Source organism: Asterias amurensis, chromosome 1, assembly GCF_032118995.1.
Source record: "Asterias amurensis chromosome 1, ASM3211899v1".
Taxonomy (NCBI): domain Eukaryota; kingdom Metazoa; phylum Echinodermata; class Asteroidea; order Forcipulatida; family Asteriidae; genus Asterias; species Asterias amurensis.
In genome coordinates this window covers 11,534,700-11,650,089 of record NC_092648.1, presented here as the reverse complement: position 1 = coordinate 11,650,089, position 115,390 = coordinate 11,534,700, and the positions used below count along the sequence as shown (strand labels likewise).

Sequence of the window (115,390 nt, the reverse complement as noted above, 5' to 3'; positions counted from 1 at the left end):
AGAATTCTTCTTATTATACAATATATTATATTGTGTGTATTTCTGTAAACCTTTTTGAGCTTGGTTAAATCTGATTGTTTTTATTACTATGTATGTAATGAGGGGTGATTGTGTGATCTTATTTTGATCTTTTTGTCTCGTCTAATATTGGATTGATGTTCGTGATGGTTGTTCAACGAACAATATTGGACAGTAAAACTGAAGGTAAGACTGTATTAATACATCGGTTGGGAAAAGGTGGGTCGGCCATGAATGTTGTTGAGGTTTTTACGGTTGTTACACCATGATGCTGAGTTGGTATACTAGATGCTTACCCAACATTATATATTATTATTCTTTTTGGCCTTGTCTTGTTTTTTTTTAGTCATTGTGTATAGCTTGGTGTTGGTAATGCTAGTGATTAATATCCAAAACCATCAACAAATAACAATATACCAAAGTACACTTGCCCTCATTACTCCGAGGTTATTATATACACGAAAAGACATCACTGTCGCACTAAACAACACTCGATTCATAACGTTCTAGTCACCTCACAAAAGAATAACAACGGAAGTTTGGGGTTGTTTCCTTTTTTCTTGTTTTTTTTCGTTTTTTTTTTTTTTTTTTTTTTTTTTTTTGGGGGGGGGGGGGTTAACAGTTGTAATCAAGAAGGGTGGATATTATTCCATCATCAGTCTTCTTGTCATATTAAGCATGTAGATTAGGGGGACAAAGCGATTTACATACGGAAAGTGAACTAGGACGACGGGAAACATGTGTCGTTGGTTGATGGAGGCGACAGTTTGTGTGTTCTTTTCCATGTTAAGGTTTCATGCTTGAGTTACCAAAGGGGAGTCTGGTTTTTGAAGTATAAGAGCATTATGTCAGTGTTACACGCAGTTCCTTTTTCATACCCCGTGAGCAGACATGCGGTCGCGGATGTTTGGCGCGACATTAACGCACCCACTGTATCAATTCTGCACTGTGTGGTAATCCGATGTCTGTTGGTCCTGCGTCGAGCCTTGAAGGACCATACCTCCCAGAGGAAAGTTCTTCTGTTGTTAACCCTTTTCCCCCTTTCCCTCCTAAAAGGGGACGCCATGCAAATGAAAGAAATAGGAGAAACTGCCATGGTTGGTTGATCAAGCCAATATCTATGTTTGTTCAAAAAATGAATTTCGTATACATGCAGTCACTAAACCAACTGAGGCGCGACAATTTCGACCAAAACTTCATTTCGGTGATTGCCGGGGCAGGGCCAGAGATGAAAACAAGTTTGGATTTTGTTTTGTTGGTCGTAAGTCCAAGTCGGATGTGATGTGATCTAATCGGGCAATTAAGCGTTAATAGAATAATTCGTTACGTGTGAAGAAGTATTGCCTTGACTTGAAGTTTGCTGAATAAAGTAAGACCCACCCATGTCGTTAAAAACCCGCAGCCAACATCAGCCCAACACGTGCTGTGGCTCTGCACTGTCGAACAGACCTCGAAATATTAACATCCCACCAGCACAATACAAAGTGCATCATGGTAATTATTATGAAGTGGATGGTGATAGTTAAGCGCTAAATTATTAATTTCTACCTCCATGATCTAAGCAAATACCTTTATTTTATCAATTATAAATAAATGTTTTCGCTCAAATTAATGTTAACACCGAAAAGACATCGCAATTATCAAATGTTCTTATTAGACCGAAATGTAGAACCAATTAGTAAAAAGGTACATGACATACAGTTATCTCTTTATACAAATAGATCCAGTTACAACTATTATTCTTAAATATAATTCACAAAAAACAACACCCTGGTGTCAGCACCCTGTTGTCAATTTCGATATCTCTGTTTTGCATTGTAGATACTGCATTGTAGAGACTGCAGGTGTCTTGGGTTCGAAACCCGGCTGGACTCAGAGCATTACAGTGTTCATCGCACATCGTTTAGGGTAAACCAAACTCATATATAAGTGTATGTAGTTTCTCCAATCAATTATAATATCGTGATAAGAACCATCTGCCAACCGTTCTGAATATATGCATTTGATGACAATTGTAGAGGTTGTAAATCACCCATGTGTGTTTGATGGTCCGGGAAGAATGTGGCAATCTTAATTATCAACACAAGAATTGAAACATATGGTGTCGTACTCACATAACCTATTTTATTTCTACCTCCATGCTCTACCTTATAAGTTCACGGGGTTATTACAAAATACGCCCTAAATGTAACAGATGAATGTATATTAGTGTGTTGTGGCCAGGTAGTTCTATAGGACCCAGTGTAGCCGATTTCACGAAATGCTAAATTTAATTGAGTTAGGACGAGCTCGTCCTAACTTAGGACGGGTCCAATGCGTCTAACGTCTATGGTTACATAACTTATCCTTAATTCTAAGATTAATCCTACAGCAGGTTCGAGTCCCGGTTGGTGCTTGTGTCTTTCCCTCGGATGGGGCATTATGCCGTAGGTCCCGTGCACGTGGTAGGTAGTCATTTAAAAGAACAAGAACACTTATTTTGCGAGAATAGGGTTAACCCATGTGTTTCTGGTTCGCAAGCACCCTTATGTGCAGGGTTCATCAGGCTTGAATTTCAGACCGGACATTCTTCTCTGAAAGCCTTGTGAACTTTAGTAACCAGTGAGTTTTCAGATTGATCAGTTGGGCAGGCAGGCTGGTCTTTCCTCGCCTCTCTGGTTTTTCCTGGTCTTTCCTCGCCTTGCTGGTCTTTCCTGGTCTTTCCTCGGATTCGGTTCGAATCCTCGCTGGGGGTTATGTGGATTGGGTTTCCAGTCCCTACCTGTTTTTCCTGCTCTGTTTTCCCCAACATATATAAAGCTGAAACGTCCTTCCTTGTCTTCTCTCCATGGGGATACGTATTGATGGAGTTCGCATTTGTGGGACAGATTTACTTCAGAACCAGAAGTAAAGTTTAGAAGCTCAATATTTTCTAAACATACCGGTATTCCAATCTTGACTTGTCATTAAACCTCGATAGTATAAAGACACTGGACACTATTGGTAATTGTCAAAGACAAGTCTTCTCACTTGGCGTATCTCAACATACGCATAAAATAACAAACCTGTGAAAATATTTGCTCAATTGGTCATCGAAATTGCGAGAAAATAATGAAAGAAAAAACACCCTTGTCACACGAAGTTGTGTGCTTTCAGATGCTTGATTTCGAGACCTCAAATTCTAAACTTGAGGTCTCTAAATCAAATTCGTGGAAAATTACTTCTTTCTCGAAAACTACGTCACTCCAGAGGGAGCCGTTTCTCACAATGTTTTATACTATCAACCTCTCCCCATTACTCATTGAAGTAAGGTTTTATGCTAATAATTATTTTGAGTAATTACCAATAGTGTCCACTATCAGTACCAATCCTGCACTTGTCATGAAACCTTGACAGTGGTTAGGTTCGCTTTTCTGTAATAGATTAACTGAAACAGGAACCTTTCTTGCTATAAACAACCCCCCCCCCCCCCTTGTTTGTGCGTTATTTCAAACTGTAGGCCTACTTTGTGAAAAAAAAGTAGAGAGAGTTGTCAAGTGAAGAAATCAAAGCTCATGATTCCCATCCATTCGTTATACAGCCGACGCCATAACCATCGGGCAAAGAGCAATTAGATTCAAGGGAACTAAACACACTAGTTATGTTTGGTCTACTGGACTAAGACATTACTACGATGATGGAGCGTCTACTGCGACAGTTCTGTAATCCATTATTTTAACCGCGGGCCCTTTTTCCTCTCTCTCTTTTTTAAGTTTTTCCATGGCGTCAATATTTGGCATCCCCTAGTTGCTTAGTGACGGGATGTAGACGGAGTGTCACGGTGCAACTCTTTGCCTCATTTACCGGGGTGGACGGCTCCGTGCCCTTGCATGCCGAACGCCCATCCAGGCGAGAGGTATCATGGGACACTCAACTCCTATAGTGCCCGCCAATAATTCTCGACGGCGCCATCGTGGAATTCCTCCCCCAGGTTTGGTTTTAATTCCATTAAGACTTCAACACCAACACACCTTTGTCCGCTAGTTATCCAATTAGCCACTTACAGTAATTTTCTCTCCATGAGACCCCTTTTGTGAAACTCTTCCCCGCGTTCTCCCCTTCTCCTAATTTTCTGTAGATGTCCACTTAGGGCCTCATGGGGTACCGGTCTTGCTCCTCTTTTCAACCCGGACTAAAGGCTCTTCGGGAGCTAAGTAAACGGGCTTTCTTCGCGTAATTATGCGTGAACGCTCATGGAAAGAACTATTTTGTTAGTCTTTAAAGAGGGCTCAGTTATGACAGTGGAAGGTCATTAAGCTAACAGTGACGCGTAATAAATAATATACGTTCTTGTGTTGAGCGGATCGAATCCGCTTCGCATCCCTTGATGGACAAAGTCCTAGGAAGAAGACTTGTTTGTGTAGGGCAAGACGCGTAGCCGCATTAAGTTGGTCTTGATTTAGCCGCCCACTGATGACGTGCCTTGATGAGGTGGGACAGTCAGTGCAGCGATCAATCCACCGTACATCCACTCTACCAAGCCGGCAAGAAACTGACCATGGCATAGAGAGCTACTCCACGGCCCAATAAAGCACGTCGGATAATAGAGTAATAGAGTTATGATCTATAAAGCCAATTGATTTACCGTTAGTGCTCATAATTGTTACGAGGAGTACAAACATGGGATGTTTGTGTTGCTAATGTTGAGGCTTCCTGCCTGAATCGCGAGGGGGAAACCATACCATGCATGACATGAAGACTGTGGCCAAAAAAAACTTAGAGTGAACGTAGAATAACACTTCAGGCCAAAACCTTCTCTCGCATGTTCTGCAGCGATTTCGCAGTAATTCAACAAAACACCTACTGGGGATTTATACACAGGCTTATACACAGACCTATACACAGGCCTATATACACAGGCCTATGGTAATACACCATGGTCAGATGGTGAGGCTACATGAGTTGAAAGCACAGGGTTGTTGGTTCGAATCTGGCCAAGCTAAATTGCTGAGTCCACAATGACTAAAGCTGACTAGAATAAGTAGTGATTGATTTGTGCAGGTTTACAGTAAATGTTTTACGCTACATAAAGATGGCTTGATGAAGTCTTGGGACCGTAAGTTATTATCAGGACAGTGCAAGAACTCGGTACGGGCCAAGGTCTGTTGGTTGTGCTTCTCAGAAAAGAATCTTTGGTGTTGATAATTTGACCATCTAAGGAAAGTCTTCATCAACATTAGTGGATGTCTTCTTTTAGATGGGTTTATTTCTCATCAGGTGCTTCTTTATAAACATCCAGCATAAACTATAGACAAAATAAAAGAGCAGATAATGACAACTGACTTGGTCAGATATCCCTTTATATTCCCCCTTTCCCCCCGTTGGTTTGGATTTCACAAACGAACGGTTAAACTAAATATCGTAATTTGTTGAGAGAACAAGGCGCTGAGCTTCATCCTGCACCCCTGGATTGCATAATGCCGTCTTGTGTCGAATTATCTGCGTATTTAGCCAAACTGAAAAGGCCCCAGCCGCGCTGTCTGCGAGGGGTCCTGCCCGTCACAAAGCTCCATTATGCACCCCCTTGGGTTACCCCCTATCCCATCCTAGACGTGTTCGAAACCTCTCGGCGTTTTCTGTTTGAGTCATTAACTTGTAATTCTTCAATCCATCTAGGCCATTTGTACCTGATGTACCTATCTCTTCTTAATACTGTAGTTTGTGTTTAGGGGAAGGGGGTAATACACAAATCAAACGCATAATTGTTTCCATTGGTGATAACGGATACTTTTGTCCGGAGTGGCGAGACGTGGGCCGCCGAAATCTTGCACTGCTCCTCCTTCGCTATTAAGTCTCCCCCGTCACCCCAACCCAAACAAAAGCCCGGTAAAATTATCTTATTACACCCTCATTAGAAATGATAATGAGCAGTGGCTTGGCCCCCTCAAGACAGCATTGTCTGTAAATGGTTCCATGGACTCTTGAAGTGGTGTTTATGAGGTTTCGGCTCTTTTGGGGCTCCTCGATCGGCGCGGATGGGTTCTGACCGAAGTCTGGGGTAAGACTTGCGGGCCTTTTCAAGCTGGATGGATTTAAAGAAGTCGTCCTTGTACGCATGGCGTCTTATTATCTGTCTTTTCATTCCTGTGGTGTCAGTCTCCAGACACCGGGCATTATTTCGCCATGGAACCCAGGTTTATAGATAGAGCCAACAGAAATGAGTGGTGTATAGTTATTGTTTGTTCACTTGTTGAAGCCGGTCGTTTTGTGCGTACAGGGCGCATACAATGTTCGGTTATTAAAGCACTACATATCGTTCTGACGTCAGCATACACAATCTTGTTGGAACTTTACATTTTGGTCCGTGGTAGTATGTGCTTACTAAAACAAACGATTTTACTGTATGCGAGCATTTTAATTACCCTTTTTGGGATCTATATAAAGATTAATTGATTTGAATTGAATTGGTATCATTCCGATCTTGATTGCTGTTGAAACGTAACGGAGAGGTAAATATATCAATAAACAACAAACACCTAAATAAAAACTATCACACAGAAATACTACTCGTATAAAGGCATTGGACACTTTCGGTAAACAGTATCGTCCAAGGCCCACACTTTGTGTATCACAACTTATGTATATAAATTAATAACAAACCTGTGAAAATTTAGACTCAATCCGTCATCAGAGTCGGGAGAAAATAACGGGAAAACCCACCATTGTTTCCGCACGCTTCGCCGTGTCATAACATGTGTTTAAAATAAATCCGTAATTCTCGATATCGAGAATTGATATTGTTTTAATTTTTTCTCAAAAAGTAAAGTATTTCACGGAATAATATTTCAAGAGATGGCTTTCACCATTACCTTCTGTAAACCCTGTAAGTTATTTGTAAATCTGTGAACTTTTTTTTCTGTTCCGAAAGTGTGCAATGGCTTTAACATAATGTTGATGACAATAAGTAAATACGAGTAGTTGGTCTGTTTTTTGTTCGTTCGTCTGTAGCTTTAGTACACAACACCTTCACTCTCTGCATTTCTAATTTTTCCTCCATGCTGCACTTAACCAAAAAAAGGTTCGGCATATTATATACATTGATGTTTGGTTTGTACACAGTTCTCTTTGTGTATTGTTTGTGTTACTAATTAGCCCCCTATCAGGATTTCACTTTGAAATTGTATGCGTAATTTGTACACATTAATGCGAAGCTTGTTATTCTCCCCCACATTGAATAATCACTTTGGAGCCCGCCCACTAAAATCCCCCTTTCGTTTATTGATATGTTTTGTTCCCATGAAGTCATCATTGATATACATATATATATATGAGAAGACTGCCTTTTTGTTCAGTAACAATACCATTGTTTCTTGGAGCGTGTATGTGACAGACATACTGTCGCCTGTTGGTATACTAATACAGGCAAGAATGGAGTCGAGATAAAACAACTCTCAATCGCTAATTGCAATAATCACTTGATCTATTCACAGTTTGGGTTTGGAAGATGCCGCTCTGTGGTGAAACACGATGCAACGATGTGGGTTTGTATGGGTTTTGAAAGCGTATCGGGTTGTTCAGTGTGTTATGATACACCTTCTTTTGGCCTGTGGTGTAAAATGACCACACACTGTATACACTTGTTGGCTTATAACACTTTACTGTCTTAGTGTTAATGACTTAACGGTTTGATTAAACAGTTTACGACCGCCCATGAAAGGTAAACACTGGGTGGGTTAGTGGGAACGTCACTGGGGTCGTTCACACGCCGTACTAAAGTTGGTCTAAGTCCACTTAGACCGGTTCGGGTTTAACTTTTGTGCGTGTGAACGCAAATAAAGTTAGACCGGATCGGGTTTAAACCCCAAAACTTAAACCGTCCAGCGAGGCGGTCTAAGTCTAAACCGGTTCGGGTTTATCTTTTAACACTGCGTGTGGACAGAATGACATCCGGTTTTAACTCACAACGGACGACCCATTGTGTGGTTCAACGCACACGCCCGGGACCCGGAGTGCTTGTATACGGTTTCTGTTGCCTCTGATGCTGAAAAGCACCGAGTATTTATATTACTTTCTTGCCGCTTACCGAGTTGGCGAAACCCTCTCGATCACATCGGTGTATGCAGTTTAACACAGGCCCACGCCCATGATTTATTAAATTCTGAAACAAAATTATATTTTCCAAGCTTTTTTTGTTGAGTGTCCTACAATAAATTGAAACTGTTTTTCATGCGTATACTACGAGCGCAGCGAAGAAGCATATTTTGTATTGCTTCTCACATGTACAGCGCTGCCATCCCATAGTGATCACTCTCTGATATCCCATAGTTATCATCACCGATCCCGTGGATGTGCCTTTCTATTGCCGTCACCGTTACTAGCGTGCTGTACTTTCAATCTAGGAGAATGAACTGCAGTGGGCGCGAGGCTGTGTGTAGGGGAAATTCCCTACACCAGCAATATCACCACTTTGTTGGGAAGTTGGGAGAATACTGCAAAGTAGATGTATTTACGTAACTTGCACGTGTGTAGTTGTGTTTATGAACGAATCGACGAATCGGAATAAAAATCGCAGCACCAGCTTTTGAGAGATCGCAACTTCCAATCGATTGAAGTACAAACTAAAAGTATTTATTAAATCGGAAACAGTGGTATAAAACAAAACACAAAAATGAAACGTGTTCTGTTTCATGGAATATGGACAATATTTTGGTGAGTTTTCTCGGCGGTTTGTATCAATATTTTGTTTGTTTAAAAAAATAATTTCGAGTCGTGTTCATGCTTGTTTTAAGTGCCCATATCCTCCTAACGGTAAAACTGTTACCGCGTTCGATTGAGCCATTTGTATCCAATAATTGTGCCCTGTCTGATCATCCAGGGCATGGGGCACTCAGTATATCGGCATACTCGGTGCGTGAATCTGATGAATAAAACCGGATGTTAGAGCAACGGGGTCGCGTCTACTTTGACCTCTTAAAACCGAAGATAAACCGGATCGGGTTTAACTCTGTGCTGTCTGAACGCAATGGGTTTTTATTTTTACGACCACCCCCCGCTGCTCGTAAAAGTTAGACCGGTTCGGGTCTAAGTTAGTACGCTGTCTGAACATACCCAATGTGACACAAGCTTCATTTTGCCATCAGCAATAGCAAGTTGTTTACTGATCACTGAGTTCTCAGGAATTGAAACAATAAAACTGTTGTTTACTGATGAAAGCGAAGTAATTACTTATACCAAGAGATTGAGAAGGTTCATTCACTGTATATTTGAGGAGATTCTAGTTGTTTGTTACTTACACTTTTGTAAATTTGAACATTATTATGATTTATGTCTACATTGTTTTTTGATGAGTATAGCTTTGAATACAAACCCGGTCGTTGCAGCACCGATGCAGCTGTATTTGGTGCAGAACATGCCTATTAGAGTTACCGGGTAAGACCTACTATGCGATACAATGTAAAGTAAGCAAATCTCAGTGGTAACATTATTATTAGGTAACCGAATCAATATGCCTTCAGACTTTTGGCTTTTGAGTGTTTGGCTTTTGATAGTGTTCAATAGCTTGATTTTGTTTGTGTAAACACATATTGATATCTGTTCGCCCCAATAAGCCCATCCTGAAATTGGTCATATAAGTATCTCGCATTTTACAACAAAGTCTGACAATAATTGTTCATGTTTTGCCAAATAAACTTCTTAGAAGTAATAGAAGTAGGCCCCCATCCGAAATTTTACAACAATTTGCCCCCCTTATTTTGCCCTTGCAGTCAAAACGAATCAAATTGCAACTTCAATCATGAAAATCATAAAATCATACCTTACAATAATATAAAAATCTTTCAAAGGATAAGCCGAAATTTGATTGACAATTATTATAAATATTAAATAAATGTCAGAGTGTTTTTTTTACCGTCGAGTTTATCAGGCCTACAAGAGCAAAGAGATTTTACAACAAAATCATTTAGTTTCTCTAAACTACTACAAACATTAAATTCTACCCACTTCCGCAGACTCACAAAATATAAAAACAATCATTTCCTTTTCCCTCAACAAATCACCATCAACTATTTCATTTCCCCCAAACCTCATTTGCGACTCCAGCGAAATCCTCTCCTCAAAAAAATAAAGGTTGGCTGTTTTGCATCAAGCAGCATTTAAAGACACTGGACACTATTGGTAATTGTCGAAGACCAGTCTTCCCACTTGGTGTATCTCAACATATTATGCACAAAATGACAAACCTGTGGAAATTTGAGCTCAATTGGTCGTCGAAGACTCGAAGTTGCGAGATAATAATGAAAAAAAAAAACACCCTTGTCACATGAAGTTGTGTGCTTTCAGATGCTTGGATTTCGGGACCTCAAAATCTAATACTGAGGTCTCGAAATAAAATTCAAGAACATTACTTCTTTTTCGAAAACTACGCTACTTTAGAGGGAGCCGTTTCTCACAATGTTTGATGCTATCAACAGCTCTCCACTGCCCATTACCAAGTAAGGTTTTATGCTTACAGTTATTTTGAGTAATTACCAAGAGTGTCCATGCCTTTAAGACAACGAGAGAGAGATTATATCCCCTGATTGCCATCTAACCAGTGCGATTCAAATCAAACCCTTGCTACAGTAAACTGTAAGACGATGATAAGTTGGAATGATTGCACGTGCCAAAGAAATCAAACCCCGTAGAGCTGAGACTCCCAATCATAGCTTATAATTCAGGGATGAAGAATAATGAAAACACCAAATGAGTTTTGTTTATAAGACTTCTCTTTCAGCTCATCATAATTGTTATATGGATCTCGGCTCCTTGATTAAAACCCAAGATCATTTTTTTTCCTTCTCCTCTCCTCTCCTCGACTCTTCTTCACTGTTCCTCTTGTGTCTTTGGGGTTTTTTTTGGTATAGGCTATACACATCCATGTAATAATTAGGTCCACTCGCACCGTCGCCATACAGGAATTAACTCCGAGGTCGGATGTCCGTGTCACATCAAGCATCGCTCACGGGACAATTTTCTAAATTGAAAAGGGTAACCTTCACCGTGCGGAGTGTGCCACCGTCTTGACTGACGAGAGGTTCCAAATCCCCCAGTCGTTGATGCTCATCACAGGCACCGTGCGACGGGACCTATGTTTGCTTTCAAAACAAGAAAGAAATATTTCTTCATTTCTTATTAGGAGACCTGCTCTTTTATGTTTCTTTTTCTTCTTTTGAGTCCAAGGTATATCGTTTTATAATCCCCTCAAAGCATCTGCACTGACGTATAACCTCCAGAGAAGATCATGGCAAGATGTCAGTGGAGAAAGAAGTGAAATAAACAGCAATATTGAGTGTTTTCATCCATTGTCATACTGGGCTGTTTAACCATTAGGCTATTTTTAAGTATTATCAGTAAACTAGTGTAAACCATAGGCATATGCAATCTGTTTGAAACAGTGGCGGGTGGGGTTAGTTACCTTATACATGTAGTGGTGATTAACAGCAAATCTTGTCAACCAGTAATCTGGTTAACCAGTAACCAGGAATCTGGTTAACCAGTAATCTGGTTACCCAAAGTATGATAACTGATGAGTACAGTATCCATTGTTTCACCTGAAATCATAAACCATGGTAAACGTGTACCACTTTTAGGTTCCTGTAACCTAAACTTGCCCAAGTTGTGAATGATTTATTTTTTTCGTTTATCTTTCTCAGTTTTTAAAAGACAGACTCCAGTTTAAGAAGAACCAGTAAACAACTATTTATTTATTCAAAGAAAATCATTTCGTTGACTTTGGGACGGTGCTCTACCAGACTGAACTTAAGTAATAAGTGACTCAACAAATCGCCCTGTGCATGCCATTGTCGGTTACTATCGTATTACCAACTATTGCTGGAAGTTCGGCTCCACTGACGACCCCCATTCCCCCCAAAAAAATTCATAAAAAGACAACTCCATTTCTATGCCGTCGCCAAACCCTTGATTATTTCAGGAGTTAAATTTCATATCACTTTTGTTGTGTGTGTTGCGCTTGCATCCCATTCTCCATAAATGATTCTGTTTTTTCCCCGACAAAAGACACGACACGCCAGCGGAGACCTCGTGGGCGGCTAGGGGGGATTCCAGAGCCGAAAGACGGCACTGGTTTTGACAAAAGACCTGGTGAAATTTGAGAGTCGTATTGTGCACTGGTGGAGCCACAACACACATACCTGGTAAGCGACAGACATCTTTCTCCCCATAATACTTGTAGATATTTTGTGGAAATCGGACCAGGCTTGATCACCCGATCCATAAATGATTAGCTGGGAGGGCTTTATCATTTTGACATCCGAGGAAACTATTCATCAAGTCAAGAAACTAAATACCAAACTGGTTTTCTTGTTTTGTTAAAAAAAAAATTGTATTCTTATTTTGTCTGGTCTGGATCGATAGGTGAAATTGAATAGTATACCACTTACTATGGAGTCATATAAACCTATACACAAATAGAAATCGATACTCATAAATAATAACATGATATAATAAACAAATTTGGAACCAACATTTCGGTGGAAAATTAAAAAGGCAGGAACAAACAAACCAGACTAAGTCAATCAGCTCTTTCAACTCAATGTCATGGTCTTGCTGGAAAACCAAACTTCAGCATGAGGTCACTGTAACCACATACAGAACTTATTGGTTTGTGAATTTGGTTACGCGTTGCTGTTTACAATGAATTGATACATGTTGAAGTTTTAATAAGTTAACTTGCTTCGAGTGATTCATTCATTCATTCATCAATTCATTCACTCTTTCAATAAGGTTTATTAAAAAATATTACAAAAATACACGACAGAAGTTAAAAAGACTTAAATTGGCGTGTTTACATTCATTAATGTTAAAAATTACAAAACAAAGAACAACACACTGACTTAAAAAGGAGAAGAAAAGCTGTAGACATAAATGCACAAAATAATGAAAAAATTATACAAATTTACCCAACTGTTAGAGCTACAGTGTATCTTCATTCGCTGAGAGTTGTGATCATATTGTGCCAAAAAGAAATGATAAATTAAGAAGGTGGTTGCCGCCTTTGTCGAAATGCAATGGGGAAAAAACTCCGTTTTCTGTCATCACATTAGAACAGTCGAAACTAATATTATAAAGCAAACATTTTGCTCATATCAATATCATGGTTGTTATTAAATTCACTGCTTAGATTCAAATAACTTGAAAGTAAGCTGTTTGTCCTAGCGCTGTGTTTGAATTCCCTTAATGAAATCAAACCATTTACTTTGGAACGTCCAAATAATATTTGCCCAAAATGTTCAAATTTAAACGCAGGCTGCCTTTGATAAACAATCTTGTTTCGCGGAAATGAACCAGTATCTATGTCTCTCTTCATTCTGCAAAATCCTTTTTATTTTTACATGATCTGAAAGCTTTGTCTGCCTTAGAATAATCATTTCATAGAAGTAAAACATAAAATGCTACCTTTATGACCCAACCACAACTTTCATCAAACTTGGATAATTGATTATTCGAGCAAAACATACCAGTAAACATTGTAGTTCTAATGAGTACATGGTGCCTTAAGGTTAGCAGGCACTATTTAACCACACATCAACAGTATACTACCACTCTTTTGTTTAGTGTTTGGAGGCTCTTTCGAGCTTTGTGAAAACATTACCGTGCTTAATATCCCACATTTGTTTGTTACATGAAACAAGCGTTGTCCTTGTTTAAACTCGACGCTTTCATGGTGTTACGGGCATCGGATTTCCAGTCATGTATCGAGTTAATCACGCCAACGGGTATGCACTGTGTAAACCCCGCTGCACGGAGTGGAAGAAAATTAGAGTCCGCCAACTGCACCACTGCGCATGGGCGTAGAGGCCAGCCAATTCTAGCACACTGTACACCAATAATGTGAAGAGAGCGGTTGGTTGGTTGGTTGTTGAACCATGACTATGATATGGGATACATACAACCCGTAATCAGGCAGGCAGGCTCGCTGTCTCATTACACCTGAGGACTTTACTTAAATACCTTGGATCTCAAGACAACTTTCAACTTCATATCCGATCTTGGGAAATCACCAAGACTCAAGAGTTCCGGGCTTATATGTCAGATTCTATCGCACTGGATCGTCAAGTAGAAGCTTCGCCGTCAAGTGTTTTTCAATTTTCATATTACTAGAGCCCCGTCTTTATTCCGAGTCAGCGACATTCCACCGTACCGGTGTCACCTCAGTCTACCGTACAGACGCAGTTTTGTTCCCATGAGGAGGCAGAGCATGGCTCTGCTTAGTTCGGGCTACCCGGCGGCCGCTTTTCAGAGTGGACTCCCATGTAGCGGGTTGCTCTCGATCGGCGTGCCGTCCGCTACGGGGCAGATGCCTTACCCAAACCTCTCCATGATGAGGGTTCCACCCCACATTGCCGTCGGCTTCTCCATGGCTAACCTCTCGGCAGCTTACATCCAAAACTCTCAGAGACCGGACTCTGACTTCCCTACCCTGGTCAACCATCAGTCTCCCCTGCATCACAGCACGACCCATCCGGCGCTCAGGGCCGTCCCTTCAGTTAAACGCAAGGGCGTTACAAACTTCTCAATTGCCGGTATTTTGGGCAGGGACGAGGACACACATAGTACTGAGAGTTGCGCCCACGACAGCCCGTCCAAATCCACCTCCTTTGAGCCAGAAGCTTTGCCCGTACGCGTAGTAGATGGACATGACTCTAAAGTTCATGTGAAAACTGAAAGCCTAAGTTCGCCTAAAGTCGAAGATGATGAAAGTGACAATCCTCTTGCCAGGTTTTCTTGGTTGCAATGTACGAGATATAAACCTCCACGTCTACCGAGTAAGTTGAACATTTTCATGTTTTGGCATAAAATTAGTATTTTCTCTAGAGAACAGAACAAGCTTGTCTTGAATAATTCATCGCAAGTTTATCAACAAGTTATATTTGCTTTTACAAATGGACAGTCATCCATGATGTGAAACATAACTTATTGAATTAAATTGTACAATGAAACCATTTTTAACAAGAAACTTTCAGCTGTAAATTTTGAACTTCTTGAAATTAAAGATTGTTTTCGTTCCAAAATGTCTTCCCCCAATAACTTTGTAATGTTTGCAAGTCAAATGTTTTTGAACCTTTCTTTGAGGGTCAGTTTCTACTTTAGAAACCAATATGATCTGCAAAACGTCGGAAGAATTGTCCAGACGTCCTGTCACTGTGGTTTAGTGAGTCGAATTAGTCAATAACATAACGGTGTTCCTCTTCACAAACTCACGAATAATTATAGTATGAATTAAATCTTTAAAACAATGTATTCTTTACTTTTCATCTTACTTTATAAAAGTGGTAAGCATTCATTTGTTTTTACCATGAAACATACATTTGTTTACTTAAATAACGTTTATGATATAGGCCTATTTGTATTCGCATTTCAATCTCTCCTGTGATAGTTGTTGGTTCATCTGGTGTTTGATTTGTCAGTATAAAACATGATGAACAATCGGACATATGTACTTCAGATAAAGTTTTTTTCTTTCTCAATATTGACATGCCATACAATCACACTTACAAATACAATATCATGTGGTCATATCCTCCTGTAGAAAAATGGTTCACGTGAAACTGAAATTTGATCTACCAGATGAAACTCAGGTGTTTTTTTTTTTTTTTTTTTTTTTTTGGGGGGGGGGGGGGGTGTTTGACTTTACTAAAACAGTGGTATACGGATTTTTATGGAATGTTTGATATGCCATACTTTACTTTTTGGCCGGGTGTTCTTTTACTATAGACATGCGAGGTGTGCGGAAAGCTATATACTATGAAACGGAATGCTTTTTACTACACCACTTTTTCAAAAACATATCACGAAGTAGGCCCAGTATTAATACACAAATTTACCCATAAATTCGCTCCCAGGGATAGAGAACGAAACGCATATGTTAATAAGACGGGATCCACGACGGCGGCCGTTTTAAAAAGTCAAAGCATGGAGCATAGTCAAAGGATAAATATTTATATGCCTAGAGATGTTTAGACCGGAACGATAGCGAACTCCTAAACTATACTTCGAAGAATCGATGAAAAATACATGCGAAGTATTATTTGCATATACTCGCCATCGAATGTACAAAAACCCAAACCAAATTGTTTAAATGATATTGTATACAGTACTGCACCTAATATTTACTTTTAAACAGTTTTTTTTTTGTATAAGTTGGCGTGCAAATTAGAAAGAAGGAAATGTTCTAGTACCTAACCCCACATTTTAGAAATCCATCATAATTGCTTGTAGTATTTACGTAATTATTATGGGCCGTAATTTAACTTTGGAACAATGTGTGAAAACTTCGCAACAGCTCCCTTTTTGTCTGCACAAACATAGAGCCAATACCCATCCTTGATTGGGTTATAGTGTGCTACTTCAACATGGAGGTGAAATAGACATTTCCAGCCTCTTGACTTTGGTCTAATATACCGTAGTTCGTTTGTTTCATAGAAGAACTATGTAACGTTTATCTTCCCAAAAATACCTCTGCAAAAACATTTGGTCAGAGTCTTTTATGCTCACCAAAATGCGTAATTAAGTTCAAACTTAAAGGATAAGAGCTAACAAGTTCTTCATGCCGATGATGCACGCTCGGTTCTTTGCAAACTTATAAAGCATTAGCCAAAATTTTTGTGCTGCTTTAAAGACACTGGGCAATATTGGTAATTGTCAAAGACCAGTCTTCTCACTTGGTGTATCTCAACATATGCATAAAATAACAAACCTGTGAAAATTTGAGCTCGATTGGTCGCCGGAGTTGCAAGATAACTATGAAAGAAGAAACACCCTTGTCACACGAAGTTGTGTACTTTCAGATGCTTGATTTCGAGACCTCAAATTCTAAACTTGAGGTCTCGAAATCAGTTTCGTGGAAAATTACTTCTTTCTCGAAAACTACGTCACTTCAGATGGAGCCGTTTCTCACAATGTTTTATACTATCAACCTCTCCCCATGACTCGTTACCAAGTGAGGTTTTATGCTGATAATTATTTTGAGTAATTACCAATAGTGTCCACTGCCTTTATTAAAAACCCAGTTCATTTCATTCATACACTGCACAAATTCCGTAGCGCCTTTCGTTCTTCCTTATTATTTCAAAACAAAAGAGAGAATTTTTTTGGATGTCTGTCATGATAGTAAAGTTGTGTATTTTTGCTTGTAAGTTGTTATATTTTTTAAGATGCATTAAATACTTTTTACAAACAGTGTTAATGCAACTTTTTTTAGATGACAGTATGCTTAATAAAACCAAAATAACTTGGTAGACTTGTTGGACTTTTTCAAATAATGCCAGCAACGGACGAATATAAATAACGTACACTTTAAATTAAGAGGTCTAAAAAAGTATATATACAAAGTTTCTCTTGAAGACGACCAGAGCATCTGATCGAAACGTCGAATCGTACACACAACCGTTCATTTGAAATCGCCACGACTCATCGAAATATTCCTTAGTGCATAAAGCAATATTACCGCAAATTGTTCCTTTAGTCCATACTAGAAAAGTTTCAAATGCAAATGTTTTATTAACTTAAAAGAGCAAGACTTAGTCTAAGCAACAGGGAAAGTTTAGTGGACACTCAAAATAATTATTATCATAAAACCTTACTTGGTAACGAGTAATGGGGAGAGGTTGGTAGTTTAAAACATTGTGAGAAATGGCTCCCTCTGAAGTGACGTTGTTTTCGAAAAAGAAGTAAATTTCCATGAATTTGATTTCGAGAACTTAGATTTAGAATTTGAGGTCTCGAAATCAAGCATCTGAAAGCACACAACTTCGTGTGACAAGGGTGTTTTTCTTTAATTATTATCTCGCAACTTCAACGACCGAGTGAGCTCAAATTTTCACAGGTTTGTTATTTTATGCATATGTTGAGATACACCATGTGAGAAGGCTGGTCTTTGACAGTTACCAATAGTGTCCAGTGTTTAAGACTAAGAATAGAGAGATAAACACAATAGTCCAGAGGGAAGATGGTCGCTTCATCACGTTCAGTTTCTCCTAGACTCGAAAAAAAAGAGACAACAGGTTTTATTTTTAAATGATGATGGCTGTCTGACCTTTTGTATGATTAGGTCTTCTCTTCATACCCGCCCTGTCAACCCAATCAGCAGTCTACCCTGTCTTGTCCCTATTCAATACAATAGCTCCCTATCCAGCCGGGATTGGCAAAGCTTGGGTTATGTATCGATTGACTTCGGCAAGTCTGATAAAAAGTGACCAGAAGTTGTGGCACCAGAGAAAAGTCAATAAATCTAACAGCAACTTTTTACATTATCACATGACTAATGAAATAATCAGTCAATTTTGGAATGTGGAAAATGGATGGGTAAAAATAGGGCGCCTGCCTATATTGTAACTGGGATATTTTAAATGATAATAATGGAGCCGCGCGGACAATGAAGTTGTGAATAACAAATCAAACATAGAAAACTTTTCCAACTAAATTACGTCCCTTGATCGAGTAAACAATAAAAACAAACTATTGTGAGTTTTTCAAACGGTATTCCATACGGCATCTCACTCACCCAAGTTCCCCCTGTTTCTATAAAAGCGCATTTAAATGTTTGTTTTGAGGCGTAACACAAATTAAAAGCGTTTTTTTGCCCTGTTTTGGGGTTCTTGTGTCGTTTGTGCATTTGAATGCTGTCTGCTTTTTAATCGTATTGCATGTAACTATGTTTCTATTGTATTGAAGACAGTGGACACTGTTGGTAAATGTCAAAGACCAGTCTTCTCACTTGCTGTATATCAACATATGCATGAAATAACAAACCTGTGAAAATTTGAGCTCAATCGGTCATCGAAGTTGCAAGATAATAATGAAAGAAGAAACACCTTTGTCACACGAAGCTGTGTGCTTTCTGATGCTTGATTTCGAGACCTCAAATTCTAAATCTGAGGTCTCGAAATCAAATTCGTGGAAAATTACTTCTTTCTCGAAAACTACGCTACTTCAGAGGGAGCCGTTTCTCACAATGTTTTATACCATCAACCTCTCCCCAATACTCATTACCAAGTGAGGTTTTATGCTAATAATTATTTGGAGTAATTACCAATAGTGTCCGCTGCCTTTAACTGACAAATTGTACATTTGAGACCGCAATTCAGTTTGTTTTTGTACTGCCAGTGTCTTTTTTTAAATAGTGTTGAATAAATAATTTATAAACCTGGATTTGCTTTGAACCGTACCGTACCATGGAGTGTTACCCAGCAGCATACGTTAACACTTGCCTAGCTCTTACAACTTTAATAATATCAACAAACTTAATGGATCAGACATATTAACGATTTTTTTTATACAAATATTTTCTTGTAACGACTGTTATTTATTTACTTACCGAGTAAATTGAAAGGTTCAATATTTAATTGGATCATTGCATGAATGGGTTCTAGGCGAAACGACCCGTGTTCAATTACCAATTTCAGACTGATAATTAAGCTTTAAGAAGAGGAGAAAAATACTATCACAGAATAACATCATGTCATAAACTGGTTAACTTTTTAAAATAGTTTTTGAGTACACGACGAAAACGGAACAGCTCGAGGGGTTGTTCCGGTCAGCGACGCATGACGCCCCCGTCTGAAAGGGAAAAAGTACGGCCTAGTTCTTGTGCTTGTTGTAGTCCAAGCCCTATGGCGGTTTGTGACCATTAGAGAGCCATTTTCACAACTTATACTTTATCACTCTGGAAAAATATATGAAAGTTTTCTTTTCAAATGGTTTGTAAATGAGGAGAAAGGCTTTTCGGCAAGGGGAAAAATGTATCACAATAACAAGTTAAAAAACTCCTTTTTTGTTGACTGGGTTATCTCGATAGCTTACTTGTCACAACAGTGAGCTATGTACCCGGGAATACGAGGGGTGGGAGGGGGGGGGGGGGTTACAGAAACCAAAAAGGCTTAGTGGTTTTAGAGTAATATTATTTGTGCGAAAAGAAAGGCGCAGCTTAACGATCTGAAACAGTTATCGAGATCTGTCTACATTTGGTTTGAGTGATGAACTGGTTTTAGTTTCCATGGCCTGTTTCCATTTAAATAAATAAATAAAAACCATGTCCTTCAAGTGAGTTTCTATTATATGAATCAAATAAGAACGTTTCAACTTCCACGGGCAAGCCTGAATAGAATAAGCCCATTACGCTTTCGCTCCAATTACCCACTTTTTTTAAAAGCAGATTCGAAAAAAAGTATCATCAAAGATGAAGCGAATGTTTCATAGTGTGTTTTTAAGTTAATCGGTCTCCAAAAAGTAAAATGGTGTCTTAGTTTTATGAACATAATTCTTGATAGAGATTATTTTTGTATCCACTTTCTACAACCTCTGAACGTTTTTGTTTAACCCCGTATAGGAGCCAAGAGGAAGGACGGAGCTAAGAAGCGAAAGCTTGGCCGTAACCCACGGGTGCCATTCTCCCCGTCCCAGGTCGCTACACTGGAGCAGAAGTTTCGATGTACGCATTATCTGAGTAGCATTGATGTCGCTGAACTGTCTGCCGCTCTCAACCTCTCAGAGAACAGGGTGAGTTTCATGTCACGATGGTCAAGCTTGTGTAGTTTATAACTAGCCTCAGTTGCAGAGTGGTCAAACAACTTTTGAACACACTTAAAGATGTACCGTAATCAACTGCAAACTAGCTTGAAAACTAGATATGTACATAACTATAAAAAGAAATTTCTTCAAGGCTATGTTGAGTAAAACAAATGTAGGCATATTACAATTTTAATATTTAAGTCAAAATTTAAGGAACGAAAACTTAGGATAGCTCTAGGCTTTGTGTTGTCTTATTGTTGCACTTGATTGTTTGTTTTTTGTTTTTTTGTTTGTATGTTTGTTTGTTTGTTTGTTTGTTTGTTTGTTTGTTTGTTTGTTTGTTTGTTTGTTTGTTTGTTTGTTTGTTTGTTTGTTTGTTTGTTTGTTTGTTTGTTTGTTTGTTTGTTTGTTTGTTTGTTTGTTTGTTTGTTTGTTTGTTTGTTTGTTTGTTTGTTTTTTTGTTTTTTTGTTTGTTTGTTTGTTTGTTTGTTTGTTTGTTTGTTTGTTTGTTTGTTTGTTTGTTTGTTTGTTTGTTTGTTTGTTTGTTTGTGTGTCTGTCTGTCTGTCTGTCTGTCTGTCTGTCTGTCTGTCTGTCTGTCTGTCTGTCTGTCTGTCTGTCTGTCTGTCTGTCTGTCTGTCTGTCTGTCTGTCTGTCTGTCTGTCTGTCTGTCTGTCTGTCTGTCTGTCTGTCTGTCTGTCTGTCTGTCTGTCTGTCTGTCTGTCTGTCTGTCTGTCTGTCTGTCTGTCTGTCTGTCTGTCTGTCTGTCTGTCTGTCTGTCTGTCTGTCTGTCTGTCTGTCTGTCTGTCTGTCTGTCTGTCTGTCTGTCTGTCTGTCTGTCTGTCTGTCTGTCTGTCTGTCTGTCTGTCTGTCTGTCTGTCTGTCTGTCTGTCTGTCTGTCTGTCTGTCTGTCTGTCTGTCTGTCTGTCTGTCTGTCTGTCTGTCTGTCTGTCTGTCTGTCTGTCTGTCTGTCTGTCTGTCTGTTTGTTTGTTTGTTTGTTTGTTTGTTTGTTTGTTTGTTTGTTTGTTTGTTTGTTTGTTTGTTTGTTTGTTTGTTTGTTTGTTTGTTTGTTTGTTTGTTTGTTTGTTTGTTTGTTTGTTTGTTTGTTTGTTTGTTTGTTTGTTTGTTTGTTTGTTTGTTTGTTTGTTTGTTTGTTTGTTTGTTTGTTTGTTTGTTTGTTTGTTTGTTTGTTTGTTTGTTTGTTTGTTTGTTTGTTTGTTTGTTTGTTTGTTTGTTTGTTCGATTGTTTGTTTGTTTGTTTGTAATGTTTGTTTGTTTGTTGGGGGCTTGGGTTGTTTTTGTTTTTACTTTTGCCACGGCTCAACGTATAGTCACTGTTTCATTCATCTTACGGCGTCGTCTGTACTTCGGCACACTAATGATTTACCTAAAACCGAAAGGTCATTTTAGTTTATTGATACTTAGGGTTTTGATACCTTTTGTAGATTCGTCCATGACATGAATCCCTACTCACTGTGAATGAAGATGTATGTAATGTTAACCTGTAGAAGTGTTAACTTCATTGGTCGTCACGTTTCTGAAAAAAGGGTGAAAATCACAGAACAATGTTTTTTTCTGAAGAGTAAATCGAATGATCTTTGCCGATGTGTTTCATTCGAAAATGTATCTCGCAAAAGGTTTTGGATTTTTAATTTATTTTTGTTCAACCACTCCTTTAAGATAATTCCCCTCCTTGTGAACAGAGCAATTATGTCTGGCTAGTCCAGATAAACATGCCTCCTCATATTAAATCCGCATCTCGATCCCGATAAATACTCCGCCAACAAATTACAAAATAACTGTCATTAGTCGTTAGTTTTAATGGCTCGCAGAACACCGCAGTAGTGCCTTATATGGATCGTATTGGCAATTATTTTTGTTGCCATAATTGCTCGCCATACAGAATGAAGCTGGTTTATTACACTCTGGCTAGATTCCATTTAAGATGAACGCTGCTAAGCAGACGATCTTGCCTAATACATTTCGGTTCTCTACAGTTCTCTAAAGAACCAAATCTACCTACAAGTAGACACACAAATGGTGTTACCGCAAACCAAATATACATTGACACCTCACCATGCAATGCCTCAAATCCCATATACATTTATTTGGTTATATCCAAAACTAGCGGGTGAACCAGTTGGTCTCAAAGGGGCTAGAGGGTTGTGAACCTACTGCTCATTACTTTGTTTTGGTGCTAAGCAAATGTTTTTGAGTTCTTATAACAGTATCGGTCACCGGTTATGATTACGGTAAACAAACCCACTGTATGCTATGTACATTCAGTTGTAAAGGATTGCGACATGGGCGTATAGACATTTTGTTTTGTTTTTACAATTGATTTTCGAACGATGGTTTGATCAGGAGCTATAACAAGGGCCGAGACTTGATCGATATTCCCGATAGGAGCCTGCCAAGGTCGGGTTGGGACTAGAGGGGAAAGGAGGTTGACATCATAAAGCTGAGATTGTAAGGTGGGGGGGGGGGGGGGGGACAACCTACTTTTCTCCACGATGATGATCAAATGAAGGGTCTGTGCTTCATATAAGATGATGAGCTGTCATCTTATGATTCATTGAGGGGGGGGGGGGGTGATATCTCGGCCCAATCAACATTCCCTCCTGATCTTGGTCAGACAACCTTACATGACAAGGAGTTCTGTTTTTATCTTGGTCATCGTCTCATCATGGAGGCAAGGGTTTCATCATGAGCTCACCCGTCTCAATAAGACAAGAGACCTGTCTGTCTGGGACATAAACCGAGACACAATGTTTAAGAGGTTTTTAAAGGAAATGAATGGCACACGTTCAAATGAATCTGTAGTTTTCAATCCTTCCTAACTCAATCCCCTCCTTTAAAGGCAGTGGATACTTTTGGTAGTTACTCAAAATAATTGTGTGTTACAAAAATTACTTTGAAATAAGCAATTGAGAGCTGTTAATAGTTAAAAATAAAAAATAAAAACATTTTAAGAAACGGCTCCCTCTGAAGTAACCTAGTTTTTGAGAAATAGGTAATTTCTCACTGAAATATTAAAATAATTCAGGCCTGAAGCCTTTTATTGGGCATCTGAAAGCACGGAAATTGTGCAAAAGGGTGGGGTTTTTTCCCCATTATTCTCTTTCAATTATGATAACCAATTGAGTCCAAATTTTCACAGATTTGTTATTTTATGCATATTTTGTGATACAACAAGTGACACCGAAGGTGTCTTTTAAACCACTGCGTAAAAAAAATTAAAGGCTCAACAACAAAAATGAAATATGTTCCCCAAATGTGACACAGTTTTGACCAACGCCAACTGTTACTATTGTAGCGAAATAATGATATGCAAAGGTGTTAACAGCATTAGTCCTCCATCCATGGTTGAAATGACACTCCGCTTTGCACAGCGTGATAATTGGGTTACAGCCCCCGGCCGTTGTTTAGTTCATTTCCTCATTATTCAAAACAACATCGGTTATTTTCTTTTTCAATTATATCATAATGACTACATGTAAACCACGGGGGTTTTACGGAACCCAATGCTGCAGGGTCTGTATGCTGTAACCCAGCGAGAGGCAATGAGTGAAACCACCCAACTATTTAACCCGTTTTTTAAATGTAGGGTTGTTAATGTGACAAGTGTGCATTATGGACAGGTAATTGCAGGGGCGGTGTTTATGGGGGACGTTAATATGCAACAATGCCGCCACAATGTAAATTCAAATGCAGGAGTTGGCAATGGAATAGTGAAATGCAGCGCTGCACCTTGTTTTATTCACTCAATGTGCATAATATTCGAATCATTAGACCGTTTCACAAAAGGTGTTTGTGTTTATACTGTGTCAAAAGACTGTATAGTGGGGCGGGGCTGACATTTCGAGCAGTTATCTCCGATACTTTGCATGAAATTTGGCACACGGACAAAAATGTCACGAGAAAGATATGTGGCCATTTTGAGCTACATGTAGGCCCTATTTGAACAAAATATCGATAGAATATCAAGCAATTTTCTATATTTCTATATTTTTCAAAATGTCTGTCATTGCTTGCTATTCTACCCATATTTTTTTCAAATAATAAAATCTGCAAAGGTCCTATTGGCAAAATCTTTCTTGTTACATTTTCTGACTGTGTGTCAAATTAATGTTTGTACCATTATGGATCGTATTGGGAATTATTTGTGTTGCCATTATTGCTCGCCATACAGAAAGAAGCTGGTTTATTGCACTCCAGCCAGATTCCATTTAAGATGAACGCTGCTAAGCAGACGATCTTGCCTAATACATTTCGGTTCTCTAAACGGTTCTCTAAAGAACCAAATCTACCTACAAGTAGACACACACATGGTGTTACCGCAAACCAAATATACATTGATACCTCACCATGCAATGCCTCAAATCCCATATACATTTATTAGGTTATATCCAAAACTAGCGGGTAAACCAGTTGGTCTCAAACGGGCTAGAGTTTCTAGCAAATTCTTTCTTGTTACATTTTCTGACTGTGTGCCAGATTCATGTTTGTACCATTATGAACACTCTCATAGTAGGCTACCTTCCCTACTTATGTCACAGAAACTTCTCGTCTTATTTTAAAGTTATAGTAGCATATATATTCAAGGTATGCGGATAAGCTTATAAAGTTTCCAAAGATTATAATTAAAACCACAATTTTCCCGTATTTTCGATAAGATTACTGAAATAAATGGCTCTAATATGATTGCTATTGAAAATCCCTAAACATGTAAAATACTAAACAACCATTTCACCATGATCATAAATAACGCGTTGTATAAATTTGCTGAGCGATCACATGTCATGTATTTACAACAATTATTACAGTGCACGCTGTCGAATTATATTTATCAATCAAGAATAAGGACAAAATTGTTGTTACCATGTTTTCTATTGTAAACAAAACGTCAACAACAATACAGCTTACGCATTACTTGGTGCACAATACAAAGGGGAAAAAACTAGACTCGGAGCTAATCGGGCAAGAGCCACACACTTGCCCGGGGGGACCCCACCAAAAAGTTAACTCGTTATTTCACTTCATTGAACCGTCATTAGACGCAGACCCGCCGGCTGGAAGTTGGACCGGTGACACGGTGAAGCAACAGCAGACAAACAAAGACCGAACCCCGAGGGGGGACAGAGCGGTCCTCTCACCGCGACGTCGCCGGGACCAAATGCCGTTTTGCCCCGACGTCACGTCCCAACTCATCACCGGTGAACACCGAAAACTTGTAAAACAAAAAACAACATGGTCAAACACTCTCTAGTCTTTATTTTCGTTTTTCAGTTACCTCATGTATCTTCAAATAAACGACTATCAAAAAGCTGATGTTTATTTTGGGGAAAATTTCAAAATGCATTTTATAATCGATTGACGCGTACCTCATGGGTTGGCCCATGCATAATTAATACACTGTTCCGGTAAATATGAGTAGAGCTGAATGGGTAAGACTAATTAGTAATGACATGAAATTAATGAGTTGTTTTAATGAGTCTGTAGTGATTGAATATTGGCTACTTTGGACTTATGAGAACAAAGTCGTGTGTCTTGTTATTATTATTATCTCTTAACTCAACTGTGGAATAAGTTTACTTGGCATCGCAATAAGGCATTTCATTCATTTGTATGTTTATTTAACAAAAAAAACATGTTAGGTTTGACTACGTTGGCAATTGTAGGCACATTGCTGGCATGGATGAATTTGTTTCAAAATAAACCATTGTGACTTTCGATACGTTGTCGAAGCCAAACATCGCAAAACCGTCTGAAATTACTGAAAGTTGTCATGTTATATACCTTCCAAACAGAAAGTATATCGAATATTATACCCGCGTGCATTTATAATGTGTTGTTTCGATTATCAACGAAAAAAATGTAACAGTATAAAGGACTACTTAAACAAAATGTGTTTAGTCAGAAGAAAGGGGAACACTCTCCCAAAAACACAAGCCATAGGTCAATTGTTTGTACTTTCTGCGAATTGCGATGATTTACCCGAAAAAAGTGCACGAGCGATCAGCTTACGGGCACCCTCTCAGTTCAATGGACATGTCATAAACAAGTTAGCGGTGCGGTGGGAATCACGTCGCCGGTCAATGGGGGCAAAATCACCCACTCCAAACCCAGCCTCGGCTACGGTAAGATGTGGGATACATCCACATCATAAGACACGATGCGTATGGTACTAGGCTAGCTGAGACGCCTTGCACTGGACCTCTTAGATTAAATACCGCCGACATATTATAGCAGTTGTTTGTTTCATGTTTATTTGTAATTTGGCGCTGTCACCGCAGAGAGCTGTAATGGATAACCAACGAGTCTGTGTGCCCGTCTAATCATAAGATACGCTTTCAAACTTGAAGTTTGGTTTACTGGACTATACCCTATACCTCTCAATTATACAATATTCCCTATCGTAAATAACAAAGCTATTGCACTGTTGGACTGGGACATTGGTTAAGTGTTTATTTCTTAGGGTGGGGGTTTGGAGGTTATGGTTAAAGATAGGTTAGTTGCAGAGTTGTGGGGGGGGGGGTCCATGAGAACAATTGCAGTTGGATTTATTACTACACGCAAGCTACAAATGTTCATGTACTTTTTTACTTGTGTAAAGTGTTCACTAGTATTTTTTGATTTAATCTAAGCCATATGGTATGGTTAAGATTGCTGAAGAAAGACGGATACAAACTTGAAATTGTGTTCAATATTACTCATAGCTCTCCATTTAATACTCATTGCGTATACCAAAATCATTGTTCTGGTTTCGTGTTTGTTACAGGTTTGTAATTAGAAGTAAGGGTTTTGTATAGTGTTAGGGTAATTGGGGTAAGACTTTGGGAAAGGTGTAGGTTAGGGATAATGATATGACTGGGGTTTGGTTGAATGATGATGGCTCTGTGTTAGTCATGGTTCGTCTTTAACGGTGAACAAACAGTAACAAAATAGGTAGTTTACAAATCATTATAGCATGATGTCAGGAAAGGGAACTCGAAAGCAGTTTGCTCTCTCTTTTGTCTAAATCGAAAAAGATTTTGAGCGTTTTTTTTATGGGGTGTACTAAAAATAAATGACATCAATACACCTCCATTAGGTTTTTTTTGTGGCTTTAAACATTCTGCTATCTACGGTGCGTGAACAAACCCAAGGTCTCCAACAACTTAACTTGTTTGTTTCCGATAACAAAGGACATCGAATTAACGAGCAAATAAGCTGATATAGCTATAAAAGCATGCTTATAAGTTTCGCTTAGCCTTGACAGACCTAGGGCAAAATCAAAATTCACTCAAATATCACGTTTTTGTTTACTGTAACCAATTCATCACAATTTTTGTTGAACCTCAAACAAGGGCTCAGTTATGAAACTGAATTGTTTTTTTGTGATAATAGGACCTGCTGCTCTGGTGGGTCGGAAATGACTGGGGGGGGGGGGGGGGCAGTACGATGATTTATTGTTTTGTCTTTATTTATTTATGTAAGTTTGTTGTCTGGCTGCCCTCCCCTCTGTTTCATTTATATTAAAATTGTAACACAATCCTTTCTTCTTCCTCCTTTTCTTTCGCATCTCCAGGTCAAAATCTGGTTTCAGAATCGGCGAGCCCGTGAGCGTCGTGACAAGGAAGCGGCTACGAAAGACATCCCTACCTCACCAGGCGCGACTCTCTTGAAGCCCTGTGGCTCCCCGGCACCAGCCACCGGGCCGTCCACGCTGATCGGCGTGGGACATCCCGGGCTTTCTCCCTCGCCAGTGGATGGCGGTGTCTCGGCCTTCACCCCTCTTACGTACCCGTTCACCCGTTAGTTCATATGATTCGACTGCCAAGTCACGTTTGTTGCGATTCAGTGGTTACTGATGTTCGTTTCTAATTTTGGAATCAATTCATCAAACTATGAAGAGTCCTTAATAGTCATGTTTGGTTGGTGGACCGGTAATTAGGTAATCCAAATAGGCTCATTAAATCGAAGTCAACTCTAAAGATGTTTTAAATTCATTCATACAAATCATTACTTGACCTTTCAACAAAAAGTTGACTCAAATCTTGTGGTTACAAACCCTTAAAGTGTCAAATGGCCTTCATTTTAGTGGAACTAATTTGATACAATCTGTAGTGTAAAAAGGTTACTTAATTTCTATGAGTTTGAGAATGACGAAGGCCAAATTTCATCGAGCATGGTTAAGCAGAAAATAATGCTCATAAATTTTCCGCTCAGCAGAAATGAGCAGGATACCAGTCACAAGTTGTATATGTGACACGGTTGCTCGGCTGGAAACCTTATTTTATGGTAAAGCATAATTGTTTATGCTTAGCTAGTTTTTGTGCTTAAAGGCAGTGGACACTATTGGATATTACTCAAAATAATTATTCATAAAACCCTACTTGGTGACGAGTAATGGGGAGCTGTTGATAGTATACAACATTGTGAGAAACGGCTCCCTCTGAAGTAACGTAGTTTTCGACAAAGAAGTAATTTTCCACTAATTTGATTTCGAGACCTCAGATTTAAAATTTGAGGTCCCGAAATCAAGCATCTGAAAGCACACAACTTCGTGTGACAATATTGTGTTTTTTCTTTCATTCATATCTCGCAACTTCGACGACCAATTGAGCTCAAATTTTCACAGGTTTGTTTGTTTATGCATATGTTGAGATACACCAAGTGAGACGACTGGTCTTTGACTATTACCAATAGTGTCCACTGTCTTTAATCAGCTCAATGAAATTAGGCCCAGATTCAACTTAACGTTCATTCAGTAAATAGAGCCTACAATCAAAACTGATACTTAAAATACCTCCTCATTTGAACATTGGTAATTTATAGCGTATCATTTTTCTTAAATCAAACGAAGGTTTTAGTTTTGTTTTTAAAAGCATGATTATCAACAATGGTATATTTCCAGAAGAACCCACATAGTATTATCTGGATCCCGAATCCTGCAAGAGTTGTGTTCTATAGGCAGGCCTTTATCTGTATATGAAGTTTGCGTCTTTTTTACCATTACCCAATAGTCGTGGTCGTAAACGAACACGAACGTTTTGCCCTTATAGACACTGGACACTATTGGTAATTGTCAAAGACCAATCACTTGTCTTATCACTTGCTGTATCTCAACAAACAAAATAACAAACCTGTGAAAATTTGAGCTCAATCGGTCGTGGAAGTTGCAAAAAATTATGAAAGAAAAAAACACCCTTGTTGGAAGAATTTGTGTGCTTTCAGATAGGAATAAAAGACTTCTGGCTAGAAGTATTTTATTATTTTAGTGAGAAATTACCTCTTTCTCAAAAACTACGTTACTTCAAAAAATTGAGCTCAATCGGTCGTCGAAGTTGCGAGATAATAATGAAATAACAAACACCCTTGTCACACGAAGTTGTGTGCTTTCAGATGCTTGATTTCGAGGTTTCAAATTTGAAATCTGAGGTCTCGAAATCAAATTCATGGGAAATTACTTCTTTCTCGAAAACTATGGCACTTCAGTGGGAGCCGTTTCTCACAATGTTTTATACTATCAACCTCTCCCCATTACTTATTACGTAATTACGTAATCAAGAAAGGTTTCACGCTGATAGATATTTTGAGTAATTATAACAATTGTGTCCACTGCCTTTAATAGGTGTAGCATGGATTAAGGTTGTAGTATATACATGGGCATGAGAAGTATACAGTAACTTACGGGAAGATATCAATGGCAGTGAAAACTTATCTCATAACATTGATCTGACTTTGAACAACAAAAAAATGGATCAGTAAGATGTGACCCAACAAACAGTTGCTTCTAAACTTACCCAAACAAACGTTTGAAGTCGATCGAAAGTGACCACAAACCTCTCTTAGATTGTTCAAGATGCTACTCAGTTTACTTTGCTGTTCGTTAACGAAAAACTGTGTGTTAAAACTTCAATCACTCGATGTTTGAGTGGACTTTTTAATATTGTGTGGACGAGGCCTGTAATACCATTTGAAATGCCCCACTAGTCTCACAGAATGAAAATTGCATATCTATAAAAGTTAAACTTAAAAAAAAACATATAGGCTTGCCAGTACCATAAATCACATACAAAAAAAAACAGTGGGATGAATGAGTTCTCCATCAAGCTTCGACTCAAATCAGAGTGATTTATTAAGTACTTAGGTGTGAATAGGAAAAACCTGTATACAATACAGAAATGAAAGGCATTTGGAGATGATGTGGTCGTATATAGATGCCCTTCATGTTTCAGCATCACCGGTTGTCATTTGAAGCATAAATTTACAAAAATAAACTAAAAATAAGACCAAAAAAAAGCTGACATATTTTCAAGTATAAGGGCAGCTACTGGAAAGTGGTATAAATGCCTTTTCCACAGGCAACATGGAGGCAACCAACTGAACTGCATATGTTTTTATAGGTGTAATTCAGGTCATCATTTTGGGGTCATTGTGACCCGCAAACTGGGTCTACTGACTTGAAACTGTGTCAAACTGACACAGAATCCAAGTTAAAGTCCTAATTGTTGACCAATTCCGAAGTAAACCTAACCCGGATTTTAGTCTGAGCCCATGGGATCCGGCATCACCCAATGGTGACCCGGAAGTTTTAAGAGTGTATGCACAAACCGAAAAATATGTATTTCTCTTTTGAAATATGTAACATTGCCCGTATTTGAATGAATAAGTGTTTTCTCATTTGACAGTATCTTCCTCATAACAGTATGGCTATTCACAGCTAGCTGGGGTAGATTTCACAAAGAGTGAAGACTAGTCTTATCTCGAGTTAGGACGAAGTACTAACTCGTCCTAACTTAGGACCAACTCGTCCTAACTTAGGACTACAGCCTTACGTTTTTAATACCTCCTAGGTCTAGTCCTATAAGTTAGGACTAGTCCTAACTCTTTGTGAAATCGACCCCAGGCTGTTGTCTAATTTCAGTTTTATTTAGTTTAAAACTTGGAACTAGCCCACAGTATTACATGATGTTGTTTCTGACCCACGCACATTTACCTCTTGTATGAATTAAATAGTTGTAATTACTATGAACTCAAATTAATTTTGAAAACAATGATAGTGTATTTAATGTATAGAAAAAGGGTGCATTATTTGTGTGTATATAAAAAAGCTCCAGAGTTTTAACTGTCTGTAAAATAGAGTACTACGAAAACTGTACATAGGATAAAATTTAATGTTATTAAATGCATTGAGCATGATGTTAAAATGTGATGATAATATGGTGACATGCACTTGTCTGTTATTGCCTTCGATTGTGTGAACATCAACACCAGCTGAAATAGTCGACTCTGTAGAAACTGCCGTCATTGACAGTCAATCACCTACAGTGACTGACTGTTATTCGTATGCTTCCTACAAGTACTTTAATTACAGTCACCTTTGTGTCTCTTTGGTTACATTGTAATTGGTCTCTGACTTATTGAACCTTCAACATTTATACAGTTTTTGCCATTATCGGTCAATAATCGGTCTTTGAAGGGACACCAAATTGCCGATACCCTCGAAAATACAAAACGTTTCCTACATAAAACCTAACTACAGAACCATCTCATTTGACCTGGGCCAAATTGTATTTAGTCTGAAAGCACATAACCTGCTAAGCACAACAAATTTCTTCCTAAGCAAAAACAGATTACCAGTGCGTACAAAAATGACAACCAGGCTTTCACATTTGTGACTCTAACAACTTTTGCTTAGAAAAGACAAATATCCGGCACTATTTTCTGCTAAACAGCTTATTACTAATTTGGGCACTGTCTTCCATTCTCTAATTCATTGGTTTTGCTTCCCATGCAGTTTCCACATCCAATCGTCTCTAAGGTTTACTTTAATTCACCCCTCTTGATTAAAACAAAGATGAAAACAGAGCTGTCAATTTGTGTAATTACTCCCACCAACATTGATAGTTTTTACGAACCATATCCTCTCCCCCCCCCATCGTATAATGATCTCCGCGGAGAAATTAAACAGCTGACTAAGCCGTTTGATGCAAAATAAACTCTTCATTAACGTGAACGCTGAGCTCGCACGTTCACTTTCATAGTCTTAACCACACCAACCCATGAACTTAAACAAAGCCCAGCTAATAATACTCCCCCAGCTATAGCGACATGACATATCTTGAGCCAATTTGCGGGGTGGTAAACGCATCTATTACCGAACACTGGTGTATCAAAATCACTTACGTTGATGAATTACCCCCTCGCCGTGATTATCGAGCGAGCAATCGCCGGGTAATCAGCGGCGTTGGACGGCGCAGTGGCGTTCTGCTCCATCGGTCACTCGTCGACTTCGCACGGTGTCAGCTTTCAGCGAGTGCTGTTTTTACATGTTGGCACGGCTTTTGTAACACCATGCACCGCCGCAGACGTTTAGGGGAATCTTTTTACGAATGAAGTGCCAACTTGGTAAATGAAAACCTCTGAGACATCCATTGGGATTTGATGATGTACATGCCTCATTAGTTACTGCATGGTTTGGTTTAAAATGTTATGTCTTCATAAATCCATCCGGGATTTACTGTTCAATCTAAATTTCTGTTTAACTTTTGATTTGTCTTTTTAGATTCCATCTTTATGGTGCGATACACTCATAAGAATGTTCCAATCTGAATTAGAATGTCATTACTTTAAGTGGTCAGGTTTTTGTAAAATCGGATGTGCACACTGTTGACAAGGCATTTTTTAATAGATTTGCACTGAGCTTACTTAGATTTTCGACCGAATTCCCTTGAAACGTCATTGCTTTAAAAAGATAGTTTTGCAAAAATTGTTCAAACAGTTTCAACATTTCAAAGCCTAAATTGGATGTTTTAACAGTAAGAAGTAAAAGACCCCCCCCCCCACCACACGCCCACACGCACACACAAAACCGTGACCTAGATGACCAATGGAGCTTAATATGTACATAAATGTATATCATGTATGTTGGGTCACAAAAAGTGCCAAAACTGGTCCCTTTGACTTTGCCAATGTTGTCCGCATGATTTTACAACAAAATTTGTTCAAATTTGTTTGTTTGGTTTGTTCGTTTCTAAATTTACAGTCAGAAGAGTGGGAGCTTGTATTTTTATCGAATATTTTGGCATAATGTTATGTAAAGAAACAGTTCTTAGAACAGTTGGTACTTGTATCAAGTTTTTATAAAACAATACCCGTCTTCCTCGGTTATCAAAGCTATGCTATTAATTATCATATTTTGAATACACAATTAATATGCATAATATTACAAGAATCCCACCCCAAGACGTCGTAACACGCCTCCACACGTTACGTCATACCCCGTTTCTTTCGATGACGTAGTTGATCGACCGGTACCTAGACGTCAGCTCACACAATCCAAAGACAGTTACAAATCCCCATACTTTTTAACACTGTTGCTGAAGAATGAATGAAGGTCGGAAGGAAAAATGTGAACTTTTTGCAAGAAATGTACTAAACCAGAAGCTGTTTACAACAAGGTATGTGCACAACTTTACTGTAATACTACTTATAGATGGAATTTTCAGTTTGAGGTACCGACCGCTTTGTACCAAAATGTAAGAAAATGGCACATGAATGAAGCGCGCATTACAAACTAGTGAAGCACAATGATGCGAGATAATTGTGTACAGTTTTGTTCATCTGTCATGCACACTAACCGGAGGGGAATGCCCTGCACCCACTGCACCGGTAAGTCGGACATCAGGCTTCTTCTTTCTGGTGTATGTTTAAATCGGATATGGCTTATTTGAGCCCATCTTACCCCATTATCTTCAACAACTAAACTTAATGTTTACTGAATAGTTTAGCAGTAAAACGGTTTTGTGGTGGTTAGTACAGCAACAGTAATACTAATTCACACCATTTTGATGCCAGGGCCCATTTGTATAGAGCTTCTCATGCAGACAAGTTTGCTTAACAATGTTCTACAAGTACTAAGCAAAAGTGAGCAGGACACCAATCACAGATGGTACATGTGACAATGACATGGTATTTTGGCTGGTAACCTTATTCTTGTTAGCATGATTTGGTTGTGCTTATCTACTTTGTGCGAAAGGAAGTTAAGTAGCTCTTTGAAATTGAACCCTGTTGTGGACCATATAAATCATAATGACAAGTTTTCAGGGCTATACGCTTTGTTTATGTTTACCATGCTTACTAAAAAATAATATTGAATATTGATAATAAGAATAATAATATCGTAGTCTTATATAGCGCATGTATCTACCAAACAAGATACTCAAGGTGTTGACTATATACAAACTTTCAGAAAGATAGGTTATTGCAGTGATGAATTCTAAGATTATTTAGCACCTATAAGGGTGTACAAGGTACTACGGCACATACAGCAGCCACAGCCAGGAACACCGGGGCGAACCCCCTTTTTTTTTTCTCTTTTCGATAAGTGCACTGGGTTCTTTAACATGTGTTACACAACACATGGGACCAACGGCTTTACGTCCCAACCAAAGGATGAAGCAATGGTTATGTGTCTTGCTCAAGGACACAAGTGTCACGGCTGGGGATTCGAACCCACACTCTGCTGATTAGAAACGCCAGAGTTTAAATTCAGGTCTCTTAACCCCTCGGCCAGGACACTTCCACTACTTGTCTAGTTGGCAGCACCGAGCAGGTTTACCAGGTAAATTCATTGTACTTGGAAATGTGAGCAGCGCATGCCCAGAACGACTTAAACAATTATCATTTACCTAGTGAGTCTGCTGCCATCTATCATTCAAAAGCCTCCCATTACACTAGTAGCACCAAAGATATTCCACACCACAGATTAAAAAAATTGTGCGCAATCTGCAGATTGTTTAACTCCGTAAAAGTCACATGCAATCAAGTTTTAGCTGAACATTTCTCTCCCTTTTTCAGACTGACCGAATTGTACCTTTGAGTAGCCGGCCTCCCTGCATATCTCAGGTGAGCTTGACGCCTTTGACTTTTTGCGGAGCAGTTTTTAGTCTCTCCATCTTAAATGAGGTTATGAATATTATGGTCTGCAGCTGATTTTAAGAAAAATTTACGCAGCGCGTAAGTCCACTTGCGCAATTTTTACGGCGCAAGTTGCGCCATAAACATTGCGCAAGTGGATTGTGCCATAAACATTGCGCAAGTGGATTGCGCCATAAACATTGCGCAAGTGGACTTATGCAGTTGCGTAAAGTTTCGTGAAATCAGCTGCTTGTGTTTGTACACACAAGTACCAACCCACACCCATGATCATTTACTCAGCATACCTCACTGATAACAACTCAGTATTGTTGGGTCCAGTAATTCGGACTAAACCTACACAGGTGACTGCTCTATATTCCAATGACCCCTTATGTTCAAGAACAACCCCCTTGTGATTTACATGCTAGGGTTGGGTTAGGGTTATGAATAGGAAAACATAAGGGTGTCAGAACATAGGGGTGTTGGAACATAGGGGTGTCAGAACATAGGGGTGTCAGAACATAGGTGTGTCAGAACATGGGTGTGTCAGAACATATGGGTGTCAGAACATGGGTGTCAGAACATAGAGGTGTCAGAAATAGGGGTGTCAGAACATAGGGGTGTCAGAACAGAGGTGTCATATCACAGGGGTGTCAGAACATAGGGGTGTCAGAACATAGGGGTGTCAGAACATAGGGGTGTCAGAACATAGGGGTGTCAAAACATAGGGGTGTCAGAACATAGGGGTGTCAGAACATAGGGGTGTCAGAACATATGGGTGTCAGAACATGGGTGTGTCAGAACATAGGGGTGTCAGAACACGGGTGTCTGAACATAGGGTGTCTGAACATAGGGGTGTCTGAATATAGGGGTGTCAGAACACAGGGGTGTCAGAACACAGGGGTGTCAGAACATAGGGGTGTCGGAACATAGGGGTGTCAGAACATAGGGGTGTCAGAACTATAGGAGTGTCAGAACATAGGGGTGTCAGAACATAGGGGTGTCAGAACATAGGGGTGTCAGAACATATGGGTGTCAGAACATGGGTGTGTCAGAACATGGGTGTGTCAGAAAGTAGGTGTGTAATCCCTCCACAGGGTGGAGTCAAGCTTTGGGGATTGGAACCTAGGTCACTGATGTCCGTAGGCCAAGTGCTCTCCCAATACTGTAAAAGTGATGTGTTTAAAGTGGTCAAGTGTCTCTCTACCCCCCCCCCCACCCCTCCATCACTTATTCATTTTTATTGAGGCATTACCCAATAAGCATCACTGCATGATTGTAAAATGTTAACTGTAAGTCAGTCAGTCTAGCGCCCTCAAGAATGGTTGGCAGGCCAGTAGGTCTCTGTACACATGGTAACCTGGTTAGAACAGACAGTTATTATGTATCATCGATCCTCACCTGTAATTGGTGGATCAGCCGCTGTTGGTTTGGTCAATAAATATTAAAAGTAAAGCACCCCAAAACAAAGCAGGATAGTATTTTTAAAAGGTAGGGATGTGGTAGGACCTACTTTTATATTGCAAGGGCTGCCAGTTCTCTCAAATTCTGAAACATTAAAGAAAACAAATTGTTTTACTTAAAAACAACCTTTTTTGAAAGAAGACAAGGAAGAATGTGTCAGATTTGGATGTGGGAAGAAAACCCAAGAGAATTAATCCAGAAAAAAACCCAAGCAGCCAGGTGTAAACTGAAAACCGAATCCACAAAGTGACCCCAGGGTGATTTTAACCAGGGTCCTATAGGTGAAAGGGGAAGAAAGATACCACTACGGCAACCCAAAAATACACCAATCTTTCCATTAATTTTTTGGATGAACAATTAATTTGAAAATCTCCCCATTTGTGAAAACTGTTTCCCTTTTATATTGAATGTAATTCTAAATCTTAAAATGTTAGCAGGGCTGTTTTAAAGAGAGGCTTACTATACTCTGACAATTTGTTTATATTTGTCCCATTTCTAACTGATAATTTCGACATGTATCAAGGTTTGCTTAAACTTTAATGTTTGCAATCACCAGCTAAGTATCTTTTGGGAGAGGAAGAACATGTAGGGTGAGAAATGTCAGACTTTTATTTGAATTCAGGTTGTTTAAAGTCTGCCTGGTAAACAAAGAATTCTGTAAATTTCTCCGAGCCAGTTTTGCTCTTTAAAGGGTCTCTGTACTTTTTCCTAACACAAAACACAGTGTCCACAGATTTACAACAAAATTACACAGTCTGGAGAAAATGATAGTGGAAAGCTTCCCTTGAAATTTTACTTACTGAGGTGCTGTAGTTTTTGAGAAATGCGTAAAACAAATAATTTTCGTCTCAGTTTTAGCATGTTAAATCGTATTAACCAGTTATGCTATGTGTATGGTATAATATCATAACTGTTAAATGGGTTTTTACTTTGTGACTTGATTTCTCAAAAACTACAGAACCTTAGTAAGTCATATTTGAAGGGAAGCTTTCAACTATCATTATCTTCAAACCCTGTAAGTTTCATGTAAATCTGTGTACATTTTGAAAAAAGTACCCAAATCCTTTAAGCTACTTCTCTAGTGCTGAGGATACTGTTTCCAAAAGATCATAAAAAAACTCCAGGGATACATGAAGACATGCCATCATTTCAATGTTCCTTCAAAGATCTAGATCCAAGTTTCAGACCTTCTTTCAGCAGTAACTGTCACTCCTGAACATGGTCAGCCCCTCAACAACAACCATTAATTATTTTGTTTATGCATTTTGTGGCTAAATGTTATTTATTTTTACATCATCTTTCAGGGATGTAGTCGTTTCATCTCTAGCCTCGGTTCGGTTCCATTGATCTTAAAAATGAGGAGGATTTAAGAAAATGGCTGCACATTCAGGGATGGAGTATTTTCACTTCCAGCCTCGTTTTGGTTCCATTGCTTCTGAATGAAAGGGGGGAAAATGGCTCAACTGTGATGAAGGAAGACTACTTCCAAATGGATGATTAGGACAGCACTATGGAACCCAGCACACTGCAGCCTAAGTCCAGCAAGATAATGGAGCCCTCAACGGTTGAAATAGCAACAACCCTTCACCCTGTAAGTGCACCTTTCTCTCTCTCTCTCTACTCAAACATCACCATCTTGTCTCCTCTGTCTTTTATTACCTTGAATAACAGAGGTCCTCAACCTCTTCATCTCAAACAACCCTCGCTTGTTTGACCCTCTTGTTGCTCATTTCACCGATTATTAAAACATGCACTCTTAGTTTGACAGTGTGGGGATAATCCTATTGGCTGACATCCACCCTGGCCTGAGGGGGCTGTGGGTCACTCTTAACCATCTATCTGTCAGTCAGTATCAACAGACTCTCGGGACAAACTCAAGACAGCAATGTGGGTATAGTGACAACTGTCAAGTCTCTATTAAAAGCTAAGATGAGCTGAGTTTAAATTGGCTGAATTGGAAAGTAATTACCGGAAAGGTTATCGGAGATTGATCGCTAAAGGAGGGATTTTTTTTCTGGGTTGTGGTCCCATTCCGCTGATTGTTTTTCCGCTTTAGTCTGTTTCGCCTTTTGGATTCGAGGGTTTGGTGTTAGGTATGGTCAGCAGTGCTGAATGGGATAATAGCGCAGTGTCAACGCAAAGGTTTAGCCAAATGGGAAATATAGAAAGCGCAATTTAAACCAATTGTACTGCGTACCTTTTTGTTCCCAACTGCTGGATAAAGCAACCTTATTCCCCCTTTATACTGGTATTACTATTAATCTAACGATGGGAGTATGTAGAACCACATTCAACAAAAATAGGCCATTAGTGTTCACTGTGTTTTTTACTCTCCAATGTGATAACTCAGTTATCTTGATTTAGTTTTAATTTGTCCATAAAATTATACCTTTCAAGATTTGTTCAACCAGTGCGACTTTCTGTGTATGTATCCTCCATGGTCACTATGTTTGAGTGTTCAGAGCCACAGAGCATGCCTGTAAGATTAGGGCTCTTTATAAACATTTGTATTTTCTTATTTTTACCAGTTATAAAGAAATAACATTGCATCATTATTTGTCATAATAACGGGAGTATTTTTATATGAAAATAAACCAATTTGAGTTGAATTGAATTGGTGTCAGCTAGATGCAAATTTGTTTTCCCTTTTCCAAATTGAATTATAAAGTTTCCACTAGTACTCAATTTACTCATTAAAGTTATTGACTTCCAGGGATTGTCAAAATACAATAATCGATTCCCATGGAAGGAGTTATGTACACATAATAATTGAAACTCATTGTTCGAATTAATTGAATGGGTTATTCGTATACCTCGAGGACGTGGCTTAGGGGAATCGATTAGTATGTCAAACAATTACCAAGACACTGGGTGACTCTTTAACCCTCGAGGTGTTGAGGCTATCAGTGACAACTGATGAAGATAAATTGACGTTATTGGCGGATAAAGGGAGAAAGAAAACAGCACAAGAGGGTTGGGGGATCGGGGTGGTTTGTGAGGCGGTTTGTCTCTGACGTATGGAGTAGCATTGCTGCCCTCTTGTGGCGCAGTTTAGTAAGTTTATTGTTTCAATGAGGGCGTCCTATAGAGAACAGTTTCAGACACTCGCGGTTTGACTTGGTTTTCATGATAAAAATTGTCAAATGTACCTGTGTTTATTTTGGGGTGAAATTTGGCGGAAAGTTGGTCCAACTGAACTTGTTCCTATAGTTATAGTGTTTCCAGCCAAGTGTCAATTGTGGGGGTGGCTCATAACGCATTGCTCTTGACAATAATAATAACAACACAACCATTGCTCAATCAATGATACAACAGCACCACTGTAAGGCCCGATCTCATATACGATGATACGTTGAACGGTCTTCAAATCTTGTGTCCATCTTTGGTTTTTGGTCTTACAATTTCGTTTGTATACAATACAGAGATGGTTTATTAGGATACGAGAGAGACAGTGGAAAAATAAACTGATTAAAGACCCGCTTGTATTACTTAAGTATTTTGAGAATTAAATTGAAATCGCACATTAAGCGTAGGTGCACGCAACAAAGTCCTCGGCAAAACAAAGCAATGATATGCCAGTAGTTCCAATTTCCACAAAATTGTTTGTGTTCATAGTTCTTTTCAAATGATGGGCTTTATCTTCATGCCTTCACTTTAGAAATATCAAAGAGAGGGAATCGATTCTTTATGACGTAATTCTGACGTTGTCTACTGTGATAAGAGACCATTGAGGAAGAAATGTCTCTGACAATGTGCTCAAGAACGCCAATGGTTGTCCATTTGCGCCCTCTATTGGTTGTGGTGTTGGTGGATATGATGGCGACATGCAATGGTCGTTGGTCGCAATGTCAGACGGCCTTAAGTGTGGTGATGCATCACCTCTGATTTATTGTGTTAGAATGTAACCGAATGGAGACTAGACTGAACATTTAGTCTGGTCCGAAGCTGGTGTTGTAGTCGTGACAATCATTATTGCTGTGCGACTGGGTTTTGCTAAGACTGCTCCAGACCATGCAAAACTTGTTTCAAACATACAACGATTTTATCAGAACAGGAGGGATGGTTTGTTGGTTTAATTTGCACAATAATTCTGAATTTTAACATTATTTCAGATGGTCAAGGTTTATGTTTACTCACACACTTCTGCTTTCTTTGAAATTTAGCTTTGTTCAAAATTCTTCGTTGTCTTTTCGGTTTTGCTGTTACGGTGATTACATTACGTTATTTCTTTCCTATTGATGGGAGAGGACTTCGGCAGCCCCGTAGTCCGAGCATTCCTCCTATTCGCTACGCCGTTGGGGGCGCCCTCCAAGCTGCCCAGTGCTCACACAATAATAAATTGTACACTTTTTGTCAAGTTAAAAAAAAATAAAAAAAATAGTACATAGACATCTCTGCTCTAATCTTTTCTGGTTATGGTGCTTCGAATAATTATGAGGTTTTTATACTGAAGAAAGTAAATTAAAGATGTTGAGGAGGTGTAATTCAATTTTGATTGTATCATCTCGCAGTCACGTCATCATCATCAAATGAAACCATACACTATTTTTTCTGGGTTACATTATTTATATGGCACGCGTTCTTCACGTCCCCACCATCCCCATAATAGACTGTACACACTCAATGCTGTTATGCGTTGGACATTGGTCGCAATTTATCACCACTGGCAAATTAGGTTGCAGGTTGGAAAGACAGTATGGGTCTGTGTAAATCGTGCTCTACAAATTCCTGCATTGTCAAAAAAAAGTTTTCTGAGTTTTTTGTGTGTATAATATGCGTATCTGAAATTGGGGAATCGGGGCAAGGCCTTACGTGACCGCAGGAGGGCGCTGTTGCGGTGTCACACAGTCTCAAGAGTTTGGTTTGTTACTAAGTGGATAGGGCACTGTGGAGGTCCCCGTGAAGCGGTTGCTCATTTGGATCGCTACATTTGACATCTTCATTAATATCCTCAAATTTATGCCCTGTCTCTATGTAGACAGTTTTTCGATAATTTCTTTCAACATTTTATTCGCAACTAATTTTGAGATTTGTAAAGGTATTGTGCGGGTTTGTTCTGAAACTTACTGATTTTGAGGTTCATACTATTGAATAGAACCAATTTATCTGTGAAAATTATTCTTTAAAAAAACGAAATCATATCCGAGAAAACTGTATGAAAACTCTATCTGTAGACCTGTTTCAGAACGAATAATATTGGGATCCGGCTACAGACTTGTTTTCACAAACGGTCATTATGAGTATTTGAACCAGTCTAATAGCAAAGAAGATAAATCAAAATAAACCATCCCCATGAAAATGTAAATTGTACATTATGCGTGCTCACCGCAAATTGAGGGAACATCGGTCTTTGTGTGTGGCTGATAGTGATGTGACGCATTTTGTGCGTCCCCGTGTATGTACGCATGCGTGAATATAATTTGCATAATTAACGTAATTAGCAAATTATTTTAAAGAATTATAGGGCTCTTATGGAATATAACGACTTCCGGGTGAAATAAAGTTTGCACAACAAACCTAAAACTCCCTGAATAAATGTCGAAGCTTTTTGTGGCAAGGTTAAGTATCTTAGAGTAAAAGGACAGTGAAATAAATAGATGTCATAGACTTCACCATGAAGTACTTTGCAGTTGATTTGGTTCTTACCTGGCAATCTCAGGCTTATTAAGACTCAGTGATATGAACTTTTACCTGCCGCACTTAAATGTGATTGCCCTGACACTTTCATCACTTACTTCAAAATTTGTATTAGACTTTTCTTCAACATGTCTCTTTTCTTATTATTTTTAGAATAGGTGATTAAACTTGTCTCACATCAGCCTCCTGGGTACCCTACCTTGCCAAATAAAGAGAAGACGAAATCAAAAAGACATCTGCCATTTCCCGCACTTAGTGCACCAACATGAACAATATAATGGGCGAAGTAGAACTATGCAACCCGACACGTTACACGAATTTCTTTGGGAAGCAATAAGCGCAAAAATCACGGCCAAAAATCGTTTTAGAGCGCCCTAAATTAGAGTTTCCCGGGGAACAGCCGGGAAGGGTGTTTTCCGAGCCGGGCTGGACCACTTTCCCTCGTGACAGCATGCCTTCTCAAATCACGGCCGGAGCATAAGGGAAATAGGAATTCCATGGTTGCTACTGGCGTCCCATCATAGGAGGGGAGAGTCGTGGGGGACGAGTTGCTCAAAAGTACCCTGCTCGTGTTTCCATACGCCTGTCACCTGCGTGCATGGTCCCCGGGCTTGCTCTATGCATGCTGTGTGGCTATGGTCAATCATGGGCAGGTCACATAATTCCCAAGTTCGTACTTAGTGTCTTTCTAAATAGCACGATGAGACTTTGCAAAATATTTCTAATTGGTGTGGGACATTCTCTTGTTAAAGGCAGTGGACACCATTGCTAATTACTCAAAATAATTATTCGCATAAAACCTTACTTGGTAATGAGTATTTATGGGTAGAGGTTGATAGTATAAAACATTGTGAGAATTGGCTCCCTCTGAAGTAACGTAGTTTTCGAGGAAGAAGTAATTTTCCACGAATTCGATTTCGAGACCTCAGATTTAGAATTTGAGGTCTCGAAATCAAGCATCTGAAAGCACACAACTTCGTGTGACAAGGTTTTTTTCTACATTATTTTCTCGCAATTTTGACGACCGATTGAGCTCAATTTTTACCCTATCTATTCGGGTGTGCATTGCTTGTTTTGTGCTCTTTTGGTTTATGTTTGGTCATTGCCTTTTTGTAGCCATACTTTCGTGTTGTTTTCTTGATGTGCCTCTTCTCTTGTTCCACACGTCCATGAGAAACCTGAGGCCCAATTTCTTTCCATTTTGTAGCCAATGTTTCATTCTATGGCCAAGTTCAACCAAGATGCGCTCATGCACTGTATCGTGCTCTTTCGTCTGTCCTTCAATTTGATTGTGAAACCGAGGTTGGAAGGGGAAATGGAGGAATAATACCCGATTCTGCAGCCAGCTTTTGTTGGTCTTTTCTGCTCACTAGACCTGGGCCCAATTTCATAGAGCTGCTAAGCACAAAAATTTGTTAAGCATGACATTTCTTCCTTGACAAAGTCAGAATTATAAACCAAATTTTTACGTGATTTTCAGGATAAGCAAACAACAGCTGAATACCAGTAAATACGCAATATGCAACACATGGAAATTTGGTTGGTAATCCTGTTTTTATCAAGGAAGAAATTTCATGCTGAGCAAATGTTTGTGCTTAAAAGCTCTTTGAAATTGTGCCCTGATGCTGCCGTTATTATTCTCTGCTCCATTCTGCAATCGTGTTCTCTTGTTTGTCAGATCTGCCCTGAATTTCCAGCTTTTACTTGGTATCAAGCGATGGAGGTCCACTTCGGCTGCCGAACTCATTGCGTCCCTTGCCCGATATAGACCTTGCGCGATATAGGCCTTGCGCTCCTTCACAGATTATTCTCGTTTTGTTTTCGTAGAAAGTGACCTCGCCATACAATAATGAAATTCTAGATCTATTTACGTATGAAGTATCCTTGAATGGCGGAAACGTCTTACGTTTTCTCATATTTAATGTGCGACACGGGGGAGCCCCCTACAACCACCACCTACTGCTCTATTTCCCCTCCGACTTCTACCACATGGCAGGTTTACAGTGGCTCAACAAATTTGTGCAGTAACGTGCAAGTTTAAATATTTTGTTTTTGTATATTATTTGTTCTCATTCTGCAGCTGTTTTATATTCATTGTTTAGTTTTCTTTACACCTATGTTGTACCAGAATTGAAAGGAGGAGATGCTGGGGACGATAAAGCTTAATATAATGGTTAAAACAAAGAAGTTATAGAGGCCTATCATAAGAGGTTTGAGCTTACGATCTGCCTCTTAAGAAAACAAGCCCCTTTGACAACGACAACAGAGCAATGTTGCAGACGGTCATCTTTGTTCAAGCATTAGAGTGATGTGTGCTTATGATCAAACCAATAAGCCTATGATGTGTGCTCTGGGTTTTGGAACCAAGCATTGTTTCAATTTATGCATTACTTTATGTGATGGACACGTGTTCTGTATGATGATAAATAATCAAGTGAACGGCTGGCCGACGGTAAGATTAGAAATCCATACGTAATGAAGTAAAGTCAATAGGCACAGGTTGTGTCCGAGTTGATGGAATCGGCTTCTGGCAACGGCTGTGGCCAGATCGCTGAAAATCACAGTCTTTGTAAGTGTTGACGCTGTAAGCAACAGTCATAGCCAACAACCACACCCGAAGCCGAAAGAAGTTGCTTAATTTTGGACCCGGACGAATACGAGTGATATGACATTGAGAGTGTAATAGTCAGGCCCGTTTATGTAAATGTGTAGCTTTATCATTAGAGCACACATGGGAGCAGACCAAACTGGAAACATCATCGAGAAGGTGTAGTCTCAAATTCCATTCTTAAAGATGATGAACTGGTTTTCTTATGGTCAAAGTAAAGCAAGATATTGCCAGCAATTTGGAAGTCAATTTCTACACCATCAAACCAATCATGGAACTCGACCAGACAGAACTATTTAGCTAGAAATGCAAAGAAAGATATTGTCAGCAATTTGGAAGTCAATTTCTACACCCTCAAACCAATCATGGAACTCGACCAGACAGAACTACTTAGCTAGAAATGCAAAGAAAGACACTGTCAGCAATTTGAAAGAGCAAAACTTTGAGGACGAGTAGCTTGTCTAATGTTAATGACACTAATATGTAATTTTGCTGTATTTTTGCTTACTCTTTTTAGCTGAATGTTTGTAATAATATGTAAAACACTGTACAGCGTTTTGAGATTGTTTATGTTAGACGTTATATTAAAAATAAATTATTATTATTATTATTATTATAACTATTATTATTACTATTAATATAAGTTTGAGTTGCAACTGGTACAATTTGTGTAGCATTCGGCTGTACTATAATACCATATGGGGGAACTCGCTCACTGCAATGCTTTGCACAATTCGCACATGGATCGCCTGTCCGAGTTTGACCTTGAGAGTTTGTTGAGGTACGGAAGTGACGTTCTGCACCACCGCATGACAATCATTCAACTCGACCAGACAGAACTCACAACTTCCTGGTCCTATTATAATTCTTGTTGTCTCATATAGCTCTAGCACTTAGTGCATATCTTCAATTCACGGCTGAAACTTTAAAGGCACTGGACACTATTGGTAATTACTCAAAATAATTATTAGCATAAAACCTTACTTGGTAACGAACAATGAAGTGCTGTTGATAGTATCAAAAAACATTCCCTCTGAAGTAATGTAGTTTTAGAGAAAGAAGTAAATATTTTAACTGAATTCGAGACCTCAGCTGAGATCTCGATTCCAAGCATCTGAAAGCACACAACTTGTGCGACAAGGGTGTTTTTTCTTCCATTATTATCTCGCAACTTTGACGACCAACTGAGCTCAAATTTGCACAGACTTTTGTTTTATTTTATACATGTTGGGATACACCAAGTGAGACAAACTGGTCTTTGACAACTAACAAAGGTGTTCAGTGTATTTAAAGGAACACGTTGCCTTGGATCGGTCGAGTTGGTCTCTTAAAAGCGTTTGAAACCGTTTGTTATGAAATGCATATGGTTAGAAAGATGTTTTAAAAGTAGAATATAATGATCCACACAAGTATCACTCGAAACTGCACGGTTTTCCTTTTACGTCGCGAACTATCACGGTCGGCCATTTATGGGAGTCAAAATTTTGACTCCCATAAATGGTCGACAGGGTAAAAAGAAAACCACGCAATTTCGAGGCATATTTGTGTAGATCATTGTATTCTACTTTTACAATATCTTTCTAACCATATAAATTTTACAATAAACGGTTACAGAACGATTTTCAAAGACCAACTCGACCGATCCAAGGCAACGTGTTCCTATAAACACTGACAGCTGTTTGTTCCAATGACGAGAAAAGACCTCACAAAGTTCTGCCCACCCCTTCCCTTCTTTCCGTAAAACGCTCACCTAGAGTATCTAAAAGTGGATAAAAGTAGGAAAAACAATACGCAACACTTTCATCAGAGACGGTGGTAAACATGTTTTCGAGATAAATCCGCAAGGAGGTATAAAGGAGACAATTACACGGAGCAAACTGGCAAGCGTCAGCTTTTAGAAACGCACAAAGTAGCTCAGACAACCGTGAGGGCTTCAGTGGTCACGCCGTCTTACGCATCAAATGATCTGTGAAGATTCCATAGTGTTGGGCTCAAAAACACCCTTCTTGTGGAGGGTCTAGTTTTTTGTTCCCGTACTGGAAGCTCGTCAACACTTCTATTGCTTGTGCTGAGAGCGGCCACCCGTCCCACTTCAACTCTCATCACGTTTCGATTTATACTCACTTCAGAAGAAGACAAAAAAAGGTGAAAGAATTCGTGTGTTGAAAGAGAGTAGAGTTGATACAAGGTTTCCGGTGCCTTATTGGGTGTGTCATGCCTTGTTATTGTAGGAAGGAAATCATAGTATACCCAAATGGGTTAAATTACTGGGTTACTTCATCGACAGTCCTTTATTGGTGTAAGTACTCGGTACCTATACTTAGAAGACACTTATCTTTGTTTGGCAGTGGACTCTATTGGTTATTACTCAAAATAATTATTAGCATAAAACCTTACTTGGTAACGAGTATTGACGAGCTGCTGATTGTATAAAACATTGTGATAAACAGCTCCCTCTGCAGTAACGTAGTTTTCGAGAAAGAAGTAATTTTCCACTAAAACATTATAATTTGATTTCGAGACTTCGGGATTAGATTTTGAGGTCCCGAAATCAAGCACCTGAATTCACAGAAAGCACACAACTTCGTGTGACATGGATGTTTTTTCTTCCTTTTTATCTCGCAACTTCGACGACCAATTGAATTCAATTTTGCACAGGTTTGTTATTTTGTTTATAGGTTTGGATACACCAAGTGAGAAGACTGGTCTTTGGCAATTATCAATAGTGTCCAGTGTCTTTAAGTGTGTTTGAGAATGGGTAAATGTAATGAACATGTATTTCAGACAAACACGGTTATCTTCACCAGCAGTGTCTAACAAAGATTCATACACAATGTTCCAAACACAAATGTAATTATGCCTAGATTATTTGTAGTGATATTTTCTCTTTTCAAAATTAGTTTACAAAAAAAATGATTTAACGCTTCCATATTTTCTTCAACATTCCATTTATGTAATGTGTAAACCCTAAAAAACCATTCCGTAAATCGTTACAAGTTTAAAAGTTTGTGCTTTTTGGGTGTTTTTTTGCAATGTAAAGTTCAAAGAAAGAAAACAAAATCTGCTATCAAACTGCTCACCAACCGAAATGACCTATAAATGTAATGTCCAAAGTGGTAATGACCTATTGTTTTGTGGCAGAGTCAAGCTTTTGAGAAACACTCTGCTGGTATCAAAACATGAGACCGTTACGACTCGTTTGAATGCTAGCTGAAGTGGCGTAAAACAGCATTGGATAAGTTGGTGGTTTGTTATAAATCGTCAAAGTTGTTTATCACAAGACGTCTTGTGAGAGAGTTTGACACAAACAAATCATTTCCACCTAGATAGGTCCCAATCATACCATCACATAAACGGCTCTTTTTAGTCTTTTGGTGCGTGGTGCGTTAACTTCATCCGGAGACAAACCGGTGGTCATCGGCCCACCCTCTCTCTATCAATAGATCCATGCATCTGGCTGTGTCTACTCATGGTCTACCAGCCAAGAAAGCTCTAATTTCTTGGGCATTCTTCTACCTGTCTCCACTCCACTCAACTTGGAGAGGAGGGTATAATACCCCATCCTCGTACGGACAAAAGACAGAGCGAAGAAACCTAGCGTCACGGATGGATATCACAACAAACGCAATTATGGTATTTGGGTAATTAGCAGACTCTTTTGCTGGACAGTAGAGCTGTAAGGTAGGACAAACGAAGTAGGGGAAATGAATGGGATTCACTGGCGTCTGTAACTGCAGAAATCTTCCGTTAAGACACAGTAGACAAAAACAGCCTTTCAGTGTGTTGGTAAAATGAGCAACAATGCTAGCTTGTTGACGGGTCCCTTCTTCGCCGTATAGTCGCCCCCTTCCTCCTCCCAGTGCCGACTAAAGGCCGGGCAATTATGATGTCATTTTTGTTTAGCCTGAACAAGACGCATGTTTGTATCTCTGATATGGTTTTATGAGATTGTTTTCTGTGTTGGTGTTTCAGTTGTGGAAGCTGAGGGTTGGGTTTACTGGTCTACCTCCCATTAGTGCTTGGAAGATTCGCTTCATCCTATGTGGACCTCTCGATTTCTGGGAAGCAAAAGCAACAAGCCCTGCACTACGGCTCAGGAGGGGGTAAGTTCATTATTCATATTATATACTCCATGTGGTTATTATTGTACATTCGCTTATGTCGTACATTTGCTTGTGTCCGGCATTGAAGAAACGGAAGAAGTAGTTTGAATGCACATTCTGTGAGTGAACGGCAACAACTTCGAAACAAGGGTTAATTTTTGATCACTCTTCTATGCGAAGTTTCTATGTTTGATGACAGACTGCTCTTAAACTTGTTAGATATTTAAAGCCCTGTGGATAGCAAGGTTGCGTTGTGGGTGCACAACTTGCCGATTGTTACAACAGCGTTTATACGGAAGCTACACGCAACGTAAAAATTAGCAATACCAAAAACCGGTGTTGGTTTAAGGTACTAATTAAAGATTACATAAGAACAAATCTCGGTAAAGCCTCTGTTTTCCTCTTTGATCATTGGGATGACCAGCCACTATAAGCCAAGTGTATCCATCCGCTGACCGTCTGTCCCCCCATTAACTCTGACCACTGTATGCCAACCCAATTGCCACCGAATTCAATATTCGCCCAACACCAGCACTACCACACCAAGAATTATTAATAACAACCAATGGCGCTCTTAATATTAGCACACCAAGATTATATGTATTTGAGATTAAAACGGTTTTATGACTTTGATAAATGTCGGGGTATTGCAGGCGAGGTTTCAAAGTCCAACTCGCCTCCATATGTCGCTTATTGCTCTCCCGCCCAACAGTGTGTTAGAGTAGTAAATGTCAGTATGGGTTCTTTTTTTATTACCGCGCTCGCTGTAGCATTTTGACTTTCATTGCACTTTTAATACCGCCAATTTCTATACACGGGCTGGCTCTAAGTGACTGGCTAGGCCGTGTAAAGAGCGCTAATGACGGCACAGCCAGTCGTTGTGTGGATAGTCGGGGGAAGCTAAAAGTGAATTCGTGTTGCAGTCAGCAAATCAAAGCTTATGGCTGAACTCCTCGATGTTGATACAGAGCGTCAGATTGGAAATGGGTCCAGTATTTTGATTAATAATCAAACGTTGAAGTACATGCAGGCACTGATACGATAAAGTGATAACCGTAACATGCACTTGCTTTGTTTTTCTTCTTCTTTGAGCTATAGTTTTTGTTTGAGTAGCATTTTCATAATGGTTTTGATACAGTGAACACAGAATCAACTAAAAACGCCTGTACTTGATCGTGTTGACCGTGTGCATATGTTCCAAAATACCGTTCTTTGAGTAAGCAATATCATACGTGAAAATATTGTATCCCCTGCATTGTCAACATTTTGTAATTATTTGGGTTTTTTTAGTTGACAATTTGCTTCTTGATTTAACAGAACTAAACTTTGTTTTGTTCACTTTCGGGAGCATTTGAAAACAAAATTAGTGGAGACAAATTTCCTTACTTGTATTCCTGTGAACGATTATAAAATGGCCAGAAATTATTCCTTGTGCGTTTACAAGATAGTGGAAGTGTCGTGGCCGAGCGGTTAAGAGCACCGAATTCAAACTCTGGTGTTTCTGATCAGCAGAGTGTGGGTTCGAATCCCCAGCCGTGACACTGTGTCCTTGAGCAAGACACTTAACCATTGCTTCGTCCTTCGGATGGGACGTAAAGCCGTTGGTCCCATGTGTTGTGTAACGCATGTAAAAGAACCCAGTGCACTTATCGAAAAGAGAAGGGGTTCGCCCCGGTGTTCCTGGTTGTGGCTGCTTAATGCGCCGTAGCACCTTGTAAACCCTTTTAAGGTGATAAATAATTGGGTCTCAGAATTCATCACTGCAATAACCTATCTTTCTGAAAGTTTGTATATACTCAGCGCCTTGAGTACCTTGTTTGGTAGATACGTGCGCTATATAAGACTTCGATATTATTATTATTATATTATTAAGATACGCCTCGGACAGTGTCAAGTGAAAATGTATTTATCAGGTTTTAGTTTTGTGTGAGGTTCTAATCGATTCAAGGATTTGTTTTCTCTCTATACCTAACCCTTACCACCAGTATAAAGTATTACGCTATTCGGCCAAATAATAGTTTAAAGAATGTCTAGGACTAGAAATGAACGACATTATTCAAAATAAAAAGGGTTCAAATAAACACGAAAACAAACCAAACTTAGCAACAAAATAAAACAAGGAAAACCATAAACGATACTAAGTAAAACGAGGAAGGGTAATTTGTGCCTACTACCCTGTTTACTGCGTACCATAGACCTTTATAATGCTGCCACCATCTTTAGTATTGTTCCCTGTATCCAAAAACATAAATGCATGCTTATTAACATTAACACAATTGGAACAGACTGTTGCTTAAAGACACTGGACACTATTGGTAATTGTCAAAGACCAGTCTTCTCACTTGGTATATCTCAACATATGCACAAAAAAAAAAAACCTGTGAAAATTTGAGCTCGATTGGTCGTCGGAGTTACGAGATAACTATGAAAGAAAAAAGCACCCTTGTCACACGAAGTGGTGTGCTTTCAGATGCTTGATTTCTAGACCTCAATTTCTAAACTTAAAGTCTCGAAATCAAATTCGTGGAAAATAACTTCTTTCTCTAAAACTACTTCACTTCAGAGGGAGCCGTTTCTCACAGTGTTTTATACTATCAATCTCGCCCCATTACTCGTTACCAAGTGAGGTTTTTTGCTGATAATTATTTTGAGTAATTACCAATAGTGTCCACTGCCTTTAAATTTCTGCCTCGGTTCGGTTACAATGGTTTGGATTGGAGAAAAGTAAAAATGCCAGCACGATGATAATGTTTGATACTTTTGGTTGTGTATCACCCCCTGTTGTCGAGATTATGAGTTGTTATTCCATAACAACCCGAACAGATCCCTCTCTATGTTGATCACTGTGCATTTACGCCACACTGGACTTAAACACTGAACGTGGTGGTGAATCAAGGGCCCGCATCATGGCCCATAAGAAAAATGAGCTTTCAAAATAGTCAGCGTGTACCCTTGATACTTGAATTTGTCGCAATTTTGTCCATGTAAACATTATATATATTTATACTAAATTTACAATGGGGTAGTGGATGTTAATTCATCGCTGACCATTATCGACCCCATATCATGACCATAGTAACTATACCATTTTCATCTTGGGTTGAAACATTCGCTATAGCCCAAGTAATCACTTCACTATAGAAACCACTGCCGTATGACCGCATTGGCCCGGACACGTTGCAAGACATTTTGCTGTATTCATTGGCCTTTAAAAAAAAAAAAAAAATAGGAAGCTTAAAAACATAAGAGTGAAATGTATCTTAATATTCATATCCCTAAAATAAGCACACAATAAACTCGTAATTAGTAGGAGCAGATTGCAGCCGCCAACACCACTTGTACCTCTCGGGAGCCTACGGGACGACCGAGCAATGTTCATATTATTGCCCCACCATCAAAATGGGTTAATCACCCCCTAGCCTCGCAAGCTGTGTTCCGAAGCACCGTGATCCCTCGTACTGGACACATCGTCATCATCAACCCCCTCCCTCCCTCTACCCCTTTACACTTTACAGACAAGTCTCTATTGTTCTTAGCAACCGTAGCTCGTCTTTGAGGGGTGAAGAGACCCTTGATTTTGCCCGTTACTACCCGGGAGAGTCATTGGCGACAGAGTGGCTTAGGACTCGTTGCTACTCCAGATTCTAACCGCTCTCAGCTCAAATTGAGTGTCTGGGCTGGGATAATAATAACAACAAAACGAAACCAAGGTGCGAGACTATTATAAGTCCCTCATGGGTAACATAATGACTTTTTGCAGATACGTACCATTCAGACTTGACTGGAGACTATTTAATTTGAAGTTTTCGTTAGACAGAAAGCATATCATTGTTTACTTTAAAAGTCAGCTGTCTAATATAGGCAATGATGGGTACGTCACTTAAAAGGAACACGTTGCCTTGGATCGGTCGAGTTGGTCTTTGAAAAGCGCTATGTAACCGTTTGTTATAAAATCGGTATGGTTAGAAAGATGATGTAAAAGTAGAATACAATGATCTACACAAATATGCCTCGAAATTGCGTGGTTTTCGTTTTACCCTGTCGAAAAACACGGTCGGCCATTTATGGGGGTCAAAAATTTGACTCCCATAAATGGCCGGCCGTGTTAGTTCGCGACGTAAAATGAAAACCGTGCAATTTTGAGTGATACTTGTGTAAGTCATTATATTCTACATTTAAAACACCTTTCTATCCATATGCATTTCATAACAAACGGTTTCAAATGCTTTTCATAGACCAACTCGTCCGATCCAAGGCAACGTGTTCCTTTAAGCATTTTAAATTGGCGGAAAACTCCAATACGTAAACACCCTTTACTGTCCACTTTAAACCACTGAACGATGATTTGGAAATTATTTGTAGTCCTACCTTGCCTTTTGAAATCCGGCTGATTTTGGTACACAGGTACATTAGTCCAGTGTAGCGTCACTAATCTATTTGCCGTAGCCGCGCTATTTAACCCACGACACACTCAGGTAAAAAGACGGCATGCCCTCGCCGGAATGCACGCCCAACCAACCAACCAACCGCCCGCCAAGCAGTCCGGCAACATCAGCAACGCTTGCCTGCACAGCCCCTCTCTATCTCTCTCTACCTTTCTCTCAAAACAACACCTCCTCCATATAAGGTCTTCAGTCTGCCCTTTTAGGGGGGAAAATAGAGCATTCGGCAACCGAGGATTATTTGATAATCAGCTAAATGAAGACGTTGTCTTCGTTTAAAATCAAGGTTTAGCAAAATACACTTTTGCCGAACGTTTCATTTTGAATGAACGATTTAAATAGCTTTGAAATGAAGGGAATGTTTTTAACAATAAGTATCACTTTTGAGTGAGCGAGCTCCTTATGAATGATGCAGATGTATTTATCATACAACCTATACCGCTTTTCTTATGTTTCAGAAATTTTGAATTTCAGATACCGAAACACATTGGCTTACTGTCTAGAAATAAAAACCATTTAGGACTTTTGTTTAAAACGGACTTGCTGTGGGTCGAACCCTGTAGAACTAAGTTTAACAAACATAATTAGTTTGAATAAAATAAGATAATTTCAATTTAATGTCAATAAACAAGTGTTTGTTCTTTTCATATGGTTACCGCTAGGTAAAACAAGGGGGAAAATGTGACCATGTTTATTCGTTTTCAAGTAATAAGTCATAAAAGGAAACTGGCGACTGAGTAAATAGTGACCGAGGCTGGATTTGAACCTGCTCGTGTTCTGCGGGTTCACTTGCTCACTGATCTGCAAACTGGGATAACCGTAGTAAACGTACTGTTTTAATGTCACCGAATGGTGACGAAGATAAGCCACCCATCTCCTCTAGTAAATAAATGATGACATTTTGTGATGCCTTTCTGGTCACCCTTCCGAATTATATAAGCAATAAGGAACTTTGGAAATAAACTAAATTGGTTGGTTTTGTATTGTATTCTGAGCTGCAAAGTAGTCGTTTCATCATCTTTAACTTCAATTTTAACTTTTTTTTTTGACTTGTTGCATTCTTGTATAGGGCCCAAAAGGTTTGTAAGTCACTCCTACTGTGTGTCAAAGCCACTCACACAACTGTATTTCCCAAATGCTTTCAAAACCCGAGCATTGTAAATTGATTGCGAAATCCCTACAATTCCTGTTAATATCGAATTATTGCCGGCTCTGGATGACTGTTATTGCAATCCTCTGAAGCATTTCGTATCTAAACTTCAAGTCTTTCCTTTCCCGGGGACTCGCCAGCCAGCGAGTGTGAACTCATAAAACACAAAAGAGGACACAGCCGAGGTTTATCGCAGTCGGTAGGACGAAAAAACCTCCCATCCGTAAAATCGCACTGCTTGAGTCTTGAGAATCTATAAACAGCCGTAGCTTCTTCATGTGCAGTGTCATCAGAAGACTGCATGGAGGGTCGACAGTACGATCAACGTGGACTGAATTCCACAATTGTACAAGTCTTTTATTTATACACTAACTATGTCATCTACAAGTACTTCCTATAGTGTCAAGTCATGGAGTGGTTTGACTTAAACTGGCAAGCAGGGTAGAAGTGCTATCCCCTTGTGGTTCAACATGGCGTGAGGATGACGTGCTTATACTCAATTTAAAGTAATAGTGGGGGGACATGACTTTGGATGAGTTGATTTGAATGGGTTTTATGTACGAGGGTCGAGTTGGTACTTTGATTAATGTAACCGAGGTCATCTTTGCTTAGAAATCTCTACTCTTTGTCTATGTGAATGAAAACACATGAACTATGATAATATAACCGATCCGCTCCGATGACTAGGTGGCTTGACGCTCTAAAACAAGCCTTGTGCGCGCGGCATTTTGCTGTTTCCTCTACTATTCTTTAGCTACACCAATTATCGAGACGCGTGCGGGGGAAAAGTAGCTACCGACCAGCACATCGTAGCCTCGGGTCATGTTGCTTGCGATTTCTGCATCCGTGCTGTATGTAACGGGGGGGGGGGGGGGGGGGCTTGGTCGGCGAGACTCCAGCGAACTCTGCGTTTTTTTGTGTATAAAAATAATGACATTACGTCTCTCCCGCGAGTGCGATCAATCATAGAGTGTACAGCAAGCAGAAGGTAATTTATTTGGGGCCGGAGGCAAGCTTTGGCTTGGCTGTATACCGTGAACGATCCCGTTGCAAGCCGCTAGTGAACGGGCCACTTTGTCACGGTGCACCGCGGCGATGCGCCGAGTCCCCATACCAGCATTTAACCGAGTAAACCGTGTGTTACATTCGTCTACATTTCCTGCGTTCATGTGCGTGCCTTGCGGAGTTAACATCTAGTCTTGATTGTTATTTAGCATCAATATTTAGTGAACTGGTTCATCTAAACAGCTCAAAGCAAGATTGCAAGGTTTCAGTGGGGAAAATGTATCTGGATTCGGAAAAGAAGGCAATTTCAGACGGAGAAATGAGAAGAGTGGCATCATCTTTCTTGTCTCGTTATTGTTACATTGGTGTTGATAAAGGGGGATGACTTCTCTGAGGTCTTGTTCGTGTAAATTGACTTTGCCCAGTCATGCCGAAGTAATAATTGAGTCTATTAACCGGAAAATATTTACTATCATAATACTGTCAAATCTCAGAAGAAAACCACAAAAAATAATAATGCAAAGGCTTTTAGAGTTGATGGCGACATTTACGACTGAGTCTCGAATAAATAAAAGTCTGTTTGAGAAATAAATTATTTCGATTCAGTTGGCAGTCATTTGGTTTAAAGTTGCAGTAATTGTGTTTATTTGTCTGTAATCGTTTCCTTTTTTGAAACTGTTTGTAGAAGTCATCCCGAGAGGCACTTGTGTCTGATGTGTCAACGGGAATAGAAAACAAATTCCGCAATCTAATTTTTATTGAGTTGTAGTAAAGTTAAATAACACAATCATTATATAATAATAATAAAATAATAAAAAATAATAATAATAATACTGTAAATACTAATTTAGAGTGGACCTATTTTCGGATAATTTTCGGATAATTTTCGGATAATTTTCGGATAGGCCTACCCTTGATTGACTTCGGTGAGTATAAAACAATGGTCCATTATATACAAACTAAAGTGAATTGTACACTTCAAAAACGCATGGGGTGTTAAAACTGACACCATTGGTGATGTCACATAAAATAGATACCGAACATAGAATCAAATTAAAAACAATACATTGGTGTTATGTTAAAGTCAGTGGACACTATTGGCAATTGTTGAAGACCAGTCTTCTCACTTGCTGTATCTCAACATATGCATAAAATAACAAACCTGTGAAAATCTGAGCTCAATCGGTCCTCGAAGTTTCGAGATGATAATGAAAGAAAAAACACCCTTGTCACACGAAGTTGTGTGCTTTCAGATGCTTGATTTCGAGACCTCAACATTCTAAATCTGAGGTCTCGAAATCAAATTTGTGGAAAATTACTTCTTTCTCGAAAACTACTCCACTTCAGAGGGAGCCCTTTCTCACAATGTTTTATACTACCAACTTCTCCCCGTCACTCGTTACCAAGTAAGGTTTTATGCTAACAATTATTTCCAGTAATTACCAACAGTGTTCAGTGTTTTTAACAACCTGTTGATTTTCTCCGCAGTAGCTGTATGTGACAACAGAAATTGTGTAAATTAGTACAGAGTGCGCCCTATGACACATGACGTTAGAAATGACATCAATATTTACAAATATTGCATAAAATAATCACAAGTGTGATCTTAAAGAGCAGATTTTGTTACCAATGTAAATCAAGTTCATTAAAATGCCAGTTGCTTAAATGACATTACATACATATGTACAGGACTTAATTTCCAAACTGAAATTTAATTATTAGCTCGTTGTCCAAATTAACAATAAATTGGACCATCATTTTGTCAACTGTCGGGCGTGAGTCAGCTTATTAGCTCAGTACGACACACACACTATAAAAAAAAAATCCGTGTCACTTAGGGGGAAAAAAGAGTTACGATATTAAAGTCACTTCGCCAGTTAATAATAATTCCCGCGGTGGGATAGAGTTCTAACCTGGCGAAAATCGCTGCAAATTATCTACACTGTTCAAATAGACATAGATCACCCCGAAACTCAATCATGTCGAGGCTAGGCATGGTGCCCCCTGTTATATACATCCCAAAGAATATAGACATTCAATTCCGTCGCTCGGACGTGTATACTGTCTTTCTCCAGGGCTAAAGTAGCAAGCTTCCCCACCATCCAAACCAGCTATGAGATTAAATTTCAACCAGCGGAGGAAATACATGATGTAGCATCTTTGATATATACAAAAAATCAAGGAGGGAAAAACTCCCGTCACCGTCAGCATATCACGCTAGACACTAGGACGCCGGCATTTGACACATGATTTTTGTCCGCAGTTCATTTTTGTTTGTATGGTTACAATTTCTCCTTTATTGTATTATTGTATAGTGAGCAACCATGGGCTGGAATGCCTACAGGGGTTGATCGTGCAGTGTTGCTGGCCTGCTCAACTTGACCGTGTTCTAATTACACAAGATGAGGTTTGTCTCCCCCAGTGGTCCGTGTAATGTCACGGATTTAGGAGGGTCCTAAAATTAAAATTGGCAATTGTCATTACTTTTGGACAACTGTTTCAAACTACCACGAAATTGAGTGTGGAGTTGTGCCTTTCTTTCATTTTGACATATATTGACCATGATTTTTCACAAGTTATCTACGAGACTCAGTAAACTTTGAGCCAAACGACTCTCTAAATTATGGACAATCTTGTTGGATAAAGACAAATCATAGTCATTAAATAAGTCAATTGATTTGATTTGAAACTTTGCTTTGTGGGAAAACTTTTGGAGAAATGTTCATGAGAAGAATCAGAGTTTTAAGGAACACGTTGCCTTGGATCGGACAAGTTGGTCTTAAAAAAAACGTTTAAAACCGTTTGTTATGAAATGCACATGGGGAATTCCAAGCATTGACATGACACCAACAAAATCCATATTAATTTGTCACAACTTTCTTTCCACTTAGAAGTTATAGCTAACATATGAAACCAATTTATTTTTAGTTGTTGACAAGGAATGAACCAAATTTTGCCAAAATAAGAACTCAGCTTGGGCTACGTAGGCTTGGCTAAATTGACTGCAAAACTGTAATGCAGCTGATCGTAATGCGACTGACCGTGTTTTTGCCATGTTCAAGTTGCTGAACATTTATAAGTATCACATTTTGTGTGATCTGGGGAAAAAAAATATCGCGTACGATTTTCCTCGATTGTGATCTAGTTTGCCTCATCACAAAGTTAAAACTAAAGAAAAGTAGTATGTGTTTTAAATTGAGCAGCACCATGCTATAGTGAATGAGGGGAGGGGGGCTCATGGATTTTGTAATCTAATGCATACTCATGAGATTGGAAACAACGCCATATTGAGGGGGGTTTGATTTGCATGTATTGAACTGGCAGGTACTTGGAGTGCCTTAATGGTCGCCGTGATCTGTCCTGCTGAAACCCACACAACTGCCCGGGGGCCTGAATACGAATATGATGACTTACCGAATAAATAATGCATTTACCACAATCAGTATTCAAATTCCCAGGTCTTGAACAACAACAAAAAGAAAGCTTTTAGTAGAGTGACTTTTTTTATATTAAAGCTCACCCAAATGTTACAAGTGGTTGGGGATATTGTGTTGTTTATTTTGCGATTCGGAGATATGAACGTTCAGTGTGTAAACTTTGAAATTTAAATTACTCATGATTTGTGGTTTTGTTGTCACTGCTTTTAGTCGAGTTTGCCCGTGGCATATTGCATATATTGTTTTTGTAGTTGGTGTTTTTGATTGCTCTGCCGATTGCTCTGTCCGAGAGTAAATAGTACTCGATCTGTACAGAATCAATATTGTCCAACTCAAATTTTAATGAATTTAAAGTCTTTTATTATTGGCATAACTTATGATGAGTTGGTCATTGTTGGAAATGGTGTTTCTTTTTTGTTTGTTTAATAAACCATTACCATGCTGTCACCATCCTCAGGGTCATGTTCCTTGTACACAATGGCAGTAATGAATGCTTATAAACCTTGACCAAAAAGGAACCAGACTATTTCTCCCCAGCCTCGGTTTGGTATCATGGATTTCAATGGGGGAAAATCAAGATGGCCGTTCTACTATGATAAAATGTCCCTTCTTCTTGTTTAGTCCTATGTTTGTTCAATCTTTGAATTTTCTTCAATATTAATTAATATACAAAACTACATAAACTATTTATAAAACCAAAATCCTAAAGTCCTACTTTCTGCTGTTGGTGTTTCTTCTTACTTGTTATCTTGGCTGTGATCTTTGAGACGGTAGAGGCCGATCACTCCGCAAAGCACTCTAACTTTTACTCATCACGCCACGCCCTCCTCGCAGACCGCGGATGATTATTTCAAACTTAACATGAGATAGTTATCTAGACTATATTTGGCAAGATCGCACTACGACTTAATAACGTCGACCCTCCCTCCCTTTCTAAACCACTCTCTTATATTTCACGGGTCTGTTTCTTTTTGTCGGGGACAAAATTACGCGCGCGGTTGCTTTCGTGTAAACGGGCCGGACTCTCCCCCCCGAAAAACAAGAAGCCGTTTTGCAATTAAGGCATTTCCCACTCTTCCGGCGCTGGTCCGGCAGTCATTGGGCCTTTTATCGATTGCCCACGGGCCCTGACTGATTTCAGACCTAGAAAGACAATCGGGAGTGCAATTCATCATTTTATGAGGGAAGATTTCTTGCCGAGAAGTATAACAAACAAGAAGGGAAAGACTGAAGAAGGGGTTGGGACCGGTAAGGTTTCGTATAATGCCATTTTGCTCGGAGGTTTAATCCTATGGCGTCTATGTAACGAGTCCAATAAAAGACAAGCTCGAGTGCCTCTCCCATGTATTTGAATGCAGAAATTCATATCAGCCAGCTCGACCGCCCACGGCAGAGTTCAGAGCAATAAGTTGAAATTTCATCTCCGGCTTGGTACCTTTTTTTATATTTAAACTTGTCAGGTTTCCAAGAGGTTGAGTACCCGTACACCCTTAAAGAAGTTGCCAAGTGCTGCTAGCGACAGTTAATAAGACCTAGATTTGCTGCTCAGAAAAACATCTCTCGCCCCTCCTGTGATAATGAAATCAGCTCTTAAAACCTCTTCACTGGGCCCCAGAAGTTTCCTTGAGTGTTGTTTCTATCTAGATTAATGCAGCTTTAACTCCAGAGAATCCTTCTACTGGTGGGTCTATATTTGTTTTTGACCAACTTAATTGGCCACTGCCTTTATTGAAACGCTGGGCATGATGGAAGTATCTACAATAATAAAAGGGGTGCGAATTTGATCACGGGCTCATAAACCTGTAGCGTTTTTAGAACAGTGCAACATCAAAGTTCAAATTCTAGAAAAAGAAAAGAAAAAAAGAAAAAATTACCTATAATGTTGCGAACAAACATTATGCTGATTAACTCAAAATCAGAAATAAAACAAATGTCTCCTGGAATGACATTACTGCGACAGCGTCCTTAGTTGTCTAGATAAGAGAAGACAGTTTTAAATGTGAACAGATATTCACCTTTATAATGTAACCAATGATGCATGTACGTCAGTTATTTTCCATACACACATAAGGGGTTTATGAAAAAGCTCAAAATATATTCGTAGTTTTACACAATAACTTTTCTTCTGGCGCCTTGCACGCTTTGAATAGAATGAACTTGGAAATTAAACATACATTTTTTTTCCTATTCCGATCTTTTGAGTTATGTATGCCTATCATACCTATAGTTGTACAAATATAATTAACTCAACTTTGCATTTTGATTAAAGCAAATTAACTTTTCCAGGAAACTGAGCGGAATCAAACCTCTCCTTCCTCTAAATATTGATCTTGACTGCAAATCATCAAATATCTCTTTACCATCGTCCTGTTATTGTTACAACTTGTTTTAACGTCAGATTAAAATCTTAAACCTACCGCTGAAATTTGCTTTCTTATATTAAGAGCCCAATAATGACATCATTTTGCAATAACAATACTTCGGTGTGGATATCACGGTAGTTGATGGTAGCAGCTTAATTTGTGTTAGAACGCGTGGGGTTATCACAACACAGTGAGTAATTTCCATCGATGGTGTCCGTGCGAGCACGTGTCTTTAACACCGTGTCAAAACGCCTGGCTGGACAGGTCAACCTATGCCGTCGAATCGCATTAAAGTTACCGTACAACATTGGTTGTACTAAGTGCACCATTTTAACTCGATAGTTACCATTTCATCGGGGAACATACTGACTTCTACAATCTTAAAAGGGTGATTAGCAAAGAAGAGATGTTTTTAGTTTGTTTACGTGGCACCTTTCAACGCAAATTCATTGATGTCAAAGCTACATTGCAGTTTTACAAATAATAATGTGTATGGTGACCTGTTGATGTACATTTCTAATAATGATCACTGACTTCATTTGAAACCAAAAGGTTGCATCAAATGTTTAATATTCTTTCTTACATAACAATGTCCACACCGACCACAACCCTTTGAGGGCGCCCTGTAAGCAAATATTTACCCGGATACCCGTTAGCATGTTTGTTTCTGTACATCAAAATTGTCACTGTCATTGTGCTTTTCAATGGGAAGTCTGTTTCCTTCTAAATCGATTCAAAATCTTATTTTGTTTATTTTGAGGATGGCAATACTATACAACAGAAAACAAGATTGCTACCCGTTATATTTAAATCAATGTTATACTGTATATTAATATTTACAGGTGATGTTTTTCTATGGTTCTGTTGGGGGGGGGGGGGTGCTGACTCGTGCTTGAGAATTAAGTGTCGAGATGTCCCAATTGGGAGGGCAATGGCTTGAACTCCGTGTATCAACATCACCAGCTTTAAGTGATCGATGCCTGTTGCAAAGAGGAGGTTCAACTTTGTCCTTCCCTGACGACTAAATACGTTCGTTCCAATAGTCTAACGTCCCACTCACGGGTCGTTGATCTAACCCATGGAGATGTCATCCAGGTACAACTATAGTTTTGAAGAAGTCTGAGGACTGTGGCACTGTGACTTGTTATAAAGAACCTAGTGACATTTATCGCACGGATCAAAGATAGAATCGTCAAGAATAATTTTATCAAAATCTCCTGGAGGTTTCTTCTTACGACAGAAAATAGTTTCATTAGGTAGTTTACTTTTGAATTGTTTTAGTATTTACAGTGCAAGCAAGCGGTAGCTAGCCTTCGGGTGGACATGGTGGTTTCTTCCCTGCTTTTCAACCGTGTGGACCCCTGCAGGGCCCTGGTTCGAATCCCGCTTTAGAACCAGAACCTTGCTTGTTTGTGTTTTCAGTCTCTACCCGAATGAGTGGGTTCTCCCAGTTGGGGTTCCTGCCCAAATCTAGAAGGAAAATGTCAAATGTATCAACAGGCCTTTAGGTCACATAGCAAGTCATGCACATTTCCATGTCTCCTTTGTTTTAATAGGGGGTAAATGTAACAGGCTTAGTAACATCAATCTGTCATGAAGGATGCTTCTGAAAACATGTATAAATGACTATTAAATCTGTACACATAACTTGGGTGCGATGGATTATCTTTCTTGAAGAATGAAACGAGAGTATTTACAACACAAACATTGAGATTTTGCAAACAGAGTTGTTAGTCAAAGTGATCTATTGACAAGACAGTTAACCAGACAGACTCTAGATATGATCGGATATTTATGTGTGAAATTATACTTATGGCCCATATATAGTATAAGTAATCTGTTTGCAAAACCTTTTGATCACCGATGCTTGTCAATGGATTAAGGTGCAGGCGGACCCGCTTAAGGACCATTCAAGTTATAGTGCTAACCTGTTGATGATAGCCACTCGTAAGATCAAGATTTACGATTTGTGTCGAGAGGGTACCAAGTGGCGTAGTTAGGTCGGTACCACCGTCGACTGCATGGCACGTGGTATAATTGAGATGTTGCACATAGATCCTTTGTACATGAACTATGTACACGCGTCAAGGGGATTTTGTTCACAGCATGGGCTATGGAGTCTGACTCATTCATGCATGCGTTAAGGCGTGGCCTACGCGTCCTGTGGGCCTTATAAAGATTTGTGCAGAGTTTGTTCCTGAGTTGAAAGCTTACTTTAACCATGGAGGTAGAAAACCATATAGCAAGGAATAATATATGCTGTAACTTATCTTCCACTTTATAGAGTCAACACAGTTGGATACGCGTATTTGCTGGAGATTGTTATGGGTGTGTTGCCCTGGTGGTTCAGGGATTGCTTTGTCTCGAAGCAACAAGGCTCTGAGCGAGCAAATATGATGAAGTCTGCAACTGAACGAAAGTGAACATAACCAGGCTGGGTTTACACATCGCAATGACTCGGCTGAGTGCTACACTCAATGGAGCCCTGTCACAACACGTGTAATCGACGCTGAAATGACCAACTAAATCGAAAGCAACAAGAAAAAAGAAGCGTTAAATGTTTGCTATGATGATGGCGTGAGACAGTCCATTTACAAACTGACAGCTCCATCCATCAGCGCGACTCAGGGAGTGTTGTGTGCCGGCCGACGCGAAGCCGTGGGCGACCCGGCCGCTCGCTTGCTCGCTCCGGCGTGCTGCGAGCTCACTGGAGAGAAGAACAAAAAATGGAAATGAGAAGAAGCAAAAATAGTGGACTCGCCCAAAAGTACATTCCATTTGTAGGAATAGGAAAACAAATAAATAAAGAACAAGGAACTTAGTCCAGCCCTGCCCCTTCCTTTTACTTATATGTGACTGTTAAATCAACACAATGTCTTGCGGCCCCAGCTGTCGATGTGCACTATACCTATACTAGGTGCTGTCTACACACGCGTGGGTACTGCAGTCCCGCTGGGCATATTCTTACACACTTCATTAACTCTCTTATCTTTTACCTCTCAGTCCCTTTCTCTCTTATGATGGTTGGTAAGCAAGCGACATAATGCTTTGGAGAGTGTGGCGATTACCCATAAAGTCAGTGCATTAAGGCATATTCAGTGGGGTCGGATGTGTTAAGCGAACGGCGGGCCACGTGTGGCCTTTCCTGTGGAGAATACACCACTTTAAGTTCTCAAATCGAGCTTGTTACATGGTCAAGGGCAGTTAAATGTATCCATTGTAATTCACGAGTCAACCGGCACGCTGCAATTTTTTATTCCCTTCATTTTGTTTAGTAAGTCATAATTTTAGCGCATACACCCCGAGGGCTATGTAAAAACGCAAGCCGTTTCTCCCCCCTCTTTGACCGTCAAAAATAACGTTGTGGGTTTTTTATGGGCAAATACGGCGTACAGTCGATTTAACACGGACAATACGCGCTACCAAATAGACAGGCTGGTTCTGATGTTTTCCTACAGCGACCATAGGGGAGCTCTACCCCCATGTCTCACACCATGTTTTTTGTCACTCTGGGTGTTTTTCTTGGCACGTTGGCCATATGGACCAACGCCGCCTAAACCACACGCACGCACTAGGCCAGAAGGGGGAAGTGGGTTTGCCCCAAGTGTGCGGGTTTATTGGTTTGAGCTACTCTCTCTCTCTACGCGGCGTGTGGAAGGGATGGAACCACCCTGTCTCCAAATCGGGAGAGTATGGTTTTAACGAATGGACATCCCGCAGAGTAAACGTGATTATATCTGTCAATATTCACGCGCACTCTGAATGAAAGCTACTTCAATGATGTAAATGCACGCGATGTTTGGCGTGGTCCTTTTTTATTTATTTCTGGCCGACACATGTTATTAACAGAGTAATGAATGCAAATGAAGCTATGTAAATTTGGTTCAAGCCAACTGTACACGGATAGAACGTTCACCCTGTTGTTCTGCGGTATATTGTCATGGCTCTTTGAACTTTTCATCGATTCCTCACTACTCACTACTGCATTTCACCTTGGTTGGATATCACACAGAGTTAGACGAGCCTATAACGTAGGACTAGCCTTATATTGAATAGGCCTAGCCTTATTTTGAACATGCCTAACTCCTAGGACTAGTCCTAAGCTAATTTGATGAGGCCTAACTCCTAGGACTAGTCCTAAGCTAATTTGATGAGGCCTAACACCTAGGACTAGTCCTAAGTTGATTTGATGAGGCCTAACACCTAGGACTAGTCCTAAGCTAATTTGATGAGGCCTAACTCCTAGGACTAGTCCTAAGCTAGCTTAAGCTAATTTGATGAGGCCTAACACCTAGGACTAGTCCTAAGCTGATTTGATGATGCCTAACTCCTAGGACTAGTCCTAAGCTAATTTTGAATAGGCCGAACTTATAGGACTAGTCCGTAGTTAGGAATAGCCCCTTTAATCGTTAATACTGAGGTTGTCAAAAAGTAATAACGCATGAAGTGTTGCAAAGTTCAGAGCCCTTTATCAGACCTTTTCCAACGCTGTTCTGCTTTTCCACCTCCCCCATCTTCAGTCGAGTGAAATAATTATAGTCACTCCACAGTTGTTCAATTCCCAAGGATTTGGAAATGTTGCGTTGAGTGCATCTACACTTTAATACAGTGGTCACTATTAATAATTGTCAAAGACTAGTCTTCTCACTTGGTGTATCTAAACATGCATAATATAACAAATCTGTGAAAATTTGAGCTCAATCCGTCGTCTAAGTTCCGAGATAACAATGAAAAACAAACCTTGTCTCACGAAGTTGTGTGCTTTCAGATGCTTGATTTCGAGTCCCCAGATTCTTAACTTGAGGTCTCGAAATCAAATTCGTAAAATTACTTCTTTCTCGAAAACTACGTCACTTCAGAGGGAGCCGTTTCTCACAATGTTTTAGTCTATCAACCTCTCCCCATTGCTCGTTACCAAGTAAGTTTTTATGATAATAATTATTTTTAATAATTACCAATAGTATACCATTTGCTGTGTCGACCATCTCAGTTTCTTGTTAAACACGGGTAGCCTACTTGTTTTTTAGATTGACAAACTGCTCCCTGAAGATCATTTTCAAGCCGTTTTTCACGGGGAGTTACATTTCGTTTTCAAGTCCGAAAAAGGGAAAAATTAATAACATGTCAATGGGTAATATGATGACATTATCAAATTATTTAAAAATTAAACCCCTTCTGGAGTACTCAAGAGCCCGTAAATTAAACTCAAATCAATTGTAAAAACAGTTCAAGATTTGGTTTGGTTGGTTTACAAATCGACAGTGCTCTTTATGTTTGTGATCTTGTCGGTAGGTTCACTATGTCACTGTACGCGCGCGTTTGCTGTGATCGCAAGATGTTTAAATAATGTGAGCTCCAAAATCTACGGTGCATTATTTTACAAAACCCCACTCGGGTTTTTTTTTGTAAGGCTTTTCGTACAACAGAAATACTTAAATCTGATAGGATTTTGAGCCTTAGCAAACCACTTTGTCAAAGGCCAATCCAAAACTCCCCCCCCCTTTTTCTTCAAAGAAAAAACTAACTCAATGCATTTCCTATATAACCTTCTAGTCATAACATGGGAGCCTGTTTGCTTGAAGTGGGTGCGGCTTCAGTCGAATTACATCACTCCTAACAAACAGAATGGTGTATCTGAGTCCCTAGTCCCAACCCGAATGAATAAGCGGTCATCTCAAGTAAGATGCACCATTATTTACAGTAATATTCCCCGTCACTGTTACCTTGATTGAGTACTTCGCTTCGCAACGAGAGAGCACGTTATAACGTGACTGAATCCTACTTCATCAGTTTGATGCATAGGTCCTCGCCTTCCACTCTTCATTAGCCATATAACTTATTTTGATTAGCCATGTTAGAGGACGCAGCCATTTTTAAAAAGACAACTCCCGGTGGGTATTGAAGACACTGGACACTATTGGTGATTGTCAAATACTAGCCTTGACAGTTGGTGTATCTCAACATATGCATAAAATAACTAACCTGTGAAAATTTGAGCTCAATCGGTCGTCGAAGTTGCGAGATAATAATGAAAGAAGAAAAAAAAACCTTGTCACACGAAGTTGTGTGCTTTCAGATGCTTGATTTCGAGACCTCAAGTTCTAAATCTGGGGTATTGAAATCAAATTCATGGTAAATTACTTCTTTCTCGAACACTACATCACTTCAGAGGGAGCCAATAGTGTCCACTGCCTTTAAAGTGCTGTAAAATGCAAGAAGAGATAATCAAAATCACATCTTATTTTACGGATTCGTTGTTCATTAAAAGTTTTGAAGTACCAGCCGCATGATTGTACTGGTAACATTTAAAGGCAGTGGACACTATTGGTAATTACTCAAAATAATTATTAGCATAAAACCTTTCTTGGTAACGAGTAATGGGGAGAGGTTGATGCTATAAAACATTGTGAGAAACGGCTCCCTCTGAAGAGACGTAGTTTTCGAGAAAGAAGTAATTTTTCACGAATTTGATTTCGAGACCTCAAGTTTAGAACTTGAGGTCTCAAAATCAACCATCTAAACGCACACAACTTCGTGTGACAAGGGTGTTTTTTCTTTCATTATTATCTCGCAAACTCGACGACCGATTGAGCTCAAATTTTCACAGGTTGGTTATTTTATGCATTTGTTGAGATACACCAAGTAAGAAGACTGGTCTTTTGACAATTACCAATAGTGTCCACTGTCTTTAAGATTTCAAGTTGCCACTACAGTTATTTTTTAGTGATATTTTTTTACCTTGTGTGTTTAAAGACACCGGACACTATTGGTAAACACTCAAATATTAAATGACTTCAGGCCTCTGAAAGCATACAAATTTGTGCAGCAAGGGTATTTTTCTTTCATTAGCAAGGTTTAGCGGCACGTTACGCGAGCAAATACGTGAACGTCAACAAATTGTGTTGTGTCTGGGTGACGTCGCCACGTTGGGCTTATTGCATGCTCATGTATGACGTCTGCGCGCACGTACATCCTGAGTTGGAAAATGGCAACTTCAAAAAGGCTAAACACGTGAGATTTTAACGACACGATTTTCTCACCTTCACGTTCACGCGGAACGTGCAGCTTAACCTTCCTATTATTCTCCTGCAACCTCGATGACAAATTGAATGTACACAAATGTATTATTTAATGCATATTTTGAGAATACGAGTCTTTGATATTACCAGAGGTTTCCATTGCTGTAAGGCGAACTTTTAAGTGTGTACGAGCTGTAAGACTGGATGTAATGTACATCGTGTATGCTCAGGATCCCTTAACGCACCGGTGCCATTTACCGTACCTATATTCCACACCCAACAACTCGCGCCATAAGAGGCCCTCATGTACCGAGATCAGTCTGGCGATACTCAACCATCAAAGCAAGAACATGGTGACGAGACTCTCTTGAGTGCATACATATGCACCATGTAGGGGGTGTATACCGATTAAACGATGGCCTTCAATGTGTACCTCTCCACCACGAAAGGTGCTTTAAGCTATGAAGGACCCCCTCCTGTACTTGAGGGTGCTGTGACACGCCTGACTTATACTCGGTGTATTTGACTTTATTCTCTCTCAATGGTGTCGCCCTTGTAGGACAGTGCTTATCATGCTAGATCTAAGCATCCACACTTTCCCTGAATCGTACATTTTGTTTATACTTCGACTACCATAGAGAGACCATGCATACATTACTAAGGGAATCAATGTGTGGTGAAGAGGTTTTCAACTAGTGGTTTAATCCCAACGAGGCCTGGTTCTTGATATATTTACCGAGACGAAGTCGAGGTAAATTATCAAGAACCAGGCCTCGGCGGGTTTAAACCACTAGTTGAAAACCGATTCAACACACTTTGATTCCCATTCATAAATACCTTTAGGAATGAAAAAACTGTCTTGTAAGAACAGGTGCAAGCTCGCGTGTCACGCCCATGTTTCAACACTTTTCACTGGTCATAAACAAAGGTTTATACACACCCACGTGACGTGCTCTCCACCAATAGGATTAGCGAAACTGGCTGAGGTATTTATGAATACATTATTGTTAACTACTATCAGAAAGACTGAATTATAGTAAGAGCAACGAGTACATTAATATTATAGCAATTATAACTGTAGATATTGAGTTATAAAGCCACCCGGACATCTTTATAAATGCCTGTGTCAAACAAAAAATCGTACAACATTAAATAGGCCAAAATATCTACGGTATCTGCAATTAGAATTACGCTAAGTCAGTGAAAGATTTACTGATGCCCATTCGTTACCCCATTCCCTTCCATTCACTTCTGATGTTCTACTCGCCAATACATGTACTTATTAACATTGGCATGTACTTAACTTCCAATTCACCTGTTGGCTTTTTTCTTCTCATGAATTGTCATAACTTGCCAAATATTTAAGTCACAGTTTTGAACTGTTCTAATACGAATGGTTTTATATTTAATTTGAATAAGTCATTATAATTATGCCTGCTTCGGATTAATTGTCTCATACTAAAATAAACAAACAGTTGAAATCCTTTTGGCCCTACCTTTGTTGCCTCTCGCTGTATACAATTAAAAGTGCGCACGAATCGAAGCAATCCCGACCTGAAAATGAGAAGGACCCCTTTGTTCTCATCAATTTAGAAAGAGGGAGAAAGAAAAAAAAACGAGTCTTAAAATTCACGCGTGTTGCCGCCGAATACTTGCGCAAGATTGTCAGCATATTCTTTAAATTGACACAAAAGCGACGGCAATTTAGAGTAGCGAGAGCGCGCACCATCCTCGGGTTACAAGGCCCGTGTTTGTAGCTACATTCACCGGCCGGCACTCTGCACTCAGTTGAGCATGGAATGTCGAGACACTCTCCAACACTACTCCCCTCATTTCAGACTGTACACCTCTCCAGTTTCTTTGGCAACTGTAGCAGCGTAACAAGGGGACTCCAAGCGCATAAGTTCCCCCTTCTTTATATGAGCCCTGGATGCTGGGAATAATAGAAGAGAGGGGAGTGGGGGAGAAACGCGCCGGTCAAATCGATGTAACAACATCCAGTCGTAATTACTGGATGTTTTGTCCGTCTCAATGCCCTCTATAACTCTTTCTATTTTCCAATTTTGCCTTAAACTGAATGGGAAAATAGAACCCAATCATGCACGGTCGCCTTGCCTTTTTTCTCGTCCTTTTTTCCACATTTTCTCCCTCCCTTCCTCCCTCTCTCTATCTCTTTATCTGGCTTGTATATAAATGACACCGAAATGGAATGACATCGTGTTACACAATGTATGGTTTGATAAGCAAAATCGATGTAGACTTTTAAAGGATAGTGTGTTGGGAATGAATTTACAGCTTAGAAAAGGAAGCCTTTAGGGCAGTGGTTTTTCAAAATGAAGTGATCGGAGTTCTCGCTGGAAATCCTGAGGCGGTACTCTCCGTACTTAATAAGAAAAGCCATGCGGTAAGAATGAAGAAAGTGCACCGTCGGGGGGGAAGGGAAGCCCGGAATATGATTTGAAACTGATCGAGTCATCACCAATTTGATCCTTGACTTCTTGTAAGGGTTAGGGTTGTTAGTGAGATATCATGAACATCTTGGAGTTTGGAGACACTGTTTATTTTTATTCACAATAAATAAACATTTTTTTTTAGCATGAAAACTAATTAAAACAACTTGAATATAATTTCCCTCCCTCCCAGCCTGTTAAAAAAAAAAATCTTAAAAAGGTTCATATCGGTCCAAGGAAATCTTACAGAACTAAGGTTTACAAAAACAAAATTAAATATTAGAAACTGCAAACTTTTAAAAATCAACATGATCACCATTAGTTTGTGTTTCTCCTTACAGCCCTTTAAACAATATATTTTTTGTTTTAAGTTCAATTCGGTCCAAGGAAATCTAACGGAACTAATCAACTACATGAACGAGGAAAAAAAGCTCATCAAAAATACCCTTAGAGAACAAAACAAACAAAGCCAAACTTGGAAGCCCCAGTCGTGCTTTTGCAGTTTAATGTAATTCGAGAAGAGAGTCACTCTTAATGATACAAGTTATTCATAAACCCAATATTTGAGGATGTGTTTGCGATGGTTGCATCCAGGGTGCCAAGAACTGCACTCTGCCAAAAGATAAATCCTACTACATTAGGCAAGGATCCGCACCCCCCTGAAAAGCTAATGACTTATTAAAATGTTGTTACGATCCACCCACTAGCGCTCTATATGCGCTTAACTTGTTGGTAGACTCAACCCATGGCGTAAGGAAACCCCACAGAAGTGATTGATACTCCACAATAATTAATTTAAAACATAATTTGCTACCCTCATAACACACGACCAATGCATTTAATCAAGTTAAATGCATTTGATAATTCCATTTATCTGTTGTGCCAGGCGTTAGAGATTGCCGCATGACCCCTTTCACGGTCGCCCTATACGTTCAGCGCTTGAGAGAAAGCCTCTAATTTGTCAGATAAGAAGTCCTCCCCTAATTAATTGATAACGTATCTGTGTTACTATAAAGGCCTGGCCCGTAATATATAGGCTAAAAGACTTGATTACACAGCGAAGTGGGACTGGCAGGGCTAGTTGTGGCAGCGTTGTTATGCTTGTTACTGTCTACCCCTTGTTCATTGATCTTGCCTAATTGTCAAATCTAATGGCCCAGTAGTGCTCTCTGTGAGTGCTCTGTTCGTCACATCAAATCATAATAATGCATGTCTGATGTTTTTAAATTTGCATCCTCTGGAAACAAATGTGAACGCGCGAAATCAGAGATAAATCTCTGTCATTGTGATTGCATTGATCCAATTATGATTGGATAATATTTAAACAATATGATTACCACTTACGTTTCCCTTTCCAGTTATAATTAAATATTTTAATAATAATAACAAAATACAAATCAAGAAAGTAGAATGAAGACGCAAATTAACATAAAATTAATAATAAATACTAGTAAAAAATAAACTATATCTGCCGATTTTGACGGGCATGACGCTTAAACTGGTACTAGGACGACGAAAAAATATTGCTAAATATTTTGCCCTTCCGTGTTTTTCGGACCGAAACGTCATTGTATCATATTTACTGATTCCTTACAACAGTCTTTAAAGGTATAAATGCACTGTGTTTCGAAAGAGTTTGGACACCGTCAACTCATTTTGGTGCTCTGGTTTTCATCAAATAACGTATTGCCTTTAAGTGGAAACAACAACATTGGTTTTAGGTTTGTGTGGATTTTATACCTGGTTTATTTCGATTGCTGAAATCGAAATAAGCAACGGTGTTTTTTTATTTTTTATTTTTTTATTTTTTAAATCTTGAAATGTTATTTCTGCACCGATTTTGCCACAATTTCAGGAGAACGACCACTTCTGGAGCCTTGTTTCCTGGAAAGGAAATTTAAATTAAGTGATTTTCCCAATCTTAATTAATCTGCTCAATCCGTTTCTGTCTGTAACCTTCTTCGGTGGCCTTTCCTTCACCATTTTTCCCCCTATCTCAAATCTCATAATATTAAAGATTAACATTATCATCAAATGCAAAGGTTTTTTTTGTTTTTTTTGCGATCCCCGTTCCTCACTCCGGCACATTTTTATAAACGCCATACTGTAAGACATTACATCCACACAAACTAATATTTTCCCAAGATAAATGACCGGCCATATGGAGGTCTGGGGGGTTCCAGTCGAATATCGCCGAGTGTTTGCTCTGCAGCACGGGTTGTCACCGGCAGGAAATTGCCGCATAAATGAGTTTATTTTGGGGGCTTTTAATAATTTGAGGAACCTCGTTTACGGAATCAGTGAATCCGGCCTCATTTTCTTATCTTTACTCCGGGTTTTTGTTCTTTTTTTTCCCTTCATTTTTTTTTTCTGTTTTGAGGAAGTTCTTTTGGATGTTATAGTACGTTAGGAGCCGTATAGTTAAAGTTAATCGAGATTTGTAAGTTTTGTGTACTTTGGCAAGAAATGGAAGTTTTGAGGCAATTAATTTAGAGTAGGTATAATTATGTTTACTGTGATACACTTGTGTTTTTGATCCGGTTTCATTATGCAGTAGCATTAATCTTACATCGGCAATATGAAACGAACAAATTGGTACAAGTAATTGTGTGTTTCGTTATCAGTATTGGTTAATTATAATTCCCCAACATGATTGGAAAGTAGCGGTAGCGCATATATACAGAAAATGTAATCATGCTTACTGTGTGCCTATAGTGTTAATCGACTTCATTATGCAATAGCATTAAAGGCAGTGGACATATTGGTAATTACTCAATTAATTGTTATCATAAAACCTTTCTTGATTACGAGTAATGGGGAGAGGTTGATAGTATGAAACATTGTGAGAACCGGCTCCCTCTGACATTATGTAGTTTTCGAGAAAGAAGTAATTTTCACGAATTTGATTTCGAGACCTCAAATTCTAAACTTGAGGTACAAATTGGTAACACCATAATGTTTCGACATCAAAAGTGCAGTGAATTATAATTTCCCAATGCTTGCAGTTGGAAAGTACATGTAAAGCATATCAGAAGATATAAAGGAGGTCAGTTCACTTGACTGCGGGTAGGGTTTGGATGACAAGACTATAGGGGTTCGATATGACCCTTGGAGATCACATTGGCTCGGTGTGATTGACGTAGCTGGCGCTCTTGTGTCTTGGTTCACGGACTTCAAGGAGATCTGGATATCTTTAAAGAGACATTGAGAACCCTACGGCGATACCGTGTCCTCAAGTCTTCGCAGGACATTAAACAGTTAAATTGTTGATGATGTTGGGTTAAACAAAGATAATTGACTTTTAGTGGGACTCGAACCAACGACCTCCGTTTTAACTTGCCGGTGTTCTACCAACTGAGATATCTAGCCCTATGTCGGCGATCTCCCATTCTTTCCAAATATCTTTGTTTGGGGTGATTGATAATTACATGTTTTGTTTTGTTTTTACATCATCAATTAATAATTATGATTGGTTTTATACAGTCACTTTCTTTTAAGTTTTGTCGTGGACTATATTTATTTTCTAAATTGAGTGTCATGGCATTAGCAATTAACACAATGTTAATGAAAATGAAAAAACAATGTTGTAAAAGGCATTGAGAACCTAGTGGCAATTATACCGTGCAGGACGGTTACAGTTATTTTTGAAAACTTTTACATCATCGATTAAAAAGTCTTACATTTCTTTTCGTTTTATACAGTCACTTTCCTTAAAGTTTTGTCATTGACTTCTGTTTCTGTCCTGATTTGAGTGGCATGGCATTACGCAGTTAACAAAATAGGAATGAAAATAAAAACAAACCTGTAGTCTGTTTATTCTGTGGCTTTACAAAAAGAGGGTAGATACATCGACCAAAACGATTATCCGATTCAAGAATTCCCAATTCCTGTTATTTCTGTACGGATTTCTCAGGCCGATGCTCTAATAGGTTAATGCAAGTACAACAATGAATAGGTTTCCGGCAGGCAACCAGTAAACCATTATAATTGTGGGAAGCCGTGGCACGCATCAAATGATAAAAAGCCATCCTTTAAAGGTTTGAGGCCGGTCGGGCGGGCAGGCAACCTTGCGAGGTTTGAATCACTAAGCACTTTTAACTTCACACAGGGCTCTAAATGAGCAAAACGGGGAGACCCCACTCCGATGGACAATCACTTCCTGTTAACAGTCATTTAGGCAGGAAAACGTGTATATAACCGATAATGAGCGATCCCTGTCTAACTTGCAAAGCGTCGGGGTAAGCGACGGAGATATTAGCGGTTTCCTAGGCTGGGGACAAATTGCGCATGTTTCTAATGGGGTAGTCGTTCAGCCCCAAGCCCTTTTTTTTTTTTTTTTTTTACGGACCTTTATACTGCAGTAGTGAGCGACACTGCGTTAACGCACATCATCGCCCGGGGCCAACCAGCTCCCTGTTTGTGGTGAAAGAGAAAGAAGAAGTGGGTAGAAAATACTGCCGAGGTTGTAGGGGCAATATTGCCGCCAACGTAGCGTTAAATATGCGCTGAGCTTGCTTCGGTGAGGCCGGCCCCCCGTATATATATATACATACACAGACTGAGTACGAAGAAGACGAAGAAGCTACTACCGAGGTTTATAGCACCGCACCGATTTCATGCACGTCTTGGCAAGTGATATTTGCTCATATTGAGCATTTCAGGAGGACGAGCGAGGGGAATGACGGGAAATCGATGCGCGTAAATGGACGTGGGGCTGATAAGTGGCCCGCTTTCTGCACCTAGAGTGCCTTGCATTTCATCCTCAGCTTCGAATCTAAATAAAAAAAAGAGAGAGAGTTGTTTTTTATCATTCACATGATGGAGTCATCACTGTTATATTATGCACTGGGATATAAATGGCGTTCGTTGAACCTCACTATCTCCATGAAGCCAACGGCATACCGCGAGGACATAACTTAAAATAACAAATACATCTCTCTCAAAAGTCAGCAAACAATATGCTTTAAAAGATTTTTTTAAGAAGTATGTTTTTTGGTGAGGGTGATAAATAATGATCCATCGACCTTTGCTACTCTTTTGTTTATTCAAATTCATTTTATGCACAGCGTCAGTTAAGGATAACTTTGCATTTGTTTTTCTAATACATTCAAGAAGTTCATTGTAATGTAAAACATCCACTGAGCATTGAAATGATTTTCTGTCTTTTACCTTTAAGTGAGTGTGAGGCGTACTTGGACATGCCATGCATTCTAAATAAGCCATGCAGTCATGACCGGTTCATTTCTTGACATCTCATATTTGATTCATTCAATATTTCATACTTGCGAAATTCAAGTGTAAAACGTACCAATGCTATTAAACGTGTAACCTTGCTTGGCAGTAAGGCCGTGTCAGAAGTGGCGTCTATAGCTACGGCTACGGCTGTTACCAAGGGTGTTGCTAAGGACTTGTTCTACCTCAACACATGATGACGCAGAAATCTAGCCGTATCCGTTAGCTGTAGCCGCTAATTTGGAAACGGCCATCGTGCCCTGCTGCTATGAACAAAGTCATGTTTTTTTGCAAACATTTAAACATCGTAACAAGTGGTGGTTTAAAGACACTGGACACTATTGGTAATTGTCAAAGACCAGTCTTTTCACTTGGTGTATCTCAACATATGCATAAAATAACAAACCTCAAACCTTAAATCGGTTATCAAACTTGTGAGATAATAATGAAAAAAAAAAACACCTGTCACACCACGAAGATGTGTGCTTTCATAATTATGCTTGATTTCGAGAGCTACAAATTCTAAATCTGAGGTCTCGAAATCAAATTCGTGGAAAACTACTTCTTTCTCGAAAACCACGTTACTCCAAAGGGAGCCGTTTCTCACAATATTTTATACTACCAATAGCTCCCGATTACTCACTACCAAGAAAGGTTTTATGCTAATAATTATTTTGAATTGCCAATAGTGTCCACTGCCTTTAAATCGATGTAAAAAGGTCACGAAGGAAGACTAATACAGTCTGAAGTCACATGAGCTTTCTCGTGACCCCGATTCGGTTCTGACACACTTAAGGTCAACTAGTCTCTTCTGTCATCCAGTCGTTTTCCCACATTCCAATCCATTGAATTGCAATCGGGATAAACAAGAACTTAAAGATACTGAACACTATTGGTAATTACTCAAAAATAATTGTTAGCATAAAAACTAACTTAGTAACGAACAATGGAGAGCTGTTGATAGTATAAAACATTGTAAGAAACGGCTCCCTCTGAATTAACACAGTTTTTGAGAAAGAAGTAATTTTTACTCAAATATTAAAATACTTCAGGCCTGAAGCCTTTTATTATGCATCTGAAAGCACACAAATTAATTGTGCAACAAGGGTGTTTACGTGCAACTTCAATGACCAATAATGAGTCAAAATGTTCTCATGTTTGTTATTTTCTGCATAATATGGATACACCAAGTTAGAATCTCGCATGGTATTTGACAATTTTACCAATTGTGTCCAGTGCCTTTAAATGTGATGCTTTTACACAAATACTCTTTCAGAAAGCTCTGTATATAGCTTCCTTGACATCTAATCGATCAGTAGCTAGATTGTGTAGCCAGCTTCTGTTTGACTCTGTTTACTTTGCATCAACTCAACTTTATTATCTAATGTAAGCTGAGAGAGGTTTAGTCGCGGCATTTTTTATTGAAACCTGAAATGAGTTGACGTGTTACTTCAAGAAGGTCATAGTGGAGTGTACAGGGAATCTCTTTTGAATAGTGTCGACAGTAACTTTACCTTGACCAATATTATGTGACTTTCAGTGTAAAGGTTTTCCCATGTCATCGTGTATTGGAAGTAAATGATGCGTTTGCTTTACGATGGACACCCCCCCCCCCCCAAACTACTGATTTGTGTTGTTGTTATTGAATAGAGGCTGAATTTTTAAAAGCTCTCAAATCGTGATCAATGAAATGTTAAGTTTTCGAATCTGGTTTCGAACTTTTATCAAACATCAAGGAGGGAAAATATTGGAGTCTGTGCCACTCATTTCATGTTCTTTGTCATTTCCTAGTATTGTGATGGATTTTTACTGGTCTGAATCGTGTTCAGAACTTAAGCTATAATCATATCTTTTTATTGATTTGTCTATATTGAAGCCATTTTTAATCTTGCATCTTTACATTGCTGCAATCTCCACCCCTTCTCTTTCTATAGGACTGATCCTGAGTCAGTCCTACGTGCACTCTCTCCGTTTAGTGCCATTTGTAATCAGCCATCTCATCTCGTAGATTTGACATTAGGAGTTAAAGCACCAGCCTGATGATAGGTCATGACTCAATCAGACAGTCTGCTATCACACTCGGCCAGCCCGGCAGGCCGTACACACACTGCATGCGCCTGCTATCTTCAGTAGATAGCACACAAAAAGGGGAGTTTCCTGGGTGAACCGTTATAATGACTACGATAAAACCTAATCATAAGGATCATGAATGGCTGATCATGACACGGGGCTGAGCGGAATATTGTTCGGTCAAAGAGGCGGCAGAATAGAGCGATTTCTTGTTTAAACTTTGCGCACAATAAGTTGTCAGCGACGGCCATATGTCATCGACTATTACCGACAATGCCTAAACGCATTTGAGCTGGCGAAAATCCACCGCGTATACACAGTCCCAGCTTGCTCTAGTATTTAGTGACGTGCTGCGTTGCTATACAGGGGGAGAAGCCTCGGGGGATGTAGCCCCAAGGGAGTGATAGACTGTGGAAAAGCAAACATCATTTCCACTGTACCCGGGCCTCAGTGGGAAGCGAGTAGAGACTCTTGCTTGAAAACGGCGGGAGTTTTTTGGCGCGCCAGATGGGAGCAGGCGGTGGGTAAACACGAGACTCTGACCTACGCAGGCATGCATTGTTACTAATAGTTGCTAGTGCAAACCCACCAAGTATTTAGTTACCACATATTAGAATCCCAAATTGTGATTTATGCAGTTTATGAGGAAATCATAAAATGTTTTGCTTAGCCGGGGTATTGGCAACGGCAAATACTAGTAAAGGCTATGTGTGCCGCTGGCGTAGTGCCCACCGTCTGTTGGCCATATTGACCCTCCCTTCTCCCGACCCTTAAACTCATGGGCATCCCCCCTTTCCATCGAAAAGCACTCTCTTGCCGTGTGTAGCCGTTTTCATCTCTAAAGGCCCTATATGTTTAGTCTAAAACCCAATAAAATTCATAAGACACAGGGGAGAGAGCTGCAGGCGCGATCTCGGTATTTGCTAGCCGCACTAAGTTCCGCGGCCCAGTGTTTACCTAGCAGGAAACAAGAGTCAATAACATGTCATCTTCGCGCGCGCGTCGAGCATATTGCGCCAAATCAAAATGATGGGAGCTTCAGTATTATTGACAATGAGTACGAGAAGCATATGGCGGGCTTTGCTTTGCCAGAAACAAGACACAAAAAAATGAAGTGCAGATATAATAATTGTCAAACGGCTTGGGGAAACCGCGGCCGTTGAGGAGCGTTACAACTCTCACCCCCCCCCCCCCCCCTCTCTCTTAATACGTGCCCGTGACCATTTGACTGTGTCAACACGCACCTCTCTCGCGTCAAGTTCTCTCTCGCATCATCACCTTATATATAAACTTCTATGTGGGCGGGACTGATACAGCACTCATGCCACGGTTCTTGGCGAGCGAAGTTTTGCCTCATTTTCGCCTCATTGTTTCTGTAGAGCGGCTACTCTCTCTCTCTCTCTCACTCTCTCCTCTCTGAGGTGCTCCTCCTAAAGTCATCAGCTTCCTTGAGAACGGGTAAGGGTCTTTACTTGGTGCGGAGTACGCGCTTGAGCACTTCAGCCGAAGGAATCATGCTTGATTTTAGTTTGAAGAGGGGGGCATCGTTTTTATTTACTGGGCCACCACTACTTACTATCGCTGGGGACAGATTCTCTCTTTCCCAAGTATAGATGCAATTCTAAAGTGTCACACACTTGTGAATGTCTTATTTGTACACGTTCTTGCGCATTACTGCACATTTGGGTATCTGCTGGATCTCCAAGCTTCTCAGGGCACAATCTGCCTCAATAAATTGATTTGGATGAAAATAAAAATAAAAAATCCTTCTTTTTAACCATTTTTTTTTAAAGGCAATTAAATATTCCCCACGTACTGATTCCTTCGCTGGAGTGATATTTTACATGTTTGTTAAATTATCATAATTATTGCGTCATTTTGTTTGATTATGCATGTTTCAAGTAACTTGTTGTCTTACATCTGTCAAATCTTTAGACTGTATTTCCACTTGTCAATTGACATAATTAATATTGAAAAAAAAAAATCAACATCCCATGTTGTTTTAAAAATGACAGTCACTTTTTCATTTTCCTTTAATAAAAATGTTTTCCTTTCGGTTTGGTGAAAAAGTTGTTTGTATACTTGTGTTGAAATGTTTAACAATTATTTTGTTCATGATGGTTCAGTGGTTTTTCATAAGAAACCGTTTTATTAAGTATCATAATAATAAATGTATAACTATTAAATTTTAAATATTTTAGACAAAATTTCTCAAGCTAACTATTTTTCTGCGAACTTCTACTCATGGCCATTGGATAACTTCTTTAATTGTCTGACCTGAAAAGGCTATTCACTTCTCACTTGGAATGATTTTTTAAGCTACCGGTAATTCCACTGTAGTGTTTTCATTGATCTGATTCCTTTACTTTATACGTTCCCTTCCCTTCTATCCATTTCTTAGAATCAAAGTGAAGTTTTGTTCCAGAAATGGAAATGTGCTTTACATAATAATTTTTAGTGAAAGCATATTTTAACTGATCAGTAATCGTTTGAAAAATAGTTTTTAATTCAAGAGTCTTATTTAACACAATACTTGAAAAATGATTAATTATGATGAATGAATAATTTATTATGATCAATGAAAAATGAATGAAAAAAAACGACTGAAAAGAAAATCGGAACCTTTGAGGACAAAGACGTCACAATGACGGTGTAATGTAATTGTTTAAATGAAATACAAAATATTATTACATTTCTCACGCAAAGATAAAACAGCTTAAAATATTTTGTTATAGTTATCATTAAATGTTTATCGTATAATTAATACCAATAACAATAATCATTTCATAGACTTGTCAACGTCGTCCCTTTATTACTCTTTGTCGGTGTAATGGTCCGGGCCTTGTAATGTACCGTTGCTCAACGAAACGCGTTTCGAGTCTTTCAAAAAGCATCCTGTTAAATAACCTTACTCATTGTTTATGCCCAAATTAGATCATTACTAATTGAGGATGTAACCATTGTGATGTTTTACGCTCACAAAAGTCATCGCTTTTTAGTTTATCTTGAAGTTTTCGTTAAATTCCGATTGAGCGTCATGGCTGCCCGATGTGCGGACTTAACATGTTGAAGCGAAGCGAATTCCGCTCAATGCATTAATACTACATGGGTTTAAACATCCAAACTCGCTCACGCGTACTATAGTAACATGTTTCCATCGTGTTTCATCCAATTTACATTTTGAAAGAAATTTTGTACGGTCGTCATTTTGATTTCTGCAAATTCAGATTCGAGATTAATGAAAGAATATAGGCATGGTTTTACGCTTTCGTGTTACTGTCTAGGAAGGGGAAATAAACGGAACTTATTTTTCAATTCACAAATCAAAGAATAGTCTACATTCATTTATTTTGTTAGGTTTAAAGACAATGGACACTATTGGTTAATGTCAAAGATCAGTCTTCTCACTTGGTGTATCTCAACATACGCATAAAATAACAACTGTGAAAATTTGAGCTCGATTGGTCATCGGAATGGGAGATAACTATGAATGAAAAAACACCCTTGTCACACGAAGTTGTGTGTTTCCAGATGCTTGATTTCGAGACCTCAAATTCTTATTTTGAGGTCTCGAAATCAATTTCGTAGAAATTACTTCTTTCTCTAAAATACCTAAAATACGCCACTTCAGAGGGAGCCGTTTCTCACAATGTTTTATATTATCAACCTCTCCCCATTACTCATTACCAAGTGAGGTTTTTTTGCTAATAATTATTTTGAGTAATACAAAATTGTGTCCACTGCCTTGAAGTGAAGACACCAGACAACTCAATAAAAACATAAAAAAGAATGAAACACCGACTGTTTCGTTATTGGTTTTTGTGTGATTACAGGCTAACCAAACTAAGAACTGAGTCTTGGCGAGAACTAAAAAAATCGGCATCAAGACAACAGCTTACTATCGGGGGCGATAAAGTTCATTATGAAAGTTCAAATTGGTATTAATCTTCTAAATGAATGTTTCAGTCATAACTTCTGAATATGACGAGAATGTGTAAGACTCCCGAAATCAGCATTGCTATTTCGACTGCCACTTAGAAAAAAAACCATGCGTATGACTCATTTGTGGTTATTTTTATTTTTTTTTATTTTTTTATATAATGATTGAAAACACGCACAGGATGTAATTCTTCCAAAATCTTATGATGTGTCTACCTTTAATTTGTACTACAAATTGTAGCAGTGTCAAGTTTATACAGGTTATAAATCGTTTATTTGTTGGTTTTCTGCGGTCGTTACAGCCGTGTTTTCATACACGATATAACACATGGCCCCAAACAAAACAGTTAACAAATTTAGAGGAAGTTTGTTAAAAAAACGAATAATATAGCTTTGAGTCAGCTTGATCGCTTAAATTTAAGCCTAGCTCAAACAACAATTAAAACAGTTTCTCCTTCATTTAACTTCATTTATCATTACTCAAAGTTGTATTCAAATTTGGATGTCTTGGTGTTAAATAATATAAGCCCGAGTTTTATTATCATTCAACTGACAAAAAAAACTAAGGAAGGGAAAACCATTAAAGGGAAGGTACACGTTTGGTAATTACTCAAAACAAATATTAACTTAAAAACTGACTTGGTAACGAGCATTGGAGAGCTGTTGATAATATACAACATTGTGAGAAACGGATCACCCTGAAGTAATGTAGATTTTGAGAAAGAGGTAATTTCTCACTAAAATAATAAAAGACTTCTAGCCAGAAGTCTTTTATTCCTATCTAAAAGCACACAATTTCGTACAACAATGGTGTATTTTTCTCTCATCATTTTTTTGCAACTTCGATGACCGATTGAGCTCAAATTTTCACAGGCTTGTTATTTTATGCTTATGATGGGATACACCAAGTGAGAAGACTGGTCTTTGACAATTACAAAACGTGTACCTTCCCTTTAAAACCATCACATGTTTTAGCTAAAATGATGGGGCTGTATTAACTTGTTTGGCTGTTCGGATGAAACAAAATCGCAGAAGGGTTTTTGAAATCACGCACAAGTATAATGGAACCGTTATCTTTAATGTTCCAATGTAAAATGCTAAATGGGCGTAAACTTATCCCTTAAAACAGCAGTTTACAAATGACTCATTGCCAACCTCGAAATGGAATTTATCGACTTTGGGATATTTAAATACATCACTAAAATCGTCATTGCCATTCGAAATGTTGTTGATAATGCTCTTTATTAATAACCAAACAAGATGCTTAACCTTTTCCATTGAAATGAAAAGTGATTTCTTCTCTTCATTTCCACCCTCCTCTAAGTCCTTTTCTTAAGTGATGATCGGCGTCCATTAGTTGAGTTAGCTGGCATTCCGTGTGGAAATTGAATCGCTAGCTACTCGATTCGTTCGAGGGTATGTCAATTTCGGCATTTCGCTCGGATTCACAAACATGCGCCGTCACATTATGCGGGAAAACGGCTCCAGGAGAAATAAAACGAGGAAGACGAAGCGAGCTCCGAATGCTCATCGAAGACAGCAGGGCTTTTATGTTTATATCACATATAATTACACTGTACTGATCTTCAATATACTCTTGAGTTAATAATGCATGGCTCGTAGCAATCTCTTATTATTAACAGTTGACATTTTCTAGTGAAGGTATAGAATCAAATGCACATTCATTCCGGCTTAGTTGTTGATTATTCAAACTTGCTTACTTTGTTTGGTGAACAAACAAAGCCAGTACCGCATTGTTTCTATGCTCCTTGGTTGTTTGTGTAGTATATGTATGAGGTACATGCGGTTGTATGGTTAAAGGCAGTGGGCACTATTAGTAATTACTCCAAATAGTTATTAGCATAAAACCTTACTTGGTAACGAGCAGTGGGGGAGAGATTGATAGTATCAAACATTCTGAGAAACGGCTCCCTCTGTAGTAACGTAGTTTTCGAGAAAGAAGCAATTTTCCATGAATTTTAATTTCGAGACCTCAGAATTAGATTTTTAGGTATCGAAATCAAGCATCTGAAAGCACACAACTTCGTGTGACAAGGGTGTTTTTTCTGTCATTATTATCTCGCAAGTTCGACGACCAATTGAGCTCAAATGTTCACAGGTTTGTTATTTTATGCATACGGAGTTGAGATACACCAAGTGAGAAGAATGGTCTTTGGCAATATTATTACCATTAGTGTCCAGAGTCTTTTTGAAAACTTATTTGAAGAAAGGATGGTTTTATTCAAAACAGGTGACTCAACATGTCCATTAAAGCCAGATTCTGCCTTAAGTCTCTGTTCCACTGCCCGTGAAATCCTTAAACTTCTTAGTAATAAAAACTTACATGACACACAATCTTCACTCTTAACAGATATGACTCCCTTCGTTCTAAACGACCAGAAATTTGGAAACAGGGCAAAGTGAGATATCACCCCTATCAAACTGGTATCAAATATCCGAAGGAAACACCAATAAGTAGGGAAATATGGGAACGGGCTCGATGCAACTGCCTGCCGACTCCCCCAAGCTAAACCGATTAACTGTAGAATAGGAAACCGTACGGGGCCGCTTTGGAACGGCGGTTGCGCGAGCTACGTGCGAGGTCCCTCATCTTCGGTAACTCGATCCGGGGGAGGTCTGTTCCATATTTCCCGCCGAGGAAATGGGCCACGGAGTGGGCAGCAAATGGAATAAATCGCCGGCGCATCTGTCGACGTTTTCTCGTAGTAGGGAGGGTCGTACCGGGTGTGTTTCGCAAGGGCTTGGAATCTGCTCACGAAAAGAGCAAGTTTGGAATGATATTTCACCTGATTTTGCCTTACAGTCTTTCAGGTTTTAATCGAGAAGTCTTGGTTTGCATTTTAAAATAAAGGTGTTCAGGTTCCAGTCAGTTGTTTCTAAAAACCAACAACCCTAGATCTGAAACTGTGTATAAATCTTAGACTTATTATGAGAATTATCCAATGGCGTCGTTCGTTATAACTGATTTTGGTTTTATCGAGAAATCTAAAAGACTTTTGAAAAACAAAGAAAGTGACTCTTACTCAGTCATTGTGACCCCAACAAACACTTTCTATTTCAGACTCAGATTGGTTGAATTCACAATATCTCGCCATCAGTAGCGTTTGTTATTATGAACAATATATTAAGCACAAAACGCTTGTTTCATTAATTTACTTCTTTTTTTTTTACGTGTTGACTATCCGTTATAACTTCACTTAAAGAATGTGGGTACTTTTTCTAACACAAAACACAGTGTCCACAGATTTACATTAAACTTACACAGTTTGAAGATAATGATAATACAAAGCTTCCCTTAAAATTAGTTGCTGAGGTGCTGTAGTTTTTGAGAAATAAGTAAAAGAATGTCATGAAAATACGTTTTTAAAAGCTAAAATAATTTTCGTCTCACCATCAGTGAGACGAAAAATATTTTCATGACATTGTTTTACTCATTTCTCAAAAACTACAGCACATCAGCAACTATTATTTTCAGGGAAGCTTTATACTATCTTCAAACTGTGTAAGTTTAGTGTAAATCTGTAAGACATTGTGTTTTTCGTTCTACAAAAAGTACATAGAGCCTTTAAATATGGTTGTGAACGATGATGTTGCTGCATGCTGTTGCTACAGTTCCTGTTCATAGAAATGGATCATTGGGGAAGCACAAACGATTCGGTGGGGTGTATAATACTTCAACCGTTACGTCATTAAGAAGCACAAACAAAATACTTTGTTGGAGTCGTTAAAAAACATTCCACATGGGGAAGAACATCAATGTGACTTGGGATGATAAACAGCGCCCTCTTCGTTTGATAACATTCAGCACACACACAAAACCAGGCCCTCACAAAGAATGCGTGAGAATGAGTGGCGATGGAGTTTTAACTCGATGATTTCTCATCAACTTAATTCATCTATAATGAAGTACATCGTAAATCTTCGGCCTCGACAGGCGGCGGTCGAAGGTTTTCTTAAATACGTTTGTAATGTTTTATTGAAGATGGGAAAAGTGTAGGCATTTTGGAGCGGGTCCCATGGCACGTAATATTTACGGTTGAGTTGTGTAGGCTTACAGCTAATACATGTTGCCGATGCAAGGGCTAAAATAACGCATGCACCATTTGGGCTGTTACAACGGTAAAGACGGGGGAGGTGGTCTGTAATTTCTCTCGAAAACATATTTTGTTTGATTGATGATGAATGACAAACGTAGTTGTTGATGTTTAAAGGCATTGTACACGTTTGGTAATTGTCAAAGACCAGGGTTCTCACTTGGTGTATCCCATCATAAGCATAAAATAACAAGCCTGTGAAAATTTGGGCTCAATTGATCATCGAAGTTGCGAGATAATAATGAAAGAAAAAACACCCTTGTCACGATGTTGTGTGCTTTCAGATGCTTGATTTCGAGACCTCAAATTCTAAATCTGAGGTCTCGAAATCAAATTCATGGAAAATGACTTCTTTCTCGAAAACTACGCCACTTCAGAGGGAGCTGTTTCTCACACTGTTTTATACTATCAACCTCTCCCCATTACTCATAACCAAGTAAGGTTTTATGCCAACAAATATTTTGAATAACTACCAATAGTGTCTACTGCCTTTAAAATTTGCGGAGTAGCTAATGTCTTTCCGACTTTGACCTACAGTGTTGTTTTCCACCACAGTAGAAGTCTTTAGTTTAGTCAAATCTTTTACAAAGAGCCGAATTATATTTGTTTTGCCGTTATTATACCTTTTTTATTTTCGAGCGCCCGCGCAACTCGGAATGATATGATCTTTCCAACCCTTAATTATAACTTTTATTATACCAACAACATTTTTTCTATCTGGATTCGGTCGCGGTGTCGTTTTTATTAGCGTGTAATCGCTGCATATTAGGGCTAATGCTGGTGATGTATTGTTGATACTAAACTTATTATATGAGTTGAGGTTGTTGATATAATATCTTTCATGGGGCAGGCATCAATGAAGGGGAATGGTTGCGATTGGACCCAACCTGATGCATGAACCAGCCCTCGTTACTTTACCAAACAACCGGGGTCAACCCAAGTTTGGTTCCCCCCGTAAAGTCAACATGCTTACGGGCTTCATATGAAGCCACAGACTACGTACAGCTCAGTAGAGTAAATACATGAAAACCGATTTGCTGTAATTACACATGGTCGTTGCATTATAAAAGCATTCATAATGGATGTTTTGGTTTTAAAGACAGTGGACACTATCGGTAAATGTCAAAGACCAGTCTTCTCACTTGGTGTATCTCAACATAATATGCATAAAATAACAAACCTGTGAAAATTTTAGCTCAAGTGGTCGTCGAAGTTGCGAGATATGAATGGTAAAAAAAAACACCTTGTCACACGAAGTTGTGTGCTTTCAGATGCTTGATTTCGAGACCTCAAATTCTAAACTTGAGGTCTCGAAATCAAATTCGTGGAAAATTACTTCTTTCTCGAAAACTACGTCACTTCAGAGGGAGCCGTTTCTCACAGTGTTTTATACTATCAACCTCTCCCCATTACTCGTTACCAAGTGAGGTTTTATGCTGATAATTATTTTGAGTAACTACCAATAGTGTCCACTGCCTTTAAAACAAAAAGCACATGAGTGAAGTCATCCTGGGTAAAGTCATCCTTGGTGAAGTAATACTGCTGAGAGAAGAGAGGGGAAATCAGTAATGATTCTTCTCAGATTAGCATAGTAAAATACACCTTTTATTGTTAATATTTTTTTTAATGAAAGGTGCCCATAAACAAGGTTAAGGTCCATCTTTTTAAATGGGCTACATGACGGATTTTATTTTTAATAACTAGAAAGGTATAAGTTAATATTCCTCTTATATCCCTAATTGTTTTTTAAAATAGTAAATTAGTCACCAACCTCTAGTTTGGTACACCCAACCTTTGAAAGTCTCAAAGTAATTAGACAACCTCGTTTTTGAGAAGAAAACAAAAAGAAAACAGAAAAAAAAAAATATGATGTGTATTTTCATAAAGGATCGTGCATGATTATGCTTGCACGTTCCTGTGTTCATTTGGATTGTGACAACAATCGAAATGAGCAATGTAATTCGGATGAGTTTTTTCAAATATTATTCTGAGACTTTGACGTCATTCCAGACGGATTTTTTAAAAATTAATTTTTCAACAATTACCAACGCTGTACTTTAGTTTCGTTTTTATTGTTGTTTGGGGGTTATATTTAAATCATTTTATGTTTTTGTAGAAATACATTTTTTTTTTTTTTTTTTTTTTTACAAATTGGATCTGCACCCCTATTATTACAATCCAAGAACTGGGGAAACCCTCGCTCTCCAAGCGTAATCACTCCCATAAAAGCAAGCTTTCCATGAGGTCATTTGCGTCAGCCTGCCCGTTTGATTTACACCCGTGATCGCTACGAATCACGTCTTTATAGCGGTAATTTACCATAGACAAATATTCCCTGTCAACGCACCGGGGCCACGTCGTTGGGTATCGGGATAGAAAGAGAGAGACACGGGAACGAGGCGGCTGGCTGGTCATCGGGAGGTCGCATTAATATTAGAGAATGGAAAATCTATATTAATCTGATGAGCAAACCGTTGTTTGGTAAAATATTCATGTATCAGTTTGGGAAAGGGACAAGGTGCGGTTGTACGTTATAGGTCAAGCTGATTGTCATTGTGGATCTTAAGTGGGAAAATTGTTTCATTGTTATGGTCCTCTGTGTTTGCATATTTAGCATTTACGAAAACTGGGCATACCCGGTCTTATATCAATCCGTTTCATATAAATAGTAAATCCAGACTGCATATTAGGGATAGAATGAATTGCAAGGAAAACTGATTCATTTGAACTGGGAATACCCAATAAAAATATACCCGTAATGAATATCATGTCAAAGTAGTGTGAAACGATGTTAAGAAGTTCAACCTACTCTATTCTGCGCCCTGTTACAAAACTTGACACTAGAATGCATAATGTAAGTCTGCTGAATTCAAATTTCCCGTTCATTATTAGCTTGCTGTTTAAAATTAGGCTTATTAAAGGAAGTGGACACTATTGGTAATTGTCAAAGACTAGCCTTCAAAGTTGGTGAATCTCAACATATGCATAAAACAACAAACCTGTGAAAAGTTTAGCTCAATCGGTCATCGAACTTGCGAGATAATAATGAAAGAAAAAACACCCTTGTCACACGAAGTTGTGTGCGTGTAGATGGTTGATTTCGAGACCTCAAGTTCTAAATCTGAAAATGTCTTCTTTCTCGAAAACTACATTACTTCAGAGGGAGCCGTTTCTCATGTTTTATACCATCAACCTCTCCCCATTACTCGTCACCAAGAAAGGTTTTAATCATTATTTTGAGTAATTACCAATAGTGTCCACTGCCTTTAAATGCCATTATATTAGCTGTATGAATGTAAAAAGGGACTGTTTATTAGTTGATTTCGGTTGGCCTGTGATCTAGCCACTTCTTCACTTTGTACCTCATTATTCCTCTTGTCATAGTTACCACTCATATCACACCCTCGTATCAACAACATACAAAACTTATACCCATCTTGAGTGTCGACAGAAGAGTTTGATGCGCAGGTTCTTTGTTAGTGTTTGTTTAACAACACCTTGGCGTATGGAGAGTTTAACGAGAGCTTGAATGAAGTACCATGGGGGAAGGAGTGAAGCATACCGTAGATCGAGGGCTTGGGCAGGCAGGGTCGGCTGGCTGTGAGTGGCAGTGTGACTCCGTGACCTTAGTCATGAGACTATAGCTGAATGCGTTCATTCGGTACGACTGCTGTACTTAAGCCTGCTGCTCAACGGAACGAAAATTGGCGCGATGATCATAAATTGCCAAGTTCATCACAGTTAGATAGCCACCCTCTTGTTTACATCCCCTCAGCAGTAATGTTACACCTGGCAACACGTGCCTCTATACCTCAAATTAAGTATAAGGCCACCAAACAATTTTCTTGTGTGCCATTTTTTTATGGGAATTTTTTTCTTTGTCAAATCTTTTATGAAATTGTTGGAAATATCATTTCCGGATGATACCAATTTTGAAGAAAACAAACCGTGTGAGTGCCGCGACTGTAATTTTGTTTTTATTTGTTAATGGTTTTATGCGGTTTGCAAAACAAACAAAAACACCAAGTTGGAGGTCTGACGTGTGAATGCCATCTAATCCGGCCCCGTCAGTCATGGTATGTGTGTCCAAAGCATTCTCCGTGATCCGACGATGACCTTATACCGTATAAAGCTTCGTTGACACCCCGTACAAACTCGGCCAATGTACGGTCGTCTCCAGGCTACGACTATACATAAACTATATGAAAGACTGGATACACTACAGTCTTATCACATAACAAACTTTAGACTCTGATCATTAGTCCCATCAAATCGCGTGATGTGATCATAATAAAGACAGAGTTGGACTCGACACGTTGGTGTTTTTTTATTTGATTGTGGTCGACATTCATTGTTTAATGTTATAGGTTCGTGTTCGAGAACAGGCGGCATATAATGAGTCACTTCGGATGGGAATTTTGTTTGTGTTTTTAGACAAGCAAGTTTTTTTTAAAGCAAGACACAGCGTTGTTACTTAGTTCGATTTCAGCAATCGGTATAAGAAATCGCTGGCAAAACGTAAACTACTTCGTAAGATTATGCAGTTTTTCTAGTATTAGGTAATTTTAAGTTAAGTTCATATTATTTTTTGTTCGTCCTTTAGACTAACACGGCTATCCCTATTAATGTTGACTGAGATTTACAAATTAATGTTGATTACACAACATTTATTGAAAACAAGAGGATGTGAATGACTTTGCTCTCCTCTAAAACAAAGATGCAGTAATACCTTTAAGATAATGTCACAATTAAGAAGTCCAGATAGAAGTTTGTTTATCATAACTTGTGTTCAAAACTACACTCCCCTTGCAATATATAATTGATACCTTTAAGTGTATAAGATTTAGTCCCATTCGAAAGGCTTCTTTCAGGTCCCAAGTAAGTCTATGATTGGTGTTTCATAACAAACGAATATTTTTCTTTGAAGTTTTGTGGCTTGAACAAAAGAGTTTGACATCACTAAAATAACCCCCTCTCGACTTTACAACTTGTGTAATTTATCGGTGCCTGCTTTGCTGTTTGACAATGCCATCGCTCAAACTCTGAATGATTGATCTAAAAGAAAAACCTGCAGCCATTGTCCATGGGACGTGTGTAAAGAAGTATTGCCTTGACTGCCATGGACCCAAACAAACAAAATTAAACACATAGATTACAAGGAAACCTATTCAAGGCTGGGAGAAAAAGGTGGAGGAACATTCTCCATCTCCTGTTCAAATGGGAAGCCATGTTTGGTTTGTTGACGGTGGTTTTTCTTTTATGGCGGGTTCTCTAAACCATTGGATAAACTCGTTGACAAAGGCCAAGAAGTGTGCGATATCACAAGGGCCTTTTGATAGTACTTAAGGACTGTTTGGTTTGATCTGCCTTCGGATGTTTCTACACACACACTGCAGTTAAGAAGCAAGTCGATAAATTCATCACGACTGGAAGATGTCTTCTCGCTCGTTACTGCACGGGGTTCTTTCATATCTATTTGATACTTACAATGTTTCATAAAGGACGCGGTCACAAAGGTCTCGGTCTATACTTGTAACTTGATTACTGTTTATATAAATAAGAGGAAGGGACAAAATTACGGATGAAGAACACATGTTTTATTTTTGCCAGCCATCATAACGAACTCGCTTCTGATTGTTATAGATTGAAATGCAATGTGTATCTCAACACATGCATAAAATAACAAACCTGTGAAAATTTGAGCTCAATCGGTCGTCGAAGTTGCGAGATAACTATGAATGAAAAAACACCCTTGTCACACGAAGTTGTGTGCTTCCAGATGCTTGATTTCGAGACCTCAATTTCTAAATCTGAGGTCTCAAAATCAAATTCGTGGAAAATTACTGCAAGTTCTCGAATCACTTCAGAGAGAGCCGTTTCTCACAATGTGTTATACCATCAGCCTCTCCCCATAACTCGTTACCAAGTGAGGTTTTCCTGATAATATTTATTTTGAGTAATTACCAATAGTGTCCACTGCCTTTAAATAATAACATTATTTGAAATAAATGTTAGCAGCTGCAATTCAACTTTAACCCTGTATATTCCTAGCTCATTTTAATTGCATTTTAACATACCGTATCCAAACTTAAAACTGAATCGTATTCTTAATTCCATTCGAGAGATTGACAACAATTAATTGCGTAAAACAGATGTTATTAATAAGCAACTATTGACTCAAAGGTATCACCAATCGTTTGTTTTCAATCAAATCAATTAAATAAATCAAAACCAAACGCCATCCGATTATTATATAATCTTTGGAGGATTTTGTTTTACAAATCTTCCAAAGACAGTGTTCGAATAGAATTTGTGTGGCCTTTTTGAAAATTGATTACAGAGCCTTGGACATGACTACGTAGGAACAGTACTTTATTGTCCACAACTTAACTTTGCGAACTATTAACTTTGCACAATGAAACACCTGCTATGAATTGGTCGATGAAGACATATAACACACAGTTGTAATGTGCCAGTCCGCTAATGCTTTATGCCAATAATGTCTAATCAGCATCTCTTAAGTGCCCTCATAATGCATTGTTTGTAAATGCCAGAAATAATCATCATTACACTCCAACTAGACAGATAATGTTGTCCAAATCATAGACTCACCAAACCAAGGCCATCCACAGGGATTGGCGAATCCATGTTGAGCACTACACACGAGAGCTGCAAAACCCTTAAGCAAATACTTATTAAATAATTGAGATCCTCTTTGCAATGATGTTGTTCTTGCCGTTGAAGAAGGAGACACCAAATGCCTTCATTCGGGTAACGCCAGTCGGTGCTTCTGGGTTTTGAGTTACGCTTTGACAACGTGATCCGTTGATCATGTGCTGTAAATCTGGTGAGCTAAATCATAATAGCACGAATCGGATACATTTGAAGTGACGTTTCAAAGTATATTATCGTTGTGAACTAGCCAGTCAATTGATAAACTTGATATCCGAAACGCTAGTCAGTCGGTATTGCTTTGTTGGCATTCTTGTGGAACAATCGTCCGGTTTGCGTTATGTTATTTTTCTTATTCTATGGAGAATCATTGAGCTATATACCTCTGTTATACTAGTATTAGCATAATAGGTGTTGTTTGTACTTGGTGTCTTGTTTTAACCTTATCATATTCCACATGCATAATAATAATAGTGAACCATTTTTGTAGAGCGCATATCACAATAAACAGAGAAGTCTTTATTTTTTTATGCGCTTAGAGATGAAAACAAAAGAGAAGTAAAAGTTATTTGAGACAACACATTGACCCTTATCCCAATCAACTTTGGGTCAAACTGATCTGTTCTTATGCGACTTTTACAAATGGCTTTACTAAGATTACACATCATTTTCTTAGACGTGTTTTCATCTCGCCCCAAATTAACATCACTGAAAAGAAAGTACGCATGGATGGAGATCGAAGATCGAAGTTTCCTTGTCATAGTCAGACAACTCGACGGTGCATATAATGCGATTAATTTGCACATATAAACATTGTTTGTATGTTTTTTATTAGAGGTTGCCTAACATTACAAGGCCCGGACGGCCACTACTTGGGCTAACGACCCAACTTAGCATTTCAAAACTCCTGGGGTTGAAATAGTTTTAACAACCATTACAGTCCGTAAGAATGTTATGCAAGGGTATCATCCACTAGGGAGGAGCCTAACATGTAGAGCAGAGTGCACTACCTTCCCAACGTTTTACGAAGCAATTATGGTTAAGTGTCTCGCTCAAGGGCACAGGTGTCACGCTCAAAGGCACAAGTGTCGTGACAGGGACTCGAACCCACACTCTACTCCTGACAGCAGCCGAGCTTTGGGTCCAGCTAGACCGCTCGGCCACGACACGCCAAACTATTAAATGTATAAGTTCTATTGGTATAATGCATTGAAGCAAGGCAATTCGGCAGAACGGCACATCAAATTGAACAAATAACATGTTTTCAATCACATCAGCGACATCAGAGACGCCTTATTATAATAAAGCAACACCTGAAGTTGTTCCTAGAGAATCACACAAACATCCACAACTGCAATAATGTCTAGCCTGGTTACAAATATATCCATCCCGTCCCAGCAACCTTGAATATGATTATAGCCCAGTATTGATACGCTGTCAGTTTTCCCCTAATCTCAATGTCCCACTTTTCTGACTTCTGTGTGACCAGGTATTAATTATCCATGGACATATAACGTGGGATTTATATGATAAAGACACACAACAAGTGTCATCCCACTTCTTTGTCAGCATTGGAGAGGTTTATCAAGTCTATCAACATAGCCTCAATTTACCCTGCCCCTTGACTAAAACTCTACCTCTGCTCTCAAAATCTAGATAAATTCAAATAATAATCTGATAGCAGGGGTGGCCCTACAATGTTAAAGTACGACCACCCCCAATATCGCAAATCCCCCCTCCGTTATCTCTAGGGAAAAAAAATATATAAACTAAACTCCTTCTAGAAAGAAAGAAAGAAAGAAAGACAGAGTGAGAAAAAAAAAACAGGGTGACCAAAAAGTTTGCAAAGAAGTTAATAAATTGCAGGTTTTGACAGGCGCATAAAAGGCCGAGTCGACTTCGCGCCCACGCCGTTAGATCACTTTGTCCCTTTAGTCAAAGATCGTCTGCGCATGCCGGCGTTTTTGTCATTTCTTCTCAAAGTATAATACTAAAAGTATGGTAGGTTTAGCAGGTGCCCTCCCTAAAGGCAAACGCTGTGTATTTGTCTCGTTGAGTGACGCCATTGATGTGTGTACTCAATCAGATGCATATCAACTTTTTCTTAGTTTACGTTTTTATACGTCCGAGCGTGTATTTTCGTTTATATTTTTTCACACAGCAATGTAAGTGTTCTCCTGTCTGCAAGGTTTTTTGAAAAAGGTTTTTTTTACCGTCTCTACATACATTTCCTTTTCACTCGTAATTGAAGGTTTCAATATCAGTCATGTTCTGCAAATTGCTTTTCGTGCTATTTTGTTGGAGTATCAGTTTATGTGAGTGAAGGCAACTGTATTTGTCCGTAGGAACAAACCCGCGGACTAGTGTCTTTTGTCCTCACGCAGCCCCTCGACTGTGTAGTGTTTTTTTGTTGCATGGATTTTGAAGTTTACATAAAACAACTCCCTTTTCTGCAGTGTTGTACCTTGGAGCGACATGCTCTTTTTTTCGGATAACCTACATAAATGATAGTCCTTGGTTTGTTTGGTAGCAGTGTGGCATATTGCTCTCTGTTCCCCTCTTGTCTGTGGCGACAATAATATAAAAGCCCTGCGATTTCGGGGCCGAGATCTTATCGAGAAAAATATCACCATTTAGCGATTTATCACAGGTTTGACTGACAGCGCCCGCTTTTTGTCTGCGTCAAGTTGGTAACAAATTAAACCGCTCATTGATAATGAAGAACACTCGAGATCGGAGTGACAACTGGAAAAACTGTTGGGAAAATAATTACCACCCAAAGTTTAGGAGAAGAGGGGGAAAGCTAACGGGCCTTCGGTCTATCATTCCTGGATCTTGTAGTCGAGTATATACGGCTTGCATCCTTGGGGGAAAGATCTCACGAAGGGTTGCACCACTCCACCATGGCTGCACAGTCTAGTAGTCGTAAAACTCTTCCACAAGACCATTCATGTACATAATGCATCAATCGTGCATGAACTGTTGCCGTGAAACAAATATTTTCTTACAGACGATTAACAGACATTAAAGTATCAACAATACGCAGAACAACCTTACTTGACAACTTCAGTCCTTTGAATTCATAATTTTAAACTAAAATCCAACTTTTCAGAAGGATTTGTACACCAATACATCGGATACTAATATGGAAATCCTGAAACTTTCCTGGTGCTGCTTTTGTCCGAAAAGTTTCACACAAACTGCAATTGTCACTATTTTTTTCTTCTGACTCGTCAAAGAAAATTTGAGACATTACATTATTGGGTGGAAACAGTAGTCAAGTTTTAGCGTAGGGGTATGAAGTGCGACAACTTGTATGGACTTGAGATTTGGAGAGCGACGGCCACTCCATCCCTGTTTAGATACCGTCCCAACCCCATACACCATCACCCCGGATAGAAGAGCTAGAAGTTAGGGTTGATGTTTTATAGGTGGGTTTGCACTACAGCCACGGACACACTGCGAAGTCCAATGGTACGGAAGGCAGGGCCTTGGTGGGGTAGTCTGCGTCCGGTCACTCAGGGTCCGATGGCAGGCCCTTAACCGGCACACTGTAATCTCTGTAGTGGGTGCACGAATTCGAGTTCACCGATAGGCTATGCCTCTACGGTTTAATATATGGATCTAAACCTTTGGTGAGATTATGGTCAGAACATTTCCCCGTGAGCAATTTTAGTTCCACTATTTAGACTTGTAATAAGCACGACTTTGACGTGCCCTTTTTAAGGAACATAATCAATGGTCATTTTGTGTACACAAAAGCATGACAAACATCTTTGTTCGTATGGTTTTCAAACATGTGAACTTGTATTCTTGTCAAACTTGGATAATATTGTGTAAAAACACAGCAGTGGTTGGTGCAGAAACGAGAAGTTGCTATAGGGCAAGCATTTGCGTTTACAGATACTATAAATAAATAAAAACCCGGGTTGTGAAATGTTAACTTTGAACTGAGCACGTTCAGGAAGCGCATCTTTTACAAAATGCATAATAGGTAGAAGACAATTGTTTCATGTAGAAGATTACAGACTATCTTTCTCTTTGAGAAACTCTGTAAACATTTATTTCGTATAAATTATATCGTGTAGCTTGTACTGGGTACTGACTGTGCAGGAAGAGACTGTCATCTTTGAATAGCAGACATGATATTCTTCTTACTCTAATCTGAACTCCAATTGTCTTGCAATATATTCGAAAAATTATGATTGTGTTTTCTACTGGTTTATTTATTCTCGTTTTTGCTTGTGTCTTCGTAAAGTTGTTTTATTCTGATGTGTAATCAAAGGTCTCATTTAGTGTGCCTGCGTGCCTGTTCGGGTTGCCCTTTTGCACAAGTTGTTTGTGCTATATTAGAAGGTAATACACGTAACCAAACTATGCTAAAGAGCCAGAAAAGTCTTCTAAAGCTTATACCACGAGCACATGTAGGTTAACCCTCGACTTTATAAAAAGTTTCCTACGTTTTCCCAAGGACAAAATCATACTTGGAATAGGAAACGGTTGCATAGCAGATTTAAGTCCTCGATTGAAACTCTCTACTTCTCCCCCTTGTATAGTGTCTGCGTAAGGAAGATGAATGTTAGTCAATAATCGTGGCCGTTGATGACACTCTCTTGGCATGTATTGTGAGTCTCATTGTGGATTTCTTATTGTTTCTCCTGTCATGTTTTCATAAACCAAATGGAGACTAAAACTCCTACCTGTATATGTATACATATTCCTATAGCTTAATTCTCATAAAGGTGTTAATGTTTTTTGTACATGTCTCGAATCCTAATTGAATTTATACACTACCTGGTATTCTAGGAATGATAAGAAGGCAAAAGGAGAAAACGCGGCTCAATTCTAGCTCGTAAACCGTAATCCATACTGAATTTGGAGCGGTCCGTTTCAACACTCTGTGTGGAGGCTGAGAGCTTTGTGCAGGTATTAACACTTCAATTAAATTTGGGATGAAAAGATCGTCAGGTGTTTTTTTTTTTTTTTTGGACGGGATGAAGTTGTGGGTATCATCGTTAACAGACAAAAGGCTAAGCGCTCCCGCCACCTCCGGTGTGTAATAAAACCTCAGTGACACGCGGGTCAACGGCAGTACTTGAACACCAATCAAATTAACTCCCAGAGTTGGGTGACAAATTGATTTTATGCTAACACCTTGTTTGGGCAATTGACTCTAAGCGCCGCCCACTGTCCGCCCGTGGCCATCATTCGTGCGCACACCGTGTCCCGCACACACACACAGCTACCTCTCGCCGTATGGTGTATGCGTACAATGTTTTGGATCGGAAGGCCGGGTTGTGTTGTCATTTTTTTTTAAAGATAATCCGTCATATGTCTACTGGTCAGTGTAGTGGATCCAAGCACACGGAGAGCATCAGTGTCCCACAGTGTCCTCCTCTCCTTCTAACCACCACAACTTCATCCATTTTCGGCAGGAGTTCTTGGGAGTTCACAGCGACACTCAATTAATACTCTCTATGCATGTGTTTTTGTCTTTCAAGTGTGAACGCTGAAGAAGAAACCATACCAACAACACTAAAACCCTGCGAGTGAAGTTGTTGGAGTTTTTTTAGTTTTGGAGTTTGCAAACCCATCCTCCTTAGTGTGCCCCCATGTGGACAGCTCCATCACTCATGGATGAGACCGAGATTGCTATGAACGTCAAGACCAGCTTCTCTGTGAAGGACATACTGGATATGCCACAAGCGGCTGCTGTGGTTGCCGCTGCAGCAGCCAGCGAGTCGGCTAAAGCACGGTCCTGCCGGCTAGGGAGCGGTGGGTCCCCCACGGTAGCAGCTCTGCAGGACGGGGCCACCGCTATCACATCACACGAGTCCATCGGTATAAACTCATTCTATGATGCCAGTGACAACCCGTACACGCGTTGGTTGCAGAGCCAGGGATCCGATCCTATGCCTTATTCGTGTGAGTATGAGTATTAATTATAACTATCAACAAATAGTAATAGAATAATAATCTGCATTTGAAATTTGCCTTACACCCCTGAAAACTATCACTGCGTTTTACTGTAATTGTCCCACACGCAGTTTGTAATTAGAGACCCTGGAGACTATTGGTAATTTTCAAACCAGTCTTCTCAGTTATCTCAACATGTACATAAAATCACAAACCTGTGAAAATTTGAGCTCAGTTGGTCGTCGAAGTTGCGAGATAATAATGAAAGAAAAAACACCCTTGTCTCACGAAGTTATGTGCTTTTAGATGGTTGATTTCGAGACCTCAAATTCTAAATCTGAGGTCTCGAAATCAAATTCGTGGAAAATTACTTCTTTCTCGAAAACTATGTCACCTCAGAGGGAGCCGTTTCTCACAATTTTTTTATACCATCAACCTCTCCCCATTACTCGTCACCAAGTAAGGTTTTATGCTAATAGTTATTTTGAGTAATTACCAATAGTGTCCACTGCCTTTAAGTGAGTCTTAATACCACAGGGGTCATACACCTCATTTCAACTACAACGAGTTGTTAAAATGCCAAATTGTCTTCGATTACTTGTTAACGGTTAACACCACTCCTTCGTACTCCGAGTCACAATGATGTTATTTAATATACTGCTCAGCATCTCCATTACACTTAATATCGTTAATTACCCCGGTATAGTCCAGTTCAAATAAAATAAAAAACACCATGGTAGAATTTATACTTATTTGACATTTTATTAAGCAAACAAATTTACTATTGTAGACGAAATTTCGTTTAAAGGCTGCTTCAAACGCTGACACAAGAATATATTCAAACAAATACAGTTAACTTTGTGTTTAGACCTCAAACCATATTCAAAGAAAGAAAGTCATGAGTCCATCACATAACTTACTTTAAAAGTTCCAAATAGGGATAATACAAAATTAAGTTACACAAAGATTTGTAAAGTATTGCAAAATTATCCAATTATTCTCGTTAAGGTGTTTTTCAAATAGGTTAATAATTATTTGAAAATTTGCTAGGTTTAATTTCTGCAAATTCAATGTATGTTAGTTGACATGCTATCATTAGCTGTCACCGGCAGTCGATGGTAAGACCAATGCAATAGTGTGTATGTTCCTAGCGGTTTGCTGTGATGAAAAACTTTCGTTTTAGCCATAAATATTAGTTTATTTTATCCAGATTGTTTTGACGACTTTACGGACGAGATAAATCGGGTTTTCACCCCAAAAAACTGTTTAGGCATGCAGGAACAGTTAGCTTTATTATTTCACAAGTCCGTTAGCGTTTTCACAAGTTCATGTTTCAAATGAAATAGGAATGACTTGTCAACTTGTTCACTAGCCAACAAACCACAATGGGTGAATTTTAACTGGTCCTCGTTTGTTTTAACTGCCATTTGGCTGTTAGGGCAGATCGCTATACGTGTCACCGTTGAGGTTAAATCAATTTACACGTAATTCAATTAATTAATTTATTTATTAACGCAGTTGCAAGCTGGCATCGCCACTTTTCTAAATGTCCGGACCTACATATTAAATAAAGCCTCTTTCACACGGGAGATATATAACAAGGATCCCTTGCTAAGTTGTAACAAGGTTGTTCAATTTTACAAAATGTACATCGTGTGAAAGACGACATTTTGTAAGAGCAAATATAAATATTAATAGTAAATTTGCGGGTACAATCATGGGTAAAAACTCTTTTGAAGGAGTGGCGGATCGGAAAAGAGCCGGTTTGGTCTCGACGTTTCGAACAGTATACTCCGCTCGTCTTCAGGAGAAACTGAAGACGACATTTTGTGTACAGTGTCCAAGGTCCCGTTTTAAAATCTTTTCCAACATTGAATATTCGTTCATTAAAGTATATTATTTTGAATGGAATATACATGTACAATTGTACACACATGTCTTCATTTACTTCAACGGTGGTATCAGTTTATTATGTATCCACGCATTATAGCAAGGGTCCCTTGTAAAATTGTAGCATGGTTGTTGAAACTTTACACAGTATACCTCGTGTGACACTGCGCGAATTTGACGTTAAGTGTTTATGCAACACGTATTGGATCGGTCACCGTACATTAAGCTATGTCATCAAATGTATCATGCTTAGAGCGGTCGGTCAAGTTCATGTATATCATTCCCCTTTCACAAACAATTGACGTTTAATAAATTTAGAAATGTGTGAAGAGCAGATACAGTCTTTACTATTTGATTGATTGATTTATTTAATTGTTCGTTCAGGCTTTAAAAAATAAACAATAGAAGACTGAGGCAAAAACTCTGACCCAGAATTACGAAAAACAAAGGAATATGTAGACCAAAAACAGCAGCCTAAAATTCCCAAAAGCGAAACTTAATAAAAGAGAAATCCCCAAAGTCAAAGTCGAGATAAATCACGTACCAAATAGTATCATTTACACAATTTCGTGTTGGTTGTTAAAAATTGTTGTTTAACAATAGTATTGAAATCAAATTGTCAGTCATGCGTTTCGTAGTATAAATGACAATTATGTTTTAAAATACCATTTTGACACAAATCAGATTAAATGTACCAATGGAAACAAGGATTGCAGTTACTTTGTATAGACTCTAAACACAATGTATAATGTATACCAATGTGTAACTTAAACAGTAATATGTACATGATGTCCATTCATGGTGTCAGTGTATAATTGTCTGCTTGTTTGCAGCCCCATTACTACCCGCTTTCCTTCCATAGATAAATCTCAACACCGTTTCGAATTTCCCACGACTTGGTCTGTGTTCATAAGTAATGATCGTTTTTTGTGCCCATTTCCGAATTAATTTGTTTGGCCAATGAGCAAACACTGAGATAGACTTATGAGGCCTGCACTGGCAGTACTGGCAGTAGACAAACTACGCTGCCATCGCTCTGCTGTCATGGAGCCGAGATGGGGATAGAAGCAAAATAAGAAAACTCAGGTCTCCATAGCGATCCATCACTATCACTGGCCTTTAAACTACACTAACATGCAATGGTTTATGTAGTGGGGAGACGGGTAATGTGTGGTAGATTGAATTGTGTGCGCCGTCTTAACATTATGCCGTTCACGTTCAGCAAACCTGCATTTCCCTCCCCTCTGACTGATTGGACACTGTCACTGTTTAAGCAACTTGACTTGTATATTAATGCCCTTTACTGTTTGCCTACTGAAGAAGGCTGCTGGCTATACATGGCGATGTTATTCGTTTGTATGTGTAATCAGCCGCTGACTGAGCAAAGATGTAAGGTTTATGATTGTATTTTGATTTGTATACTTATGATATTTTCATTTTTTCTTTCTTGATACCAAAAGCTCTCGGCCAGACGGCGACTACCCCGAACTCGTCCTCGGCTAAAACCACTTCCAATAGCGTGAACACAACCACGGCGTCGAATACAACGTCAGCGAACACCGACATCAGCAACGGGAACCTGAGTGGGAGCGGGAGCGACGATGAATCCCCCAACCAGGACTCCTCGTCATCAGACCCGCCTAAGAAGAGGAAACGACGGGTGCTCTTCTCCAAAGCACAAACCTACGAACTGGAGAGACGTTTCCGCCAGCAACGGTACCTCTCAGCCCCGGAGAGGGAGCACCTCGCCAGCATCATACGCCTCACCCCAACACAGGTCAAAATCTGGTTCCAGAACCACCGCTACAAGTTGAAGCGGTCACGCCAAGAGAAAGGACTGGACATGAACCCGCTGCCGTCACCACGGCGTGTTGCCGTGCCGGTGTTGGTTAGGGACGGTAAGCCCTGCGGGGCTGGCATGAACGGTTCAGCGAGTGCGGCGATGGCCGCAGCGCCGTGCATGGGGCCAAAGTCACACCATGAAATGATAGCAACGACCGCCGCCACAGCACCACCACTCCAACACATGCAGGCATATCCGTCACAATGTAGCTACGCCGCTGCACCCTACAGTAGTTACAGTACTTTCTCAGGCATGTCGAACAATATGCAATATTCAGGCTCAATGGCACAACCGTGGACTTGGTGAAAAGCCGATTTACATAATCATTCCCTCTGCCACTTCAAACTAAAAAAAACTCAAGCCAACCCCAACCGTCTCTCCTAATAGACAAGAAGGAGGTGCCTGTATCTTTGGACAGTTAGCGTTATTTTATTATTGGGGATTGAAGCGGATGTTGCAATGGTCATTAAGCAACCCCCTTGATCCCAGACCAATCCCGTCAGTCAGTTTGTTGCGTCAAGGACCTCTGTCTTTCCCTCTCTTCTTTCAACGATTGAGTAACCACGAGTTCGCTCACTTTACCAGGCAAGCTCGACAACCATGAGATGGGCAAGAGTGCACACACCTGCACACGCTGCTACATAACCCCATCGTGCTTAATGAGACGGTAAATTATCTTTACTGCACAAGCGCTTCCATGAAAAGAAACAAAACCCAACAACGCTCGTTCTCTCTCTCTTCCCATTCTTACGGGAGAATTATAACAAGGACATTGTTAACTATCAAGCCATATTAAAAAACTGAATAATTGATGGAGTATTGTAAGTTTAAGGACTCGAATTGGCAATTCAGGTGCCCAAAAGCTAAAATCAGTGAGTCTTTTGTGATGTGTGGAAACAAACAAAGTGCATTCAATTTCATTAGAATGCTTTCAAGCGCAATTAGCTTCCTCTAAACCTCAACCTAACCAAAGGCTCGAATTGTTGTAACTCTCAAGAACTTTGGTTGGAAAATCTCGTTTACTTTTTTTCGAATAGGTAAAACTGAACCACTGCAGTAGTTGGTTGATAGCTTTATTAGTTCTATCAAGACGTGTCTGTTTACGATCTCTGATACACATGGGAAATGGATTCTTAAGGATGAAATGACACCCAGTGTCCTTCTCATCTTTATCATCCAACTCCTCCTCGTTTAACTGTTTCAGACGAAAGGCTACAGGTGTGACCTATGAATAGAAACTAAAATGCGATTTAGCCATAGAGTGACATTAAAAACAGCAGCTTGGTGGTCGTTTTATTCTTCCTCTCAACAAAGGGATGCCAAGAAGTTGGCTGGAGAGAAACCATCCAAGTCAATTCCCTCATCTATCATACCCTCCCCCCCCCCTCTTTCCTTACTTTGATGAACCCTTTTTAGAAAATAACCTACAAAGCCTTTTCTCTAGTGCACCTTTGTCAAGTAACACCCTCTTTGGGTTTTAGTTTTCCCACCGACTTCAACAGTCTGTTGTATGTAAGCCATAAAAACGCTAGGCTGACTTTATTCATACGGTGCCAGCTTCCAATCGACCGGGTTGACAGGAAACTGTTTGTCAAGCGTTTCAGTCACAAAGGACCGTCCAAACACGTCCCCTTAAGCCGACTCACCACCAAGTACCCAGCAAGCAAAATATTTGCTTCCCTCCTCCTCAGTCTTTCTTTGTTTTGCCCAAGCTGTTTGATCACATTATGTTGTGTTCTAAGATGCCATGGATGACACACACTTGACGCAATTTGTAATTACTTAAACTGAAATATATATAAGAAAAAAAGAACAAGAAATACCAGTAACTTTGAAGAACGAGTAACATTTTCAAGACATGTAGCGTGTAGAGTTATCTTAGAGATAAAATGTTATTATTTGTTGTCAAATTAACGGCTACTTTTCAGAGGACATTTGGTGGGGGAAACTAGACACTTCTTCCCGGTGTATAGTTTCAGGTTGGTTTTTGAAGCATACAGTTTGGTATCGGTGAATCACCACACACTTTGTGGACACAAAATGTCGACTTTTGACCTCATTGTAGTACTGTAGTATTTAATCAACATTGCCATGGGAGTTGAAGCTGCTATGAGTGTACTAAATGCCAGAGTTTCAAAAGGAGTGGCACTGCATAATTAATCATAGGCAAATATTTATTATGAAACCAAGTAAAACACTGTGCTGCGAGAGACGAATTTTAGTTTGAATTTGAATTGAGCTTCGTGAACTTGGACGCATGGGTGAAACAACCATTGGTATAATATCTCGCTTCTCTATGCTCTCTCACAGTGTAGACCATGTAACCTTTATTTACAAAAACGTGACCGTATGCATTCCATGGTCTTTCTGGCAGGCAAGATATTTACACTTGTCATAAGGGAAAGTTTACATTTTGTTTTATAATTCCCACAAAAAAAGTCAAGAGTTTTACAAGTAACAGCTAAACAGGTTTGGATATGTGCCTCATTTCTTCAAGGCAAAAGTTGATACAAAATCAGACAGTGCAACCTCCATAAAGTATCAGATTTCAGTTGTACTTCAATTCAGCGGTGTTCAGATCTTGCCTGCTGGAAGTCCAGGCTTCGTGGCACCTTTTCAAACATGTCACAGGTTACATGGTCTATATAATATAGTTTCACAACAAAATGTATGCATAATATTAATTAGCTCCGTGTTCACATCAGGATGATTGTTGAAAATGTCTGTAACTTGGCGCCTGATCTGATGTGCATCAGAGGGAGCAAGTTTGAAAAACGAAGTTAAGAGCATGTGGCGCTGTGCTCTAAAATTTCACTTTATTAGGGATGGGGAATTTGAATGTGCACATTTTGATCAATATTGTAGCTGTTGTTTTTATGTCATTTTGTTGTGAAACTTGTTTAAAGACATTGGACACTATTGGTAATTGACTAGGACCAGTCTTCGCACTTGATGTATCTCAACATATGCATTAAATAACAAACCTGTGAAAATTTCAGCTCAATTGGTTGTCAAGTTGTAAGATAACTATGAAAGAAAAGAACACCCTTGTCACACAAAGCTGTGTGCTTTCAAATGCTTGATTTCGAGACCTCCAATTCTAAATCTGAGGTCTCGAAATCAAATTCGTGGAAAATTACTTCTTTTTCGAAAACTATACTTCACTTCAGAGGGAGCCGTTTCTCACAATCTTGTATACTATCATCCTCTCCCATTACTTGTTACCAAGTAAGGTTTTATGCTAATAATTATTGTGAGTAATTACCAATAGTGTCCACTGCCTTTAAGCTGTGAGTAGTTTACACAAAGAAGATGTTACAAGTCTAAAATATTTGTAAATCTTCAACACCTGGTAAATATTTGGTCGCAATGTATTATGTGTGACTTCTATATGACAAAGGCGACTCATTTGACTCACCAGACGGCCCTTTTTAGAGCCGTTATTTTGTTCCCAAGAAGAAAAAAAAACTGTATCATCACACAGTGTTTTCATAAGAATTAGACTGTTTTTTATCGTTGCCGTTTTATTCCCCGTATTGTCACGAGAATTTTGCTAATTTCAAGAAAACTGGGATATAGTTGCGCTTCAAACTTTTTTTGGTATGCAGAGCATCTTCATCGAAACCCAGAATCATGAAGTTCACAGTACAAGACGAATATAATGATTTTATATCTACGCAGTTATAATATATTTGGATGCGGAGTGGTCGGAAGAAGTGTTTTATATATGAGGGAAATAATTATATTTTAACAAATCCATCTGGCGTCACCAACTCAATGATTTTAATTGCGACCATTTTGGGAGTCGATGTGACTGTGTGCTCGACAGTGTAGTGCCCTTTGTAGTTGACGCGTCTTTTGACACGTTAACGGTTTGACTTCCTCAAAAGACTGCAAATCTCGCGCGTGTTTTGAACATTGGGATTTGTGTTGGTTCCCACGTAGATATCTACAACACGTGAAGGGAAACAAACTCTCGCACTTCAACGGGTTCATGTTCAAATACGCGCGAGACTTGCGAATCTATGGCGTGACGTCAGTGCATTCGGTCAATACCGATTCTTGTTATGTTTATACTTGTGTACTTGTATAAAGAAAAAACCCAAAATGCAGAAGTTGTGAAGTTTTTTGTAAATATTATTAAGTTTAAGTTTTTATCCAAACCAATATGGCGACGTTTATTCGTGTAACATTAATATTATGTAGTCGTGGACTTATATCAAGCCCTAGATTGGAGGTTTCTTTATTACTACGTTAATAATACAATACCCTTTGTCTTAGAGATGCAAGAAATCAAACTTACACAATAAACCACCGAATGTAATTCAACACAATTTGTATTTGATGTCATTTTGTCCTGATTTGTTTATGTTTGTTTGCCAATGATTCGTTTAGCGCTGTATCGTAGCTCGAGGCTGTGAAGAACTAGTGGCGAGTCTAGGGTGGCGAATGGGGGTGTGGTGCAATAAAAGAGGGGGTCACACCCCAGATGCGATAAAAACCGTGAAATACTAGTGACAACTTTTAGTTGATCTCTATAATTTAAAATCAGTTTAAGTTTTCGCATAACGAAAACAAACAACATTGCTCGCTGGCCATTGGTGTCTCAATGTTATTATTTTGAAGCCAACACCATGTTCAGATTTGTTTGGAGCGGGAAAGCAAAAATTGACTGTTTTGTTTTCTCAATGCAGTGGTGGGACTTTTGTGTGCATTGTTTACTATTCCCTCTTTTAAAAAAATACCAATCCGTTTACTGTGTTGAAAAAATGGATACTCAATGTTAACAACAGTTGAAGTGTTTTCTCAAAGGACCAATTCTATAAAATATATATAAAATATAAAAAGGTGAGCTGAAAAGAAAACAAAAAAGACTCCACAATGAAAACGAACGGATAGGGGAATTTATCGCGTTGTCGTTTTCAGTGTTTATCATTCCCCCCTTGATTCGTTCCAGCCAATTAGAGAAGATTGGTCCATGCCTCCGGGAACGAGTCAACTTGAGGTATACAAAATACTGTCGCTTTAGTGTCATCCGTTAGAAGTGCCCACGATTTTTTGTTCTTCAAGTTTGTTCCTCTTCTCTTTTTTTCAACTGGCGGTCTTCCTCTCTCTCTTTACTCGTCGGTGCGGTGCCCTGGCCCCGAGGTGCTTTGTGGACTTAAAAACCTTACCCATGCATCAAGGTGTGTTATGTGCGTGTGTGTTTGCGGATGTCATTCTCAACGGTAAATTACTTATTTGAAAGCCCGCTGCATAACCGCCGACGGGGGTTTTCCAGTTAGCATCCTGTTTTACCAAAACTAGACTCCGATTAAAAAAAAAAAAAAAAGCTCCGGGAGGTATACTTCTGCCCATACATTGAACCACGTCATCTTAATAACCCCTCTAGCTCAATAATACTTTACCACTTAAACAACAAGTGTAATAGCTCCACTCTCGATAAGGAGTAGTCGAGAATTATATGGATGTGTATACATACCCTCTCGTGTTTAACTACAAGAAATGGAAATGGCTAAACTTCAGACGTCAATGGTACCTTCAGGCTACCGTAGTCTATACACGCTTGCATTTTCATTTTTTCTCCCTTTAGTCCTTGGTGGTTTTTCAGTCAACATGATGCAAATGAGCTTGATCAAGGCAAAACAGTCGACATTATTCTTGGGTAAATTATCGATTGTGTCCCTCTCCTGTTTTTGTTTTGTCTCTCTGTTCTTCTTCGGCAGTGAGGATCGCGCTTGAGACTAAGTTCTCCCCTGGGCGCTTTCCAACCGTTTCCTCTCCCGAATTCTCTTCACAAACTCCCTTCACTAGGTAGATCAGGGAGCTACGGGTTTGCTCTCACTGAGTGCCTAGGTGCTTCACGCTCATCATAAGTCGCGTTTTGAGATTTTCTCGTGATCCCGAGTTGATCTCCGAAGGCAAATTTGTGCTTTGGCCCCGTTTAGGGCCGCGGGAGAACATAGGGAGGGGAAAGAACGAAATAATCGAAGGGGGTAATTGATCTGTACGCTCAGAGGATCTGAGTTTTGTGCCTGTGCATGAAGGAGGAGTTTAGTGAACATGACAGGAATCCAATTGCTTTGAAGATGGCATCGACGATGCCTCAAGCACTATAGACTCCCTAGGGCCAACTATCTCATGAGATCTACTCATATCAAATGACGAGAAGGATAGCTTACCCAATGCATGTAGGTTTTAGTCTGTTAGCTTGTGGGATGTCTTGTTTTCTTGTTTGGTTTTGGTTAATAAGAATTTAGGGTTGTACACAAGTAAACAAGTGTAAACATAACTGTTGTGTATCTCTGGGTCTTTACTGATTAATCAATCAATCAGAAAACAAGTATACAGCGCCGAAATCAACAACAACAATTCGAAGGCGCTCAGGACATTTACATGAAATCAATTGCGATACACTTGTTAAAAAGTAACAAATTTGAGCAATTTCTTAAAAAATATGAATCCTTGATGTTATATCGTAGAGTGTTCCTTTCTTTGAAATCTGAGATGTCAGAATCTTCCTGCAGAACTACAGTGTCGTGACTTTTGTTTCCAAGTCTTTTTTAATTTATTTTAATAATGACGTCATGCCAACCGGGTTATTATCGTGCAGTGAAAAAGTGTCCGTGTGTTTATCTGATGTATAAATGATTAATAGAATAACTTAAACAAAATGCTTTTATTTACTAAAGGCGTTAAATTCAGGATACCTCGTTCACCAGTATGACAAGGAAGTACGATATAGGGCCTACCGGTAGTGTCCATTTTGATGTTGTTCATCACAGCAAAACAGACACAAGCCCCCCCCCCCCCCACCTCTCCCTCTACAAGCACGCACTTGTCAATATAATGATGTGTTTTGTATGTGCAACTTTAAAAGACGCAATTAGCAAAGTGACACATTGTCGATAACGCTCTCTCGTTACATGTCAAGACTTATCTGCTTACTTCTTTTTATAAATATTGACATCTTATTGCAATAAATCTTTACACTGCAACGGAAACTTCATGACAGAGATTGTTTTTGTTTTGTTCTTTGCCTCAAATATTAGTAGAATTATGAATTTGTCTTCAATGTAATATTGAACAATGATAGTATTGCAGGAAGATCTAAACTTAATGCATCATGAATGTGTAGTTTCATTTTATAGCCAGTATTCCATATCAAATTCTAATAAGATCCACTTTAAAACTGCCCAGTTAAACTGGGATGCAAACCCACTATAAATTATCATTGTTTGAAATATTGTTTCATTCCATTATTTGAATGTTAGGTGAAATGTTTCTCTCCAGCGTTGGTTACAATCTCCTTTTAAAGGCAGTGGACACTACTATTATTGGCATAAAACCTTTCTTGGTGACGAGTAATTGGGAGAGGTTGATGATATAAAACATTGTAAGAAACGGCTCCCTCTGAAGTGCCATAGTTTTCGAGAAAGAAGTAACTTCCCACGAATTTGATTTCGAGACCTCAAGTTTAGAACTTGAGGTATCGAAATCAACCATCTAAACGCACACAACTTCGTGTAACAAGGGTTATTTTTCTTTCATTATTATCTCGCAACTTCGATGACCGATTGAGCTCAAATTTTCACTGGTTTGTTATTTTATGCATATGTTGAGATACACCAAGTGAGAAGACTAGTCTTTGACAATTACCAATAGTGTCCACTGCCTTTAAAGCTCAAGTGCAGAGTTTGTAGAATACACATATGGGTTCGGTGTGCATGAGAGACGAGCCAAAAACCCACTGCCGGCCGGATATAAAGAGATTGTTTGCTTCAACGCTAGCAACCGTCAAACCCGCTGTCGTCAGAGGCCGGGCCCGGTACTGACTTATCTATCCTTTCAAAGGAATGGGATCGACACTTTGGCCCGGTTTGTTTCTCTGGTTTTCCGATAAGAAATGGGGTCAGGAAAGCTACAAGAAGACAGAAACTGTCAGAGGTGGTTTAGGTGAGGGTTAGGCTTGAGCTAGATACGAAGAAATTCCGCTTTATGTGTGTCTAAGCGGTAAGCAAAGTTTGTTCTACCTCCATGGTATAATTAAAAATGGTTGTTCCACCCCTCTACAAAATTGTGTATTCTTAATGATAATGTGATAAATTAGGTTGGGGACGAGGTTAGCTCAGTGGTTTCTTTTCCTTCCTAGATCATCTCCGTGGACCCATGTTCGAGTCCCACCTCAGACCGGAGCCTTGCATGTGGATTGGGTTTTCAGTCCCTACCTGATTGCGTGGGTTTTCACCATAGTGGGTTTCTCTCCAAAATCTAAAACTTAACAGTTCGTCTCGTTTCCTATCCATCATGTTATTGCTGCTAATTGTGCTGTTGGATGTGTACTCAAATAAATTAAGTTTTAGAGTAAACATTGTAGAATGTACGTTCGGAAAAGTACAGTGAAATGTTGCTTTATCGGTTGATTTAGTCATCGTTGCCCACAGTGTTGCCTTGGGCAATATTTCTCATGTTGATGTGACATAGGCCTATTACTTGAAGTCATACCCCCCCCCCCTCTCCCCTATGTATTTGCTTCGATTGATCTTCATGTCATCCGTAGGTATGACAAACCTTCATGTGGAACTAAAAATGAGCATCAGGAAAAATCCATATCATGTATTGGCGTTAAAACAATATTTGACTTCTCGCTCTTATTCCCTTGAGTACATAGCACTTCTTTGTCATTTCAGATTTAATGGTTTGCCGCTCTTTTCCCCTCCACTCTGTCTCTCTACGTGGGCCAGAGATCACGCTGTATATAAGGACAATACTTAACACTAAGGTTAACCTCAACATACAGGTGTCATTCTGAAGACTTCTAGTCCTTAGTGAGATGAGCCTTACCTGTCCCCCCTCGGAACATTCTCAGCGTTATTGAACCCTCACACCTCGAGTGAGAGACTATACGAAAGAGTCCCCTTAACGTCTTCACTTAATTGAACCACTTGTGTCTTGGACAGCAAAGCCCGAGTCGTCCCACCGTATGATCCAACAAGACGGGAATCGTTGGCGATTAAAGAGCTATTTAAACCATCTGACAAGCTCTCCAAGTTTAAGATCTGACAGCAGTGCATGTTAGTACGGTCGCCCGGAGGGGTACGGACCGACGATCCGGTGCGGGCCCGAGCCCCGTATACGCTTCGCTAAGGTTTTTATACCTTACGGCAATCGATCGACAAAGCGTAGCGGTGACAGGAAGCTAGCTAATTGCACCATTTTCTCAACCGTCTGTCTCAGTGTGCTTTGACTTGTTCTAAGAGGGGGAAAGAAGGGGGGTTACCTCACAGTGACGATGGACAACTTTGAAATCTTAAGTATCTACAATTGGCATCTACGAGTGTCGTCAGCGTGCAACTTGCATCAGTCCGTGCGATATGACTGTTTTAACCGTAGGCGTTCATCTTACACGTTGGTGGGTGAGCACAGTGAACGAGAAGAGTGCGTTCGTCATCAATCTGACATGTAGTTAAGAGCTACTCACTCGCTAGAAATAAAGTAGTATTTAAAAATAACATTGAAGAAGAAGAAAAAATTCAACAAACTATAATGGTGCCCCCAAGGTCCACCATTTTATTTTTTGTTTTCAGAAAATAGAGTTGTAAGTTTTTCCTTGAGTGGACGGTTTGTTTGATACTATTGCGAGTGATTTTTATTTTGTCATTATGTTCAATGCTGTTGGCGATAATGCAAAACCCACCGCCGATGCTTCGTATGGTGTGAATAATAAACAAAACACCGTGACAAGATTTGGGCAATAAACAAGCCATGATTTGGTTATTTTCATCTGAATGTTGCCCCAAAGGTATTAACAGCGTATGTTTGGGACCCTTTGTATACAATAGGAGTAGACTGTCGCTATACAAAGTGTTATGCCAGGGTGAAGCGTCATCAACAATATATACCAAATTTATTAATAGCTTAGAAAAAAGGCAAGCACATTTCTTAATGTAGGTCTATTATTAACATATCATTGTATAACTAAAAAACGAAGCAGTTTGATAAGGATTCGCCGAGCTACACCAAATCAAGTGATTTAAAAATGCTTTAGCTGTTGTTGTTTCTACTGCTGCTGTGGTTGTTGCTGTTGTTGTTGATGACGTTGTTGTCGTTGTTGCTACTGCTGATGTGTTGTTGCTACTGCTTCTGTGGTTGTTGTTGTTGTTGTTGTTGTTGTTGATGACGTTGTTGTCGTTGTAGATATAAGTGTTGTTGATGTTGTTCTTGCTCATTTGTGTTTCTTCTTGGTCTTTGTCTTCTTTTTCTTGCTCCTTCATAGGCGTCGTCGCCGTCGTCGCCGTCGTCAACGCCGTCGTCGTCGTCACCGCTGCCGCCGTCGTCGTCGTCGTCGTCACCGCCGTCGTCGTCGTTGGTATTGTTCTCTTGTTGTTGTTCTGTTTTTCTTGTTCTTGTTTTCGTTCTTTATTTTGCTCATTTTTGTTTTCATCCAACAGAGCAAGTGCCAATTAAAAGAGGCATATAAATAATTGAACACAAACATAGATTCTTGTGCTGTTGTTCTAACTGTAAAAGCTGCTGTAGATATTCACTTTCAGAAAATGTGTCAGGTATGTTACTGATATTTAATAATAATGTCCGACAACCGATATGAACCGTTATGTCCGACAAACATTTATGTCGACTAAATGTGTACGACAAAAAAAGAAAATGATAAGGACCACTTTGTCCGATCAATTTTGTTCGACAAAAGAGTTATGTCTGACTTCATTGTGTATGAGAAACTATTATGTTCGACAACCGTTATGGACCCTTATGTTCGACTAACCCTTCTGTTCGACCCATTTGTCCGAGAAGCCTTGTTGAACTTGGTTCATTTTCATGGTTCATAATAGCACAATCAAAACACACAATCTTATTTTGGTACAGTTGCAATAATATCCAAAACCAACGTACTGCCATCGGGTTTAAACGAAATCAGAAATTGATTGTAAAGTGAATAACCTCCTTTGACGCGGTCCGCCTGTTCCAATTCTCCCATGTTAACCGAATTATGCCATCAAAAATCTACCCACGTATTTAAACTCACCGCAATTTCTAGACCATCAATAGTTCTATGATCATACGATATCATTTCCCCCAAAAAATGTAATTTCTGAAGATATTGAATCGGATTGTACTGGACAGTGAAATGAATGTCCACAGCCGGAACAAATACTGGCGCCGTGTAAATGGATTGAGACGAATATAATACCAGTAGGAGCGGGGTAGTATAAAACTCAACTTCCTCCTCTAGTTGCATTGGCTATTGTTCAACGACGAATCAATAATTTGCATTCAAACAACAAATCAATGGACACTAGTAGCGCTGACTGAACACAATAATATACAGGAGTTGTTCCTACAGAGTGGACAATGTGTTGACCATCACACTTGCAAACAAAGAAAACCGGTAGTGTTTACAAAACAAATTGGAAAAAGGGTCAAGAATAAACAGCATATAGAAACAAAACAAGGTATCGTGAAAATTACTGACAGTGTTTATTGACTGACAAATTTTTTTCAAGTACAAAGAAAGTCATCAATTTGATTAATTTGAAAACGGTATATTACAATAGGACGGTCTATTCGATAAGGGTGCACAAAATTAGTGGTTGTGGATACAGTTGAAAAAATGTATAAATTGTTTTACGAAACATGATGAACAGGTAGTAAGGCAGTCGACAGTTGGTCACTTTGACTTTTTTGATATTTTTGCTAACATATCTGGTGATGTTTCGAAATAACTTGAATACATTAATCATCTTTTTTAGAGATAGAAGTAATCTTGATTGATCTATATGTACAACAAAAAACTGTCTTCTTCGAGTTAGACTCTGATTTGGTAGAAACGTCAGGTCATTGGCCACTTGTTTGCATTTATACCATAATGTGTCCTCTCTGTTGGTAAGCAGTTTGCACCAGCTAAAGTTATTTTATCAAATAACAATCTTGCAACAAAGTTTGTACGTACAAAAGTGCAACGATTAATTAATAAAATGAAATTGTAACTCGGCCTTAGTCTTTTGTTTTGTAAACATTTTTAAAGGGCATGCAGCGAGACCTTTGTCCGAAAAGGTTACCAGTTGCGGTAAATGTTGCGTGGTAAGCGCGACATTGAATTAAAACAATCACAAATTAGAAGCTGGTTCCATGCTGTCTAATGAAGCATAAATATGTTGATTCTAAAGCGGAGTCATTCACCTCTAATCACATTGTTCCAACCGGAGTTCTATAAACATTATGATGAGGGTTCGTCATTCATTTCCTTTCTCACTCTAAGATTTGTGTAACTCTTCCCTTCTTCCCATCTTGTGTCTTAATTAAGTTCTCTGTTGCTAATTGCTTTATAATTAAGTAGTGCGATTGCGCCCCTTCGTAACCTCGTTGAGCCTGAGTCTTCGCTAATCAAACTTTCCACTTTAATTAAAGCATCAAAGAGGCATCTTCAGTGTATTGAATGAGGCTTTTGAGTTAAGCGCATTATTTATATGCCTCCGTCCCTCAACCGCGGCTTTGATGTGTATTCAAATGCAACCCACCGCTATTCAAAATGGTATTTTTATGCAATGGTTTTATCAGCCCATTTTTTTG

At 39.2% G+C, this 115,390-nt stretch overlaps 2 protein-coding genes across 3 annotated transcripts; both read left to right on the top strand.

The window, feature by feature from the left end:
* Positions 1 to 13,970: 13,970 nt before the first annotated feature.
* On the top strand, positions 13,971 to 31,740 carry LOC139945688 (homeobox protein MSX-2-like). The gene is made up of 3 exons (XM_071943050.1): positions 13,971 to 14,798; positions 20,360 to 20,529; positions 28,111 to 31,740. Exons 1-3 carry the CDS (start codon positions 14,216 to 14,218, stop codon positions 28,339 to 28,341), a joined length of 984 nt encoding a protein of 327 aa, XP_071799151.1. The 5' UTR covers positions 13,971 to 14,215; the 3' UTR covers positions 28,342 to 31,740.
* A 17,393-nt stretch (positions 31,741 to 49,133) lies between these two features.
* LOC139945662 (homeobox protein Nkx-2.2-like) lies at positions 49,134 to 106,254 on the top strand. Of its 2 annotated transcripts, none has more exons than XM_071943048.1 (3): positions 49,134 to 49,259; positions 98,655 to 99,078; positions 102,420 to 106,254. In XM_071943048.1, exons 2-3 carry the CDS (start codon positions 98,766 to 98,768, stop codon positions 103,106 to 103,108), a joined length of 1,002 nt encoding a protein of 333 aa, XP_071799149.1. In that variant the 5' UTR covers positions 49,134 to 49,259; positions 98,655 to 98,765; the 3' UTR covers positions 103,109 to 106,254. The 2 variants fall into 2 exon arrangements, with proteins under 2 accessions (XP_071799149.1, XP_071799150.1); XM_071943049.1 differs by lacking the exon at positions 49,134 to 49,259 and adding an exon at positions 79,771 to 79,885.
* Positions 106,255 to 115,390: the final 9,136 nt, after the last annotated feature.

Bases quoted from the DNA above. Each gene is read 5' to 3' on its own strand.
- LOC139945688 (XM_071943050.1), top strand. From the start codon at position 14,216: ATGAGGAGGCAGAGCATGGCTCTGCTTAGTTCGGGCTACCCGGCGGCC. The intron at 14,799-20,359 runs GTAAGTTGAACA...AACCCCGTATAG, and splicing joins TAAACCTCCACGTCTACCGA to GAGCCAAGAGGAAGGACGGA. The intron at 20,530-28,110 runs GTGAGTTTCATG...TCGCATCTCCAG, and splicing joins TCAACCTCTCAGAGAACAGG to GTCAAAATCTGGTTTCAGAA.
- LOC139945662 (XM_071943048.1), top strand. From the start codon at position 98,766: ATGTGGACAGCTCCATCACTCATGGATGAGACCGAGATTGCTATGAAC. The intron at 99,079-102,419 runs GTGAGTATGAGT...TGATACCAAAAG, and splicing joins CGATCCTATGCCTTATTCGT to CTCTCGGCCAGACGGCGACT.